Here is a 121896-nt window from a genome sequence, read left to right as displayed (position 1 = left end):
CAATGGATGGGGGCATTGGAAGACTCTCTACCAGATGCTACCAGAGAACAGAGGATGTATATCTCCCACATACGGGAAGCGGCTTCCTAACTGGAAGGAGCTACTGTATATGCTGGAATTTTAGCTTCTAAAGCATCCGCAGCTTCAATAGTGGCAGGGCTTGGTTAAGATCCTGGAAAGCTGATTCAGGTTCAAAGAGGGTGCTAGAAGTCTTAAGGTGGCCACACACATGGCAATCTGCACACGATCAGCCGATGTGTACGATTTGTGTACGATTTCCCTTGAAACTCTCCCCGGCAGCACTGCACAAGATCTCCACACAATTTGGTGTCCAATCTTCAAACGATCTCTCCTGCATCCAGACTTTCACAGTGCCAAATTTTACACGATCTGTCGTTCCAATGTGTCGGAATCATCTAGATCGGGTAAAATATCTCTGTGTGTGGCCAGCTTTACCTTTCTATGGAAAGGTACTTTTTGGAGCAGAGTTGGATAAAATTACAGGTACTCTGGCAGCTTCTAAATAATCGGGTCAGCCATCTACGATGACTCTAAAGTCTAAGCAGGTTTATTTTCGGTCCTTCTGTCCTCAGCGACGAGCAAGGGAACAGTCTTCCTCTAGGTTGACTAGTTTTTGCAAGACAACAAGGCGACAAATTAAGAGGTCTGGCCCACCAAGGCGTCCAGCTTCTAAACTGGATGACAAACCTTTGGCCTAGTGGGCAGGCCTCCTGATGGAGGATCCCATGGTGGGAGGCCAACTTCTTCAGTTTGCGGATTATTGGCATCAAACAACAGATGCCTGGGTCCGAGAAGTGGTCTCTCAGGGGTGTGCCCACGCTTTCAGGAGGCATCCTCCCAAGAAGTTCTTATGCACAGATCCTCCGATGCGTTCAAGGCCTTTCAGGAAGCCATTCACTCCCTGCTGCAGGCGGGGGTAATAATCCCAGTTCCGGTGTCGCAACAGGGACAGGGTTGTTATTCCAATCTATTTCTGGAACAGAAACCGAATAGGGCTTATTGCCCTATATTAAATCTAAAAACCCTCAAGAAGTTTATCCATGTACCCAAGTTTTGGCTACAAACTCTCCGGTCAATTATTTTAGCAATGTAGCCAAGGGATTACATGGTTTCCCTGGAAATTCAGGATGCATATCCTATATGTTCCTATTATACCATCCCACCATCAATTTTTACAGTTTGCTGTCCTTCAGCAGCATTACCAATTTCAGGCTCTGCCCTTTGGCCTATCTATGGCTCCCCGGGTATTTACCAATATAATGGCAGTCATAACGGCCTATCTCAGGCTTCAGGGAGTCAGAGTTCTGCCCTATCTGGATGACCTTCTGATATTGGCACAGACTCCGGTTGTTTTACAAAGCCATTTTCAACGGACCATAGTCTGCCTACAAAAGCACAGCTGGATAATCAATTGGAAGAAATCGTCACTTTCTCCAACACCGCAGATGGTACATCTGGGAGCGTTGCTGGATTCTCGGCACAAACGGTGTTTCTGCCAGTGGACAAGATTGTGGCACTGTCATTGCGAATACGCAAGTGAAGGGTATCCATTCTGCTACCAATGCAGGTCCTGGGATGGGGTAAGCTCAGTTCCATTCCAGGCCTCTGCAAAACTTGATTCTCTCCAAGTGGAACAGACATTATCATCTAATAAGGTCTCAGAGGATCATTCTCACTCCAGAGGTTCGTCACTTTCTCCTGTGGTGGCTGAGATTCCAAATTGGGTGCTTCTCACGACAGATACCAGTCTTCGCGGATGGATGGGCAGTGACAGGTCATCACACCTTTCAGGGAAGATGGCAGTAAGATGGCACTGGCAGTAAGATGGGACTTCAAGCTGGCATATCTCTTTCCTCTGATTTCTCTCTTTCCAAGGAAATTTATGCAGGAAGGTAGACCAGTAATACTGGTGGCTCTGGCTTAGCCCAGATGTCATTGGTTCACTGACATACAGAACCTGTCCATAGGTGTCCTCTTCATCTATGGCAGGATCTGCTAAAGTCCCTGCCGGCATCCGGACTTACCTCATCTGACTTTGTCGGTGTGGCGCTTGAATCTTCCATCCTAAGCCCAAAAGGTTTTACTAGTTCTATAATTCAAACGATGCTTAGGGCACGGAAGCCTGCCTCTGTCGATTTTTTTTACAGAGTTTGGCATTGTTTTGGTCAATGGTGTTCCCATAGGAAGTATGATCCTAAGGTGTTCAGGATTTCCAGGGTACTGGCTTTTCTTCAGGCAGGGTTAGACATCAGTCTCCGCTTGGCCACTTTGTGAGTGGAGGTTTCTGCACTGTCAGTCTGGTCCTAGATGAAGATTGCCTCATTACTAGATGTTAGAATTTTTTTCAAAGGAGTTCTGCAAGTTCAGCCTTCTTTTGTTCCACTGGTAGCACCATGGGATTTGTCTTTTGTTCTTAAGGGGCTAAAAGCATCCCCATTTTAACCTCTAGACTCTGTAGATTTGAAGTGGTTGACAATGAAGACACTTTTTTTTTTTTTGCTATCTCTTCTGCTCACAGAGGGCCTGATTCAGATCCGGACTCTATTTGCGGCCACTCACTCTCAAAAAGGGGCCGGATATTTAAATTGAGCGCTCACTCTTTGCGGTGTGAGGACGCCTCTATGTCTGTGCGAGCATCCGCTAAATGTGCTCGCTATTTTTTTCAAGACGCCCCTTTGCCGTTCGCAAATTACGTCATCTCCTCTTTTTATTAGATTAGTCGGGAACATCGAATGGCATCTGAACTTCTCGCAGCGCATGAGGTAGGAATTACTTCCCGTAATCACTGCGAGCAGTTCAGGCTAAAAGACAACCAAGTGACGTGATCGATGACGCTCCTTTGCTATGTATGCACTCCCATTAAACGCCCTTTTGACCGTTGGGCATGCCTGCGTTCGCACAACCACTCCCCCGTTTTAAAGCACCTTCCCCCGTTACCACCCACAAACGGCACATTCTGTCACTCAAAATAGCAGCCCCTTTGTGTTTTACGAGCGCACGATTTCCGACCGCAATGACTGGTTTGCGCATGCGCAGCTGTGCGACCATTGCTCAGAGCATGCGTGCCGACGCTTACGAGCGGGTCTGAATCAGGCCCAGAGTCTCTGATTTGGCAGTGCTTTCTTGTCCCTCCAATTTAGATTTTTCACCAGGATAAAGCTGTTCTTCGTACAAAGAAGGGTTACCTTCCTAGGGTAGCGTCTTGTTTTCATGTAAATGAAGAAATTGTAGTTCCAGCTTTTCAGGCTCCAGATTTTTCTGTAGGTGAAGCCTCCCTGGATGTAGTTCGTGCTCTCCATATATATGTGGCGCATACAAACTCTGTTAGAAAATCAGATGCTCTTTCTGTATTATATGGTTTTCACAAACAAGGATGGCCAGCTACTCAGCAGACTCTGGCAAGATGGCTACGCATGACTATCTCTCAGGTGTACGCACAGGCTGATCTCCCTGTCCCAAGCACTGTGACAGCACATTCTACTCGGTCTGTAGGGCCATTGTGGGCTTTTAGTCGTGGTGCCTCTGCTGAACACTTGTGCAAGGCAGCCACGTGGTCCACACTTTTCTAAGGTTCTATGCCTTTGATACTTTTACGTCTCAGGATGCTTCCTTTGGGTGACGAGTTCTCCTTTCTGCTCAGGAGCATTCCCCACCCTAGGGGAACTGCTTTAGGACATCCCCATGGTACCCCTGTGGATCCTTATGGACCCTGAAGAAAATTAGAGTTATGGTAGACTTACCTAGATAACTCCTTTTCTTCAAGGTCCACAGGGCACCCACCCTGATGCACCTGGCTGTATGGGTAGTTTTTTCTTTCGGTCACAGATTCCCTCATTTTGTGTGAGTGTGTTTCTGGTGTACGATTGCTCTTCCTTCTCCTGCTTTGAGGCTTGTTAACTAAACTGAAGGCCTATAGCTAGGGGCAGAGTATATATGGAGGAGGACCCAAGGCATCCTTGGAGCTGAAGCTTTAACTGTTTGGTGCCTGGATCTCTCCAACCATTATATCCCCCATGGTATCCTTGTGGACCCTATGGACCTCAAAGAAAAGGAGTTATCTAGGTAAGTCTACCATAACTCTAATTCAGAGTTTGGCGTGGTGGAATGGATATCCCATAAAGCACACTCTGGTGATTTTAAACAGAATTTTGAGGACATCATTTATATAAGTTTGTAGTGACAGCCAGAAATGTTGAACTTCTGCACAGGACCACATACAGTGCATTAAGGGCCTGATTCAGAGCTGAATGCTCTGACCAGAGCGCTCGCTCTGAATCAGGGCCCTCCTCCATGAAAATGGAGCGGCCTCCTGGCCGCTCGTATATGCTGTGGGTGACCACCCACAGCATATGCGAGCGGCCAAAAAGATGGTCGCGATGGTCTTGACAATCGCGACCATCGGACTTGCGACGGAGACCCTGCGGTAGGGTCTCCCTGCCACAAGCCCTGGAGTGATTTTGGCTCTATCACTAGTGATGTCAGTGGGGCCGGCTTCAGACGGTAGGCGTTCCCATGGGAACGCCTCCGTCTGGCAGGCACGCCCCCGGCACGCCCACCAAAGGGGGCGTGCTGTCAATCAACATCGATAGCACGCCCCCTTTGGTGCGAGACCCGGAGCGATGGAAGCTCGTCGCTCCCCGGGTCTCGCGCATGTGCACGACGGAGCTCCCTCCGTCGTGCGCATGCGCAGTGGGGAACATCGACCCGCTTGCGAGCGTCCTGACGCTCACGAGCGGGTCTGAATGACCCCCTAAGTCTGCTCGTGGCTGTTTACATTTAAAGCAATTAGAGTCAGTAGATGCACCCATCAAAATACGCAATTTAGGTTTTATATATGAGTGATACAATAACGTATAATGCATCTCTGCAAATGATGTTGATAAAAGATGTTTATTTAGCTTTGAAAATGATGTTAGAATATCTTCTAATGATACATCTGAAAATTCCCCATTCAACTTTACCATTCCCGTGATCTCCAGGTCAAGTTGGCTTTTAATATGTGTATGTATAAATGACGTTGAGCAGGTTATTGGAGAACAATGCCATAAAATACTGTCTATTTTACATTCTTTGTCGCTATTTGAGAGATTGGATAAAATGCTGTTAATATAGCTGTGAAGCTGGTAATAAACAAACAATGTTATATGAACATATTGGTGTGTTTGTTTTAATTGTTCAAGTGTAAGGATTCGAACAGTGTCTTGTTCTAGAAATTGATAAATTAAATGGAGACTGTTATGATACCAAGTTTCAAAAATATTAGATGTAAAACTTTTAGTAAAGTCCACATTATGAGTCAAGGGTAAGAAAGTTGATACTTTCATCCTGGAGCGGGTAATTCTCCTAGCAGCACATGTAGTAGTTGACAGTGGCGTAAACTAGGGTATTTGGAGCCCAGGGCAAAATTGAAAACGGAGCCCCTCCCCAACATTGCATTTTTTCCCAGCGCGCGCCGAAAAAAAATGGGCATGGTCACTTAAAAATGGGGCGTGTCAACATGACACACCCCTTTATTTTCACGCTGAACATTCCTATCCATATGCACCTTAACCCCAGTAGTACCCCTTATACAGTACCCCCAGTATGCAGTTGTGGTCCCTCTTATGCAGGCCCATAGTAGTGCCCCTTATACAGTACCCCCAGTAGTGGCCCCCCAAATGCAGCCCCCAATTAGTTCCCCTTACTCAGTGCCCCCAGTAGTGGTTCCCCCAAATGCAGTGCCCTATGTAGTGTTCCCCCTTATGCAGTGCCCCCAGTAGCAGTCCCCACAATGCAGTGCTCCCAGTAGTGGTATCCCCTTATGCAGTGCCCTTTATATAGTGCCCCCAGTAGTAGTCCCCCCCCTATGCAGTGCCCTTTTATATAGTGCCCCCAGCAGTAGTCCCCCCCATGCAGGTTTCCCAGTAGTGGTCCCCCTTATGCAGGCTCCCAGTAGTGATCCCCCTTATCTAGTGCCCCCTGTAGTGGTCCCCGCAGTGCCCCTAGCAGTAAGCCCCGTATGTAGTGATATAGTTCCCCCAGCAGTAGTGCCCCCTCCTCCAATGCAGGTTTCCCAGTAGTGGTCCCCCTGATGCAGGCTCCCAGTAGTGACCCCCCCTATCCAGTGGTCCCTGTAGTGGTCCTTCCTGTTATTGCCCCCAGTTGTGGTCCTAGCAGTAGGCCCCTTTTATAATGCTCCCAGTAGTAGTCCCCCCCCCCCAAGTAGTGGTCCCCAGAAGAGGTTCCCCCTCCCGATTAAGTGCCCCCTGTAATAGCCCCCCCCCCAGTAGAGGTCCTCCTAATAATGGTGCCCCCAGTAATAGCCCCCCCCCAGTAGAGGTCCTCCTAATAATGGTGCCCCCAGTAATAGCCCCCCCCATTGTGCCCCCACCCCAGTAGAGGTCCCCCCAGTGGTAGCCACCACCGTTGTGCCCCCAGGTTTTTAAAAATACATATATAAAAACTTACTTACCTGAATACACGCTGCTGCTGCTGCTCCTCCAGTCCGCTCCCGCCGCTGCCCGCCAGTCCTCCCGGGCTGGCGCGCTCAGCATAATGGGACAGACGTCATGACGTCTGTCCCATTACCCACTGCAGGAGCCGGACGGAAGTCCGGCTCTTGCAGTGGGTGCTGCAGCAGTCAATGAGAGTCTATCTGACTCTCATTGGCTGCTGTTTGACACACGCATCGCCGCCAGCGATGCGTGTGTTATGCACAGCCTGAGCCCGCCTCCTGGCGCTATTGGGCAAGCGCTCAGGGGGAGGGAACGGGCTCAGGTGTGCAGCACAGGACCGGCGCTGGAAGCCTAGCGCCGGTCCTGTGTACATGTGTAGTGGTGACCACACTCATTGCGGTCGGCGCTACACTGGCTAACTAGGGCGGGCGGCGGGTCCCACGGCCCCCAGGGCAAGCACCCCGCTCGCCCTGCCCTAGTTATGCCACTGGTAGTTCATAGTAAATTTTGGGAAATAGTAGTGGGGAATATTGAGGGTCGCATGTGCAAAAGGCTAGGAGGAAGTATTTCAAGACTCCAGTGTGGTACAAGCTTACTCCAGTGTGGTACAAGCATACTGGTCCGTTTCTCATAACCAGTCCGTTGCGTGTCTATAATTTGCAGCTAATGCATATGTACATATGCATGGTAAATTTACCCCTCCCTTGTTTGGGTCAATTTGAACAAAGAAATCCTAGGTTTTTTGTCAGCCCATATAAATTTACTGATTGCTGTATTTATCACCTTTAAATCGGTATCAGAAAGCATCAATGGTATCCTTTCCAAGAATCTTATATCCTTTACAAATGTTATCATCTTAATTAGATGTCATCTACCCAAGTAGGATAAGGGCAGATGTGGGGTGCCACCTTTTCCTCCAAAGAGTGAACCTGATCTATCGAAAGTGGGTGATAATGTAGCATTTAAATATCTGCAAAAAAAGCGCTGTTGGGAGCTGTAGGGGCATACATCGTGGCAATAGTGAAAACTTCCCCATCTAACTCTACTTTGAGGAATAACTATCTTCATCAATTCAAGAATCTAATATTCTGTGACATAGCGATTTATGAAAAATGATGACGCCCCTCTTTTTTGACCCAAATGAGGCTGTTTTATAGGCACCTATCCAGTTATCTCGCAACACATTTGGGTCCCCTGATTTCCAATGTGACTGTTGACGCACAGCTATATCAGGTTTTAATTTTTTTAAATGATGTAACACTTCCTACGTTTTACCGGCGTATTTAAGCCCTCCACATTCCAGGTAAGTATCTTTATGGTCTTTTGGACTCTTGTATTTCCTGGGGATTAAGTCATAATATTAACCTATTCCTGTCCTCGTAGGTAGACTAAACACAATACTCTAGTGCAGTAACATTCCCTGTGTCTCAGCGAGTACAGGGAATTGAAAAAAAGCACAAAAACAATAATACATGTGCGCGAAATCTGAGTACCCATAACCAAAAAAATGGACAGAATGAGTGTTTTACTCCACAATACAGTCCCACAAAATGTAAACGTTTTGTGAACCAAAGTGTAAGGTTCGAAGAAAGTCATACCATCTATATATAAAACTAAGATACGGAGGGGGGGAATGAGGGAAAGGAAAGGACAAAGGGATAGTAGCCTGTAAAGAAATGAATTATATTATTGACAGGTCCTCTGCAGGCTGTTAGACTGGCCTATATGAAAGATGCATATGCATAGTTCAAAGAACATAGAACCTTGTTGCAATAATATTCTTAACATAAGAAACATGAATATCAACAGGTAAACCAAATACTAATACTCGCTTGAATCAGTCTACCCTAGATTCCTGAGGAAGCGAGTCCACAAAAGCCTTCGCAGCTTGTGCAGAGTCTAAGAAATGCTGTTTCCCTGCGTAATACACTCTTAGTTTAGCAGGATAAAGTAAGGCAAAACGTAAACCAGTGCTATATAGAATCTTGCAAACCGGACTAAATTCACGAGTATCCGGGTTTTATCCACATAGTTGAGAAGCTTCATGATAACCGGTCGCAGTCTGGGTTGGTCAGTCGAGTTTTCTGGCTCGATTCTGTGAACACGTTCCACCGGTATGAATCCCGCTTCAGGAGAGCAGCCGAGCTCTTTGGGTAGCCAGAGCGAGACCAAGTCCATAAGGTCCACTTGTTTAACTGACTCTGGTAAGACAATTATCCTGAGATTATTTAGATGGTTACGTTTTTCTAAATCTTCGAGTTTCTCCTGTACCACAGCCAGAGCAGATTCATGTGCTTTAATGACATATTGAGCTAGAGTAAGTCTTCTTCCACATTAGAGATGCGTTGTTCCGCTTCTTCTATGTGAGCATTGTGCTCTTTTATCTGTGTCATGGCCTTCACAATGGCGGTAGAACTAAATTTGTTTGGATCATTCACACCCTCATGTCGTCTCTACCAGGGCATGAAGAGGGGCTGGTTTTCATGGAGGGATTAGCTCGTGTCTCTGGATTTAACTGTCACACCCCCTTTGCCTGGTCTCTGCTATTTAGCCATGTATTCATCCGGGATGTAGTTATGGTCACAATCCCGACAGCAGAATGCCGGCTAAGGATTTATGATAGGCATTGAAATACTGACGCCTATCATAATCCTGCCACCAGAATCCAGGACGAAGTGTGCCCGAATGAGGTATGTCCAGGGCGCCCGTCCTGTTAGCCGCGGGGGGGGGGGGGGGTTAGGTTTGGGGCAGTTAGCGGGGTTAGCGTTAGGTTTTGGGGGGTGTTTATGGTTAGGCACCCCTAGGGGGGAGGGGTAGGCACCCCCAAGGAGAGGACATGCACTGCACCCCCCAGGAGGGTTAAGTTTAGGGAGCGGTAAGGGGGGGTTAGGGTTACGCACCACTAACGGAGGGTTGGGGAGGACAAGGAAGGTTAGCATACTTACCTGCCTATGTAGGGATTTTCATCCTGCCGGCATTTCAATCTCATTCCATTCATCCATGTGGATTGAGATTTATTAATGGAAGATGACTTTATTGCTCTGTCCCGTTAACTGCCATTAGAGGGAGGTAGAGAGCTGCAGCTTTTCTGTACAGTATGAACACTGAAGTTGTTTTTAGGAGAGCTCAGTAAGTAAATAGCAATAATCAGATAGCAGAGCGAGCCCCCAGACAGTAGTGCAATAGCAGAGGAAAAGGTGGGTTTGGGTCAGTGAAATTTGGGGTCTGATTTTATACAAATGAAGGTTAGATCTGGCACATGATTGTCAATGAGCGAGAAGAGGCAGTCAGGTTTCGAGTGTAATTTTATATGAGTTTACTGTATCGATATATTATTCTCTGTATTGAACAGAGGATACAAATATAGTCACTGTTTTCTAAGTTGGGGCTAGTGGGTTTTGTATTTGTATATTGCTAGAGTTGAAACATTTTAAAAGATCCACAGTTGGTACTAATTATTTCACTTGTGATTTTGTGAGGTGATATGGAAAACATGCACTGTTACGATTACCTGAAGACTGGAGTTGGGAGACACTGCTCTAGCTTGAATGCTTTAAATTATCATCTCTTTCCGTCTGGCTAGTTCAACACATTACAACTTTTTGAGAGGTGGTATTGACTATGCTTATTCCACTTTGTGTTTGCTCTCTCCTCCCCATGACTACTTATGTTGAATTTATTCTGAATATGCACCATAGGGCATATTTGTCCCTGTATGGTCATTTCCAAATCAAGTCGATTGGCAACCATTCTTGTCCTAAGTGGGGATCCCCTTGAGATGACCTAAAACATTGTCTATGGTTTTGTTATCTTATCAAGCAGTTCTGGACTTACGTCTAGTGATTTGCTATTACTCACCTAGAATATTTTTTGCTGCCCCCTAAGTTGGCAACACTGGGTATCTTGCCATCTGCCACATATGTATGTAATAAAATTGCTCTTGGCTGCTCTGGGTTTTTCTCATAATTGTAATATGGGCCTAGACCTTGCCCATCCCTTCTTGCTCTTTACAGATAAAAAAAAAAAACTTATCTTGTTTTAAGGTTGGACTGGATCTCATCTTCTTTGCTTAAAAAAAAAGGCAGATCAAGTCTTTTTTGCAATTTGGGAAAGCTTTAAAGACTTGCTTTTTGAACCTATACTAGTATGTAGTCAAAAGTGATTGGATAACTCCCGTGCAAGCGAAATGCATACCATTGCACACAAGTTCCAAATGGCCACTAATGTGGCGGTTTCGACAAGAACACTTTGTAGGGAGTCCTATGCACTTGCAGTTCTACGGAAACAACAAATGTTTTTATCAGATTGACTATGCCACATGTCATGTATCCAGGGTGACGCTTGACAGGTATACAGAAAATTCAGTGTTCTGGATGGACTGGCCAACTCGGAGTCCAGATCTTAAGCCCATTGAGAACTCTGGGACGAATTGAAGCGATGGGTGCATTCTAGGCCTACTTGACCTTCTTCAGTGTCACAGTTGGTCACTATACTGAATTGCAAAACATACTGCCTGCTGTTGAACTTGAGGACAGTTTGCCAAGAAGGGTGTCTGCAGTAATCACTGCACGTGGTGGGCCTACAAAGTACTGATGTCAATAAAATCTTGTTGATCTTTTTACTGTCAGTGTCCAATCACTTTTGTCTACATAGTGTACAATATCCTCCTGTCTAGTTGCCATTTGTGGACTTAATGTTGTCTACTAGGAATGGATTATAATAACTATAGATATGTTTTGTGGGGCATATTGGCCCAAATTCAATGAACTGCATCTTCCAGGTCCTTTTTGTTCCATGGTTGCGGATTCAGAAGGATCCATGATTTTGTGCTGTTGTCTCCATAATCTCACCCTACCATCAGCATGGTGTAGTTAAAAACGTGATTTGTCAGACCACATGATCCGTTTACCATCATTTACTATCCAATTGGTGTGTTACTAAGCAAAGTGGAGGCATTAGATAGCAATGGAGTACGGACAGGACTTCTGCTTCTTTAGCCCATACGATGTGCAGCGCACTGTTCATTGAGATGTTATCTGAATTGGTCCCTGGTTCAGATTACACTCTGCAACAGTGAAAATGTTTCTGACATGTAAATAGTTTCTTCAAATTGATTTCAGCATGTATAGAACAAATATGACATTTAAAACTCTTATCTCTTGGTTCCAAGATATAGCCCATTTATGATTAAGTAGGGGTATTTTGGAATCTAGAGAATATATTAGGTTGGCAAACCTGAACACAGAATGCTGAGTCATTGTAGGCCATGTTTTGTTTGGAGAATTCAGATGCACCATGCAACCATTAATAATTATGCATAATATGTTAGTTTTCGGCATAAATTTGCCCAAAGTTATGAGCTTACCCACCAGCAGGATGAAAAGAGTCCTCCAGGTTAATGAGAAAGCGGCTTGGGGAGCCTTTAAAAAGGTATTGTTGGGTAACAGAAGAGCTGGAAATTATATTGAGACTGAACAACCTTCTATAAAAGTATCAATTAGGCTGCAACATGCCACTCAAAATCCACTTTCTTGACTCTCATCTGGACTTTTTCGCTGACAACTGCAGTGCAGTAAGTGACGAACATGATGAGTAATAATACTAAGACATTTTGGCAATGGAACAAAGATATCAGTGTAGGTGGAATGCTTCTATGCTTGCTGACTACTGTTGGACCGAGACAAGACATGCCCCAGAAGAGGAGTACAAGTGGCAAGCAAAGAGAAGTGCTCTCATGAAAACGTCACTATTTGAGATAGTACTTTCAGTTGTTGTTTTGTGTTATTTGTGATTGATTGAATAGAAACAGATGTTATTTATGTTGTATCATGAAAATATCAGATTTTGAAATTGCTTTTCACTGGCTATATATACACTTCAGTAATATAGTCAGAAAGTACAGCCATGGCCAAAAGTTTTGAAAATGACACAAGTATTGGTTTTCACAAAGTTTGCCGTTTCAGTGTTTTTAGACCTTTTTGTCAGATGTTACTATGGTATACTGAAGTAAAATTACAAGAATTTCATAACTCTCAAAGGCTTTTAATGACAATTAAATTTAGTTTATGCAGAGTCAACATTTGCAGTGTTGACCCTTCTTTTTCAAGACCTCTGCAATTTGCCCTGGTATGCTGTCAATCAATTTCTGGGCCACATACTGACTGATGACCACCCATTCTTGCCTAATCAATGCTTGGAGTTTGTCAGAATTTGTGGGTTGTTTGTCCACCTGCCTCTTGAGGATTGACCACAACTCTCAAAGGGGATTAAGGTCTGGGGAGTTTCCTGGCCAGGGACACAAAATTTTGATGTTTTATTCCCTGAGCCACTTAAGTGATCACTTTTTCCATCATGCTGGAAAAGGCATTGTTCGTCACCAAACTGTTCTAGGATGGTTGGGAGAAGTTGCTCTTGGAGGATGTTTTGATACCATTCTTTATTCATGACTGTGTTCTTAGGCATAATTATGAGTGAGCCCACTCCCTTGGCTGAGAAGCAACCCCACACATGAATGGTCTCAGGATGCTTACTGAGACCATATGAAAATCAATACTCATTCTCAAAACTTTTGGCCATGGCTGTAGTGTAGCTCAAAAACCAGAGCCCATTAAGAACATTCTTGTATATCCTTTTTTGGCAGAGTGTTTTAACATAGGCAGGAATTTATTTTATTTCATTCCCAATGCTGGAGGGTTTGAAGGGTTTTTGATACCCTTTCTAGGAAGAGTCTGAAGAGGAGTCAGAACGGGAAAAGGAGTTTTGAGCAGCCATAGTTGGGTCACTCTGACCGGAATATGAGGTGAGGAAAAGGTCTCAAGTCGGATTGTGAAGAGGAGTCTTTAGACAGAAAATCTGCTCATAGGAAAGACCTCTCTATCATTGACCATGGCGGCATAGGGTAATGACAGAGCATGGTACGTGTAGTGGCAGATATATCAAGAGTACTTATAATGGAAGTGATATGAGTAGCAGTTTACCCCCAGGGCTGGCTATCTAGGTTGTCATCGTCCAAAGAGGTAGAGCATCACCCTGGGATGGAGAGGAATATGGTGGGCATTTGTGATCAGGGCCAAAAACCCCCAATGAAGTCTTTAGATGGGTATTGAGATTTAATAGTGGAATCTGTATATTCACTGCAATTGCCAGAATCTCCACTAGATGCTGCTGGTGGTACACAGAGGACAATATAGTGAGTCCCAATGACCTATAGATGTAGTAGGAAACAAAATCTAAATATTATGAGCACTGAAGTATGAGAAGGAGGTCTGGTTGTAGGAGCATATCAGGGGAGTGTAAAGATTGGGAGTAAGGTACAGTTCTTCACAGCTGTCTCTACAACAGAGGGAAGAGTAAGTAGTGTGCACCAGTAGACTCACTCAGGTCCAGGATCCAAGATCTTCAGTGACTGGTGTGGTGCTGCAGCTCCTGTCCAGGTGCTGTGCAGGCAGTGTGGATTTGGTGCAGCACTGCTCGGATGATGCTTGTGTGAGGTACACCACTGTGCAGTGTCAAGATCCTCAGGAGACTCCAGGAGAGGGTGGTCCCGCCAGACCCTCCAAGTGTCACTGTAACAGAGGATGGGAGCTCTCGGTGTCAGCACATGTTGAGGCAGGTGGTGCCACAACCCAGGGAAGAGGCACCCACGATGTGACAGTGGATCAGCACCAGGGAAGGCCGGGTGTAAACGCTGGTCAACTGGAGACAGGCAGGTAGGCCTCTGGGGCGGAAGCAGGTCCGGGAGGCAGGATCGTATTGGCAGACCAAACAGCTGAACTCCTCAGCTACAGGGTAGCTAGAGGCACCGGGTAGGGGTTGTTGAAGGCACGATAGGTCCACAGAAGGGCACCTAAACTGCAGACAGGACCGGAGCTCCACAACAATGTAGCTGTCTACAATGGCTGCCAGGCCACAACTCAAATCAATTTTTCTTGACCTCAAATGAGTAAAGTATTTATAGAAAGGAAACTGTTGACAGTCTTTGGGACTGAACAATTCTGCCTACTCTCAGTCTCACTTGAGCATCCAGTAGCCTTTGACGATCACAGTCCTTGCAATCTGACCAAGTTGTTTCGTTTGCTGGTCCACTCTGTGTATACTTTAACTGCCATCCTCAGCAAATCAGCTGAACTGTTGAATTGTTTAACACTCACACCTGCTGCGATGGCCAAGAATTATTTCATGTTTAAAGTCTGTCAAATCACGTTGTTTACTCATTATTTCATGAGTGATACACTTAGTCTCTGCATACCTTTGTCTTTCAGTTACAGATTTAGATAACCTACATCAGTATTATCTGTGGAATAACTACTTTGCATAAAATTGCCTGGTGGTCATAATCATATGGACACTCAGTGGGTATAAGGTTCACAAACAGCAAATATTTGCTTTATTTTTCCCTAAATGTTCTGAAAACAATATGAGCTTAATTAATGCATTTTAGTGTTGCATTTCTACAAGAAATTGCATGTACTTAATTCCTCGTTACAAAATGAGTAAGAATTAAATAGACGCTAGTACATCATAATCAATTTACCAGAATTTTTTTTTACATTGATGTATTTTATGTATTAAATGTGGAAGATGTAAATTAGCAAGCCATCATTTTTGAACAAAGCTTCTGTTAAACATGGGAGTAATATGGCCCAGATTTGTGTATTGCTCACGTAAACTTGAGACTAAGGCAATAGAAGGTTGAGGGGCAACACTTTGTGTCCTCAATAATGTAATATTTTTCTATAGTAATATCTCATTTTTGACATAATATGTTTAAGCATCCCTAAATAGGGCAGATTTCTTTTTATTTATGTATGGAGGTAGGAGGAAGTGGGGGAACTATAGAGCGATTACCAGTTTGGACATCTCCAATGCATAGAGATAAAGAGGGGCAAATGTTTTAGGAAAGTAGTCATTGATTGTTCAATGTAATTTACCTTTCACTTGTTGCCATACACATCCCTGGAGATTTCAATCTACAATAAGTGAACTCAGTGTTGTAAGAAAGCTCACTGAATCTGTTAGCCCAGAATCTTTTTTGATAAAAAAAACCAAAATCAGTATCTGTACAATATCAGTATGCATACAATGTCTAATTATTGCATCTTTTCATTATTGCGCAAAAAATGTTTTAGAAAACAAACCTACAATAAGGAGTGTCTGCAGGCAACAGTGAAGCGTGGAGCTTCCTTGCAAGTTTGGGGCTGCATTTCAGCAAATGGAGTTGGTCAGGATTAATGGTGTCCTCAATGCTGATAAATACAGGCAGGTACTTATCCATCATGCAATACCATCAGGGAGGAGTATGATTGGCTCCAAATTTATTCAGCAGCAGTAGAACGACCCCAAACATACAGCCAATGTCATTAAGAACCATCTTCATCGTGAAGATGAACAAGAAGTCCTGGAAGTGATGATATGGCCCCCACCGAGCCCTGATCTCATCATCGAGTCTGGCTCAAGTTACATGAAGAGAGAAGAATTTGAGCAAGCCTACATCCACAGGAGATCTGTTAGTTCTCCAACATGTTTGGAACAACCTATTTGGCGAGTTCCTTTAAAAACTGTGTTCAAGTGTACCTATAAGAATTGATGCTGTTTTGAAGGCAAAGGGTGGTCACACCAAATATTGATTTGATTTAGATTTCTCTTCTGTTTATTTACTTTGCAGCAGAGAGAAACATACCATGAAACAGCGGCACTCAGGGATTTTGAAATAAAAAAACAACACACACGTAGCAGCAGTCTAAGTCGACGTTTCAATGCATCAGTGTCCTGATGTAAATGCTGATGCATTGAAATGTCAACTTAGACTGCTGCTACGTGTGTGTTGTTTTTTTATTTCAAAATCCCTGAGTGCCGCTGTTTCATGGTGTTAGGTGTAATAAATACACACACACACACACGTGTGTGTGTGTAATATATACATATACATACATGCTATAGTCCCACCACACTGGTCACACTGCACTATCACTCATCCGCTGTATACTCATTCTAGATTTCGGACACATATTAGTCTTTGCGATGAAACGAGAGCTCTCGCTTCGCGCATCCATGCTGTACCTTGTTTTGCACAGTGACTTTTTATCCCTGGTTTCCATAAGAGACTTTAATATAAAAGTTAGAGGTTTATTATATTGCATAGTTAGATTGTATCCATTCTATTTGGAATATGTGGTTTATTTTGTTATACTGTGTTCAGTGTGTGTGTAAGTGTTAATAGGTATCATTCTAGTTCCCGGTCTTTATAATTAGATTGGAGTACAAGTATGTTAGGATAATAGTAAACATGTGATCTCTGGAGAAGCAGGTAATCTGATCCCATACACCCCATTGTGTGCAGGATTCCCAGCAGACACTGGAGTGGAAGAACTTCCCTCAGAAGTACACATCAGCAATCCCCAGGCCCCAGTGTAAAAGGCTGACACACCCATCCAACATCACCAATTACACCAATCTCCCCGACCAATTAACACACTCCACATACCCCAGGCTGCAACAGGGGAGGAGGGAGTGTAAAGAGGAGAGGGGGTGCAGTCTGTGTACTGATCTGGAAGGGAGTGGTTGATCTTTCTTAGTTCAAGAAATATCCTGGGAGAATTTATCCGGGGGAGGACTCAAGCAACCACTGGAGTGGGGTAAAGCATTTCTATCCCAGGATTGAGATCCAGTGACCATCAGAAGGAGCCAGCAAGCAGAAAGTTCTAAACCAGTTGTATACAGTGCCATCAGGCCAACACCCCTGGGCAAGATACAGGAACTCTACTTGCTTGCCTGCCTCTGGACTGATACAGACTTTATGGGCAATATTAATGAGACTGGTGGCATGTTATGTAATGTGTTACAGTTTGTAATAATTTTTATATGTTATTGTATTGCATGTTTTTTTTTGTTTGTTTGTTTGTTTCTTACCACAGAGCACTCCCAATCTGATTCTCTCATACTTCAGGAAAACTCAGTGAACCAAAGTATCTCAAGATTCTAACTAATTCATTGATATAACATCTGTTTTCCAAATGGAAGTCAATGTCGCTGTCCAAGAGCTTAATTGCAATTATGGTTCAAGAAGTCACCAAGATAAGTGCTTACACATGACCTTGTAAAATAGTTCTTGGCGGAACAATCTTTAGATCAGATATGTGCCTTAACCGGATTACTTATTTAACTACTTGGATGGCCTATTTTGCTGGACTTCTTCTAGAGACCCCTGCAGAGAATATGCTCTTAAATCACTCTCAGACAGACACTGCATCCCAAACCACCTTCTCATCAACCTTCCTGGCATGTAGAGATCCACCTCCAATAATACTATATAACATAGCAAATACTCGTGGTGCTTATAAATGTTTCAGACACCCTATAAAAAGGGTGTGAATCTTAATTCTCTAGGACTTAGGTCACAGCTTTTATTTTTTCCAGGTCTATCGGTCACAAAAGTTCTACAAAACCACAAGGTGAAATATCGTTGAGGTTTCCTCTTCCATTTCACTTTCAATCATAATGGCAAAATTGACACAAAGACCAAGACCAAGATATGAAAGTCAATCATGCCTGGATTTCTTTCTAACGAGACTCTGCACTCTTTATCTTCATCACTAGAATAAAAGGCGGCCCTCCAATTGATTGGTCACAAGCATATCATCAGTATAGGACTTGCTGATCTTGGGCATCCTATATCACACTTTAAGAATGCTGTGTAGTTTTGTGTTTTGTCCTTTCACATTTTTTTTTTTTGCAGAACCTATCCCTGCTCAGAAACCTTAACTCATATACAGTATATACTCTGTTATGCAATGTTTCTTATTACATTTCATCTGACATTTGAAAACATTGTTTCATGTATGCGCCTTTACAAAAAAAAAAAAACCTCAAAAAACTGCTCACTTTTATGCCGGGTACATATTGTCCACATCGTGTGGACAATATGCCAGTGTGTACCGGCTATGTCGCCGACGTTGCGTGCTCCCGCATGCAGGTCCGGCAGGCGATATAGTCAGTGGGGGCCATGCGGCCAAATGCAGCATGGCTCCCGCTTTTGCTCCGTAGCTCCCAGCATCAGCAAATGTGTACACACTTGCCGATGCTGGCATCCTACTGGGTCCTGTCAGTACCTAGAGCAGTGTTGGCTAACCTTGACACTCCAGCTGTTATGGAACTACATAACCCAGCATGCACTGCTACAGTTTTGCTATTAGGGCATGCTAAAACTGTGGCAGGGCATGCTGGGATATATAGTTCCACAACAGCTGGAGTGTCAAGGATAGCCAACACTGACCTAGAGTGTACCGGCCTTTACAGGCAGACTCAATATTATTATGCAGTTTCATCCATTAAGCTTATCATCAATTTGACTTTAACGAATACTATCAGTGCCTACCCACTATTGCTGAGTGATTATTAATTTTATTCAGTGACAAGGAAACAGCACCCTGGGCACTCCTGATCGCTCCCTGGGTGTCCTTAATCTACTGACCCCTTATCACCCATATCAGACAGTAGCACACACATCTGTCAGGCATTCCTCCATACAGACTCCATAAAACCACTCTTGGCTGCCTATTAAGAGAGACCTTGTAGTCTCCCACCCGAATACCCCTTAAATTACACATTTCAGCCATGTATGGTACATGTGGTTCTTCCTTCTGAACAGTCTCACAGTCAGTCACATTTAGCCATTAATGCCCCATGCCCATTACACCCACAATTGTACGACCCTCTCAGTCATTATCCTAAGCACCCCTTGTACATACTCAGCTCATAGCCACCACGTTCTCATCACTCCCTGCCAAAGTACCAACAGTATCCCACATACCCACCACGCCTCTCCCTTCACACTGCTACCTGTGCTGCATCTTTCTCCTCCACCGCATCCCCCTGCCCCAGACCCTCCCCATTAAATGCCAGTTTCTACTCCTCACATTCCACCATTGGGCCTGATTCAGCAAGGATCCCAGTAGCCAAGATACATGCAATCGGTCGATTAATTTGCATTGTGCATACATCGCAGTGCGCAAATTAGCAATTGCGAACGTAAATGAGTTTGCAGAGGCTACGCAGACCCAGAGCACATAGATTGACAGGAAGTGCAGTTTGTGGGTAGTGACGTGGGGGGGGGTCGGGCGACTGCAGACTTGCCAGTGCGTTGCAGGGGCATGCATAACTTGTCCGTTGCAATACCATATGCAGCATGAGGGCTTATAACGTGCTCTTAAGTTAGCAATTCTTGAGCGAGTTCTGACCTGCCTTAACTGTGCGTAAGGGTTCGATGTTACTGATTATTTTGCTATGTTGCCCAAGTATACGGAAGTGGGCACTCTCATGTTAGACTGTGATTGCATTTCACCGCTAATATTAGCAACTGCGGTGCATGCGGTCTTGCAGAATAGAGATCCTTGCTGAGTCAGGCCCATTGTCAACAACGCCCCCAGAACATCCATATGCACCCAGTACACACTGTGCTCCTGACATGCACTCCCTGTCACACACTACTCTTCCTCATCTACTGCCCACTGTTCTTCCATGCAAATTGCCATTCCCCATTTGCACAGCACACCAAATCACACCAGGCAATAAAACCCCATGCATGCGCCCTCCTGACACAGCATCTCATCCCCACCACCCCTTCCTCACTACTCCCACTGGACACATGCATGAACCGCCTATGGTTGCTACATATTGCCACAGACACCCCACAGTTTCCGCTGCCCCTGGAAGCTATGTTGGTTCAAAACGTAGCTCCAATACTCCCGATGGATCTCAAACTGGATCGGGCTACGCTAAACATCCTTCCTCAGCATAGTTGCCAGTCTGTGTCGGGCCCCAGCCGTTTCCGGGCCGAACTGGAAACCACCACCGACAGCTGTGCACCATTTGTTTCCTGGGATCTCATCACCGTGGGCTGGAGTGGGGGCCAAGGGAGAAGTGGCCCAGGAACCTACAAAATGGAACATTCTGTCATGTCAATGTGGTGGTGGTGTATGGGATAGTCAGTTTACAGGGCTGGGTGAGGCTGCATCCAGAGAACGTGAATACTCTCAGAATTGCAGTTAAAACTTTTAGCACAGGTCTAAGACTTACACAGTGGCCAGGGTTTGGGCGGAGTTGGCTCTTGGGACATGGATGCAGATATAGCCACATAAGCTCCACGCCCCCCCCCCCCCCCCCCCGCCTACACAAAGAGCTGCAGCTGGAAGAAGCCCAGTAAGTTATCTCTGTAATGGCTTCCTGATGAGGAGAAAGGATTGGTGTGTGTTTGTGTGTAGCCTATGTTACTTGGAAGATCTCAGGGAACATTTAAGTGAAAACACGACCAAAATCAGTTCAGTAATTTGAGTTTATTGGGTGTGTGAGTGTGTGTGAGTGTGAGTGTGTGTGTGTGTGTGTGTCCAGTTATGCATTCGGACACCTCTGCACCGAATGGGATGAAACCAACACGAGGTGTCCAGTTGGATCCTGGCCAGGTTTAAAACCTGGCCAGGATCCAACTGGACCACGTCACGCTACTGAACATATATACTTTGTAGCTTTTTTTTTTTTTTTTATTTCAAATTTAGCCACCTGAGTAGATTTACCAAAGCGGTTAGTGCATTTGAAAGGGTCTTAAAAGCACCATAATTATATACAAACTCAACTGAGATACGATTGTGGGGACCAAATTCTCCTAAGGGGTCTAATTTTACTTACAGTTTGGCACTAAGCTGGTCACAAATCTTAATTTAACATACTTCAAATCAGACCACACACACACACACACACCTCAAACGTACATAGATACCCATTTTATCCTTTATTCTCCCACAATAAGCCAACCTACATTTCACACAAGCAAGGGTTATAAATTACTCCTGTTATAGTGGCACATGGGTACAGTATTCTGATACTTTGTGTAAAATGCAGTTTCCCTCACCTTTTTTCATATGAATCACTGGATCATAAACATCAATTCATGGTCAGTATTGTTTAATACATTATAAAAGATGCAGCTCATAGAAATGTTTGGTACTTCATTTCTTGTGCCACAGGCACAGTTCATTTACATCAAACAAGCCAGGAAGATTCCCATTTACAACAAACAAGTTGCATTGGTCTGTCGTGATGAGCATCATATGAAATCTCTCATTCCCAGTTAGCATGCCAACACAGTACAATATAGAACAGTGTACCCTGCAAATGTTTTTCTTCTACTCAAGTAATTGATTTCACCAGTGCCATCATGTGGTCGACACCACATGCAACTTCCACCACTTCTCCAGGAACAGTCACCTAAGGAAAAGTACAGAGTTCTAAAATACAATCATCAGCAGCATTTTAGGACATTTGTAGCTTCAACTAATACCTGATGTAGAAAGTACAGATCCATCAATATTACAGTTAATAAATTCAAATATATTTGTTTTCATGTCTCAAGTACAAAAAGATAAGTAGCATAAAAAGCAGCGTACCAAGCAGAGTCCAGAAAGCAAAAGACCAAATATAGAAAACATGTAATTTCTCCTACAACTCTCAATGCCAATACAACTTCAGTGAGTGACAGCCACCAGAAGATGACCTCACAGGTCAATATGGAAAACATGGTGAATAGACCCTGCGACAGCTGGAAAAGATGCAAGGACCACAGTTAGGATACTATTTTATGTGTATTATAGGCTTAGCATGTACGGTCATACAGCTGGATTATGTGTATCAGGTAATTAATTTTATCATGCTCTTTATCTATATATAACTTATAGTTTAGCAATTTACTTACATAATAGCACTTCATCCCCTACCTTGAGGGTATTAGTTGCATTTAATAAAAGCCACAGCATCTAGTGTATTCATTCTTCATTTCCTGCACATCTGTGTATTTACAGTATTGAAGTGAATGAGAAGAACCTGTAGCTCATCTTGGTGGGATGCTGTGACCTGTCTATTTGTGGGATTAGGTTAGTGAAGCCAGGGCTACATGTGACAAGGGCAGTGTGCTGATCTGAGGATGGGAACGGAGGTAAGCAGGAAGACAAAGACAGCTAGATTGTGGAATGATCAAGGTTTCCCTGGCAGCAGCGTTCGTAGTAAAGCAGAGATCCTTAAAAACTGGTACAGGAACAGAGAAACACAACCCAATATTAAACCAGTTTCATACACCAAACTAATATGTCTATGGAGAAGTGTGACATGCCATGGATTACCCTGTATGCTGGTGATAAAATATGGCTGTGACCAGATCAGCATACCATGTACCTTATTATTATATATATGCTATACTATTAATTCCCTTTCTATTCGGTATTGTTTTTAATCATGTACTTGACTGGTTTTCTTTCAAGTTATATAAAGACAATGGATTTCAGAAAAAAAATATATATTTCTTGGTTTCCCCTCCTGATTCGGATTAATCAAGAGAGGGAATTGTGTCCCTCATCCATTTCCAACTCCCTATATTATGCATTTCACTACATTTCAACTTTATAAAGAGAACACTAAGAGGGGTATTCAATATGAAACGTTAACTTCACTGCCGAAGTTATCGTTTCATATCGGAGTTTTTTTTCTACGTTAAGTCTGGTGCGAGCTCCCGCTTATCCCCGTATTCAATATAAAATTATCGAAAACGGGAACCTCCGAAGTTGTATTTGCGTAAAGTTACGATTTTTTCCATAAAAAATTTGTAAGACCCCCCTAAAGTTGTAAAAACATGGGGGATCACTATGGGTACCCCCGTTTTAGCCTTTAAATGAAAGTCGGGGATTTAAATAGCCGCAGCAGGTGTTTTTTTCCCGACATTGAAGAAGTGTTGCAGAAGAGCACTTAGGTTATTTTTTTCGTTTTTTTAAGTGGTCCCATCAAATTTGGGGTACATGAAAATGGGTACTAGGATATTTTGATGTCCCTAAAGTAAGTTTTTAAAAATTCTGCATTTGTGCACCTGCCGCTACTTTGCGCAATGAATAAAACACCTGCCCCATACTTGGGGACCCCACCAGAAATAATTTCGTTAGTTTGGTAATTTTGTTAAATTTTTTTTTTTTTTTTTTTTTAACCCCCCCAAATTTTTTTTTTTTTTTTTTTAACCCCCCCAAATTTTTTTTGTTTTTTGTTTTTAATGGTGTCCCGATTTTTTTGTGGACATTTTTTTTTTAACATTTCCTTTTAAGGGGACATTCCCAAAACTACAGGCTATTTTTTATAAGCCTACACCCCCAAACCCCTATTCTGCATTTTTTTCACTTGCTATAGTGATTTGAAAAATTATCCCTGTTTTATTAAAAATGCCCCTTGACCTCATTTAAAGAAAAAAACGGGAATTTTCGGGAAATATGCCTGGGACCCCCCTAAAGATGTCCAGACATTGGGGATCACTATGGGTAACCCGGTGATCACGCAAGCCGGTGATCTCGGGGGAGTCTGGGACCCCCCAAAAAAGGGTTCCCCCTCTCCCGAGCACCACAGGCTTACGCTGAGGCCTGGGGCTCATCCCCATACCCCTGGAGCAGTGGGTATGGGGGTAATAGAGGGGCCAAATAATGTAAAACTATTGTACTTTACAGTGGAACTACAAGTGCCAGCATGCCTGCCATTTTGCACTTGTGGAACTACAAGTGCCAGCAGACATGCGGCACCTGTAATTTCACTGTAAAATAAATAGTTAAAAAAAGACAAAACTCACACACCGTGCCCAGTATAAGTTTATTACATACACCTACCCATTCACACATACTTACCTATACCAGAAGTTTCTGTCCCCTTGTCCAGTAGATCCTTACAACTTGGCCCTGCAAGGAAGATTTCATACTCGCCTACATCCAGCGCTGGTCTCCGTAGTAGTCCATGGGATTTAAAAAAAATAAATAAACGAGTTACCCGATCCATGCTACTAGCTATGTGTATGTGTGTTGTCACACATACACATAGCTCCCGAATGGCCGCTGCCGGCACCTCACGGGGCATTGCAGTCCCGTGAGCCAATCAGCGGCAGCGCTGACTGTAGCGCGGCCGCTGATAGGCTCCGGCTACTGACAGTTCCCACGTGGTCGAGTCACACCACGTGGGAACTGTCAGTTGCCGGAGCCAATCAGCGGGCGCTCTACAGTCAGCGCTGCCGCTGATTGGCTGACGGGACTGCAATGCCCCGTGAGGTGCCGGCAGCGGCCATTCGGGAGCTATGTGTATTTGTGACAACACACATACACATAGCTAGTAGCGTGGATCGGGTAACTCGTTTATTTTTTTTTAAATCCCATGGAGACTACTACGGAGACCAGCGCTGGATGTAGGAGAGTATGAAATCTTTCTTGCAGGGCCAGCTACCATGGATCTCTACTTGGACAAGGGGACAGAAACTTCTGGTATAGGCAAGTATGTGTGAATGGGTAGGTGTATGTAATAAACTTATACTGGGCACGGTGTGTGAGTTTTGTCTTTTTTTAACTATTTATTTTACAGTGAAATTACAGGTGCCGCATGTCTGCTGGCACTTGTAGCTCCACAAGTGCAAAATGGCAGGCATGCTGGCACTTGTAGTTCCACTGTAAAGTACAATAGTTTTACATTATTTGGCCCCCCTATTACCCCCATACCCACCTCTCCAGGGGTATGGGGATGAGCCCCAGGCTTCAGCGTAAGCCTGTGGTGCTCTGGAGAGGGGGGACCCTTTTTTGGGGGGTCCCCGACTCCCCCGAGTTCACCGGCTTGCGCTGACCGACTTGGGGTGTAATGCTTTGGACCTGGAGCCCCGGTGATTGGGTCTCCGGGCTGTGGCATTGCACCCCGGTCGGTTTGGTCTGGTCTTAAATATAGGGGGTACCCCACGTTGTTTTTGCCCCCTATATTTAAAACCAGCACTAGTCCCTGCAGCCTGGTGTTGGTTTCTAAAATACGGTGGAATCCTACACACTTTGTTCCCCGTATTTTTAGAAACCACCACTGGCTGGCTAGCCTGGGGCTGGTTTGGCTTTTGGGGGGGGTGACCTTATGTCTTTTTGTTTCTAAATTTAAAAAAATATTTTTTTTAAAGGTTAACAAAAACGGGAATTTTCGGGAAATATTCTAGGGACCCCCCTAATGATGTCTAGACATGGGGGATCACTATGGGTACCCCCATTTTTAACTCCTGAAGGAAGTCGGGGTTTCAAATAGCCGCGGCAAGTGCATAAATGCGACTTTGAAGAAAGTGGTGCAGAAGAGCATTTAGAATTTTTGGGGGGGAAAAATAACTATGCCCAGCAAATTTGGGGTACTTGAAAATGGGGGTCAGCATATTTTAAAGTTGCTAAACATACTTGAAAAAATCGTGAAAAACCCACTTGCGCAAGGAGCTGCAATGAAAAAAACACCTGGGGCATACTTGGGGACCCCCCCAGAGTCAAGTTCGCTATTTTTTTAACTTTGTTCCCCAACATTTTTTTTTTTGGCCCCCAAATTCAAAGTGCTTTTTTTGGGGTGTACCGATTTTTTTTTTTTATTTTGACACAGATCGTTTCAAGGGGTCATTCTGAAGGGTGCAGGCTATTTTTTTTAAGCCTGCACCCCTAAACCCCAATTCTGCACTTTTTTTCGACACCTATTCAATGGTGAAAACTTATCCCCGTTTTTTAACTTCGACTTTTCAAAAATGCGATAAGTCTCTGAAATTGAATATGGTGTAAAAGTAAAACCTGCGATAATGACGTCATACCTCCGATATTAACGCAAAAACGGACTTATCGCACCCATATTGAATACCCCTGAAAGTCTTGGCATCGGCAGACATTTAGACGACAACCCAGAAGTAGCCATGCATTTGATGCGTTCTACAAGCAATGCTGCCAGGTTATTGTGATCTTATGCCAATAACTCTTCTTGGAACTGCACACATTGGGCCTGAATCTGAGTCACATACAAGTTGAATGCGAGCGCATTCAGTGATTGTTACCTAACTGTGCATGCATCACAGACAGCACATGCATCTAATTATTTATGCATATGTGCATATACACAGTGCATACCAAATTCTGTTATATCTCCTGCACATAGCATGGTCATAGTGACAGCTGCTCTTGCAGATCAAATACTGGAGCAGTGCAATTGCATAGACTCGTATGACTCAGGGTATGGAGATATAGGTGCATTAGTATTCCATTTGCAGCAGGCATCTGGAATTGTGTTCACATTACATGCCACTCAGAATCAGGCTCAATGTGTTGTGTCTTTCTTTGTCTTTTAAATATGTTTTAAGTAATTTGTATCAGATGACCATACGTATTGTTTTTCAGTAGCACACATTAGAATGCCAAATCGCTAGAGATCTCTATCTTTTGAACACTTAGAAAAACATATAGAAATAAATGTATAATGCTATCAGTTTTATAATATGTACATTTCTCAGCAAAATATGTTGTGTGGTTGGTTCCATGTATGAAATTCCTTTGTATCCTTCAGTATTTGTTTATATCTTGTGTTCATAATGATTTCTTTATCTTCTAGTATTTAGTTTATTTAGTGTAGAAGTGTCTGCTTTGCTTTATTTACATACAGGCTTGAGCACTGAGGTGGGTGATGGCGAGTACAAAAGTACCAAGGCTTCCAAGGCCGGGAGTGCGAGGAGGTCATACCCATTCCACCAATATGGCCAGGCATTTGGGGCACCGAGCAGCTTCTACAGCCATGCCACCCCCATGTGACCACACCTCCTAAGCACTGGGTCCCGGACGATCTCTTGTTGGCCCTGCATACAAGTATTTTTTAGGATCAGATTATGTATTTATGCAGTCAGTGTACAATGCCTTACATGGATCTTCCATAATAGATATATAGTGAATACCACATTGTATCAGCCTTTGTATGTTGCACATATACACGATACCTGTGTGTTTAATTCCCCTGGCTACATAAATATTAGATATATGTTCAGGCAAGCTAAACCCTCTCCTATGGTATTGCATTCTCCTAGTATGGGTAATGTCTTCTGACATGCCATTCATGAATGTAGATTATGATTTTGCCAAAGTAGTATACTGTTTATAGTGTTTAGGAGTGCAAGCATTAAATAAACATTGCCTCATGCACATGTTGACCTAACATCTTTTAGTAAACCAGCAAGTCTGATTCCCTGTGTCATCAATGTGACGTGTCCTACTGTGATGATTGTGGTCCTTGTCAATTATCCTTGGCTTTATCTATGGGAAATCTTACAGGCTGTATTGGTTCAAGAAAATATAAAAAAATAAAAAAATAAAGCCTTTGTTCTTTTAACTGAAATGTCATTTTCTCTCGGAGCACTCCTAATGTAGTGTATTCCACACTTCTTGCTCACGTCACTATTGGTGCATTGAAATTGAGGAATAAAAAACAGGGTAATAAAATAAAATTTTGCTTTTCCACGCAGCAAACTCACAAGTCTCCAGCATGTGATGCGCAGTTTGTGACTATATCATAGGTCACCTAATTAGTACATCACACCGACTCGAGCAAGGGTACGCATTGCAGATACAAAAATGATTCTGTTAAGTCTGTTCATGTCATATTCAGCCCATGCAGCAAATGTGAGAAGAAAACTTCATGATTATTTTATCATATCAGCTAGCCTAGGAAATGTCTATGTATTTATATGGCTATAGAAAGCACGATTTATAAATCAACCTTTTATATATATTTTTCTCTTCAGAGTATGACAAATTATTAAAGAAACTTAGAAATTAACCATTTTGTGCTGGTGAATTGCATTTTTGCTAAAATTAGTAAAGAGAAATTGCTTTACCTTTATAGGCAATGCAACAATCACTAACATGTCAAAAGTTAAAAGTTGCCTTTATTCAAAAACAGCATATAAGTGCTGAGGATATGTAGCAAACTAAGGTCGCTTCTTAACATGTTGTGTCTAAACTGTTCTAGCAATAATAACAGCAAAGAAACATGTTTTCACTTGGATTTTTCGATGCCTTAAAGAAAAAAAAAAAAAAAGTCTGCGTGTGTCACTGTAGAAAGACTGTGTGGTACTTATGATGATATCTTACCCGCCATGGAAAATATTGATCATCAAATCGTCCGGTACCCAAGCAACCTCTTATATTTTTACCCCAAACAAACAGTTCCCCGATATCTGTAAATAAAAGGCAATAACCACAATGTTTAACCTTACAACAATTTTCATGTCTCAATAATGTAAAACAAAAGTACCTAAGTTGAGATGGAGACATTGAATGCTCCTGCCTTTCTTATATATTCTGATGTTAAAGCATCTTCCAGCGGATTACTCAATTTGAAAATTATTTCACAAATTTTTAGTCACAGAGTATAGTGTAGTTTTTGGCTTTGGACACTATACAAAACACTAGCTACATGATACCATTTCTAACCTGTCTTTTACTTCATTATCAATTATATGAAGCACAAAAAAAACAAATAGAGGCTAAGAAAAACAACCTCCAACACTCATTTGCCCTAATTAGCACATCTAATATGCAATACTGAGGTACTTACATAGATACTGTATTAGAAGAAGAAAAAATTGTTTACACTGCCTTGGTGTTGATGGAGTTATTTTTTCCCCAAGACTATTCTTAAAGAAGAACAAAACTCTAAAGCTATACTTTGGAGTGTTATATAGCTGGTACTCTTACCATATTGATTTGAGACCAAAAACAATTGTTTTGCTAAACCCATGATCTCTCTCACCATGCAATCCTGTCTTGTACTTCTAATACATATCACCACATATAGGGGCTGATTTAGAGTTGCATACAAAATCGGTGGTTTGCGTATGACTCCGTTTGAAGATCTGCACATGCACAGGATCTGTACTGCACATGTGCGCATCTCCTTGTGCTCGATCGCAGTGCCCGATTGCTGCAGCCTGACTGACAGGTGGCTGCCATCAAGCAGCATCCCAGAAAATAGGGGCTTCAGCTGCGTGAAAATACCGGCCATCCTGAGAGACCTGAATTTAACGAAGATGACCGATGTTCACGTAGCGCGATCCAATACTGCATTCCTGGAGGCAGCAGCTGATGACAGAAGCAGACAGGAGGCGTATATTTACACAAGACCCCTTATGTATCGGATGGCGGATTCTGCTCTCCTGCAGTTAGCTTATCGTATGTAATTATAAGTGCTCCTGCTCCATATTAGCTTTTAAACTAAATACAGTATACAGCAGATAATCTATCCTCCTGGGATTTTCTCACTGTGTTGTATATACTGAAAGCAATCATCTATCATGGCTCATACTTTTAGGCTTCCATTTCACTGGCTGCATCTATGTAACATTTTATGATTGGATCAGATGATCCATGAGGTGCCAAAATCACACAACAATGATCAGGTCCAGTGTTCAAACAATGATGAATGCATCTTACTTGTTATTGCAGCAAAGTGCCCAAGTCCAGAATAGATCTTTGTGACCCTCACATTCTGGTTGAAGTCACTTAAGCCAAACAGTGTTGGAGGAATCATCTCGGGGACTGCTGACTCCAGCATGCTTGGTCCTTTTCCAAGGATACCATAACCCCAAACAAAGACATTCCCATCATCTACACACAAAAAAATAGAGAGAGAATTTTGTTTGTGTACATTGTCAATATGCAATTGTCTCCTACTACCGTGTTTCCCCGAAAAAAACACCATAGGGCTTATTTTTGGGGTAGGTCTTATTTTAATTAACATTGACAGCAGTGCCCCTTTGGCAGGCCTCCTTGTAGAAGTGCCCCTCATGCAGCCTCCCTTGTACGGTATCAGTGCCGCTTATGCAGGCCTCCCCTGTAGCAGTGTTCCTTATGCAGCCTCCCTTGTACGGTAGCAGTGCCACTTATGCAGGCCCCCCCTGTAACAGTGCCCCTTTGGCAGGCCTCCTTGTAGAAGTGCCCCTTATGCAGCCTCCCTTGTACGGTAGCAGTGCCGCTTATGCAGGCCCCCCTGTAGCAGTGTCCCTTATGCAGCCTCCCTTGTACGGTAGCAGTGCCGCTTATGCAGGCCTCCCCTGTAGCAGTGTTCCTTATGCAGCCTCCCTTGTACGGTAACAGTGCCGCTTATGCAGGCCCCCCTGTAGCAGTGTCCCTTATGCAGCCTCCCTTGTACGGTAGCAGTGCCGCTTATGCAGGCCCCCCCCTGTAACAGTGTCCCTTTTGCAGCCTCCCTTATTGCAGTGCAAGCCCCCCTGTAATTGATCCCCCACGCACCAGTACGGTACTTACCTGACTCGCCGCCGTCCTGGATGTCCCTCTCACTTGCGCGCTGACTGGATCTAACATGATCCAGCAGGCGCGGCCGCGCAGGATCCTCAGCGCGTGGGTGACGTCATGACGTCACCCGCGCACTGCATGACTGGGAACGCTGGTCTCTGCAGCGTTCCCTGCTCAAAATGAGATTTTGGTAGGTCTTATTTTCGGGGTAGGGCTTAATTTGGACCGGGTTACAAAAGTAAGGGTAGGGCTTATTATCAGGGAAACACTGTATACTCAAAGTGCTTTTATTGGGCCAAAATAAAAAACCATTAACACTTTATTATTTGTTTTTGTTCCAGTTGGGATAATATGACTTAATCTTAATTTAAATATGTACCCATTGATTCATCCAGATGCATATAAGTAAAGCCCCTCACACTTACAGAGAGTACTCCATACCACCATGAACAGCTGTGTGAATCATGTCTCCGTGCAAACAAACTGAAACAGTAACTTAAATTAAAATAACTATTTAAAAAAAATAAAGAGCTGTGATTTAGTTTTAAACTCACCATTTAAAAGAGCACAGCTATTACCACCAGATGCCACTTGTTTCACCTTCCCAACATGCTGAAATGGTAAATACCGGGGAACATTAACCTAGATGATAAAGAATTGGCATATTATTATCTTCATTTCAATCATTTAGATTTCAAAACAAAGAAACAAACCTGTTACATTAGAACCAGCCATTTTATGTGGAAAACTGAGACATAGTCCTCTACCTAGTCGTTGGTGCAGACAGACACTGGTCAAACATCAGTTCCTGCCCCTGTAAGGATTACAATCTATATTCCCTATTACATGGACACATACAAGGTGTGGCTATTAAATAACAAGACTGTACTTGTAAAAAATAAACCATACTGCGTGAGTTAAAAGGGAGTGGGGGAACATTGACCTTGGACTATCCCAAAATGGTTTTGCAAGTTTAGTTTGCGTTCAAAGAAGTTGTGTTTTTTTCCTTCAAAATAAAAATGCTTTTAGTTCAAAAGTAAAGCAACGTGTGATCTTAAAATGAACAAAATGCCCACCAAATCTTTCCGTATGCTCACCATATGTCACAAGCAAGTGTGTTTAAATGGCACAAATGATTTAGTGATGGTTGTGAGGATGTCAAAGCTGATCATCGTCCCAGAAGGCCTTGCACATCAAAAACAATTGAAAATGTGGAAAAAGTTAAATTTGTTCGAATTGACCATCGACTCAGCATCCCAATGATAGCAGAAATGGTAAACATCAACAAAGAAACTGTTAAGCTGGGTACACACTATGTGATCCACTGAATGATCTATCGTTCCGACGCAAATAAATCCGAACTTGCGCTAATTTGGCGATAAGAACCGAATAAAACCAAACCCACACATCTCTAGTTAATACACACTTCCTGTCCTAGTTGGTTGTATGTCTGCAATAGTCATCTTGTTCTTAACAGTGGCTTAATGTGATTATATGAAAGAGATCTACTTGTGTTTCAAGATTAGATGCACTTTAAACTAGAGCATTCCTGTAACTGTAATTAGTGCTGTGTTTAGGACCCTGTATTACAGTGTAGACAAGTCACTTTATTTTCACTATAGTTTTAAAGTAGCAACTAATGGTGCATACACACGAGACGACCGTCAGCAATAACGATATCGCTGAACGATCTCCCTGCACCTTTCCGGAGTGCTGGATGATCGATATCGATCATCCAGCACACCACCAACGACCAGCGATCAACAATCGCGGGTCCCTATGTAACATGGTCGATATCAACCAGGATAGCCTGCATGCACGGTCGATGGATTATATTGTTATCGTCCATACGTGCCCGCGCATCGCAGGTCGTTGGTGGGTTGGAAGGCACCTAAAAATGCATAATATGAACAATAACGATATGATCGATAATTATCGTTCATATCGTGCATTTTTATCGTACCTTGTGTACGCACCATTAGAATAGAATTTCTTTAATCACACACTTGACTCTCATTTTGCACTTAAGAATTCATAACTAGCCCTAAGTAGAGATAGTAGGAGGAGAGGGCTGCTAACGTTACTTACTTGTGAGTGGTCAGTGATGGATGCAAGCTGCAAGTACTCAGAATTTCCCCAGCCATACACATCTCCTTTATCAGATACTGCCAGACAACAATCTCCATAGGTGGTCACCTGAGCAACATTCACACCAGCCAAATCACCACAAAGCTTTGTAGGGACACTGCTGATGTTATAATGTCCAAGACCTGTTGAAAGACAAAAAAAAAAAACACAACTAAAAATGACGACTACAGATCCAACTGGTTTTCATGTTGCAATAGAGTTTTAAAATCACTTCTGAAAAAAAAAAAAATGGACACATGCAAGTGCAAATTTATTTAATTTAGTAACTAGCTAAAATTAATCTTTCGTGACTACACATGCATTGAGTAATTTCAATATAGCAGCCAGGCCAACATTTGTTCCTAATTAGATTTTAAGCATGTACTGTAGTAGCAATTCTCACATTTTCAGTGGCTACATATGTATTAGTCTGTTATTGTTCTTTTATTGCCCAGATAATACACATGTAGGAAACCAGATTTTAAAACATTAAATCTAGAGTCATGCGCCCACCTATTTGTCAGGGTTACCCCATGCCTCATCCATAAGCTCAGTGAGCTGTTCAGATTCAGGGAACTCTGTTTTGACCACCTTCCGGAGGTGAATAAATGCTGGAGCCTTCTTACTATGAGCTGGTTCATCATCCTGAATATCTACTGTAGGATTAATTTAACAGCCTCCACCAAAGAAGGAACATCCACTGCGGACGGATGGTCCTCCTCCCCTGAGCTAGACCCTGGAGAGGTACCTTGCGCTTCATCTGATTCCTCTGATGACGCGTGAAAAGTGTCAAATCTGTAGAAAAGTACAAAAGTATGAACCGAAGACCACGTAGCTGCTCTACAAAGCTGTGAAGCTGAGATACCTCTACGTGCCGCCCAAGAAGTACCCACAGAGCACGTAGAATGCGCAGAAATGGATACCGGCGGTGGTCGAGCAGAAGCAACATATGCCTGACGAATAGTCAGACGAATCCACCTGGTCAAAGTCTGCTTAGAGGCAGGCCAGCCACGCCGATTGGCATCATAAAGGACGAACAGCGCCTCTGATTTACGTAGTCCTTCAGTACGGGCCAAAAAATGTGAAGTGCCCAAACCACATCCAAGGAGTGAGAATCCCTGGAAGAGTCCAACAACGCTGGCAACACAATCGGCTAGTTCAGATGAAACTCCGAGACCACCTTGGGCAAAAAGGAAGGGCGGGTACGAAGTTCCGCCCTATCCTTGTGAAAAATCAAGTAAGGGGAACGGCAGGCCAAAGCTCCAAGTTCAGACACTTGTCTAGCCGAATACAACGAAGAAAAAAGAAAAGTATTGTCTCTTTGTTGGCGCACATGAAGAGTAGAAGAATTGTATAAAATGTGACTTTTATTGCATCAATACTTAAAATTCACTTTTACCTTTGTAGTGAAATATTGGATAAAGAATAAATTATTAAAACAGAAATATATTCTAAATGTCGTTCTTGATAAAAAATTGTTAATACACGTATCTATGTCTTATTCTACGTTCTATTGAACTATAGAATGAATTAATAATATTAATTAGCTAGGCATAAATAATCAAGTGATATTTATTGTCTCTTTAGTGCATCAATTTTGAATATAATTCACAATTATCACATAAGCTGTATATCAGCAGGAAAGAACATATATGTATATATCTTTAATTTGAGAACCCCTTATGGAAAGTTTACTATTCCATCCTGGACCATTGCCACATGGGAACATGTATCCAGTATCCAACATGCAAACATCACCTTCCCATTAGAGTAAGAATATGATTAATCTTTATAATGTTGGATTCACCATGCACAAAGAGTATGAGGGGTTAATTTGAAAAATTAAGTGAAATAAATACACAGGCTACGCATCCTTAGGTGCTAATAGATATTCCTTTTATGTAATATAAATTGAATATACAGATTCTATTTGGAACACTAATAGGTAAATAAATGGGTAATACCTTCAAATAAGCGATTATATATTATATGTGAGTTCTACTTAGTGTCCTTTATACAGTTACATGCCTTTATTCAGGTATCCCCTGTTTGATTGTTTATGCTGCAATTCAACAGCACTTTATTGGGGATTAAGCAATAGTATATGTCAATTAGTTATTCTGTTGTACATTGATGTAGTACTTTAGGATGTTTGATGTTAGTATATAATGTAATTATAGCATCCCCTGTTGTATTAATACATTATGATTCACCCAACACTACATAAAAATTTGCACACAAGTATATTTCAATTATAACGTCACCTATAAAAGCTGTAGACAGTTTTTCTATTACAGCGCCCCCTCTTGGGTATATCTAATATAGCACTATATAGAAATCTGCATATGAATATATTTCAGCTATAGCATCACCTATTGGGTACTTGTATATTGCTCTAAAAAGGCTGTGCAAATGATTTTCCTATTACAGCGTCCCCTCTTGGACGTATCCGCTATACAATAGTAGTATGCACATACCGGTAGATATATATATTAATTGCAGCACCACCTATTGGATGTTGGTATATTGCTCTGTAAAGGTTGTGCAAAACTATTTTTTCTATTGCAGCACTGTGTTAGATATATCTACTGCACATAAACTTATTCTATATGTTCTAGGATGCTTGATGTACACATGTATTATAATTGTAGCACCCCCTGTTTGAGTGATCAATACAGCACTATGTAGTAATTTGCATAAAATTATATTTTAACTACAGCACCACCTATTGGGTATTTGTATATTGTTCTATAAACGTTGTGCAGACATTCTTTCTATTACAGCGCCCTCTCTTGGGTATGTCTGCTGCATAATAGTAATTTGCACATAAATATATATAATTACAGCACCACCTATTGGGTATTGGTATAATGCTCCATAGAAACTGTGCAAACAATATTTTTCTTGTATTTATTTCATTGCAGCACCCCCTATTGGATGTATCAGCTGCACCTGTAGAGTGAGTTTTAGGCTCTAGCGTGTCATGCTTCCATTGTCACTTGATTAGTGACATACAAATAGTACAATCTAGGTCATGTCATAGAACATGAGAGCGGCCAGAGCCGCTCACGCCGACGTACGTTTCACAAACTAAAAGGTTTTTTCAAGGCCATATATAGTGCTATATTAGATATACCCAAGAGGGGGCGCTGTAATAGAAAAACTGTCTGTACAGCTTTTATAGGTGACGTTATAATTGAAATATACTTGTGTGCGAATTTTTATATAGTGTTGTATTAATACATTATGATTCACCCAACAGGGGATGCTATAATTACATTATATACTAACATCAAACATCCTAAAGTACTACATCAATGTACAACAGAATAACTAATTGACATATACTATTGCTTAATCCCCAATAAAGTGCTGTTGAATTGCAGCATAAACAATCAAACAGGGGATACCTGAATAAAGGCATGTAACTGTATAAAGGACACTAAGTAGAACTCACATATAATATATAATCGCTTATTTGAAGGTATTACCCATTTATTTACCTATTAGTGTTCCAAATAGAATCTGTATATTCAATTTATATTACATAAAAGGAATATCTATTAGCACCTAAGGATGCGTAGCCTGTGTATTTATTTCCCCTTAATTTTTCAAATTAACCCCTCATACTCTTTGTGCATGGTGAATCCAACATTATAAAGATTCATCATATTCTTACTCTAATGGGAAGGTGACGTTTGCATGTTGGATACTGGATACATGTTCCCATGTGGCAATGATCCAGGATGGAATGGTAAACTTTCCATAAGGGGTTCTCAAATTAAAGATATATACATATATGTTCTTTCCTGCTGATATACAGCTTATGTGATAATTGTGAATTATATTCAAAATTGATGCACTAAAGAGACAATAAATATCACTTGATTATTTATGCCTAGCTAATTAATATTATTAATTCATTCAATAGGTCAATAGAACGTAGAATAAGACATAGATACGTGTATTATTAATTTATTATCAAGAACGACATTTAGAATATATGTGTTTTAATAATTTATTCTTTATCCAATATTTCACTATAAAGGTAAAAAAGAATTTTAAGTATTGATGCAATAAAAGTTAAATTTTATACAATTCTTCTACTCTTCATGTGCGCCAACAAAGACAATACTTTTCTTTTTTCTTCGTTGTATTCATTTTCTTATTGTCCTTGGCAGCACCCCCATAGATTAATTATTTATGAGATACATATCAGTTACTTGGGGCCACTATTATAAATTCTTTTTGTTCAAACCAAAACCTAGTGCAGAGGTGTATCCCCAATCCCCTATCCCCAATTAAATTACTTGTCTAGCCGAAGCCAGGGCCAATAAAAGGATCATCTTCCAAGTCAAATACTTCAAATCCACCTCCTGCAAAGGCTCAAAGGTGGATGACTGAACAAAAGATAAAAAGATTCAGGTCCCAAGGAGCCGTGGGTGGCACAAAGGGGGGCTGAATTCTAAGTACCCCTTGATAAAAGGTCTGAACCTCCGGAATCAAAGCTAGGCGATGCTGGAAAAAAATAGAAAGAGCAGAAATCTGCACTTTAAAGCGATCCCAAGCGTAGGCCCGCATCCAGGCCTTTTTGAAGAAAAAGAAGAAGACGCGGTAAATGAAAAGAGGAAGTGGAAGACCCACGATCTTCACACCAGGAGATATAAGCCCTCCAAATGCGATGACAATGCACTGATGTTACCAGTTTTCTAGCCCTAAGCATGGTAGGAATGACCGACCTAGGAACCCCATGGCTTCTTAGGATGGGGGTCTCAATAGCCACGCCGTCAAACGAAGCCACCGTAAATCCGGGTACACACATGGACCCTGCTGTAGAAGGTCCGATCGTAGCGGAAGAGGCCAAGGTTCGTCTGCCAGAAGGAATAATAGATCGGAGTACCAAACCCGACGAGGCCAATCCGGAGCCACTAGGATGACTGTGGTCAACTCTCGTTTGATCCGCTTGAGAATCCGAGGGAGAAGCGGAAACTGTGTGAACAGGTACACAAGGCTGTACGGCCAAGGGATCAGTAAAGCATCCGCTCCCACCGCTGCCGGATCGCAGTTCGAGAACGTTGATTGGTAAGAGGGATTCCTGCTGTGACCAACGCCCCTGGAAGTGATTGTCCAGAACCACAGCTCCCCATCCGGAGGCTGGCGTCCGTGGTGACCAAGGTCCAATTCCAAACTCCGAAGCGCCGACCCGCTAACAGATGCTCCGTCCGAAGCCACCAAAACAAGGATATGCGGGTCCGGGGAGACAGACGCACCAGCCGATGCATCTGTAGGTGGGACCCGGACCATTGAGACAGAAGATCCAGTTGAAAAGTTCTTGTGTGAAATCTGCCGAATTGAATGCCTCGAAGGAAGCCACCATTTTTCCCAGGAGACGGATGCAAAGATGCACAGACACTTTCCTGGGTCTGAGCACCAAACAAACCAGATCCTGTATGGCTATTACCTTGTCCCTTGGCAGGAAAATACGAAGCAGAACAGTGTCTAGAATCATTCCTAGGAACTGAAGTCTCTGCGACGGCATCAACTGAGACTTCTGGAAGTTCACAATCCATCCGTGTTGAATGAGAATCTGATGTGTAAGGGCCACTTGGTGCAAAAGGACTTCTGCCGTCGGAGCCTTGATGAGCAAGTCATCCAGGTATGGGGAACTATCGTCACCCCAAGAGCCCACAAGTGAGACACCATGACGGCCATCACTTTAGTGAATACCCTGGGACCTGACGAGAGACCGAATGGCAGGGCCTGGAACTGGTAATGAGCTTTCTTGATGGCAAATCTGAGGAAAGCCTGGTGAGGAACCCAAATCGGAACATGCAGATAGGCGTCTTTGATGTCTATCGACACCAGAAACTCTCCTGCCTCTAGTCCCGCAATGACTGAATGGAGGGACTCCATCTTGAACCTGTGAAATGAAAGATACTGGTTCAAGGATTTCAGATTCAGAATGGGTCTGACTGACCCATCCGGTTTCAGAACCACAAAAAGGTTTGGAGTAAAAGACTTGTTGTCTTTGTGCAGTGGGAACCGCAACAAGAACCTCGGCCAGCAAAAGTTTGTCGATCGCTCGACGCAAAATTAGTTGCTTCAAAGGATTGACGGGAAAACCTGTTGTAAAATAACGCACAGGAGGAGTGAAGGCGAACTCGATCTTGTATCCCTGAGATACCAGATTCCGAACCCAAGTGTCTGGAGAAGTCCGTCTCCAAACCTTTGAGAAACGCTGGAGACGAGCCCCCACCTTCGGATTTCCGAGATGGGATGGGAGCCCGTCATGCCACAGGCTTGTCTGCTGGCTTGGGATCTGGACGGCGGGCATTAGTCGCTTGACGTCCTCTAGCACGGCCTCCTCCAACCGCTGAAAACGAACCTCGCGGTCGTCCCTGAAATCTCGCAGAAGCTCGAAAGGAACGAAAGTAAGGTCCCCTAAACGATTGACGCGGAGGAGGTGCTGATGAAGATAGAAAAGTACTCTTACCTCAAGTGGCCAGCGAGATCCACTTGTCCAGCTCCGGACCAAATAAAACATCGCCTGTGAAAGGAAGAGCTTCAACCGCTCTTTTTGACTCAGCATCCGCTTGCCAGGCACGCAGCCAAAGTGCTCGACGAGCAGAAACCGCCGAAGCAGAAATCCTAGCGCCTACCTGACCGATATCTCTGGAGGCGTCTCCCAAGTATACTGCAGATTCCTGAATATGCTCTGCCAAGGTAATCAGATCTGCCCGCGGAGTGTTGGATTTAAGACTCTCAATCAATTGTTCCACCAATTTTTCCACTGCCTTGCTGACCCAAGAGCCTACCAAGGCCGGCCGGAGCAGTGCACCTGCAGCCGTATAAATGGATTTCAAAGTGGTTTCTAATATCCGCTCTGAGTTTTCCTTCAACGTAGTAGCTCCCGGAACAGGTAGCGAGAAAAAACGCCTAGGAATCTGGAATTTACGGTCCGGATTCTGCCAGGCTGACGTCATCTGTTCATCCAACTGGAGAGAAACAGGGAATGTGATAGCAATCTTCTGTGACCTGGCATATAAGGAGTCTCCTAACGATTCTGGAGCTTCCGGGCCAGAAATCTTAAGAACTTCCCTCGCTGCTAGGATGAGTGCATCAATACCTTGTATTGCCTCAGGTTCCTGTAAGTCTCTACATCTGATTCATCCAGCATCTCCCCTTCCTCCTCCTGAGACGAGTGTTCCGCTGCAGATTCCTCATCTGACTGGAGAACCGCCGGAAGAGCCCTCTTCTTAGATGGGCGACTTACCGTAGCCTCAGGAGCTTTAGACGCAGAACCCATAACCTGAGCAAGGCTATTCACCGAGCGGAATAAATTCTGAGCCCACGCTGGTTCTGGTGCTAGAAAAGAAGGATGAGATGTGCTAGGTAGATCTCTGGCGGCCTCCCGTTCCCTACGGGAAGAGGCTAATTCAGTAGAAAGACTCGCCATGACCCCTGCCAAACTATTTATTAAGGAGGGAGTGACAGACTGCGTGTTATCACTCTCTGCTTCACACGTCTCGCACAGGGAAGACCCTTCGAAGCGAGCATGGGTAAATTTTTTCCTGCACTTAGTGCAGGCAAACAGTTTTTGTGAAGCAGCTTTGTCTGTTCTGGAAGTCATCATTTACTCACAGACAGACACCACATACAACTCAGTAATGCAGAAGGAGTATAGGGAGGAGCAGAATTTCAATAATAATGCTACTCAAGTAACAGGGGCAGACAGTGCAATATAGGGAGGAGCAGTTCTACTCAATTGAAAAACATAGGGTAGTCAAAGTTACCCTACTGTAATTACAGACCCCTTGCAGCAGAAGCTGTCAGTGCCTCATTGCCTCCAGGGAGCCCCCGTTATAAGGACACGGTCTGCTATACTGAGGCGCCACTCCCTTAGTCAGAGCGCGCCAAACTAGCCAAGTAGTGAAGGAGGGAGAGGAGGAGGGACACTCGCTAAATAAGCTCTTCCCCCTTTCTGTAATGGCCGCTGCTATTATATGCGCGTGTTCTCCACTTCTGGGCCAGCGGCATGACCACCGCAAGCCGCTCTGATGTACGCACCGGTGCCTTCACACAAGCAAGCAGAGGTAGGACCGCTGCTGAAAGCAGAGTGCGCCTACCTAAAAGCCAGCGCCGGTGTTTTTCAGCAAACACCAGTGTGGCACTGACAGCGCGCTGTCAAAAAAACCCAGCAAATTATTTCTACCTCTCCTGTTAGCCAGGAGAGGTGTGCATACTCACGGAGCTGCTGTGGCCAGAGCGCTGGGCAGTGAGGGGAGAGCGGGGACCCGGACACAAGCCGGTGTCAGCTGTGGCGGGCCCCGCTGAGTCTGATGACTTCTTTCACTGCAGAAGAGCAGCCTCCCCTCCATAGGGTGACCGGACACTGGCTGCAGTAGCCGTGGCGGTACCCTCTCTGGCGGCTCCCACGTTGCAGGCAGACTGTCACAGCCAACAGTCTGCCTGTCCTCTTGCTTGATTTTTCTTTTTGCATTATATAAGTTAAATATAAGGGCTGGAGACGGGGGCGTGGCCTAACTGGCAGAGTGGACAGACGTGGCTTTATACAGCTCCTGCCTTACCTGTCCTTTATAGAGAAGAGCCTGCGTCTTACCCACTTGACACATCGCTGCTCAGACACCTGTGGGAGCCCACACCACCCTGGCTCCATAGCCCGGACTATTGGAGCGATTTGAGCCCCCTGCTCGATTGAGGCCTACTTCTCCCCCTGAAGCCGCGGCCTCGAGTTTGGAGCCTCCGTGGTCCGCGGGTTGTGCCTCCGCTAACGTTGCCGCTCCTGACCCCAGCTATCTTCCGGGGTGTGCCGCTACCTTCCTCCGTGGGGATCCTCCGGTGAGTGCCTCTCCCACTCCGTCTTATAAGCCCCCTGGACACCGCTTTAAGGAGCGCTGTTTTAATCGCGGCTGCCGCCGCCGCTGGCTCCTGCTGGGCCCCGTGAGGTGACACATCAGCCCACAGCTCTTTCCCCTTTGAAGAGGCTTTAACACTGGGCTCTGCCCCACCGCCCTCCTTGGTGACCATTTAAGGGGGTCTTGCAAAGCCCTGCAGGCCGCACGGATGTGTCCCCCTGGCTACATGTACACAGCCTCCAGCCCCAACTGAAACCTATAACACCCCTCCCAGTCCATACTCACTATAAGTGTGGGTTGTTGTCTCCAGGGAGTCGTCTGCCTTAAGGAACATTCTGAAGAGATGACTGGGCCTTCTTTCTCTGTATAACCCTCTGTGGTGTCCGTTATCCTGTTTAACTTGTGCTGGACTCAGTAATTATTCTCCATTACAGTGTTCTCTGATCCAGTGATACTGGTGCTCCCCCCGGTGGTCATAGCTTTTATTGCATGCCATAACAGCACTTGGCAGTAGATTTATATTTTTCACCTTTGTCGACAACACTTTTGAGCGATATTTATGTAAAAAAGGCTCTTAACCACAATGACTGTCTCTAACATACTACCATGAAACAAGGCGTTATACATCCATAATGGCTATATAATAATCCCCTGGCCTCTGGGGGTTGGTGATCGACTGCCTCAACTTTTCATATGACATCGTAACATTTAAACGAACGTTTACTGCCTATCATTAACCTACATTTTCAGCTACCTATATGCCATGGGCAAAACCGGGAAATCTGCTCACAAGAAAGAGACTCCTCATCCTAGAACAGAACCATCTCAATCTGACCTACGTCCATTTCTCTTGCCAACTCCTGCTAAACAAGACTCTATCTCTGACTCAATAGCATCTTCACCAGATCCATCAAATCCTCCTAGCCCTATGTCAATGGAGACCCCAGCAATGCAATCCTCTGCGAAGTCCAACAATGACATACAAGAACTTCTGACATACGTCAAGACATTACCGACAAAGTCAGACATCCAAAATACTCTTCGTCAGGAATTGGCGTCTGTTAAGCAAGATCTTTCTTTACTGTCGGACCGCCTTACGTCCCTAGAAGATAGTCAAGAACACACAGATTCCTCTTTGTCTAAGTTGACAACAATAGTTGCCCAACAATCAAGGGAACTACTCTCGCTTAAAACCAGAATGGAAGACTTGGACAATCGTGGCCGAAGAAACAACATACGCGTCAGGGGCTTGCCTGAGGATGTCCTCCCCTCAAACTTAATCGATGCTTTAACAAAGATTTTCAATGAAATTCTCGGCAATAACCCAAACGACAAGCTACAATTTGACCGAGTACATCGAGCTTTGCGGCCGCGTGGCTCCTCATCCGACCGCCCGAGAGATGTAATCTGCCGATTACACTACTTTGCCCAAAAAGAGGAAATAATGCGGAAAGTCAGGCAACTAGATGGTGTGGATTTTAATGGCGATGTTATTCACATCTTTCAGGACTTATCGTGGCACACTCTGCAACAGCGCCGAGCTCTACGCCCACTGACTGATGAGTTGCGCAAACGCCAATTAAAGTACAGATGGGGATTCCCCTTCCACCTGCAGGTGACTCTCTCGGGCAAATCGCACACTCTCTATAACCCCTCTGACCTATTATCCTTTTGTTCTGCTCTGGGCCTTCCGAAAATTGAAACTCCTGATTGGAAAGAACCATTAGCTCAATGGGACTTGCCCTCAACTGAATCACGGCCTTCCTCTTGGCAGACGGTCAGGAATCCTCAACGTCGAAACAGGTTTTCCCCAGATCATTCCGCAGCAGAAGTTACCTGATTGTGTATTTCCATTTCCCTTTTCTAGGATAGTGTTCACTATAGAGAGCTAATTTATATTTAATATTGACAGTGTTATATTTTCCCATAATGTAATGTTCACTAAACTTTAATATGTCTTGATGTTTATATCTAGAGTTTTATACCTTGCTAACCTTTTGAGGTTGAAGTTGACACCAATCCCCTGTGCCCCCTCACCCGCTTAATGTATATTACTACTGAGACTTCGGACCATAATTGTTGTTCCGTGGTTTCAGTCGCGGGTTTTTCAGTATTGTTTATCTTGCATATCTTGTTAATGTCTGTTTTTCAATGTTGTTTTCTTTTTTTTTTCTTTATTTGTTTTTTCTTTTTTTTTCCCTTGGGTCTTTGAATGCCATTATTTTTTTGCCATCCATAATGTCCCTGCCTACTAAAATTTTAATCTCCTCCGTCAATGCCCGAGGATTAAATTCTCCAGAAAAGCGTTCTCAAATGTTGCGCGCTCTATGGGCAAATAGAGTTGATGTAGCACTGGTTCAGGAAACACATTTTAAAATTGCAGCGCGCCCTCAGTCTTTGTGTGATAGACATTATTCTGCTGCCTATTATAATAATAACCCAGAGGGGAAGTCGAAAGGCGTCGCAATTATTTTCTCACGCAAACTCCCCATTTCTGATGTAAACATACATAGATTGATTCCGGGTAGACTCCTCTTACTTACATGCCACATATATAATCAGGTCTTCACTTTCATCAATATTTATGCCCCCAACAAGGGCCAATATGATTTTCTCCGGTCTGCAATGGATATGGTTGACCCCCTACTTCAGGGTATTGTTGTTTTGGGAGGAGATCTTAACTGGTCCTTAGACCCCTCACTAGATATATCTAAGGATGCGCCTAGGTATCCCCTTGCTAAGTACAAAAAAGTCAAGACTTTGTTTCATAATTACCAACTGGCAGACTCCTGGAGGACATTATATCCCACGGGCCGTAACTACTCCTTTTATTCCCATCCTCACAACACATACTCTCGCCTGGACTATCTATTCCTCAGCCATAGACACCTCCACATGCTCGCTGAAGCTGACATTGGGCCAATAACATGGTCAGATCACGCTCCGGTCTCATTGACGTTGATCCTTCCACATTTTTCCTCTAAACAATGGACGTGGCGATTAAATGAATCCCTCTTACAGGACACATACTGTAAAGCCGAAATCGATACTGCGCTATCTGACTATATTACCCACAACGACTTACCAGAAACTTCCCCAATCTCAATATGGGAAGCGCACAAGTGCGTTATCCGTGGTAAGCTTATACAATTGGGCTCCTATATTAAAAAACAAAAATCCGCACAGATTTCGACCCTTTTACAACAAATTAAATTACTAGAGGCGTCGCATAAACAAACCATGTCTAAAGAGGACTATCATAAGCTTATGGAATCTCGTAATATTCTTAGCAAATTACTTTCGAACAACATACAGTTGTCCGTTAAAAAGTGTAGAAGTCGCTTTTATCACTGGGGTAATAAGCCGGGACGTCTTTTGGCTAGAGCGCTGAGAGCCCAGCGAGCATGTGGATTCATACACACACTTAAGGATAGTGGGGGAAGGCCTCAAGTTGAAACCTCTAAACTTGCAGAATGCTTCCAACAATATTATTCTTCTCTTTATAACCTACCTAATACTAATCCTGTATCCTCTAATCCTCTTACTTCACAAAACGTTCTTGATTATTTGGCTTCCATTTCCTTTCCTACTATCTCACCTCTAGATAAGCTGGCGTTGGAGGTTCCATTCTCTGTGCGTGAGCTAGAGTTAGCATTAGCCTCTTCACCTACGGGAAAGTGCCCTGGCCCTGACGGCTTAACCATAGGTTATTACAAGAGTTTCCAGAATAAACTAATCCCTATGATGTTGAAGGCTTTCAACCATATCTCAGTGGAATCGCAATTTTCTAAACAATTCCTAGAGGCACACATCTCAGTCATCCCCAAAGCTGGTAAGGACCCCTCCCTGTGTTCGAGCTACAGACCCATTTCATTATTAAATATGGACCTTAAATTATATGCCAAGCTAATAGCTAATAGGCTAAACCCCCTCATTCCTCAGCTGATACATACTGACCAAGTCGGATTTGTTAAGGGAAGGGAGGCACGTGATAATACCACAAAAGTCCTCAATTTGGTACACTTTGCTACTACTCAATCAAAGATCCCTATTATCCTACTCTCCACCGACGCTGAAAAAGCGTTTGATAGAATTAATTGGTCTTTTATGAGGTCTGTGCTGGTACACATGGGATTGGGTCCCGTGACACTGCATAGAATTCTGGCCCTTTATTCCTGTCCTTCGGCGAGGGTGAGGGTCAATGGTGAGCTGTCTGGATCTTTCTCCATACACAATGGCACGCGACAAGGCTGCCCTCTGTCGCCATTGATTTTCATCCTTTGCATGGAGGCTCTGGCCGGATCTATACGCGCCAATCCACTTATTTCTGGGATTATGGTAGGTGAACAGGAACACAAACTGGCTCTTTTTGCGGATGACCTATTGGCTACTGTTTCCCACCCGGTGACGTCTCTGCCTCACTTGATGCATGAGTTTGACCGTTTTGGAAAGTTGTCCAACTTTAAAATTAACTTCACAAAATCTTGGGCCTTAAATCTGTCTGCGCATGCTTCTGTAGTTTCGGGTTTGCAGTCGGCTTTCCCATTCCCTTGGCACCCTTCTCATATTACCTATCTAGGGGTTAAAATTCCTAAAAACATGTCGCATCTCTTTAATATTAATTTTTCTCCCATCCTCTCCTCCATTCGAATGGACTATTCCCATTGGCATTTGAAACAACTTTCTTGGCTGGGTAGAATAAGCGTGGTGAAGATGAATACGCTTCCTAAATTGCTTTACCTCTTTCAGTCTTTGCCCATTCAGATTCCAGATTCCTGGTTCCGTTCGCTAAATGTCTTAATTCAGCAATTTATTTGGTCTAGGAAACAACCTAGGATTAAACGTACTCTTCTAACTCGACCAAAACAACTGGGTGGTCTCCAACTCCCAGATATCAAAGCATACTATCACACTATCCACCTTAATAGAATTCTTGAGTGGACTAGATATAGAGAGGTGAAGCAATGGGTTGCCCTTGAAGGTCGCTTCATGAAATTTCCCCCTGAAATAACACCTTGGCTTCCTTCCATTCCTAAACTAGATTTCCATCATCCAACAATTTCTCCTTCCCTTTCGGTGTGGAATTCTTTAAGAAATCTCCCTTATATTTCTTCACGCTTTGGACCTCTTACTTCTTTTTTGGCTAACCCGGATTTTCCCCCTGGTATTGATTTTAATCAATTCCCTAACTGGGTGCGGGAAGGCCTTTTTCGGACTGGCCAGCTGGTGACTAAGTCAGGTATCAAAGCATTTCTTGATATCCAGGAAAGGTGGTCAATACCTCATTCAGATTTTTGGAAATACCTGCAAGTTCGCCATTACCTGTCCTCTGCGGGTAGAATGAATGTTTCTAGTCGAGATCTCACTGCTTTCGAAAAACTTTGCATTTCACCAACCGATCCATCCCACACAATTTCTGCTATCTACCAGATACTCCTTAACAACCCTTCCTGTATCATACCTCCTTGGGCTAAAAAATGGGAATTAGATTTAGGCATTACCCTCACAGAGCAAGAATGGCAAACAATATTTCTCAAGGCACACTGCAGCTCAACTTGCTCAATTATCAAGGAAACGCAATACAAAATTTTGATGAGATGGTATAGACACCCTACACTATTACATGCCATGTTCCCAACAAAATCCAACTGTTGCTGGAGATGTCTTAGGGCTCCAGGGTCATTACTACATATATGGTGGGACTGTCCACAGCTATCTAAATATTGGTTGGAGGTCATTTCCGTTTCACAACAAATTTTAGGCGCGCCTGTCCCCACTGATCCAGCATTTTGGTTAATAAATTATTCTGAGTCCTCACTGGGATACTACAAAAAGTCCTTGCTGCGCCATTTGAGTAATGCCGCAAGAGCTGTCATTCCAATTCTTTGGAACTCTTGTAACCCGCCCACACGTAGGGACTGGCTCCAAAGACTCGATTACTACATGTCAATGGAAGACTCTTCAACCCTCTCCATCAATAGCCCTTTTATTCTCACTAATACTTGGCTTCCGTGGTTGGAATACAAAAACTCTATGGAATATAGAAATTATATGTTTCCAGCCGTAATTACCCCGTAATATAGACTGCAGCTTCTTTATATTGGCTAACCACTTACTTTTAAAACATGAAGACCCTTCCCTGTTCCCCCATTTTTTGTTACTTAGTATATAGTTTTTCTTTTTACTTTACCTTCTTTATACTGTGTGATGTGTTTATTGAAATGTAAAAAAGTGGTTTCTAATTTGCGTACATTTGGACACGTACACGTTGATAATGTTTTGCTTCTGTATGATGTACGTTCTTTGTTTGAAACCTCTAATAAAAACAGAATGCAAAAAAAAAAAAAAAAAAAAAAAAGGGCTGGAGACAGCCCCCTGTGCACCGGCTCTACTCGGGCACATTCTCAAAACTGGGGCTGATGGGGCATAGAGGGGGAGGAGCCAGTCACACTTTTAGATTTTTAAAGTGCCGGGCTCAACTCAACCCACCGTCTATACCCCACTGTCATGAAGCTCCAGTGTCCCCTAGTGGATGAAGGAGAAATAAAAGAGTATCAATACAACAGCTAGCAAACAGCCACAAACAATGCATATGTAATATAATAACAATCGGCTCTAAATCAACTACACAAACACAAATGGTAGGCTATAGAGCACTATCTACCTTAACCAAGGGAGAGGTATACAGGGAGTCTGACCCAAACCCTCCTGAGACCAACAGCTACAGAGCGCACTGAGCGTGGACCATGAAACATCTCATATACACGTGGAGGGTAGGTGGAGCAACCCAGATGCATGAAACCCTTCATAGGGAGTGCGTCTGGGACGTGGGAGGAGCTGTCGGTGGAGCACCTACCTCCCTTAAGCTGCGTTAACCAGCTGGGTTGGCCTTGTGGCAGCAGAAGCGTCTGCTGCCGATCCCCGATGTCAGACAATAAGGCCCGGTGGTGTAGTGAGGACGTGGACAATCCCGGGCCCTGACTGCAGCAGCTTCTGGTGTGTCTCTGACACCAGAAGCAAGGACTGCCAAGCGCGATTCCCTGTAAGCAAGGAATCGCCTTACCTGATATCTCCATGCATCCAGTTGCAGTCCGGCTTGCAGCATTGCTGCTAGCAAGCTCAGCCGCGACCCGTCGGAATCACCAGCCCAGTACTGATGTTGCGGCCCAACAGAAGTAGATGGAGTCGCACTACATGTATCTTAATTCAGACGCTTAGTACTGCCAACCCAAAAAACATAAAATAAAAGCTTAGGACTGCCTGAGCAGTCCCCTGTTACAAAGGTGCGTTTTGATCCTGCTGCATCAAATGAACAACTGAAAGCCTGTGGCCAGGGGCGGGGTATATAGAGGAGGACCTGAGGCATCCTGGGAGCTGAAGCTTTAACTGTTTGGTGCCTGAATCTCTCCAACCATAATATCCCCATGGTATCCCTGTGGACCCTGAAATAGAAACAATGGTCCTCTACTCTGCATGTACATAAGGCTACATGGACATTTAGGCCCAAATGTAATAGTCTCCGATTTGCTGGTCCCAGCGCAATTCTGGCCATATAGCAGCTACATTTAAAGCAGCCAAAAAAAAAAACTTAATGGAGCTTTAAATCTAGTAACTAAGGAAGAAATTAAAGGAACTAAGCGGAACTTATACAGTATAGTTTGTGTTTTACTCTGAAATGTTTCGTTATTGGCATTCACAGAACATGAGTTGGTAACAGTCATGTACATAGACCAAAGCATAGCTTATTCCACCCAGTTTCCGATTTATGGATATAGCTTGGAGGAGTTGTTCTGTTTAGCTTGTAACATTAACAAGATAACCTACAAAATTAATCCACAGAATGCTCACCTCACTGTGCATGTATACAGAAAACTGCACATTTTGCCTTCTCAAGTTGGCCATTCATTTTACCAGTTCTACCGCGGCCACACGACAGATCAGAATGAAATAACTTGGCCTAAGCTCTATTCAAATACTGTAACCACCACTTATTGCACACTCTGCCTGATTAATTACGGATTGCTATTGCGACCGCAGCTCCATACTCGCACGCAGGTCTGCTGTAAAAATATGCTAATGGAATGCTATCGTAATGCCGTCGCACTTCCAGCATAGACACTCCCACTGCCTCCCACTACTGCTATAAAAATTACAGCAGCCCTGACCTTACTGTTTGCAATGAGGTTAGCAATTTCCAAGTAAGTAATCAAGCTGCATATGCCGTGGCAATGGCTAATTTATGCACACCCATGTAACGGCGTTTAAATGGACAGGCACGCCTGAGTTTCTTCAACCACTCCCCCGTCACCACCCCCCAAATGTTATCTACCTGTCACTCTGCTCTGTGTAATCGCAGTGCGTTCTCAGTGTAGTCTTCGCACACTGTGATGCATACGCATGCGCAGTACGCAACAGTTAGCCAACTGCGTGCGCTGTTGCGATCCATAATGAATCAGGCCCAGAGTATGTAAAGATAAATTAAAAGCAGACGTTGTAGCATTGCAAATTGACACAAGGCAAAAAGGCGGAGGACTCCTGCGTAATTTCGCCACTTTGCTCATATCAGTGCCACATTATCAGACTCACTTGCCGTGGAGGTGTTTTTTTTCCACAAATATATTTATATTCTTCTATGGGTCTTAGGGCCCGATTCAGACTCGCTCGCTAAGATGCATACTCTCGCTGCTATCGATGGTATGCAGTGTGTATGCATTGTGCGCATGCGTATGTATCACAGTGCACCTGCGCATACCTTAGCGAAAGTTCACAAAGCATTCGGTCACTGCCCATAGACAGCCCAGCAGAGTGAGTGACAGGGGAAGCTGTTTGTAGGTGGTAACAGGGGCTGGACATTAAAACCGGGGGAGTGGAGGTGCAAACGCAGGCGTGCCTGAGCTTCTCAACAGCGTTTTACAGGTGTGCATAATAATAAGACAGCATCATAGTACACGTCACCTGGCTGGTTTTTACACTGAACTGCTCGCAGTGCATGCAGCAGGGTATGGTCAACCTCAAGCGCTGCGATCGGGTCCAATGTTACCCGATGTACCGATGGTTGCATACACTTCCTGGACATGATGTGCACAAGTGGGTGTCTTAAAACAGGCTGGTGGATGTCTGCATACACTAGGTGATCGATTTCTAAGAAATACTGGGCGTGCTAATGCATTGCTGTGCGATAGCACTGCCTACGCAATTTGCATACACATCGTGCGAGCGGCTCTGAATCAGGCGCTTAGTTCTAAACGCTCTTCTTAATGTGTCTAAACAGCTAAATAGAAGTATAGAACTACAGATCATATGCAAATAAAAATATGTTAATAAAGGATCTAATCCAATTTGAAAGTGACCTGTTTGCCCATCGGCTCCCCAACCACATGCATACAGCTCTCCTCGCTCTGTCCTGAACAGACTATGATCTTGGCCACATGCAACCTGCAAACACAACGAGAAAGACAGCATTAACAGAAGCTAGCTGCACAAAAGTTCTTTGAAAGGAAAGGAAAAGGTGAAAACATTGCTCTATACTTTAAGAAAAAAAAACAAAAACAAAAAAACACAGCACTAACACAATGCAATCTGTCACAAAAATGGATAAATACTATTTCAGAAGTCAACAAGTCCTGCCACACACACCAGGCGCATCTCTCGGAACAGATTTAAGTGGCATGCTAAGGTTCAGAAGATTTACCAGCTAGGACAAATATGTAAGTTTCAGACATAAAATTTAAGCTCAATATTTTATAATGAAATGAGCAATTTAATTATTTTATTATTTAGTTACAGATCTGGCACCAATATGTTATCAGCGGATCCTTTAAGTTCTGTAAGTTGCGAGGTGGGGCCTCCATGGCTCTGCCTTATTTTTACAGCACATACAACAGATACTCGATCAGATTGAGATCTGGGGAATTTGGAGGCCAAGTCATCACCTTGAACTCATGTTCCTCAAACCATTCCTGAACAATTTTAGCAGTGTGGCAGGGAGCATTTACCGCTGAAAGAGGCCACTGCCATCAGGGAATACCATTGCCATGAAGTGGTGTACTTGGTCTGCAATAATATTTAGGTAGGTGGTACGTTTCTAAAGCTGGATACACACTGAGACAATGTCATTATAATTTGGCCAAATCATATCATGTTGTGTGTATGCTCGCAGTCGCATGTGATATCGTTAGGTTTGATGTGCTGCACATCAAACCTGGCGATATCACATCCGGCGTCATGCAGTGTAATAAACGACAGAACGAGTGCTTGTTCCGCCATTCATTACATCGTTCTGATGTGTACCCAGCTTAACATCCAAATGAACTCCGGGACCCACAGTTTCCCAGCAGAACATTGCACATAGCATCACACTGCCTTTGCTGGCTTGCTTTCTTCCCCATAGTGCATCCTGATACCATCTCTTCCCAGATAAATGACGCACACGCACCCAGCACATGACGTAAAAGAAAACGCGATTCATTAGACCAGGCCACCTTCTTCCATGGTCCTAATGCTCACATGCCCATTGCAGGCGTTCTCCGTGGTGGACAGGGAGCAGCAGGGACACTTTGACCTGCCTGCAGCTATGCACTGTGTATTCTGACACCTTTCTATTATTAATATAGTTAATTTGGAGTTGAGCACCTGTATTTCTTCTTTTTGTGCATATATCAATTGTCTCCAGAGGTAGCACATCCAATTATGTATATATATGTTCTAGGTGTGCAGTCTGAGGTCCATTTCCTATATAAATCCATTGCTTTGCACACCTGGAAAGCCTGAGACACTTTCCACTCAGACTAGCACCCTTACTACATTGGTTAGAGCATGGAGTCTGGCATAGTAATATGCACACAAGTCAGAGGCACAATATAGGTAAGTCCTGCAAATATTTAGACTGTAGTGCAGCTTTGGTTCATTTTGGGGGCGTGGGTTCCCCTGGATTGCTTTGGTTGATCTGTTTCAGGTCACTGCATTATAACACTTTTCTTTTATAACACATTTTAACCCTTCACTGTTTGTTTATTATACATGTACCTCACTTTTATTTTCATTCTTTACATGCAGCAGCAGCTGCTCTTAACTATCTCTTTTACACTGCACTTTTTTAACTATGGCGGTGCCCTGGGGCGGCTTAGCTGGGCCAGTTTGAAGGTGTCCTGCGCTCTGGATTTGAATCCTAGTATGTTAGGGACCTACCCGACAGAGGTTACCCAGATGTGGTGGGTAAGCCCATAACCTTGGCCAAGATTATGCCAAAAACTCTATTTCATTGCACAAATGTATTTATTCAGTTAATTTGGAGTTGAGCACCTGTATTTCTTCACCTTTCTATTATAGCCAGAATTAAAATTTTTAGCAATTTGTGCTACAGTAGTTCTTTTGTGGGTCGGACACCCTTGAGGCACCTTTATGGTCACCCATATTTTTATTTTTTTTTCAAGACAACCCTAAACCAAAATAATTACTAACAGTCCATTTTTTAAAAAAATAACGAGAAAAAAAATGTAAAGAACTGTGCTATTGCTCCCTCCGTCTCTCGTCCATTGCCCCCTCGATGTCTCTCCCATTGCCCCTCCATGTCCTCCCCCCTACTTACCTTTAGTTGTGATTGTTGGCGCCATCGCAGCATCGCTCCTCAAATCAGACACTTCCTGTCTGTTCTCCCACAATGCACTGTGTTGTAGGACCCATTCAAAAACAGGCAGCCTCAAGGTTCAGGGTTTAAGCATATGCAGACTAGAACCTTATTTGGAGAGCCAAGTTGTGTAGTATGGCAGTCACTTGGCATCACCATGCTTGGAGCCGGGTTTCTGGCAGGCTTGAAATCAAATTGCCACTGGACTCAGGACGGGGAGGCAGTGCATATGGGAGCATAGTTCAGTTATTAATTTATCTAGGGGAGACCTGAGGAAAGCAGCCAGTCAGTGACACAAATTGAGGGTCCTGAGACTGTCAGGTATTTGCAAGTTTTAGAATTGCTCACATCACATCTTTAACAGCAGTTACAGTCCCCTGAAAGGGAATACAGATTGTTTCCAGTAATTGAAGGTCTCCTCAGCCTACAGAGATCAAGGGAGGAGGATAGAGGGATTATTATAGCTTGGAGCCATGATCTACAGGAAAGTATTGGGCATGGAATACTAGAGGGCAGAGTACTGGCACATGGTGTATGACAGAGCAAGCAAAGACCCAATTACTAAGATTGTTAATACAGATAATTATCTTAAAATATGTCTAGGAGACCAGACCAGACCAGCCCAGTGGCTCCTTTCCAGAGTCCAAAAGACAACAGATCCCGGTTTTGTATACAATTTTATTCACAATGTGCCATCATCATGCCATTTTATATCTAGAGCAGACAATATATGGTAGGACAGTGACTGGCTAATTGGCAGGTTAATGTTCGTTCCCCCAACATTAGTTCCAAAAGTAATGTAATGTGAGCTCAGATAAATAATAATTTCTAACAAACTACAAAACATCTGAAAGCCTGTAATATTGTCTATATTAGCCATCTTGCCTGCACCTTGTTAATGAACAATAAGGGATATATTTAGTAAAGTGTATTTTTTTTTTAAAAGTGGAGCTGTTGACCATAGTAACCATTCAGATTCTATTTATTTATCTAGCACCTTCCAGAAGACAATAGCTAGAAACTGATTGGGTGCTATGGGCAACAACTCCACTTCTAAAAACCCGCAATTTAGGAAATATACCCCAAAGTTCTAAGCAATAGACTAGAAATGAATGTGCCATGTTGTGTCCTAGTAGCCATTTAAATTTACACAAAGCCATGTACTATATACTAGTTTCAATAAATATAATCATTTACAAAGTAAGAGTAGTGGATGGCAGCACCATGCCAAAAATTACTATACCTGAACAACTCTGCTCTCCAGCTTCCGAACCCTGTGAATCAACTGGCTTTCACTAGTGGAAAGAGACACAAAATAGTTAAGAGACCTAGGGGCATATTCAATTTGAGTTGAAAAGTCAGAGGTCGGACTTTTCACCATCATTGCCGTTTTATCCTGGGATAAAGTATCAGGCGCGTGCCTGCTTATGCCTGTATTCAATTATTAATCAGCGAAAACAGGACCCGGTGGAAAGGTAAGTATCGAAAAGTCCTGTAACTTTGGGGGAAATCAGCCTGTCACCCCCTAGAAGATGGTCTGACATGGGGATCACTATGGGTACCCTCGATTTGTCCTGCTGAAGGTAATTGGGGTTTTTAAACACCTGCGGCAGGTGCATAAATGCGGCTTTGAAGAAGTGGTGAAGAATAGCACTTAGCTTCTTTTTTTTTTTTTTTTTTTTAATTACTAGTCCCATTAAATTTGGGGCACCCAGCAAGCATATTTTTAAGTCCCTAAAGTGATTTTTTATTTTAAATTCTTCAAAAATCCACCTGCCGCAACCACCCCCAATCTAGAAAACACCTGCCGCATACTTGGGGACCCCCTCCTGAGTCAATTTCGCTAGTTTTTAGGTTTATCCCTCAATGAAACCACTTTCTTTGGGGTGTCCTATGCTAATTTTTTTTTTTTTGACACAGATTACTTTAAGGGGACATTTCAAAGGCTGCAGTCTTTTTTTTTTATTCTGCACCCCAAAAGCCCAATTGTGCACTTTTTATCGCCACCCCTGCAGTGGTGAAAACTTATCCCCGTTTTTTTTTACAAAGACTTTTCGCACCAGTGAAAAGTCTTTGAAATTGAATAGGGGTATAAGTCAAACTGGCGAAAATTAAGTCATCGGCGATAAAGGAATATTCACCTCTAATTGAATATGGCCCCTAGTGTTATATATTCATATATTATAGACTAATATATTGAGATTTAAAGATTTACAAAGGAAAAAAATAAATATGTGGCAATTTCTGGACAATAACACCTACATGTAGCCAAAACATCTAACCAATGTAATATTTACTTTAGTTAAAAACAGTCAGAAAATAAAGTAATATATTTACAAGATCCTGCTAGTTCTCCCCATTCCTGATCATACCGTTTCTTTTGATCCAACAATGACATCTAAAGCTGGGTACACACCAGGCCGACCTGATGACCGAATAATTGTTGAGTGCATACACACTTACCAATCGTTCGGCCGATGTGTCTGCCCTGATATCACAACTAGATGGGCATTTCAATTTGCCCGCCAAGGAGATGTCAGTCACTGGCGGGACCCTGCAGCAAGTGTACGGGAGTTGGCCTGTACACACAGCCAGACGTGCTGTTATATCTGCAAGATATATTGACAGTCTGTGTTGCAGGGCAGATGCAATACGGTATATCTGAGCTACGTTGTGTCGAAGCTGAGTAATTGGCTGAGACAAGTTCAGTTTAAAATTGAATCGCGGCGATGTCATCTTGCGACTGGCCGCAAGACGCCATCTTGAAAATGAGATCGCAAGACGCCATTTTGTGAATGGCGGCTAAGCGCCATTTTAGATAAACTCACATTTTAGTACATGTGGCGATAATACTAATAACACCATGCGATTGCATCTCCCATCATTTCTCATATACACGATAATACGCATAATAGCGCTGTTAACTAGTCGCATATTAGCGAATGCACAAGACCCCGAATGAAAACACCGTTTAGTAGCTAAATGCGCTCGCATCCGCACCAAGTTAACTAGCGTCTTCATATCAAACCCCGTACACTCACACATTACATATTCACTTACAAGGTTCCATTAGCTTTAAGATATAAGATTTAAGTTTGTTCGGTTAATATAAATGATGTGAAATAAAGATATTTGGTAACTAAGGTTTTATACATGCTAAGAAAGCAGTGTTTGGTTTTCTACTGATGCGTACTCTTTCCACAGTATTCCGCCGGTGTAATCGGTGTGGAGATCGCATCATGCATTCTCGAGTTATGGATCGCAGAGACTTCAAGCAACAAAATTTATTAACCGTTAGGATGTTACAGGAGGCGGGAAGGGAGAGACCCCCAGCTGTTAGAGGCAGGGAGAGTCTATTTGAACCAGCTGTTAAATGCTCCGTAACAGATGGATCCCCCCTTGGGAACCAATAGCATCAGCAACAAACGTCTCTATTGTTTTACCTATTCCTGGGGGTATAAATATGTGTACTCCAACACTGGCTTTTAATCTTCGTGCCGAATGCTGATAGACGAGGGGTTTCTTGCTGATGCCTAGCACCTGGTACCGGAAGCGCTGCGTATGTATACTGTACTTGGGTCTGTATAATTCCTTTTGCGCCTAAATTGTGTCTGGATCAATTGCGTGTAACTGTATGAACTTTTACTTGAATAATACTTGTACTTTGGAACCACAGATTCCGGGTCTAAGTCTTTATTTACTGTATGGCTGCGTACGCAAATTAGCGTTATCCTTAGAAGGTATAGGCAGGATATTAGAAGGTATAGGAAGGTGTGTATAGAGGTTCTGATCTAGTTGGTCACAGACATATCGTCTGTACACACCCGCCAATGCACTCTAGATATATTGCTTGTTCAATGGAACTGGCAATGGAACTGGCGATATATCTGTCAGTGTGTATCCAGCATAAATACGCAATTTAAAACAGTGAATTGTGGAAATTAGAGTTACAATAACAAAAGTTTCATATACTTAAACCAGGGGTTGGGAACCTTTTTTCTGCCGAGGGCCATTTTGATATATAGAACATTAATCGCAGCCTGGTGCAGGCCACGCCCCCTCCATGTGATGTCACACAGGGGCGGGGCAACAATCACAGATGATTACTGCAATGCCCGGAGTATCCTGAGGATGCTCCGGGGAGCTGTAAGGGCAGCGGTGTGACTGTCTGAAGCATCCTTAGGCGGCACTGCTGCATAGTTTCTGGCTGCAGGGTGCCATTCTAGGCACCCTGCTATCCAGATGAAGCTAGCAGAAAAAAGCTCAGAGGGCCAGACCAAATGATTGTGGGGGCCTTATACGGCCCCCGGACCTGTGGTTTCCCCATCCCTGACACTATGGGGTGAATTCGATTACACCTGATAATTTTTGGGGGCAAATAAAATGGAAATTTAATGCTCTAATTACCTTCAGGTGATTCAATTAGATCCCATCTTATAGGTCTGAAAAAAAATGTTTTTATGCGAATACACATCCGTGATAAGTACATGGATCCTCTGTGTTAATGCCTGCTCCTGCCTGAAAACAGATAGTTCTCTGGGAATTTTTTCTTAGGAGCCTGCTGAGCTCCTGAAAAGAAATGTCCAAGATAAGCAGGGCCGCCAAGAGTGGGGGTAATTACCAGGGCCAGTTGGAGAGGCCCGGGTCCAACGCCGCCTTCCTCCTTAACAGTCAGCAGGCCAGCACAAGCTGCTGTATGCTGGGCTACAGTGGGACCAGGGAGACTGGGAGCAGTCACCTCTCCCTGTGCGGGAGACGATCTCCCCAATTACGCAACGATCTCCCATGCATCATAGCTCCAAGCGATGTACACCATTAAGAAGTTAGAGGTGTAACGGGCAGGGAAAGGGATACACAGTTTTGAGTAGCAACAACAAAAATGCAATTAATGGGCAGAGCTATCTATCCAGTGCATTTTTTATATTCTTGTTCAGTCTTTTAAAATCACAACGTGCTGATGTTTCCTAGACATCCTTTTTTTTATTATTTATTTTTATTAAATTCTTTATTTACAAAGCTCACAGAAAAAAAACATGGAAAGACATAATAAACATTACAAATGAGCAGTTTTTTTTTTAAATAAAATAATTGGTAATAAGCATATAAAGGGGTCAGTAGAGGGGGGGGGAGGAAACAGGGCTACCAAGGGAAGCAAGGTACCATAGAGAATACCAGGTGGTGGACAGGAAACATTAGAAGGAAGAAAAGCGTGCTGCTTGGAGAACAGTTAGTTAATTAGGGGGTTTGTCACAGAGGGGTCGAGATGGGGGGGGGGGGGGGGAACAGACTCAGCCACCGTGCACTGATCACACATGGGTAGTGAGTGTGGAGAGCAGAGGTGGCAAAGTGCCTTCGTACGAGAGCCACGGAGCCCAAACCTGAGAAAACATATAGCCAGATTTGTGACTTTAGGGCAGAGAGGATTGGTGGAAGAGGGTTTTTCCAGTTACGAGCAATCAAACTTCTAGCAGCAACTAAAATGTGGGATAACAATTTAACAGAGAGCGGTTACAAAGATTGGGAGGGGGGTAACTTAAAAGGAAGGTCCATGGGTCATTCGGAATCGGGGTCCCAAAGACAGTGTTCAGAAGAGCATGAACCAAGGTCCAGAAAGGTTCAAGGGTCGGACAGGTCCACCAGATATGGGTGAGGGTACCGCGAAGGCCACATTTTCTCCAACAGAGGGGTGAAGCAGAGGGAAACATATGGGAGAGCCATACTGGAGTATAGTACCAGCAGTAATATACTTTGTAAGAAGTTTCTTTAAGGCGAGTAGAGATAGGAGGTTTTAGCAATTACCAGTCTCATTTCGTCCCAAGCCTCGTTGTCAGGTGGAGGGCCAAGATCCATTTCCCAGGAGGATTCACGGGGATTATTAGTAGGGAGAGCAGCATCGAGGAGAATAGTGTATATTTCAGAAATCATCCCATTAGACATGGGGCAATGTTTACAGAGTCGTTCAAAAGGAGTGAGGTCGCGGAGAAGTGGGGCCTGTGGTAAGGAGCCTAAAAAGTGTTGTATTTGGAAATATTCAAAGGGATTGGGTTGGACATTGCACTTGTAGGTCTGATAGAGAAAGCTAGAGCCCCTGTGAGCTAAAATCAGCAGGAAATTTAAGGGACGCTTTTATCCACGACTTCGTGCGGGCCGTATGCAAACCTGGGGGGAAATTGGGGTTACACCATATGGGGGTGGTAATGGCAAATTTAAGAGAGTATAAAACCTATATGTGTAAAAGGAATTTAAGTGTTGGAGGAAGGTTAGAGGGAGGAGGACAGTGTTTCTTTTGTAGGCCCCATAGGGAGTATAGGTCTGGGGAATTGATATAGCTGGATTCAATATCAAGCCAGGAGGACATTCCGTGGGGGGAGTAGGAGGAAACCATTTGGGAAAAGTGTGAAGCCAGGCAGTAGAGCTTAAAATCCGGGAGACCTCTACCTCCCTTGGAAAAAGTTTTTTTTTTTTTTTTTTTTTAAGGATTGTCGAAGATAGCCGAGGGGGTTTGCCATTCCAAATAAAACGGTTGATAGATTTATGAAGATTTTGAAGGAGGATAAGGGGAACTCCCACTGAGTTGGCCTGGAAAAGGTAGAGCCATTGAGGGAGAATATTCATTTTGACTCTGATGATCCTGCCCAGCCACGAGAGTATAATCTGTTTCCAGGAAGTCAGATCCGCTTGTAGTTTCGTAAAAAGCTGTGGAAAAGTTTCCTGATATAATAGATCATAACGGGATGTCAGGAAGACCTCAAGGTATTTGATTTTTCTATGTTTGCATTTGAAGTTGTAGGAGGATTTAAGGGCCTCAGAATCTTGGTGGGGGATATGAAGGAGCATCTCAGATTTAGAAAAATTGATTTTATATCCTGAGAGCACACCATAGCGGTCTAATAAATTGTAAAGGTTGGGTAAAGATATTCGGGGTTGGGTGAGGGTAAGTAAAATGTCGTCGGCAAAAAGGCCGATTGTGGAAGATCTATTCCCAACCTGCACTCCATGAATGCTAGGGTTCAGTCGGATGAGGGAGACCAAAGGTTCTATCACTAGGGCAAAGATCAGGGGGACAAAGGGCAGCCCTGCCTGGTGCCATTTGAAATAAGGAAACTGCTGGAAGGAACGCCGCTGATGGAGACAGTGACATCCATTTTTTTAATTTGGAAATCAGTGCAAGAAAAACAAAAGAAAGAAAACAAAATGAAAATAAACATCTTGAACACAATTTAGATATATTTTTTTCAGAATTACTCATGTCCATATGTTTAAGATTTCTGAAGTCTAAAAAATACATTATGTGGAGGTGTGTTTTAATATAATCAGCTGTGACCCGCACCCACTACATTTCTTTTTATATCCTTTTACCTCAAGTGAATGGTTCTTAACACGGACTATATGTTGGGCCGCTCGACCTGGCCAAGCACCCACCAGATGTGATTTAGTAGGACACCCCCAAAAGTTCTAAGTGCATTCTTATACCTAAGCAACATTCTGCCAGATGGCATTCAAACTCAGGAAGGTACTAATACAAGCCTGGTGGGAGACACAGAAAGTGGACACAGCTAAGTAAATATTTAAAACAAGATGCCTGCCACACACACAAAACACTTTTAGGGGGCAATTAAAATGCAGGTGATGTCTGCAAAGTGCCACCAGAACGCCATAATGAGCTGGAAAATGTGCGATGTTGTTGTACTGTAAATCTCGGGACATGCGTAGCGACATTACATCACCAAGAACACAGTCCTTGGTATAAAGAAACCCTTTAACATCTAAAGACTGTTGAGTTGTTAGCAGGGGCGTTTCTAGAGAGGAGGGGGCCTGCGTGCAGTCTCCGACACGGGCCCCCTCCTCTCCGTCCGGCTGCGGACTGAGCAGCCAGCGCCGCACTTATAGACTCTGGGCACTAGAGTGTGCCCAGAGTCTATAGCACATGCACAGGTCACCGGGGGAAATGGCCGCGGCGACCATTTTCCCTGTACTACGCATGCGCAAACAACGGGAAAATGGCCGCGGCGGGCATTTTCCAGCCGTTTTTACAAGCGCATACACCGGAGCCGATGTGGGACTCCGGAAAGGTACGTTTTATGGGTGCGGGCCCCCCCCTGGACCCAGGAGCCCACTATAAATACGCCCCTGGTTGTAAGATTGTTGTTAGTTTTTAGATTAATCCTACAAAAAAAAAAAATTATATCAAGTGGCCAAAACTGGTTTCTAGGAGGGGGTTAAACAAATACAAATACATACCAAAACCTCATAAATCACTTTCCCATTTTTAGAGAACTATTAATATTGAAAACCAAGGTCATCCGCTTAATATTTATTACCTGTAAATCTCTCCTTCGATAACCTGTCTTGCACACTGTCCATATGAATTGTTCCCAATGCTGAAAACTGAAACAATAATTTATATTAAATCTTGGCATTTTGATTTGATATGGTTCAAAGCTTCAAAATGTTCGTTACAATTCTGCCAGTTACATTTCTAGGTAAAAAATAAATAAATAAAAAAAAACTGTTAAGTTTGTGGATCAGACTAAAATCCATAATTTCATAATTCTGTAGGTTATTACACATCTCTATTTGCATATATACTGTAGCACGAGGTACATTATTGCAATTAAATGGGAAGGATATAACAAGATAATTAGACTGTTCTAACCTATCTAGACATGATGCAAGGGAATGGCAATGGCTTATTAGTGTATATTAGCTTTCCATCATAAAAACACAGATGTAATATGACAGATGAGAATCAACATGTCTAATAAGTTTGCTAAAATGTATATGTTAATGTTTTCTTCAAATTTATTAGGAGAAAAAAAAAAAACCACCACACTGTTTCTAATATTCCCTGAAAATCTGTAATAAAAAAAAAAACGCTGACATTTTCTGAATGTATACGGTTATTGTTATTCAGTGAACATTTTTTATATTTCTCTTTCATCCATGGGGAAAACTAGAACTCTGGAATGTGAATGCAGGGACAGGAGCTTGAACACTTTCAAAAGCTCTCCTCAGAAGACTAACATGAACCTTCCAAAGTTCCCACCACAGTTGGGCGCTTGTTTTATGGCTGTCTATGGCAGGAGCTTTATTTTTTAGTTCACACTGTATTTTATTTTATTTTTTATTTTAAATTATTTTTACTACTTTAACTGGCATCCCTCAGCCACATCTGGGTCATTTCTCGAAGGCGGCATCATGATGAATGCCTCCACCTGTCCCCTGCTCATTCCCACTGTGGTCTGGCCTTCATGGAACATCCTGTCACTGCTGCCACTAGTAGTGACCAGAATCCCCATTCGCCCAGCGTCATTGGGAAGGGACCATCACCAGAACACCGGAAGTGCAATTTCAAGGTAAGTGTTCCCCCAATACACCTGGAGATGGGGGCTAGATTCACTGGCCGGGGGGCGGTCAAGTGGGGGCTGCCTTTCATGGTGGCAGTCTCAAACTAGCACTGGGAGCTTTCTTTTACACATCTTGACCAAAGCTAGCAACAACTCATCTACCCTATCCTCTGCAGGGAGGTAGTGGTGAGAGGGTTTTGCTGTGCTGGTTTTGCCCTGTAGACTATTCTTTTCCTTTCTGCTCGATGTCTATTCTGCAACTCCACCTTCATTTTGGACTGTGCACTGCAGGTGTCCACTCCTCGGTTTCCTCATTCTTAAGCGTGGTACACACTAGACGATGTTTAGTGTGCCCGACATCTTCAGCAACGGGACCCGGCATCGGCTAATGCACACGCACTTGCCGATGCCAGCAGTGACGGATCAACGGCGGGGGCCATTCGGCAGCATGGCCCTCGCTAACGACATCACCTGTCGGACCTGCATGTGTGTACCCACTAGACGATGTGCCAGATATGTCGCCCCAACTTACGGTGTCTGGGAAGGAGAGTATGATGAAAGCCAAACCTGAAGGAGGGACTGTGTTAAAAGATTTTGACTGTTAAAAGGTGCCACTCTAAGTTGCCCTGTACACAGTCCTGGGAAAATATAAAACAGAAAAAAAAAAGAAGAGATACCTGGCGCTGTTCTAGAATAATCACTTTAAGCTGAGACTGCAGCTCTCTGAAAGGAAATCTACTCATGATCTCCTTATCTGACACATAGAAAAAATATATTAAAAAAAAAAAAAAGGAAGGAGCGCAGGATCAGCAGATAAAATTAAAAATTAATTTATTCTTAAATCCCTTTATTTCCAATAAAATATAAATTAAACCATATACCAGATATGACCGGCAATACTGTAACCAATTGTCTATCATGGATAACACAATTGGAAATATTTAAAACACAATAATGACTAATCAGACCTATACATCATTTAACACCAAGTAACATACATATATGGATATTCTGTGATGGTAGCTATAAACATAGTGATAAGCAGAAAGAAGCAAAAGCTTCTATGGTATAGCAAATACAATGTTATAAACTTGTGTTTCAAATGCATATAAATGCGTATACAAAATAGTGTATTTCAAATGCAAATGATTACATTTATTAGAAACATATTGATTATGAACGAGCAATATTTAATCTAATGATTCTCAGCCAATTGATATAGATTATTTCAAAAGTAAGCAATATGTACATAGATCTATGATGGTAGAAACGACAGCTTCTGCAGTAATACGGAAATAAATATAGCAGTTTATGTGCTGCAGATGCAGATTATTACAAAGTTTTCCTTTGCCTCCCCTCCACTGCCTTAATTGATTTTCGGCAGTGAATGTCTGGATTGTTTATAGAAATCCTTGTGTAGCACTCAAAATAATCAGACTCTCTCTGTAACAGTCGTTTGTTTCTTTAAACGGTACTTATCTTCCCCACTCACATGGGCATATATTTGAGTAATTCACAAAAACTCCTTTTATCAACTTTTGTTAATTAATTAGAGCATATGCTTACAAATAATGTTCACCATGGCCAAACAAATGTTTTACAAAGACAATTTTTGTTATTCTTTTACCGACACACACACACACACACACACGTGTAAAGGAGCTAAACATTCCAGCTATAACAGCGGTTTTTATCCAGGAATGGATATATTATGCTGCTAACATGAAAATGACCATCCTTTGCAAGCAATAAACAATATGCTCAGACAGTTAAGACTTGGGGGTAATTTTACTAAACTGAGAGTTTTTAGAAGTGCAGATGTTGCCCATAGCAACCAATCAGATTCTACTTGACATTTAACTAGCACTTTCTAAAAGATAATAGCTAGAATCTGATTGGTTGAAATGGGCAACATCTTCACTTCTAAAAGATCACACTTTAGTAAATTTACCCCTTAGTCTTAAAATTTAGTTTTGTTTGATATACAGTAAGAATTTTGAATGTCTTTCACAGTTATCCCTTTCCATCTGCATATTGTATCGAGTGACTATAACATGGGGCAATGCACAGTCTAACATGATCCACACTGTAATTATATATTTAATTACTAAGCTCCAATAAACTTCTCATACAGTTATCCCTTTCCATCTGCATTTTGTATCGAGTGACTATACTGGTCTAGCTGGTATATATATCACCAAGTGATACAGAAATGTCAGGAGTATTACCCTACTGGTCAGGTATATCTATGCTTGGCCAAAGTATGTATTGTAACATGGGTCAATGCACAGTCTAACATGATCCACACTGTAATTATATATTTAATTACTAAGCTCCAATAAACTTCTCATACAGTTATTGAGATTCCAGTAAACCCACTCACACTTCATAGCCTCATCAGACACTACACCAATGCTCACTTCTTGACCCTACAGCAATGTGTTTTGCAGAGTGCAACTTATCTCCAACTTGGCAAGACTAAGCATGTGCAGGAGCTGGGCAGATAGTTGATTTGTCGCAAGGAAAGCTACAGGCCGTGAGTGACACAAGGGATTCCCCCTGTGCTCTGGTGGACTTGACTAAGCCAGCAGACAAAACCAACTAAGGCCCTAATGTAACAGCCTGGAATTTTTTCTTTTACATTACTGACACCTTAAATCTATTGTCTAGATCAGGGGTGGCCAACCAGTTGGAGGCAAAGAGCCCAAATATATATGTACTCAATAGCATGAGCGTGCCTACGGTACACAGGCAAAAAAGGGGAGTGGCCCGTCACAAGGCTATGCCCTATTTTTGTGCGCACGCCTTTGGTATGACATTTGCAGGAGCATTACCTTGTGTCACACCCCCGTTTTTAGTCATGGTGGGGGCGAGCCCAGGACATTAAAAATAAACATTTTACATAATCTTCCCAATATACATTTTTCACTGTTGAAGTGAAAGAAAAAGCCAGAGCAACATAGAAAACATTGAAATAGCCATGTTCACATAAAATACATAGTGAAATCCAGAACCACATAAAATACATTGAGAATGCCAGTGCCCATTATGCTGTGCTCCCTGTAGTTGTGGCCCTTATGCAATGACCCCTATAGCTGTGCCAATTATGCAATGCCCTCTGCAGTTGTGCCCCTTCTACAATCCCCCCTGTAGCTGGGCTCATTAAGCAATGCCCCATTAGTTGTGGCCCTTATGCAATGCCCTCTGTACTGTGTCCATTATGCAATGCCCCCCAGGAGCTGCCCCTTCTGCAATGCCCCCTGTAGCTGTGCCCATTATGCAATGCCCCCCCGTAGTTGCCCCTTCTGCAGTGTCCCCTGTAGCTGTGCCCATTAAGCAATGCCCCCTGTAGCAGTTCCCCTCCTGCAATGCTCCTTGTAGTCGTGCTCCCAGCACTAGCTCACCCCCCCCCCCCCATGAAGAAACTTACCTTTGTGCTGGCACCGCTCCATGATGTCAGAGCTCCCGAGTCCCGCGCACTGCATTACTGGGAACGCTGGCCTCTGAAGCGATCAGAGGCTTCTTTAGCCAGTAACAATTGGGGTCTGCCGAGCCGTGAGCTTCATTAGAAGCTCAGAAGAGCCTCATGCGGCTCGAGAGCCGCGGGTTGGCCACCGCTGGTCTAGATTGTGGAATCTCACCAACTTGCAGACTATTCCATAAGGGCCTAAGTTGCTTATACCCTAAACCCAGGTATAACATAAAACTATGTGTAGCATATACATTATTCAGTGGTGGGGACAGGTAGCAAAAAATCATGTTTTGGTTGCAGTATCTATAAAGATAAGTGTTTTTGTCTATTTTTCCCCCAAGATGCAACACACAATGGTTTTTACATTTTTGTAGTTTACAGTTAAATAACATCCAAGGATCATCTCAATTACCTCCTTCTTTATCTGTCAAAATAAGGGAGTGTGCCCTGCCGCAAGACACTTGCAACACTCGTGTGTCCTGCGGCTTGTCCAGTGGTAGAGGAACCGGTGATGGCTCCAGAATGTATTCATAACCTTTAGCTTCAAAACAAAGATGGACAGAAGGTAAATAACAGCTGTACACATCCTGGATCTACATTTCAGGTTAATCTGAAGGGATGGTTTCCTATATTTTTCATCCTAATTTGGACCACATGGCTAACCATTGCAAAACCAGTTTACATTAATATTTTTTGGCCTTTAGGTTTTCCACATATTGCAACATGCATCATCTGTCTTCTCTGGTACATGCTCTCACACTATTCTTGTTATGTGGTGCTATTTCATCCATCAATGGCAGGATTTCATTAATTCAACATTTTCCGTATTCCCTTCCTATCCACTCACTTTATTTCTTATGGTCGATTGTCATTACATAAGATAATATGGGCAGTAAATTTCAAAGCTCCATTTTCAGTATTTGTTTGGTGATAATACTTACTTATTGTACAGCATATATCTCTGATTCATGCCCAATGTAAACAAGGTGTATAACAGGTTACAATAGTCTAATTTCAAATACAATGCAGCTGTGGAAAAACACTGATGGTTTGCACCTTTTTCTCTCTTAATATAGGCTATACTATCTTGATCACACCAGTAATGCATCCATTATACATATACCTAAATATCCAATGGTAGCAGTGCAAACTTATGACATGATGTATTCCCTTGCAGGAATAGTGCTTACTTCGATCTCTGCTACTTCTATGAAATCCAATTTGAGAATCCTTATTTAGTCCCATTCCCCAAACCTTTGTGATGTCACTTGTCTTGGAAGATAATAGTGTGAAGCCATAGCCACAGGCTGCAGATGAGATCTGCAAAATCACAAACAGAATATAAGATTAGGGTAACTTGGACGGTTATATTTAAGAAAAAAAATAAAAACAACTTTAGGCGATCGTTATTCAGAATGCTGTCAGAATAATCTCTTTCCTCCTTAAAACATTTTTTTTAATGTTTTTATGTTTAAGCACACCCATTTTCCCATTTTAATTCTAAAAATGAAATGCTGGTTTATATATTTAGATATTTAAAAATTGTGTCTAATCTGTTCACTATGGGCCTGATTCCGGTTTGGGAATAGAGTAAGATATAGCAAGTAACGGTCGACCTGGACAAGCCATTTTGCAATGCAAGGGGTGCAAATACAAACTTTTTTTTGCATGTAGGGTAAATACTGGCTGAGTTTGCATGTAGCCCAGAAATACTGGACAGCTTTATTTTTACACTGCAATTTAGATGTCAGTTTGGAAACACTCCTCCCAAATCTAAATTTTTATGCACATTTTAAATCTGCCCCACCTGCTGTGTAGCATGGTTTTACCAAGATGCACAGTTAATTGCTATATCTATTCCCAAAGCTGAACCAGGCCCTATATCCAATTTGTTCTGTTACTGATAAAATGCGGGTCTTGTTATAGCGTCCAGTGGCTGGCAATAAATGCTGCCGCTGTACATTGATGTGATTTTGATGCCAGCTGCAGCGCCGGATGTCAGGGAAACCACACTAGCATCTTCTTATCAGGACCACCCTTCTCTCCCATGATGTAGTGGTGCTAGGCTGAGTGAAAGGGTTGATGGGGTCAGAGGTGAGAAAGACACACAGATGGGAGGGGGGTGTTATAGATGAGAGAGACAGGAGGGGATTGTGTGTGATATTGTTGTAACCAATCACACAGGATATAGATTTGTATCAGAATATACCATTAAGTACCCCTTACATATCAGTATTATCTTCTTTTGACCAGTATTGATAGGGGGGTACTTAGTCTTCACTCTAGCTCCGGCAGCAGGCAGGGCGGCGGAGCTAGAGAAGGCACTTACGCGTGCGCCAAACCCGAAAAAGGGGTGTGGCCATTGAAAAGGGGGCGGTGTCCATTGAAAAGGGGGCGTGACTATAAGACACGTCAACTTTTCGTCACTCTTGGGGCACTTATGGACACGCCGGGCTGCTGACAGGGAGAATAGGTGCCCATTTACCCACCCGCGGGACACTGCGACTAGCAGATGAAGACGGCACCCGCAGACTGTGAGGGCAAGGCGCTTTTTGCCCTCCAGAAGGAGGGTAGGGCGCAGCGCCCCGCTAAAACAGCCTAGCGAGAATGCTAGGTACTACCACGGACAACTAGCATATATTAGAATACACAAAAGGTCAAGAAAAGATTTCTCATAATCTAAAACATAACTTTTCATAAATCATTATTAATACTAGAAATGTTAAAACCAGCTAAATAAAATGTATACATAGAATAAGTGAAAAAGGAATAAATATGAGTTTTAAAAATTTGCTGTGCATGCTCTATTTGCTTTATTCATATATAATAAATGCTATTCTGGAATGTATAAGTGATGCTCTCTGAGTCTTTATTTATAAATGATGGAATGTAATAATACTGGTTTAAGAAATGACTTCCATTAATAGAAATTTCAGTATGGGAACCTCCCCTGACTCTCAGAAGGCGATTAGTATCATTATTTCAATCAAAAGGGCTATCTAATGTTATACTCAGTTGTAGCTTAGTTTGTAAGTAACATAGATATATGTATATAAATCTATTGTGTGTGTAGCACCACATTATCTGCAACACAACAGATTTATATATACACGTGTATCTGTGTTACTTACAAGAGAGCATAGAATAAAAATTCAAGATAAAACAACTCAAAATGAATTCTACTTTTGTTGGAGAACAAACATGTTTGTATAGCATACCTTTTCATCCATATCCAACCTATATGGAGTTAGCTGGAATTGTTTTGGCTTTTTTCTCCCTGTGTCAGGTACTAGAAAGCTGGGTATCCCTAATGCTCCAGTGTAAGAGAATCCCCACACAAAAACACGGTCCTTTCTTTTAGAAGTTTTCCCAACATACTGAAAGGTTGTAAGTTCATCCCCTGATTTGCTTTTCCCCACCGGAGTTGCCAGGTGTCTCACAAATCTGGGTTTCAAGTTGCTGAAGCTTCGGCCAACAAGGAACGTTGTACTGCACATTGTTCTCCCTAAGGCTGGAATAACATACATAGCTACAAAAATCAATTGTCATGGCCAGGACAAACAGAATAAGAATGTTAACAGTAACACAAAAGTATGTTAGCTCATCCTGCGTGCCATTTGTAGTGGGAGGTATTGGACCAACATGTAATCAGTGTAACCCAAAAGCAATGCAAGATTTTTGTCAAACAAAAACTGGATACACATCTATACAATCCTCGGCCTGATCACCATTGTATAGGTGTGTATGCTGTTAGCCAAGAAACGGCTTATAAAGCTTTCCGCAACGGTCAGCATCGGGAGGTCACATCTTATGTACAGTTTAATATTTTTGGCCTGACCTCCCGATCCCATAGAAGCCCGTACACACTGAGCTATATTTGTTTGCAGGCAGCTGACAGGGAACGACACTGGAGACAATGTTTGGCTGATTAGGAGTGTTTTACCCGATCAGCCGCAGATTGAAAAGGTGTGTACCTAGGAAGATTGCGGTTAAACATGCTTCAAAGAGATTCAGCTCATACAACTTGCATCAAATCGCTTATTTTTGTTTAGCTTACACCACAAAAAAAAAAAAAAAAAATCTACAAGTGACCAGCCCTGATTAAAGCTGTAGGATTACTTACAATGGTAAATAACCAAACTAGCATAATCACTAGCATGACCATTGTTTATTTGTATGGTGCCACAAATTCTGCAGCATCGAACAATCACCATAAAATACAGGAGCACAAACTATGCAGAATAACAAAACATGCTACAAATACAAGTACGAGTTACACAGGTACAATTAAAAGTAACACAAAACATGTACAGATTCTGTGCTTATCCCGGCTGTCGGTATGCTGGCGCCGGAATCCTGACTCCAGTCAGAATCCCACCGACAGTAAGTATTGGGGATGAGGGGAGGGTTAGGCACTAGGGGGGAGGGTTAAGCTGGGTACACACTGAGTGATGTGTACCCGGCCAGCATATCGAATCCTGGGTACACATCAGAATGAAGTCATTAACGGAATGATCCTGACATATCAGGCACATTGTCTAGTGTGTAAACACTATATCGCTGACGATGCGCGCTTCCGAGGGTTGTCAACCACATCCTCCGTCGGCCCTACATGCAGTGCCGAAGGGTGATGTCGTTAGCAAGGGCTATGCTGCCGAATGCAGCATGGCCTTCGCTTCATCGCTGCCTGCAATGGCAAGTGCGTATGCACATGCCGATGCCGGCTCCACCGCCGGGTCACGTCGCTGCAGAGGTCAGGCTGGGTACACATCGTCTAGTTTGTACCCAGCCTAAGAATTCAGAATTTTTAAGTTGCCAGCCATGAAATTAAAGAAATTCTTCACATACAATCATATACATAGAAACCTTTACAGTATTTTATATAACAAATAAGCTATTTTCAGTAAAGGACCTTTTCCTTTACCACCACTGTGTGAAAGATAATGTTCTCTTAGTTCATAAATGTTGTTATATCTAGTTATTTGGGAAAAGATATACAATACACTAACCCTTAAGGTGCCCATCCGCTAGACGATTAAATTGAACTATAATGATAGTTATCGTTCATAAATAGTTTGCAAATCATTAAGAAAAATGTCTAAAAACGACCAGCGATGCGCGCACCCACTGGTCATTTAGACATCTGTCATTGGGCAAACATGCTGGACAACCTGATAACATCAGGTTCAGCATGTTTGCAGATGATTGATTGTGTCTACACTGAACGACTGCTCGTTCAGTGCAGGCTCATCACAGACTGACAAACGACTGCACAATTACACTGTCGTAATCGTACAGTCATTTTCATGTCATTAAGTGGATGAGCACCTTTAGTTCTAGGGATAGGGCACTACAGAAGCCAGCCCTTGGTAGACTGTTAAAAAGTTCTGGAGACACTGAGCAGAATCAATACCGGAAAAAGACTACAGATGTGTCCTTACTCATCTAGCCTCAATACACCACACAGTGCGATATGCTTGGTGTGAGTGAGCTGTCAGGTCTTATGTAACTCTGCTGGCGTTGAGAGTCTGTTTATTTGCTAAAAATTAGGGATGTGCAGGCTCGGATAGGTTCGAGTTTGCACGTGGAGTTCGGATTTTTCCCTCCAAAAAAACGGAACTCAGAAAGAGACAAAACGTCATCTTACATGGACGAACATCATTCCCTATGGGGCTTGGAGCACTTCTGTGCAAGCTCGGGCTGCCATAAAGTGCAGCTGTTGCCGCGATGACTTGCACCACGGAGATCATCGCTGACAATTAGATTGACCCGTTTATATGGAGAATAGAAGAGAATATCACGATTATCATTTTATGGCTTCAACTTTACACAATAATTATTAAATATTTAAATAACACAGGTATTATATAAAAGGAAAAATGATTAGATATATTTTTACTTCCACAGCTGCTTACATATTATTTGACTATTTATTTCTATGTTTGATGTTGGACTGGAACGTCAGGAATAATATTATCTCTCTTACTACAGCCTATAGACTCGCATACACTAGTAAGTTCTGCAATGACAGGATAATACGTACTAATAACACTATGTGACAGACCAAAATAATGCCTCACCTACAGGATGCCAGATTTATATTCCTGAGTTTACAGTACATGTATTGCTACATGCAGCGATACTGTGACACCCACACAGTCATTCATCTTCGCACTGGTGCCGGTGAACCATACTGTACACGCTGCTTGTCGCCAGCATGGACGCAGCCATGTTGCTGACCTCCCACAGGCATACAGACTACAACTCCCGACTAGCAACTAATGGCCCCAGCTCCGCCAATCACGATGCGCCGCCGCGTACTCTCTCGTTTTACAGCTGCAACTGCCACCTAGCGAGTTACCGGTGCATTATAGCCCCGCCCCCTCCCCTGACTGTTTGCTAGTTCGACTGATTCGTCATTATTTTCTCTCACTCCCTTAACCTTGGTTTGTGTCATTTAATTCAATTATTCCTAACTGGAGACAGGACTCTGTGACATTGAGGAAGGCGGTGCGAACGTTAGGACCAATGAAAAGAGCAGTCACGGACATCGCTGCTTCTCATTGGTCATTGGCAAGAAAAAAATAAAAAGGGGAATGAACAGAGGCCCTGATTCAGAATTTCAGAGCCGGACGCTATGACAGAGCGCTCGCTCTGAATCAGGGCCGGCCCTCTGGTTTTGCAGAACGGCCTCCTGGCCGCTCGCATAGCTGTGGGTGACCACCAACAGCTATAGCGAGTGGCCATGATGATGGTCGCGAGACCATCGCGACCATCTGGCTTGCGACGAGACCCTTGTGGTAGGGTCTCGAGGCCGCAAGCCCAAGAGTGCTTTCGGCTCAAACAGAGCCGAAAGCATTCCCATGGGAACGCTTCCGTCTGGCCAGCCACACCCCTGGGCCGCCCACCAAAGGGGGCGTGCTGTCACTCAACATCGACAGCACGCCCCCTTTGGAACGAGACCCGGAGCGACAGTTTGCCCATCGCTATCCGGGTCTCACGCATGCGCCCGTTGCGCGCATGAGCACTGGGCCACCATCGACCCGCTTGCACATGCATAGCGCTCACGTGCGGGTCTGAATCAGGCCCAGTGTCAAATTATACCCCGCACGTGGGCTAAAGGACCTTTAATGATGTCACCTCCATCTGAGCAGATGGGGCGGAGTCAGTGTGTCAGAGTCAGTAGGGATAGGTCATCGAAAGACAACATTGGAAGTACCGATGTTTTTTAAATTGAATAGAAAACATTATTTAGATATAAACATCGGTTCTCTAGAACGTATGTTTACCGATGTTTCTGTTTTTTAAAGCAAACGCTGTACTCAAACATATACTATACTAATATACTTTTTAATTAATTCTTATACTATGCCTATCTTCATGGAGGCAAACAATAGATAGATAGATAGATAGATAGATAGATAGATAGATAGATAGATAGATAGATAGATAGATATGGTGCAAAAATTATAAGGATGTATGCAGGAATTTTAGAATTAAAACAGGTTTTGTGGTAAATCAAACTTGTTAATAAAATAAAATGTGATGCATTAACTAATAAAACTTTAATGAAACAGCTCACTGCTGCTTACTAAGAGCTCCAGCAGCCAGACACCCCAGCTGGGGGCGGGACTGTCCTATGTGCTGCTGCTGATTGGCTGACCAGAGTGTCTTTCACTCTGTCAGCCACCACCCCCAGCAGCAGCATGCACACAGCAGCAGTAGTAGCCCAGTCAGTATTTTATACTCTTTCTAAAGTTGCACATACTTGCCAACTTTGAATTTCTCCTCCCTGGGAGAGGCCCGAGGAGGAGAAGCAGGTGGGCGGAGTTGGGGGCTGGGCCGGTCATAATCGCGTCATTAAGCACCGCCCCTTCACGGGAATTCACCACGGCTTTGCATATGTTAATTAGGAGGTGGAGCTAAATGGCGCAATTCTCATAATCGTGTCATTAGGTCCCGCCCTCAATGCCCGGACATGCCAATTGCCCCTAAAAGTCTCCTCATTCACTAGGAAGTGAGCAGAATGTGGGAGAAGTGCCTACCCTTCCGGGGGTGTGGGGGGTTACCCGAAAAATCGTGAGCCTCCCGTGAATTCCGGGAAAGTAGGCATGTATGATTTAGCAGTGACACCTGGATAACAAAGGGACTGGTGCCCCTTCATCGTTGTATGGGATAAATCAGATTTGTCCCATACAAAGTCTAGTTGTGGCTCTGGCATACTGGTGTGGTGGGGGCAGTAAGGTCAGGTTATTATGATTGGATGATGGATATGGGTGGCACATTGAGGTGTGTGTGTGTGTGTGTGTGTGTGTGTGTGTGTGTGTGTGTGTGTAGGGATATTAGGATTGGATATGGGTGACACTGAGTTGGGGGTTCCTAGGTTTGGATCTGTATATGGGTATGACACTGGGGCGGGAGTGGTGAGGCAGTGTTATTAGGTTTGGATAATGGGTATTGAAACACTGCATTTTGTTTGTGTGTGTGTATGGGAAGGACTGGGGGTTAATAGGTCTAGATATGGTGATATTAGGTTGTGGCATTACTAAGTTTGGGTCTTTATATGGGTGACACACTATGGTGTGGGGTGATGAGGTAGTGTTATTAGGATTGGATAATGCATATGGGTGGCACACTGGTGTGTGTCTGTGTATCAGGATTGCTCGTAAGACATTTGGCCACGCATCCTATGAGACGTGGCTGTGATCACAGTGGCACAGTACATTAGTATCGGGATTGCTCCTGGTAAATAGAGACATTTGGCCACACATCCTATGAGACGTGGCTGTGATCACAGTGTCACAGTACACTAGTATCAGGATTGCTCCTGGTAAATAGAGACATGTGGCCACACATCCTATGAGACGTGGCTGTGATCACAGTGTCACAGTACACTAGTATCAGGATTGCTCCTGGTAAATAGAGACATGTGGCACAATTTAGGTAAGTCCTACAAATTTATATGCTGTAGTGCAGTTTTGGGTTGATTTTTGGAGCGTGGGTCCCCTGGATTGCTTTGGTTGGGCTGCTTCAAGGCATCGCATTATAACACATTTTTTCTTTTTCGCACTTTTTAACACTTCCATTGTTTGTTTATTATATATGTATTTTCACATCTCTATTCTTATATATACAGCAGTAGCTGCTCTTATCTATTCTATTTTACACTTCACTTTTCTTATTAGAGTGATGCCCTGGGATGGCTCAGCTGGGTGGTTTGGGGGTGTCCTGAGCTGTGGATTTGAACCTTAGTATGTTAGGGACCTACCCTAAGAGGTTACCGCATACTTGCCTACCCTCTCGATTTGGTCGGGAGCCTCCCGAAAATCGAGTGCCGCTCCCGACCTCCCGGGAAGGCAGGCAATCCTCCCGGCCCCGGCGATGTGTCCGCACCCCCTCGCGCCTTTAAGTACAAACCCCGGCAGCAGGGGGGCCGGTAACGCGATTCGCGCTGAATTGCGTCATCGTGGCTCCACCCCCAGCTGCACAATGCCATTAATCACGGCATTGTGAAGAGGGGGCGGAGCCACGATGACGCGATCGCACTGTCACGCCCCCATGCTCCGCCCCCAACGCTGTGTCCTGTACTGGGCCCCGCCCCCTTTGGCCGCGTCACGCCCCCAGCCCTGTAAGCCCGACAGCTCCCTCCCGGAAGGAGGGAGCCAAATGTCGGCAAGCATGGGTTACCGTGAATGGTGGGTAGGCCCATAATCTTGGCCATGATTATGCTAAAACCTCTATTTATTGCAAAATGTTATTGCAAAATGTATATATATGTAATTAGTAATTTGGAGCTGTGCACTTGTAATTTGTCTTTTTTTGCGTCTACAGTACATTAGTGTCAGGGGCGGCTTAAGAGAGGACGGGGCCCGTGTGCACTCCCCGTGCGGGGCCCCCTCCTCTCTCCCCGGTGGCCGGCAGCCGACTGACACGGCTAGCCAGCCACCGGACTTTAGTATACTCCGGGCACTAGAGGGTGCCCGGACTCTACTGCGCATGCGCAGAATGCCAGTAAATGGCCTTGGCGGCCATTTTTCCGGCATTCTGTGCATTCGCAGTAGAGTCCGGGCACACTCTAGTGCTCGGAGTCTACTGCGCATTTGCAGAACACCAGAAAAATGGCCGCGGTGGCCATTTTCCGGTGGTCTGAGCAGTGCAGACACCCGACGTGGGACCACAGACAGGTAAGTCTTAAATAATATGGGTGCAGTGTGTGCCGTGCGGGGCCCCCTGGACCCGGGGGGCCCGTGTGCCCCGCACACACTGCACCCATTATAGATACGCCACTGATTAGTGTCAGGATTGCTCCTAGTAAATAGAGACATGTGGCCAAGCATCCTATGAGACGTGGCTGTTATCACAGTGGCACAGTACACTAGTATCGGGATTGTTCCTGATAAATAGAGACATGTGGCCAAGCATCCTATGAGAAGTGGTTGTGATCACTGTGGCACAATGCACTAGTATCAGGATTGCTCCTGGTAAATAGAGACATGTGGCCACACATCCTATGAGACGTGGTTGTGATCACAGTGGCACAGTACACTAGTATCGGGATTGTTCCTGGTAAATAGAGGCATGTGGCCAAGCATCCTATGAGAAGTGGTTGTGATCACAGTGACACAGTACACTAGTATCGGGATTGCTTCTGGTAAATAGAGACATGTGGTCAAGCATCCTATGAGAAGTGGTTGTGATCACAGTGACACAGTACACTAGTATCGGGATTGCTTCTGGTAAATAGAGGCATGTGGCCAAGCATCCTATGAGAAGTGGTTATGAACACAGTGACACAGTACACTAGTATCGGGATTGCTTCTGGTAAATAGAGACATGTGGCCAAGCATCCTATGAGAAGTGGTTGTGATCACTGTGGCACAATGCACTAGTATTGGGATTGCTTCTGGTAAATAGAGACATGTGGCCAAGCATCCTATGAGAAGTGGTTGTGATCACAGTGGCACAGTACACTAGTATCGGGATTGCTCCTGGTAAATAGAGACATGTGGCCACACATCCTATGAGACGTGGTTGTGATCACAGTGGCACAGTACACTAGTATCAGGATTGCTTCTGGTAAATAGAGACATGTGGTCAAGCATCCTATGAGAAGTGGTTGTGATCACAGTGGCACAGTACACTAGTATCAGGATTGCTTCTGGTAAATAGAGACATGTGGCCACACATCCTATGAGACGTGGTTGTGATCACAGTGGCACAGTACACTAGTATCGGGATTGCTCCTGGTAAATAGAGACATGTGGCCAAGCATCCTATGAGAAGTGGTTGTGATCACAGTGGCACAGTACACTAGTATCGGGATTGCTTCTGGTAAATAGCGGCATGTGGCCAAGCATCCTATGAGAAGTGGTTGTGATCACTGTGGCACAGTACACTAGTATTGGGATTGCTTCTGGTAAATAGAGACATGTGGCCAAGCATCCCATGAGAAGTGGTTGTGATCACAGTGACACAGTACACTAGTATCGGGATTGCTTCTGGTAAATAGAGACATGTGGCCAAGCATCCTATGAGAAGTGGTTGTGATCACAGTGGCACAGTGTACTAGTATCGGGATTGCTTCTGGTAAATAGAGACATGTGGCCAAGCTTCCTATGAGAAGTGGTTGTGATCACTGTGGCACAATGCACTAGTATCGGGATTGCTCCTGGTAAATAGAGACATGTGGCCAAGCTTCCTATGAGAAGTGGTTGTGATCACTGTGGCACAATGCACTAGTATCGGGATTGTTCCTGGTAAATAGAGACATGTGGCCTAGCATCCTATGAGAAGTGGTTGTGATCACTGTGGCACAATGCACTAGTATCGGGATTGCTTCTGATAAATAGAGACATGTGGCCAAGCATCCTATGAGAAGTGGTTGTGATCACTGTGGCACAATGCACTAGTATCAGGATTGCTCCTGCTAAATAGAGACATGTGGCCAAGCATCCTATGAGAAGTGGTTGTGATCACAGTGACACAGTACACTAGTATCGGGATTGCTTCTGGTAAATAGAGACATGTGGCCAAGCATCCTATGAGAAGTGGTTGTGATCACAGTGGCACAGTACACTAGTATCGGGATTGCTTCTGGTAAATAGAGACATGTGGCCAAGCATCCTATGAGAAGTGGTTGTGATCACAGTGGCACAGTACACTAGTATCGGGATTGCTCCTGGTAAATAGAGACATGTGGCCACGCATCCTATGAGACGTGGTTGTGATCACAGTGACACAGTACACTAGTATCGGGATTGCTTCTGGTAAATAGAGACATGTGGCCAAGCATCCTATGAGAAGTGGTTGTGATCACAGTGACACAGTACACTAGTATCGGGATTGCTCCTGGTAAATAGAGACATGTGGCCAAGCATCCTATGAGAAGTGGTTGTGATCACAGTGGCACAGTACACTAGTATCGGGATTGCTTCTGGTAAATAGCGGCATGTGGCCAAGCATCCTATGAGAAGTGGTTGTGATCACTGTGGCACAGTACACTAGTATTGGGATTGCTTCTGGTAAATAGAGACATGTGGCCAAGCATCCCATGAGAAGTGGTTGTGATCACAGTGACACAGTACACTAGTATCGGGATTGCTTCTGGTAAATAGAGACATGTGGCCAAGCATCCTATGAGAAGTGGTTGTGATCACAGTGGCACAGTGCACTAGTATCGGGATTGCTTCTGGTAAATAGAGACATGTGGCCAAGCTTCCTATGAGAAGTGGTTGTGATCACTGTGGCACAATGCACTAGTATCGGGATTGCTCCTGGTAAATAGAGACATGTGGCCAAGCTTCCTATGAGAAGTGGTTGTGATCACTGTGGCACAATGCACTAGTATCGGGATTGCTCCTGGTAAATAGAGACATGTGGCCTAGCATCCTATGAGAAGTGGTTGTGATCACTGTGGCACAATGCACTAGTATCGGGATTGCTTCTGATAAATAGAGACATGTGGCCAAGCATCCTATGAGAAGTGGTTGTGATCACTGTGGCACAATGCACTAGTATCAGGATTGCTCCTGCTAAATAGAGACATGTGCCAAGCATCCTATGAGAAGTGGTTGTGATCACAGTGGCACAATGCACTAGTATCGGGATTGCTCCTAGTTAATAGAGACATGTGGAAGGTATGGATGATTTCTTCTTCACCAAAACTATTATTAAAGTGAGAAGAATTGGCAAAAACTACAGAGCCTGATTCTGAGATTTATGCAATACTGATATTTACATAGATTGAGCAGTTGTTTGCTATTGTGAATGCCACACTGCGCATGCTCAGTAATGGTATTGTGCTCACAGAGAGGATTCACTTGCAAAGTGAGTGACAGGTAATCAGCGTTTGAGGGAGGTAATGGTGGGTGGTTAGTCAAAGTGTCAGGACCATTTAAACTAAGATTTATGGGCAAATAAACCATCAGTAACATCGACGCAGATCTGGCAGTCACGCAGCTTCTGAATGAAGTCTGACTGTCTTAAGCACTGCAGCTCTCCTGACATGCAGAGAGCTCTCATGCTGCGAAGGCAAAATCACAAGCACAAGTGTGTCAGGACAGGTTGTCAGCACTTGGGGGAGGTAATGGGGGTGACTAGACAAACACAGGTGTGTCAGGACAGGTAGTTAGCATTTGGTGGTGACTAGACAAATGCAGGTGTGTTAGGACAGGTAGTCAGCATTTGGGGAGATAATGGGGGGTGACTAGACAAATGCAGGTGTGTCAGGACAGGTAGTCAGCATTTGAGGGAGATAATGGGGGGTGACTACACAAATGCAGGTGTGTCAGGACAGGTAGTCAGCATTTGGGGGAGATAATAGGGGGTGACTAGACAAATGCAGGTGTGTCAGGACAGGTAGCCAGCATTTGGGGGAGATAATAGGGGGTGACTAGACAAATGCAGGTGTGTCAGGACAGGTAGTCAGCATTTGGGGGAGATAATGTGGGTTTGCTAGACAAACGCAGGTGTGTTAGGACAGGTAGTCAGTATTTGGAGGAGATAATAGGGGGTGACTAGACAAATGCAGGTGTGTCAGGACAGGTAGTCAGCATTTGGAGGAGATAATAGGGGGTGACTAGACAAATGCAGGTGTGTCAGGACAGGTAGTCAGCATTTGGGGGAGATAATGTGGGTTTGCTAGACAAACGCAGGTGTGTTAGGACAGGTAGTCAGCATTTGGAGGAGATAATAGGGGGTGACTAGACAAATGCAGGTGTGTCAGGACAGGTAGTCAGCATTTGGAGGAGATAATAGGGGATGGCTAGACAAATGCAGGTGTGTCAGGACAGGTAGTCAGCATTTGGAGGAGATAATAGGGGATGACTAGACAAATGCAGGTGTGTCAGGACAGGTAGTCAGCATTTGGGGGAGATAATGGGGGTGGCTAGACAAATGCAGGTGGGTCAGGACAGGTAGTCAGCATTTGGGGGAGATAATGGGGGATGGCTAGACAAATGCAGGTGTGTCAGGACAGGTAGTCAGCATTTGGGGGAGATAATGGGGGGTGGCCAGACAAATGCAGGTGTGTCAGGACAGGTAATCAGCATTTGTGGGAGATAATAGGGGATGGCTAGACAAATGCAGGTGTGTCAGGACAGGTAATCAGCATTTGGGGGAGATAATGGGGGATGGCTAGACAAATGCAGGTGTGTCAGGAGTGGACAGGTAATCAGCATTTGGAGGAGATAATTGGGGGTGGCTAGACAAATGTAGGTGTGTTAGGACAGGTAGTCAGCATTTGGGGGAGATAATGGGGGATGGCTAGACAAATGCAGGTGTGTTAGAACAGGTAGTCAGCATTTGGGGAGATAATGGGGGATGGCTAGACAAATGCAGGTGTGTTAGAACAGGTAGTCAGCATTTGGGGAGATAATGGGGGGTGGCTAGACAAATGCTGGTGTGTTAGGACAGGTAGTCAGCATTTGGAGGAGATAATAGGGGGTGACTAGACAAATGCAGTTGTGTCAGGACAGGTAGTCAGCATTTGGGGGAGATAATGGGGGATGGCTAGACAAATGCAGGGGTGTCAGGACAGGTAGTCAGCATTTGGGGGAGATAATGGGGGATGGCTAGACAAATGCAGGTGTGTCAGGACAATTTAAACTCAGGGCCTGATTCAGAGCTGAACGCTCTGACCAGAGCGCTTGCTCTGAATCAGGGCCCTCCTACCTGAAAATGGAGCGGGCTCCTGGCCGCTCGCATAGCTGTGGGTGACCACCCACAGCATTTGCGAGTGGTCAAAAAGATGCCGCAAGCCCAGCAGTGATTTTGGCTCTATCAGAGACAAAATCACTCCCACTGACATCATTACTGATGTCAGTGGGGCCGGCTTCAGACGGTAGGCGTTCCCATGGGAACGCCTCCGTCTGGCAGCCACGCCCCCGGCACGCCCACCAAAGGGGGCGTGCTGTCACTCACCATCGATAGCACGCCCCCTTTGGTGCGAGACCCCGAGCGACGTATTTCTCGTATTTCTCCCTCCGTCGTGCGCATGCGCATTCGGCAAACATCGACCCGCTTGCGAGCGTCTGAATGACCCCCTCAGTTTTATGTGTGAGTGAACATACAATGTTTCCTCTGTTGTACGTCGTCGGAGGGATGTGAGAAGGCAGCAGTGGGGGTCTCTATGCTCGGCTAAGCTTTGGAAGGTATTTGCATATTTTAGCAACTGCGATCTATAAGAGGTTACAGTTGTGATGTCATTGGTGTCTGTCTCTGAATCAGGCCACAGTCTGCCGACGATCTCTTTTAAGACATATTGGCCCTCATTCAGAGCTGTACGCTCTGAGCAGAGCGCACGCTCTGAATGAGGGCCGGGCTCCATTTTCATGGAGCATCCTCCTGGACGCTCGTATAGCTGTGGGTCACCACCCACAGGCTATACGAGCGTGCATTTTGATGGCCGCGATGGTCGTGACCATCGCGACCATCGAAATTGCGAGCCGGAGCCTGCGGTTGAGGTTTTCAACCGCAAGCTCCGGAGTGATTTTGGCTCTATCAGAGCCAAAATCACTCCCACTGACATCACTAGTGATGTCAGTGGGCCGGCTTCTGATGGGAGGCGTTCCCGTGGGAACGCCGCCGTCAGGGAGGCACGCCCCCGGCACGCCCACCAAAGGGGGCGTGCTGTCAATCAACATTGACAGCACGCCCCCTTTGATCGGACACAACGAGCGAAGGAAAGTCCTTCGCTCGTCATGTCTGGCGCATGCGCACGACGGAGCTCCCTCCGTCGTGCGCATGCTCAGTGCAGACCATCGACCCACTTGTGAGCGGACAGCCGCTCGCGAGTGGGTCTGAATCAGGCCCATTGTATCAATAGTATTGTGTTGTTCACTGAGAAGTAAATAACAGCTGCCAAGGACCAATCAGATGCATCATTTGAACTAATTAGATGACTGAATGTTGAGGACATGTTTTTGGACCCGTTGCATTAACCATATTATAAATGCTATATTTCGTGGACCATGTAAGCCTCTATGTGTTTAGCATAAAAGTAAGCGATACCTGTTGGAGGTCACAGTGTTTTTATTATAAAGCTTATGCTGATATTAGCTGTGCGCTGGATTCCTAGAGGGGGGGTTCCAAATGCTTGGTTTTAGAGTGAGTGTGGCCAGTCTATGAAGAGGGCATAATTAGCACGTATCCAGCTAAAATATGCGTCATATGTAGTATAGTGTATGTAATATTTCTGACATATACAAGACCAGCGATCACTGTATGACATTAGATGTGGAAGTACAGCCTCCCTGCCTGAGCTGCATGTTTTTATTTCATATGTGGGCACCATCTCAGAGTATTGCAGCAAGCCCGGGAGTCTGGGGGAGCAGCGGGAGACAATATAATATATATATTAAAAAAATTTATTTATTCTGCAATCTTCACTAGTAAATCAATAAAATATTATATTGTAACATATAAAACAAAATAAAAACAGCTGGCTATCACACATACAACCAGAAGTGCCAGATGGGCAGTCTAGCCCTGCTGCTCTGTATGCCCACGTGCCTGTATCATACTGACTGCCTATTCAGCTACTAGCAATATACCTGGCTGACACTTGTATAGACTGCTGGTGCTTATGATACACAATTCAATTGCTGTGACTGCTGGTGCAAGATATAAGCTTTATTGCTGTGACTGTTGGTGTAAGATATACGCTTTATTGCTGTGACTGCTGGTGTACGATATACGCTTTATTGCTGTGACTGCTGGTGCAAGATATACGCTTTATTAATGGGACTGCTGGTGCAAGATATACGCTTTATTAATGTGACTGCTGGTGCTTATGATACACAATTCAATTACTCTGACTGCTGGTGCAAGATATAAGCTTTATTGCTGTGACTGCTGGTGTAAGATATGCGCTTTATTGCTGTGACTGCTGGTGTACGATATACCCTTTATTGCTGTGACTGCTGGTGCAAGATATACACTTTATTAATGTGACTGCTGGTGCTTATGATACACAATTCAATTGCTGTGACTGCTGGTGCAAGATATAAGCTTTATTGCTGTGACTGTTGGTGTAAGATATACACTATGTTGCTGTGACTGCTGGTGTACGATATACGCTTTATTGCTGTGACTGCTGGTGTAAGATATACGCTTTATTGCTGTGACTGCTGGTGTAAGATATACACTATGTTGCTGTGACTGCTAGTGTACGATATACGCTTTATTGCTGTGACTGTTGGTGTAAGATATACGCTTTATTGCTGTGACTGCTGGTGTAAGATATACGCTTTATTGCTGTGACTGCTGGTGTAAGATATACGCTTTATTACTGTGACTGCTGGTGAAAGATATATACGCTTTATTGCTGTGACTGCTGGTGTAAGATATACGCTTTATTGCTGTGACTGCTGATGTAAGATATACGCTTTATTGCTGTGACTGCTGGTGTAAGATATATGCTTTATTGCTGTGACTGCTGGTGTACGGTATACGCTTTATTGCTGTGACTGCTGGTGCAAGATATACGCTTTATTAATGTGACTGCTGGTGCAAGTTATAAGCTTTATTGCTGTGACTGTTGGTGTAAGATATACACTATGTTGCTTTGACTGCTGGTGTACGATATACGCTTTATTGCTGTGACTGCTGGTGTAAGATATACGCTTTATTGCTGTGACTGCTGGTGTAAGATATACACTATGTTGCTGTGACTGCTAGTGTACGATATACGCTTTATTGCTGTGACTGTTGGTGTAAGATATACGCTTTATTGCTGTGACTGCTGGTGTAAGATATACGCTTTATTGCTGTGACTGCTGGTGTAAGATATACGCTTTATTACTGTGACTGCTGGTGAAAGATATATACGCTTTATTGCTGTGACTGCTGGTGTAAGATATACGCTTTATTGCTGTGACTGCTGATGTAAGATATACGCTTTATTGCTGTGACTGCTGATGTAAGATATACGCTTTATTGCTGTGACTGCTGGTGTAAGATATATGCTTTATTGCTGTGACTGCTGGTGTACGGTATACGCTTTATTGCTGTGACTGCTGGTGCAAGATATACGCTTTATTAATGTGACTGCTGGTGCTTATGATACACAATTCAATTGCTGTGACTGCTGGTGCAAGATATAAGCTTTATTGCTGTGACTGTTGGTGTAAGATATACACTATGTTGATGTGACTAGTGGTGTAAGATATATGCTTTATTGCTGTGACTGCTGGTGTAAGATATACGCTTTATTGCTGTGACTGCTGGTGTAAGATATACGCTTTATTGCTGTGACTGCTGGTGTACGATATACGCTTTATTGCTGTGACTGCTGGTGTACGATATACGCTTTATTGCTGTGACTGCTGGTGAAAGATATATACGCTTTATTGCTGTGACTGCTGGTGTAAGATATGCACTTTATTGCTGTGACTGCTGGTGTAAGATATATACGCTTTATTACTGTGACTGCTGGTGCAAGATATACGCTTTATTGCTGTGACTGCTGGTGCTTATGATACACAATTCAATTGCTGTGACTGCTGGTGTAAGATATACGCTTTATTGCTGTGACTGCTGGTGTAAGATATACGCTTTATTGCTGTGACTGCTGGTGTAAGATATACGCTTTATTGCTGTGACTGCTGGTGTAAGATATACACTATGTTGCTGTGACTGCTGGTGTAAGATATACGCTTTATTACTCTGACTGCTGGTGTAAGATATATGCTTTATTGCTGTGACTGCTGGTGTAAGATATACGCTTTATTACTCTGACTGCTGGTGTAAGATATATACGCTTTATTGCTGTGACTGCTGGTGTAAGATATACACTTTATTACTCTGACTGCTGGTGTAAGATATACGCTTTATTGCTGTGACTGCTGGTGTAAGATATACGCTTTATTGCTGTGACTGCTGGTGTAAGATATACGCTTTATTGCTGTGACTGCTGGTGTTAGATATACGCTTTATTGCTGTGACTGCTGGTGTAAGATATACGCTTTATTGCTGTGACTGCTGGTGTAAGATATACGCTTTATTACTCTGACTGCTGGTGTAAGATATACGCTTTATTGCTGTGACTGCTGGTGTAAGATATACACTTTATTACTCTGACTGCTGGTGTAAGATATACGCTTTATTGCTGTGACTGCTGGTGTAAGATATACGCTTTATTACTCTGACTGCTGGTGTAAGATATACACTTTATTACTCTGACTGCTGGTGTAAGATATACACTTTATTACTCTGTGTCCACTCACAATTATGATGCTGATGCGCGTCCCCACCGGCCGTACATCTTCAGATCTTGCATGTTGCAGGCAAGATTTGCCAAACTCAGACCCGATGTGGTGCGGATCGTACGTGTGTTTGTACTCACGATCCAATGTACGATCTATCGTCCATTACGTCACTTGACTGACATACCCCTGTACACGCCCAGTCTCCATTTTGTGCAGCATTGTGACTTCAAGGAGACGGACGCGATCGTGGAAGCTGGAATTTGGTGAGTACATTTTTACAGAGCATCAATGTATATTCAGACCCTGGCCATGATTCAGAGCCGGACGCTCTGACAGAGCTCTCGCTCTGAATCAGGGCCATCCTTCTTGATTTTTAGAGCGGCCTCCTGGCCACTCGTATAGCTGTGGGTGACCACCCACAGCTCGCTATAGCTGTGGGTGACGACCCACAGCTATAGCGAGCGGCCAGGAATATGGTCACGATGGTCAAGACCATCGCGACCATCGGGCTTGCGACGAGACCCTTGTGCTAGGGTCTCGTCGCCGCAAGCCCTAGAGTGCTTTCGGCTCAAACTGAGCCGACAGCACTCCCACTGACACTGACACTGACTGTCACTTGTGATGTCAGTGGGGCCGGCCCCAGACGGTAGGCGTTCCCATGGGAATGCCTCCGTCTGGCCAGCCATGCCCCCGGCACGCCCACCAAAGGGGGCATGGTGTCACTCAACATCAACAGCACGCCACCTTTGGTACGAGACCCGGAGCGACAGTTTACCCGTCGCTATCCGGGTCTCGTGCATGCGCACGATGGAGCCGGCTCCATCATGCGCATGCGCACTGGGCCAAAAATCGACCCACTTGCGAGCGCTCAGCGCTCGGGAGTGGGTCTGAATCAGGCCCCCTGTCCACCAATTAATATGTTACCCACTGGCCACCAATGTGACCCACCCACTGACCACCAATATGTGTATAATGCATGACCCACCAACCCACTGACCACCTATGTGTTTAATGCATCACCCACTCAGCAGCTATATGTGTTTAATGCATTGCTCACCCACCCACTCAGCACCTATATGTGTTTAATGCATCGCCCACCCACTCAACACCTATATGTGTTTAATGCATCATCCAGCCACCCACTCAGCACTTATATGCGTTTAATGCATCGCCCACCCACTCAGCACCTATATGTGTTTAATGCATCACCCACTCAGCACCACTGACTCAAGTAAATTACTGGATTTTTTATAAAATGTATTTTAAAATGCAAACAGGATTTCAAAAATTTAGAAAACCATAACAACATAACCAAACAACTTTTAAAATGTTATTATATATATTATAGTCAGGTGCATAAATATTGGGACATTGACAGACTTTTCATATATTGGCCTCTATTCACCACCACCACAATGGCTTTGAAATGAAACAAACAAGATGTGCTTTAACTGCAGACTTTCAGATTTAATTTGAGGGTAATTACATCCAAATCAGGTGAACGGTGTAGGAATTACAACGGTTTCTATATGTGCCTCCCACTTTTTAAGGGGCCAAAAGTAATGGGACAAACTAAACAATCCTAAATCTAACTTTCACTTTTTAATACTTTGTTGCAAATCCTTTGCAGGCAATTACAGCCTGAAGTCTGGAACGCATAGACATCACCAGACGCTGGGTTTCATCCCTGGTGATGCTCTGCCAGGCCTCTACTGCAAATGTCTTCAGTTCCTGCTTGTTCTTGGGGCATTTTCCCTTCAGTTTTGTCAAGTGAAATGCATGCTCAATCGGATTCAGGTCAGGGGATTGACTTGGCCATTGCATTCCACTTTTTAGCCTTAAAAAACTCTTTGGTTGCTTTTGCAGTATGCTTCGGGTCATTGTCCATCTGCACTGTGAAGCACCGTCCATGGAGTTCTGAAGCATTTGACTGAATATGAGCATATAATATTGCCCAAAACACTTCAGAATTCATTCTGCTGCTTTGTCAGCAGTCACATCATCAATAAATACAAGGGAACCAGTTCCATTTGCAGCCATGCATGCTCACGCTATGACACTACCACCACCATGCTTCACTGATGAGGTGGTATGTTTAGGATCATGAGCAGTTCCTTTCCTTCTCCATACTCTTCTTTTCCCATCACTCTGGTACAAGTTGATCTTTGTCTCATCTGTCCATAGGATGTTGTTCCAGAACTGTAATGGCTTAGATGTTGTTTGGCAAATTGTAATCTGGTCTTCCTGTTTTTGAGGCTCACCAATGGTTTACATCTTGTAGTGAACCCTCTATATTCACTCTTGTGAAGTCTTCTCTTGATTGTTGACTTTGACACATATACACCTACCTCCTGGAGAGTGTTCTTGATTTGGCGAACTGTTGTGAAGGGGTTTTTCTTCACCAGGGAAATAATTCTTCTGTCATCCACCACAGTTGCTTTCCATGGTCTTCCGGCTCTTTTGGTGTTGCTGAGCTCTCCGGTGCGTTCTTTCATTTTAAGAATGTTCCAAACAGTTGATTTGGCCACACCTAATGTTTTTGCTATCTCTCTGATGTGTTTGTTTTGATTTTTCAGCCTAATGATGGCTTGCTTCACTGATAGTGACAGCTCTTTGGATCTCATATTGAGAGTCAACAGCAGCTGATTCCAAATGCAAATGTCACACCTAGAATCAACTCCAGACCTTTTACCTGCTTCATTGATAATGAAATAACGAGGGAATAGCCCACACCTGTCCATGAAATTGCTTTTGAGTTGATAGTCCCATTACTTTTGGCCTCTTAAAAAGTGGGAGGCACATATAGAAACCGTTGTAATTCCTACACCGTTCACCTGATTTGGATGTAATTAACCTCAAATTAAATCTGAAAGTCTGCAGTTAAAGCACATCTTGTTTGTTTCATTTCAAAGTCATTGTGGTGGTGAATAGAGGCCAAAATCTGAAAATTCTGTCAATGTCCCAATATTTATGCACTAGACTGTATATATACACAAATTGTTAAGTGCGGCACTCCATGCATAAGAAAAACACAACGTTCAGCTTCAAGGTAAGGTGTTTTATATATATCTATATAATTTTTTTTTTAAACCATTACAAATTAGGGCAACATTGTATACGTCCATATTTTTACTTTTTTTTTTTAGCCAAACAGAAATGTCTATGAATCAGGAACGCGAGTTCATCACAGGTTTCCTGGAACGTTGGGAGGCAAAGGAGTGCCTATGGAGGATTAATAGTCGCGACTACTCCAATAGGGCAAAGAAACTTGTCGCGTTGGAGGAATTGGTTGAGTACAGTTGGCAATTCTACCACAATGCAACACTGAAGTCCGTGCGCCTCACAATCTAAAACCTTTGCACTGTGGTTATAAAAGAACTGATAAAGGTTGAGGATTCCAAGCGATCCGGAGCATCTGCTGATGATGTCTTTCACCCCACCCTATGGTATTATCCTTTGATATAATTTTTAAAGGAGCAGGAACCACAACGACAGTCCATTGTACTGATGGCTGAGCAAGAGAGAGAAGATCAGGCGGATGATGGTCCGATTGGTTTGACCCAGGCTGGCTTGGTAAGTAGAGTGCATACACACCATGTTTTTTACTATTTTTAAAATTTATCTAAGACATTCCTCCTGCCATGGCACTGCTCCCAAGCCATTAAAATAGGCCATATGCTCCTATCTCACCTGTTTGGCCCGTGAAGTGCCTGTTGATTGCATTGTTGGTGCTGCCAACGATGAAATCTGGCCAATCACTTCTGGAAGGTCTGGGTCTTCTTGCATAGCTGTGCCTGATGCCATTTGTAGGGTGGTTTTGTGGCGTAAAAAGTTATGGAGAACACCATCACAACCCAGTCTATCTTCTCCACACGCAGGTTTATGCTGGTGTGTAAAATGCGGAACCGGTTACTGAGTATCCCAAAGGTATTTTCCACAATCTTGCATGCCCGAGAAAGCCGATAGTTGTATATTCGCTTTTCAGATGTCAAGCCCCTTTGCGCATATGGCTTCATCACATTTTCATGTAATGCGAATGCTTCGTCAGCCACAAAAACAAAGTTTAGGCCGTGCTTCATTTCCTCCACTGACTGCAAGTTTAGAGTTTTGGAGGTGAGCCTCTCATAGAATGCCGTCTGCTTGAAAGACCCACCATCCGAAGCACGGCCATTGTTGCCAAAATCTACAAAAACAAGAAAAACAAATAGGTGCGCTATCTGTTCAGTTGCTGTCTTAATATAAAAACCTGCAGCTGACACCAGAGGGGCTTCTGCATTAACCCTCAAAATGTAGAAAAAAGAGAAAGAATTGAGGTATCTGCGCTGGTGATTATATAAATATATGACACCTTATTTATATAAAAATGTATGTAATTTATTCAATAGTGAACTGCAGTTCAGTATAACATACACACATATAACAGATAATTAAAAAATGTTGCCACAAATAATGCTAACAACCATAAATAGGATGGTTGTTGCATATGGATAGTATCCAATGGTTCCCAAGGGCTAATATGTAGCCAATAAACACAGTCCAGCAAATGGCAATAATGTTGCTATAAGAAGGCCCAAAATAGGGAATAAGATTCTGGCTATTCAGTGTCACACATCGCTCACATCCCAATGTATAAAGTGCAGTGACTGCAACTCCTAACCCAAGGGCTCACAGGAGAAATATAGAGCGGCAGTGGTGTATAATATAGTCACACCGTTCAGGCGACTCCTGCCCGCAATGGGATGGATAGTGAAAATCTGTGGATATAGGTGTAACGTACCAGATGCTGATGTAAAGCCGATTGGCACCACGGGACCGGCTCCCACACGTACCGCTGGCAGTGGGACACCAGCCGGTGTGGAGGGGGCACCAAGGCCAAAAAGCCCCAATGGATGGTAGAGACAAGCGGCAGCAGGTGCGTGTCCGTCCTGGCCGGCACAGAGGCTCGGCGGCTGAGCAGGATGAAGTCAGATGACCGCTAGGTGAGTTTGGGCGGCTGCCGGGAGCTGAGTACACAGAGACCCAGATGTCTCGACCGGAGAGCACAATAGGCTGTCACTCCAGTGCAATCCCTCCAGCACTTGGAGTCAAGAGTGTGTGAAGTAATCGGCAGTTCACTGGTTCCTTGATGCGTTTCTCCCCTATACAGGGGTTTTCTCAAAAGGCAAGTAGCATGTCAATCCTCTGTCAGGAGGGTCTTTTAAACTCAATCCAATTATATGATTAGTAATCATTGTATCCATCTGTGTAATAGACTTAATACAGCCCTTTATTACTGATGGAAACATTCCACACCCCACAGAGCAATATATATCATTATATCAATTTGCAACGGAGATACCATTTTTTTATATATATATTCATCATCATTATTATTATTATGTAGACACAAAAGGAGACAATATAGAGGCAATAAATATGAAAATAAAAAAATAAAAAATAAAAGAACAAGGTTGACAATACCTAGTGGATAATTGGTTAACCCATCCAACATTACAAAAAAATGTAGATACTGACTACCTAAAAATGAACTGTATGAATATTAAATAAAAAATAATAAAAAATAAAATAAAAATTATATGAAAAATAACATTAAATTTAAAAAAACAAACTGATAGTTGGCAATAACCACCACCATGAGAACTATACTACAGTACCCCTTGTAGTTGAAATACTGTGATCCACTGTTGGCAGGTGGGTTGATGCGGATGTGTTTGCCATCAATTGCTCCTCCGCAGTTAGGGAAATTCCAACGCTGTTCGAAGTCTTCAGCTATGGTTTTCCACTCCTCAACTGTATTAGGAAACTATGGAAAAATTAAAACAAAAACAAATGTTAAAACATTAACAGTTTTTTTTATTTTTTCTTTCAATAAAGACTCCAGCACAAGAACTAGATTTGGGGTCTATGCCCGATTTAAGCTGTATTGCAGACAGGGAGAGGGATGTGTGTTTATCCCAATGCACACCACCAACCACAACACCCCCTGCACCTACCCAGCAAAAAAGAAAACGTCCTGCGAAAAAGACCCAAAGCAAAGATCATGTGGACACATTTCTGCAACAAGCAGAAGAGCTGTTAAGAAGTCCCCAGATCATCTTAATAATTTTATCACCCATATTAATAGCACCATGCGGAAGATGAGTGATGAAACGCAAAATCAATTCCAGCGGCTTGTGTATGAGTTGCTCATCAGGGCGTTGGGTAACAACCTATACTCAGTGACCTATATTGCTGACTCTGTACCCTTCCCACCTACCCTAGCTGCCTCTGAGATGCCTCCATCCCAGGCGTGGCCTACTCCACCATCCGCTAACCCTTCCACCACAAGACAGGCTATATATAGTGCCCTTTTGGAGGTGGATGATGACAATACAGGGTTTTACCAAATGTAAACTTTTGATTTTTGTTGTTGCCTGCATTATCCTCAAATTGTAATATTCCCAATACCTGCCCTATGGTATACGGTGGTGATTATGCTGATTGGACACTGTCAATACCCACATGGCGCAAGGACAGACTGTTGGAAGCCGGGGCCACAATCTATCCTTGCGCCATGTAGGTATTGGCCTATTCAATCCGGCATCTGGCCCACCGTATATCGTAGAACATGTGTCCTGCTTCTGGATAAACGGGGTCACCAGACACAGCAACTCCTGGAATGTGGTATCATCCATGTGCAGGTAGTTGCGATAGTCATCCGGATTGTTCTCCCGAATCTTCATCAGCAGGGACATGTGAGAATGACTCTCCCTCTGCAGCAGCCACTCCTTAGTCCAGCACGCTCTCCTCCTATGCTGGGCCCTCTCCTTCATCGCCTTCAACCCAGCATAAGCTTCTATCACTCTATACCACGGCCATTTTCCAGGTGACCTGTGCATACTCTATAGACTCCGCGCACAGCTCAGTGCACTGCCGGCAACTGGACAGAGAGGAGGGGGCCGGTGTCGGAGACTGTACAAGGGTCCCCTCCTCTCTAGAAACGCCCCTGGGTACAAGGCTTTTATATCTTGGGTGCTGGATTTTTTATCAACGCGAGTCATATATATATACAGTCAGGTGCATAAATATTGGGACATTGACAGAATTTTTATATTTTGGCCTCTGTTCACCACCACAATGGCTTTGAAGTGAAACATACAAGATGTGCTTTAACTGCAGACTATCAGATTTAATTTGAGGGTAATTACATCCAAATCAGGTGAACGGTGTAGGAATTATAACGGTTTGTATATGTGCCTCCCACTTTTTAAGGGACCAAAAGTAATGAGCTTTGAGCGCCACTTACACTATCTTTTGTATCAATTTGGGGAAAACAGCCTGAGACCCCCCAAAAGATGCACTGACATTGGGGATCACTGTAGATGCCCCCGAGTATCCCTACTGAAGGTATTTGGGGTACTTAAATGTTCACAATAGCTGCTATTTAGCGTCTTTGCTTTAGTGGTGAAGAATAGCATTTAGCAGTTGATTTTGGTGAAAATAAGTAGTCCCAGCATATTTGGGGTATCTGAAAATGGGTGCTAGCATATTTTTAAGTTGCTAAAGTGAAGATATAAAAATCGTAAAAAAATCCACCTGCCGCAAGCACCAGCAAACTTAAAAACACCTGCCCCATACTTGGGGACCCCCCTGGAGTCGATCTCGCTAGTTTTTAAGTTTGTCCCCCAACTTTGGACTTTTTTGCCCCCAAAATGAAAGTACTTTTTTGGGGTGTTCTAAAGTGTTTTTTAAATTTTTTTTTTTTTCACACAGTTTACCTTTGGGGTTTTCAGTAGTTTGCACTCCAAAACCCCAATTCTGCATTTTTTTCCGACTGCTATTCATAGGAGAATCTTTTTCGCCGATTCCAATGCATTGAGTTTTTGCACATGCAAAAACACTTTGGAATTGAATACAGAGGATACTTTTCGCATAGCGGAATGACGTCACTCGCGATACTTTTCCGCAGAAACTGACTTATCGCGGCTAATTGAATATGGGCCTAAATCTATACATGTACACTATCTGTGCCTCCATGCTGCTATAAGTTCCCCAATCCCTACAGCTGTGTGGTCTCCTAACTGTGCTAGTTCTTTATTCCCTCATACGCACCAATCTGTCTTTCCCCATCCGCACTGCCGTGTCTTACTGCATTTGTGACACTCTGTTTCCTTCCATCTGCACCACCACCTTCCCCCTAGTCACCCCACTTTGTCTTCCCCTCATCCGTGCCACTCTTTATTCCACACTTTGCCCCCCTCCAACCGAGGGAATCTGTCTTCCCCCCTATCTGCACCAATCTGTCTTCCCCAATCTCTACTGATGTGTGTTCTACCATTGTGCTAGTCTGTATTCCCTCATCCGTACCAATCTGTTTTCACCCATCTGCGCTGCTCTGTCTTCCCACATCCATGCCACTCTGTACGCCCATCCACATCGCTGTGTTTTCCCAAACTGTGCCACTCTGTGTCCCCTGCATCCACACACTGTTTTCCACACATATGCATCACTTTGTACCCCCCATCCGCACCACTGTTTTTCACCCATCTGCATCACTTTGGCTTTTTCCCATCAGTGCTGCTTAATCTTCCCCCCCTCTCCATGCCTATATGTCCCCATCCACACCGCTCTGTCTCTTCCCCATCCACTCCATTCTTACCCCATCTGTGCAGCTCTATCTTCTGCTCAGACCTCAGTTGCATAGACTGCATGTGTGTATTTCAATGAGCACACAATTCTGTGAATTAGCAGCTCCACCATTTTGTGAGTGACAGCAATCTCACTCTGTGAGAGTGCTGAATCTGCAGTTAACTACAGGGTTTGATGTCATACCATATCTGTATTGCGCAAGGAACACGTCCATTAAGGCGTCAGCCTTAATGATTGTAATTTCAGTGCTTTTTGTAGTTTGAGTGGCACAAATTCAGTAGGTTTTGTGAAATTTCAGATCATGAGCCAAAAAACAGACGAAACCGCAATTGGTGAAAAAAAACTGGAGAAAAGTTTTCTCCATTCCAGACCAGGCGAAAAAAAATGCAAAATCCCTATTTTTGGCTAAAAATGTGGGGATTTCTTTCAGAACCCTTTGGACACCCCCCCTAATGATAAATGACCCCATAAAAATGTGTAAGTTGTGCACTTTGGCAAAAAACTACCGCGCAAATTTTGGGTAGTGTGGTGGATATGAAAATATATTGTCTTTTGCAGTAGTACTACAGGTCCCAGCAGGCATCCCCACAAACTGGTACTTGGAGAATCACAGGTACCAACAGACGGGGCATTAAGGCCCCGCTGGTACCTATAGTACCCCTGCAAAAGAAATATTAAAATAAAACAGACAGTTTGTTTTAATATTTTATTTTTCCGCACCTTTACCTGGGGGGCGGCAGCCTTTAAGCTGTTTTACATGGCTGCCGCTTCTCTCAGGACTTCCACGGCATCTTCACCTGGAGGGCGGCGGCCTTTAAGCTCTTTTGCATGGCCGCGGCCCATCCATGACTTCCGTTGCATCTTCATGCTTCAGCTGGTCTTCTCCAGATACCCAGCCGACGGACTGACTGGACAGCGCCTCGCGTTGGCTTTATATAAGCCAGCCAAGGGGGTGGGGCAATGATGCAGCGAGCCGTAATTGGCTCGCGGTGGCCATCTTTGAATTTAAAAAATGGCGTGAGGCGCCATTTTTGAAATGGGCATGCTCAGTTCTCATCATTGAAGTCAATGGTGAGAACCGCTCATTGGCTGAGAGGCGGAAGGCTCGCCTCTTTCAGCCAATAAGCGATCCGTACCGGGATTTCTGTACTGAAATCCCACGGCGAAGCTGTAATTCGGGTAGAAGTGTCCTTAGACACGTAATAGTATACTTAGACGCGTAATTGCATTGTTTTTTTTGCCAAGACCCTGGATTTGCCTACTTTAGAATGAAGAGGATAGATCCACGCATAGGAGGAGGTGAGTATGGATTTTTTTTATTACAGGTACTCCATTGGATTATCTACTGGAGAAGAGGACAGATTGGCTACAGCGATACTAGGTGAGTATGTGAGATAGTGTGTGCGTGTATGTTTTAATAATTTGTACATTTCTACGGTGTGTCTGTTGTGTGCTGATACTTGTGGTTCTCCAAGTACCAGCATGCGGGGGAAGCTTGCTGGGAACTGTAGTTCCACAGCAAAAGACAATATTTTAATTATTTCTTTGCAGCACACTTTAGATAATCAACCCCACACCCACCGGCCAGGGGTGCCAAGGATAGCCCCGGGCTATCAGCTTGGGCCTGGGGTGCCCTGGAGAGGGAGACCCCTTTATTGGGCGGGTCTCCAGCTCCCCAGAGATCCCTGGCCTGGGCTAACTAACAGTCAGGGGTGATGCTTCGGCTAAGGGCTACCCTGGCTGTGGCATCACCCCCCTGCTAGAAAGGGTCTGGTGCTGGTTCTGGTAAATACAGGGGGACCTTACGCATTTTTCCCCCTGTATTCCAAAACCAGGACCATCTCCGAGCCCAGTGCTGGTTGTGCTTAATACGGGGGACCCCTACATCATTTGTCCCCTGTATTTTGGCAACCAGGACTGGTTCTGAAAAGCCTGGTGCTGGTTGTGCTTAATACGAAGGACCACTATGTCTTTTGTCCCCTGTATTTAGCACAACCAGTATTGGGTCTCCAAAGCCCAGTGCTCGTTGTTTTTTGGGGGGCGGGGCCACTCCATATTTTTTCTTTTTTAAACAGGGTTTTTTTTAAAACACAGAAGCAAGTATCACGGATCTTCCAGATCTGAGCCTGCATCTGTGTGCTGCTACCTCCCCCAGGTCCTAACGCCTGCACCACTGCCCCCTGCTCCACTGCCGCCCGTACCGCCGCCGCGGCCTGCTACCGTTCCCCGACTGCAGTTAACGCCGCTAGCCCACGCGCCTTTCCCCCGGGTCCCGCTGCAGCTAATGCCCGCTTCCTTCCACCGAGCCCACCGCCGCTAAAGCCTGGAAACGACGCCCATCTTTGTGCACCCAAGTGAAGCCACAGTAAGTACACCTGCTGGAGGCTCCTACTGAGGCTGCGCAACAAGTTGAAATTTCCTATCTATTCAATAGCGCATTCTTGAGGTAATAGTTTAAAAACTGTAACTTTCTAATTTACCTGAACCCCAAAAGGCCCTACCCTGGAACATTAGCTGCCTAATAAAACAAACCCCAAGTCTAAATTCGCCCCTCACCCTGAGTTATGCCTTCCCAGAACAAACCCATATAGAACAGCAGAAAAGTGGTCCTAATTGAGAATGTCAGAAAAAACTGACAGTTGGAAATTTAGACTACTCCCAAATCCTCATTTGTTATATTTACGCCCTGAAATTTGGCATGCAGCACCGAGCCACAGTTCTACCCGTCCGTGACAAATTTCCGCTCGGTACTTCCTATAGCTTTTGAGATGTAGCCCCTTAAACACCGTGCCCCCCCTCCGGAATTCTCTATGGGAGAATTGCAGTTGTTTAGATTGTGCCCTTATTATATATATATATATTAGGGGTGTGCACCGGCCACTTTTCGTGTTTTGGTTTTGGATCTGGATCTTTCTTTGTGTTTTGGATCTGGATTGGTTTTGCCAAAACCACCCTTCCGTGTTTGGGGTTCTGGGTTTTGGATCTGTATTTTTTTTTTAAAAAGGCATAAAAACAGCTAAAATCACAGAATTTGTGGTTTTTCTGCTCCTATGCTATTATTAACCTCAATAACATTAATGTCCACTCATTTCCAGTCTATTCTGAACACCTCACAATAGTGTTTTTATGTCCAAAAGGTTGCACCGAGGTAGCTGGATGACTATGCTAAGCGATATGAGTGGGCGGCACAAACACGTGGTCCATCTAGGAGTGACACTGCAGTGGCAGACAGGATGGCAGTTTGAAAAACTAGGCCCCAAAGAGTACATAATGCAAAGAAAAAAAAGAGGTGCAAGATGGAATTGTCCTTGGGCCCTCCCACCCACCCTTATGTTGTATAAACAGGACATGCACACTTTAACAAACCAATCATTTCAGCGCCAGGGTCTGCCACACGACTGTGGCTGAAATGATTGGTTTGTTTGGGCCCCCACAAAACAAGCTGGCAATTAATCTGTCCCTGCACAAACTGGCTCTACGGAGGCAAGATGTCGTCCTCATCCTCCTCATCCACCGATTCCTCACCCTCTTCAGTGTTGTGTACATCCACATCCTCACAGAGTATTAATTCATCCCCGCTGGAATCCACCACCACAGATCCCTCTGTACGTTCTGAAGGCTGGTCTCCCTGGAAGAGTTTATAATTCATTTTTATGAACATCATCTTCTCCACATTTTGTGGAAGCAACCTCCTACGCCTTTCGCTGACAAGGTTCCCGGCTGCACTAAACACTCTTTCGGAGTACACACTGGAGGGGGGGCAACTCAGGTAAAATAGAGCCAGTTTGTACAGGGGCCTCCAAATTGCCTCTTTTTCCTGCCAGTACAGGTACGGACTGTCTGACATCCTTACTTGGATGCTGTCACCAATGTAATCCTCCACCATTCTGTCAGTGGTGACAGTATCATGTGCAGTGACAGTAGACATGTCAGAAATTGTTGGCACATCCTTCAGTCTGGACCAGATGTCCAAACCGTCTCTTGACTTATGACACAGGCGCACGCTTGGCGCTGCTGTGTTGATGCACGTGCGGCTACAGCGCATACATTGCACACACAAACACAGAAAAAAAAGAATTGTTTATTTTTTGTGGAGCGCACTTTGGGGTTTACACCACCCTTTAACAGACTTATGGGACACAGGCGCACGTTTGGCGCTGCTCCTTTGTTGATGCACTTACAGTGCACCCAATTCACAAACACAGAAGAAATTGTTTTATTTTTGTTGGAGTGCACTTTTTGGGGTTACACCACCCTTTAACAGACAGACGCACGCTTGGCGCTGCTGCTTTGAGGATGCAGGTGCGGCTACTGCGCATACATTTCACACACAAACACAGAAAAAAAAGAATTGTTTATTTTTTGTGGAGCGCACTTTGGGGGTTACACCACCCTTTAACAGACTTATGGGACACAGATGCACGCTTGACGCTGCTCCTTTGTTGATGCACGTACAGTGCACATAATTCACAAACAGAAGAAAATGTTTTATTTTTGTTGGAGTGCACTTTGGGGGTTACACCACCCTTTAACAGACAGACACACGCTTGGCGCTGCTGCTTTGAGGATGTAGGTGCTGCTACAGCCCACACAATTCACAAAGACAGAAAAAAAATAAGAATTTTTAATTTTTTGTGGAGCGCACTTTGGGGGTTATACCACCCTTTCACAGACAGATGCACGCTTGGCGCTGCTGCTTTGAGGATGCACGTACAGTGCACACAATTCAGAAACACAGAAGAAAATGTTTTACTTTTGTTGGAGTGCACTTTGGGGGTTACACAATTCACAAACACAGAAAATTATTTTTTACTTTGTTTGGAGTGCACTTTGGGGGTTACAGCACCCTTTAATGGTCAAGCCAGCCGGCCCTTTACTTATGACACAGGCGCACGCTTGACGCTACTTTGTCAGTGCACATGCAGTTACAGCGCACACAATTCACAAACACAGAAATAATAAGTTTTTTATTTGTTTGGAGTGCACTTTGGGGGTTACACCACCCTTTAACAGACGAGCCAGCCAGCCCTTTACTTATGACACAGGGGCACTTTGGGGGTTATAGCACCCTTTAATGGACAAGGCAGCCGGCCCTTGATTTATGATACAGGCGCATGCTTAGCGCTACTTTGTTGATGCACGTGCGGCTACAGCGCACACAATTCACAAACAGAAATAATAAAATGTATTATTTGTTTGGAGTGCACTTTGGGGGTTACACCTCCCTTTAACAGATGAGCCAGCCGGCCCTTTACTTTTGACACAGGGGCATGCTTGGCGCTACAGTACTTTGTTGATGCAAGTGCGGCTACTGCGCACACAATTCACAAACACAGAAAAAAAAAGATATATATTTTTTGAGTGCACTTTGGGAGTTACAGCACCCTTTAACGGACAAGCCAGCTGGCCCTTGATTTATGACACAGGCGCACGCTTGGCGCTACTTTGTTGATGCACGTGCGGCTACTACGCACACAATTCACAAAAACAGAAAAAAAAAATATTTTTTTTTTGGAGTGCACTTTGGGGGTTACAGCACCCTTTAACGGACAAGCCAGCCAGCCCTTGATTTATGACACAGGCGCACGCTTGGCACTACTTTGTTGATGCACGTGTGGCTACAGCGAACACAATTCACAAACAAAGAAATAATTATTTTTTTATTTGTTTGGAGTGCACTTTGGGCGTTACACCACCCTTTAACAGACGAGCCAGCCGGCCCTTTACTTATGACACAGGGGCACTTTGAGGGTTACAGCACCCTTTAACAGACAAGCTAGCGGCCCTTGATTTATGACACAGGCGCACGCTTGGCGCTACTTTGTTGATGCACGTGCGGCTACAGCGCACACAATTCACAAACTCAGAAATAAGTATTTTTTTATTTGTTTGGAGTGCACTTTGGAGGTTACAGCACCCTTTAACGGTCAAGCCAGCCGGCCCTTTACTTATGACACAGGCGCACACTTGGCGCTACTTTGTTGATGCACGTGCGGCTACTGCGCACATAATTCACAAACACAGGAAAAAAAAAATATTATTTGGAGTGCACTTTGTGGGTTAGAGCACCCTTTAACGGATGAGCCGGCCGGCCCTTTACTTATGACTCAGGCACACGTTTGGCGCTACTTTGTTGATGCATGTGCGGCTACTGCGCACACAATTCACAAACACAGAAATATTTTTTTATTTTTGCACTTGGGGGAGCACCCCTGATGGACAGAGCACCCCCTGGACAACACTACAGCACCCCTTTAGAACTGGGACACTGCACAGGACTTTGGAGTGGACACAGCCCCTATGGATAACTGACTGCACAACACAGTCCAGCCAGTCCCTATGGACTTTGGAGGAGTGGACACAGCCCCTATGGACAACAGCAGCACAGCACAACACAGCCAGCCCCTATGGACTTTGGAGGAGTGGACACAGCCCCTATGGACAACAGCAGCACAGCTCAACAAAGCCAGCTCCTATGGACTTTGGAGGAGTGGACACAGTCCCTATGGATAACAGCAGCACAGCACAACACAGCACAACACTACACTGCACTACACTACACAGCCCAGCCAGCCCTAACTCCCACCCTCCCTCTTCACTGTCCACAGCCGAGTGAGAAAATGGCACCAACGTGGGTACCTTATATAGAATCCAAAACCCGCGCGACCCGGAAGGCGGGATGATGACGTTTTGCCTGGATTTCAGATCCGAGTCAGGCGGGAAAAGTCGAGCCTGACTCGGATCGGCCTCGGATCGGGGGGACTTGGGGAGGTTCATTTTTCAGAAATCCGAACCCGCTCACCCCTAGTTTTTACATAAACTTGGAGTGTATATTCTACACCAAACTGCAACGTTCAGGAGCAGGGACCCCTTAAATGTATAGGACGTGTTTAAAGCTCTACTGTCTCCCACTGTGTTGAGTGTCACAGTGGGGGGCAGTAGTCACAATGCCTTCCAGCATCCCTGTATGGCTATACAGTCACCAGATATACTCATCAGCTGGTGAGTTGTATACTAACCTGCTCCACTCAAGTTCAGCTCCATCAAACCAGTGTTTAACAGTGAACACCAATAAAACCACTCCACTGTGGTTAATATTATGGATGAGCAGGTTTGGATCTCAGAGATCCGAACCTGCCCGAACTTCGGGGTTCCAAGGCAGATCCGAGTCAGCTCGGGTTTACCTGCCTGACTCAGATCTGAAAACGAGGCAATCATCCCGCTGTCGGATTCTCACGGGTTTTGGATTCTATAAAGGTCCTGTGATTGCCGCCATTTTTTCATTACGGCTGTGGAGAGTGAAGAAGGAGGGAGCTGGGATCTGTGCTGTTGCTGTTGTAAGCTGACGCTGTGCATAGGGGCTGGCTATTGTTGTCCATATAGGGGCTGGCTGTTTTCCTGTCCATAACGGCTGGCTGTTGTCTATAGAGGGGCTGGCTGTTGTCCTGTTCCTGTCCATAAGGGCTGGCTGGCTGTTATCTACAGAGGGACTGGCTGGCTGTTGTCCTGTCTATAGGGGCTGGCTGTTGTCCTGTCCATAGGGGCTGGCTGGTTGTAGTGCTGTGTTGTTCAGGGGGTGCTCTGTTCTTCAGGGGTGCTCTTTACCCACCCCCCAGTGTGAAAAAAAAGTAATAATAATAATTTTTTGTGTGTGCGTGTTAGCCACACTTGTCATCAATGCAGGGGTGCTATGCTGCTGTCTGTTAAGGGGCTGCTGCCTCTTTCAGGGGTTCACCCCAGAGTTCAAATGAAAAAAAAAAGTTTTCTTCGGAATCAAATTATGAAATAAAATTTACTACCAATCAACCCTTCCTGTCCCTGCCCTGCCTTCAACTACATACATACTCCAACTCCCTCAGGCCTCTCTTGAATCATAAAAGTGTTTCCTGATGCGCCATGTTTGAAGTTGAACTGCCATGTGTTTATGCCGCCCACTGCTGCCGCTTAGCTTAGTCAGCCAGCTAGCTTGGTGCAAATTTTGGGCCTAAATTGGATGAAAACAATATAGTGAGCTGTGAGGTGGTCAAAATTAACTGGAAATGAGTGGAAATAAATGTTATTGAGGTTAATAATATTGTAGGAACAAAAACAGGCCCATTTTATGTGATTTTAGCGATTTTTATGATATTTTAAGAAAAAATCCAGATCCAATACCAAAACCGAAAAACAAAACACGGAGGTGAGATTTTGGCAAAACCACTCCAGATCCAAAACCAGAGGAGGATCCAGATCCAAAACATGGGGGTAAGTGCACATCTCTAAATAACATATGCTGGAATGGATATGACATTTCTTTCTCCACGGGGCACTTTGAAAGAAATTTGTATCTTTTGAACATTTGCCGCTCTTATATTAGTGCTGCTACCTAATCTGTTCTTACCCGTCTAAACTTCGCTAACTTACTGTATCTTACATCTACACCTGCAATGGAAGCTACAGCCACCGGGAAAGACTGACAAACGGAGATCCAGGCTCCCCACAAGTGGGTAGAGCTGAGATATCATGACCTTCGCACAGCAGAACAGGTGTTCCAGTTACAGATCCCCTGTGCTTACCATTCCGGTGGTAAAACATACGGTCATCAGGGGAGACCACCACATGGAGCCTGGCAGGTATAATTCTAATACTAGACTCCTTAACATTGGACGCATAGCATAAGGGGTTTTTACAGTTAAACACTCCGTTTGGAATATTATCAGCTCCCCGATCAAGGATAGAGCTATGTCTCTCATATCCTCAGAGCTCTGAATATATTTACAGGACAACTCTAAAAAGGACTCTGATAAAAGCACCTTACAGGTATTCATCTACTGCAGCACTAATATATACTAATCCTTTGAAGACAGAGAAATACAGTGATACTATTGTGAATTGATACACTGTTAAAAGTCCATGTGCTTTATACGGGTACAATTATTTTAGATAGAGGAGAATAATATAATACACACTGTTGGAGTATATATGTTTTATACTGATTAATCTCAGCGATTATATTTTATTTTAATAAATCAGAATTTATAGCAGTAAATAATTGATTCTTATATGAAGTTTTAGTGAACGTGTCAATTGTATCCACTCCTTGGTTCAAAAGCTGCTATACACATTGTTACTTATTTTTTACCTTGGGGCTGACTAAAGGCCCCCATACATCAGCAATCGATTCTGGCAATTCTGCAATTTGCAGATGATTGTATAAAAATATCTTCAATGTATGGGCTTCACAGATCGCAGATTGCATCCAAAAAGTGATTGGAATTGTTAAATCAGATTGTCCAACATGTTGGATTTCACAGATCAATTGGGACAGTAGATTGCTAGTGTATGGAGATGATCAGCAGATTTGCAGACCATTACAAGTAAACTGATGGTCCTTTCAAGATTGGCAGATCTGTGTTTGCTGAAAATGATCTGCAAATAACTGAAAAAGATCTGTAATGTATGGGCGCAGATTGCTAGATTGGGAAATCCTAAAATTGGGCAATAAATCGTCAAATTGTTCAATTGTGTTTTTCAGATTGCTGATGTATGGGGGCATTTAGGCTTGTTTCTGCATTACTGGGTCTAAAAGAATTGCCTACAATTAATGAGACCTCTTTCATGACTCCATCTGATAAGGTCACCATTCAAAGAATGCTTGAGGACAATTTTAATGATAACGGCCAAATTGGCATGTCAGAAAGTCCGTTTGAGTACTGGCAGGAAAAAAAGGCAATCTGGAAATTGCACGGGGTCAGTGCACATCCCTACTTATTAATGTACTAAATGGACAATACTGGAAATTAGTCTAGGTCATATTGACCAAGTAAGACTGTGTAAATTGGAGTCAGTGTAATCTAATGGGTCTATTCATCAAAGTTCTGTTTTGCATTTGATTTTATGTTCAATTTAGCTCACCTGAAATCAAATCAAGATATCACTGACAAAATCCCACATTTACAGAAATTTGATTCTGTAAGCCTTTTCTAAATTGAATTTGATGTGGTAAGATTTTGACTAGTGATTTCTTAAACACAGAATCAAACTCAAAATCACCCAAAATAATAGATCTGGCAATTTTAGCATGAGCAGGTGCCAGTTACACAGAAACATGCAGAGACCTGTGAGATCCGTGCATCTTTCTGTGTGAAAAAACTCATTAAAAGTGTAAAATAAAATTAAAATCCACATGGGGTATCCCTCTAAATGCACAACCAGCACCAGGCTTTTCTGAGCCGGTCCTGGTTTGAAAATACAGGGGGGACAAAAGATGTAGGGTTCTCCCATATTTTCAACATCCAGCACCGGGCTCAGTGAGTCCTTGTACGGGGAACAAAATGAATAGGGTCCCCTGTGTTTTCCAAAACCAGCATTGGACTCTTTTTTAGCGGGGGTGTAATGTTGCTAGCCAGCCCAGGTTAAGGTTCCCTGGGGAAGTGGGGACCCCGCTTGGAATGGGGGATATACACTCAAATGAGGATGTGAAGTATGTGGAAAAACCATATCAATTACAAAGACGTATAAAGTAATTATGTTTATTGATATTAAAATCTCTAAATCCCAATTTGGGATTTATGTACCCCAATCACCTTCTCACTGTGCGGGATGAGATGCTCTTTCAGGGATTGTCTTTCCGTAAGGTCTTTTATCTTGTCAGTTCCATACGTTACCCTGATGTGGTTTTCTATGAGACCATCAGTGAGGGACGTAAACTTAGGGGTGACTGATAAGAAATGGAAGCGGTGTACCGCACATATGATCACCAAAATCTCTGTCCTAAATTTCCATCTTGGATTTCTCTGGGGAGTGGGTCCCAAACAGGTGCAATATTGATGTCTTTTACACCCAGGATGCGGTGATCATTATCTGTTAGCTTCTCCCTGGGGTATAGAAGTATGTTCTTTCCCCTACAGGCTGAGCTCCCAGCATCCCATTGAGGGTGCTCCTGCAGATCACTGTAATTCTCCTCTACAGATGACTCCCGGAGGTACAGGTGTACAGTTTAAGTGAGCACTGCCTGTGTCTTATTCACAGGGCTGAGACAGGTGGCTAAGCTGCCGTATGTCTGTCTCCATCTGATCCTGCTTCTGTATTCTGCTCCTACAGATCACTATAACCCTCCTCTACAGGTGAGTCCCAGAGGTCCAGGTGTACAGTGTAAGTGAGCACTGTCTGTGTCTGAGTCACAGTGCTGAGACAGGCGGCTAAGCTGCCGGATGTCTGTCTCCATCTGATCCTGCTTCTGTATTCTGCTCCTGCAGATCACTGTAATTCTCCTCTACAGGTGACTCCCGCCGGTCCAGGTGTACACTGTAAGTGAGCACTGTCTGTGTCTGAGTCACAGTGCTGAGACAGGCGGCTAAGCTGCCGGATGTCTCTCTCCATCTGATCCTGCTTCTGTATTCTGCTTCTGCAGATCACTGTAACCCTCCTCTACAGGGGACTCCCGGAGGTCCAGGTGTACAGTGTAAGTGAGCACTGCCTGTGTCTTATTCACAGTGCTGAGACACGCGGCTAAGCTGCCGTATGTCTGTCTCCATCTGATCCTGCTTCTGTATTCTGCTCCTGCAGATCACTGTAACCCTCCTCTATAGGTGACTCCCGGAGGTCCAGGTGTACAGTGTAAGTGAGCACTGTCTGTGTCTGAGTCACAGTGCTGAGACAGGCGGCTAAGCTGCCGGATGTCTGTCTCCATCTGATCCTGCTTCTGTATTCTGCTCCTGCAGATCACTGTAACCCTCCTCTATAGGTGACTCCCGGAGGTACAGGTGTACAGTGTAAGTGAGCACTGCCTGTGTCTTATTCACAGTGCTGAGACAGGCGGCTAAGCTGCCGGATGTCTGTCTCCATCTGATCCTGCTTCTGTATTCTGCTCCTGCAGATCACTGTAACCCTCCTCTACAGGTGACTCCCGGAGGTCCAGGTGTACAGTGTAAGTGAGCACTGCCTGTGTCTTATTCACAGTGCTGATACAGGCGGCTAAGCTGCCGGATGTCTGTCTCCATCTAATCCTGCTTCTGTATTCTGCTCCTGCAGATCACTGTAACCCTCCTCTACAGGTGACTCCCAGAGGTCCAGGTGTACAGTGTAAGTGAGCACTGCCTGTGTCTTATTCACAGTGCTGAGACAGGCGGCTAAGCTGCCGGATGTCTGTCTCCATCTAATCCTGCTTCTGTATTCTGCTCCTGCAGATCACTGTAACCCTCCTCTACAGGTGACTCCCAGAGGTCCAGGTGTACAGTGTAAGTGAGCACTGCCTGTGTCTTATTCACAGTGCTGAGACAGGCGGCTAAGCTGCTGGATGTCTGTCTCTGCCTCATCCTGCTTCTGTATTCTCCCGGCCAGACTGGACAGCAGCGGTGTCTGTAGTGGCAATAGGGTCTGTAGCACCAAGTAGTGTGCTCCAGCGCTGTGGGAAGTAGATCTCTGTTCTATATTAACCATGCGGTTGTGTCATGCCTGGTTTAGCCAGAAGTCCGCCACTGGTGCAGCGTTCAGTCCTCTGCCAGCTCGGTAACTTAGCAGCATGGCAGCATGCGGCCAGGTGGGCATGTCTGTAGTAGGTCGGCCAATCACAGCTTCAACTAGGATTTTATGTGAAACTGCATCTAATCACCTGGACCAAGTCTCCTCTTTTTGTTACTGACATACTCCTCATCCTCACTACATTTTCTCTTCATAGTTTTTGGAAATGGTGTAACTATTCCAGTTTCTAGGCATCCAGTTTCTAGGCATCCCGTTTCTAGGTAAGCTGAACTAAGTCTCCTCCTTTTGTTAGTGCCATACTCTTCACAACGTTTTCTCTTCCTATTTTTTGGAAATGGTGTAAAGGTTCCAGTTTCTAGGCACTTTATGAGATGTTCCCTCATTAGTTCATTGTTGTAGCTGCTGGTGGGAATGTCGTCGTAGAAGAGCAGCTCCACAGCAGTTGCTATGGCATATACCACACAGTCAACTGAGTTTTCCGGCTGTTGCTCCACGTCCAGGATTTTGATCATTTTCAGCGTGTTTCTTGGAACAACAGTTCCGTAGAGGTCTTGTAGTTGTTTAAGAGCACAGGGGGTAAACATTAACTCTTGAAGACTGTCTGCAACTTGTATCTCCCCATTCCGAAAGCAGGACACGAAACAGTGTTGGTGACACTTATCTGCGTGGATCTGTACTGCAGGCCCAGAGACGGGGATGTAGGAGCTAAATATTCCTCCCCATGTGCTTTGCAAGCCTTGCGTATTAAATTGTCGCTGCAGTATGTTCTGGGCGGCATCAATGATGCTGGCTTCCAGATGCCCGCGGCCCTGCAGGCTGAGTCTATGTTCATGTGTTAGCCATAAATGAGCCAGCCACATTATCTGTAAATGTGCAAGAAAAAAGTGGAATTAGGGATAAATGGCAATATGTTTCTACCTACTAAACCAATGTTATTTAAATGTGCTATAAAGACACATGCACAGCATTTGCCCATTGCTCAGGACACTAGGTAATGGTATACAAGGGTGGTAGGGTACTACATATGTAATCAATGTAACAGTATAGTCAAAGTATTTGCCGGAAGCCAATGAGAGTAAAATTAATTAGTGGTATATAACAAAACAAATAGCATGAAGGAGACATGTTGGTATATGAAATACGGTCCTATAGAACACCGATGTTTTGCAGCAAACCGGGAACAATAAAACATAAGACTGGTAAAGAATGAAAGCCAAAGACGTAAGGTCACATGACTGCTGTTGCCCATTCTGTGCCTTCATGCCGCTGTGCACAAATGTCACTGTAAGATTGCATTGTAGCACATTTATGTTCTGGCTGATGACAATGTAGCTGTGGGTTATTATTCAGTTGCAGTTATGATAAAGTCAGTGTGGCCTGGCTGTGTTGGCCTATTAAGGAAAGAGCAGGAATGTCATGGTAGGTAACTTTCGCCTACAGTATTTGTGTTTTCAGGGGCTTCACTAGATATCAGCAACCAGGAAAGAGGTCCTGACTGTCAGGCATCTTTCTTCTTAGTCATGTGAGTGCTGATAACATTATGTAACTTATTATGTTTCCCAATGGTGAGATGTGTAGTGAATTAGGACAGTGTCAGCGTGCAGTAGTATACTCTCACATGTGCACTGACCATCTGCCAGATCCCTCTCCCATGTCACTGTAGCATACATGCCTACCCTCCCGGTTTTCGCGGGAGGCTCCCGATTTTTTGGGTAACCCCCCGCACCCCCGGAAGGGTAGGCATTTCTCCCGCATTCTGCCCACTTCCTAGTGAAGTGGGCAGAATTAGGAGAATACCCGCGACAATCGCGGGTCTCCGTGAAGGGGGCGGGGCTTAAGCTGTGATTCTGCATTAATCACAGCATTTGGCCCCGCCCCCTATGTAAATGGTGCCCAATCGTGGCAATTTTACCGCGAGGGGGCGGGGCTTAATGACGCGAATCGTCAAGCCCCACCCCCGTCGGCCCCCTGCTGCTTCTCTTACCCGGGCTTCTCCCGGGAAGAGAATATTAAAGGTAGGCAACCCTGCATTGTAGCACATGAAGCATGCAGACACTGCCGTTTCCATGTGATGTCATTGTAGAGTGGGAACTGGGCAGTGACAATGTGATCACACGTAACCTCCCTGACGTGTGGGAGTGCCATGGGATTGTTGTGAACATGTAGTAAAAGCCATATGTGATTCTGAGTTGTACATAGGGGGAATGGAAGTCTGTGTCTGATGTATCTCTTCTCTTGTACCCAGCATGTAGGTGGTGCAAGTACTAATGATGATGGTTATGGTGGCCGGCGTAATATTAATGGGCGGCGCAGGTTTCTATGTACAGATGCACAAACTCCTGCATGAGCTGAATGTATAGCCACATTAGTATAAGGTAGTGACTCTGAATACAATTACTGTATATATAGTAGGGGTGAGCGGGTTCGGATTTCTGAAATCCGAACCCCCCCGAGCCCCCCCGATCCGAGTCCGATCCGAGTCAGGCTTGACTTTTCCCGCCTGACTCGGATCTGAAATCGAGGCAAAACGTCATCTTCCCGCCTTCCGAGTCTCGCGGGTTTTGGATCCTATATAAGGTACACACGTCGGCGCCATTTTCTCACTCGGCTGTGGACAGTGAAGAGGGAGGGTGGGAGTTAGGGCTGTGTAGTGTAGTGTAGTGTAGTGCTGCTGTTGTCCACTACTTCAAAGTCCATAGGGGCTGGCTGTGTTGTGCTGTGCTGCTGTTGTTAATAGGGGCTGTGTCCACTACTTCAAAGTCCATAGGGGCTGGCTGGACTGTGTTGTGCAGTCAGTTCTCCATAGGGGCTGTGTCCACTCCAAAGTCCTGTGCAGTGTCCCAGTCCTAAAGGAGTGCTGTAGTGTTGTCCAGGGGGTGCTCTGTCCATCAGGGGTGCTCCCCCCAAGTGCTAAAAAAATAATATATTTTCTGTGTTTGTGAATTGTGTGCGCAGTAGCCGCACGTGCATCAACAAAGTAGTGCCAAGCGTGCGCCTGTGTCATAAGTAAAGGGCCGGCTGGCTTGACCGTTAAGGGTGCTGTAACCCCCGAAAGTACACTCCAGTCCAAACCAAAAAAAAAATTATTTTCTGTGTTTGTGAATTGTGTGCGCAGTAGCCGCACGTGCATCAACAAAGTAGTGCCAAGCGTACGCCTGTGTCATAAGTAAAGGGCCGGCTGGCTTGACCGTTAAGGGTGCTGTAACCCCCGAAAGTACACTCCAGTCCAAACCAAAAAAAAAATTATTTTCTGTGTTTGTGAATTGTGTGCGCAGTAGCCGCACGTGCATCAACAAAGTAGTGCCAAGCGTGCGCCTGTGTCATAAGTAAAGGGCCGGCTGGCTTGACCGTTAAGGGTGCTGTAACCCCAGAAAGTACACTCCAGTCCAAACCAAAAAAAAAATTATTTTCTGTGTTTGTGAATTGTGTGCGCAGTAGCCGCACGTGCATCAACAAAGTAGTGCCAAGCATGCGCCTGTGTCATAAGTAAAGGGCCGGCTGGCTTGACCATTAAAGGGTGCTGTAACCCCCAAAGTACACTCCAGTCCAAACCAAAAAAAAAATTATTTTCTGTGTTTGTGAATTGTGTGCGCAGTAGCCGCACGTGCATCAACAAAGTAGTGCCAAGAGTGCGCCTGTGTCATAAGTAAAGGGCCGGCTGGCTTGACCGTTAAGGGTGCTGTAACCCCCGAAAGTACACTCCAGTCCAAACCAAAAAAAAAATTATTTTCTGTGTTTGTGAATTGTGTGCGCAGTAGCCGCACGTGCATCAACAAAGTAGTGCCAAGCATGCGCCTGTGTCATAAGTAAAGGGCCGGCTGGCTTGACCGTTAAAGGTGCTGTAACCCCCGAAAGTACACTCCAGTCCAAACCAAAAAAAAATTTTTTTTCTGTGTTTGTGAATTGTGTGCGCAGTAGCCTCACGTGCATCAACAAAGTAGTGCCAAGCGTGCGCCTGTGTCATAAGTAAAGGGCCGGCTGGCTTGACCGTTAAGGGTGCTGTAACCCCCGAAAGTACACTCCAGTCCAAACCAAAAAAAAAATTATTTTCTGTGTTTGTGAATTGTGTGCGCAGTAGCCGCACGTGCATCAACAAAGTAGTGCCAAGCGTGCGCCTGTGTCATAAGTAAAGGGCCGGCTGGCTTGACCGTTAAAGGGTGCTGTAACCCCCAAAGTACACTCCAGTCCAAACCAAAAAAAAAAATATTTTCTGTGTTTGTGAATTGTGTGCGCAGTAGCCGCACGTGCATCAACAAAGTAGTGCCAAGCGTGCGCCTGTGTCATAAGTAAAGGGCCGGCTGGCTTGACCGTTAAGGGTGCTGTAACCCCCGAAAGTACACTCCAGTCCAAACCAAAAAAAAAATTATTTTCTGTGTTTGTGAATTGTGTGCGCAGTAGCCGCACGTGCATCAACAAAGTAGTGCCAAGCGTGCGCCTGTGTCATAAGTAAAGGGCCGGCCGGCTGGCTTGACCGTTAAGGGTGCTGTAACCCCCGAAAGTACACTCCAGTCCAAACCAAAAAAAAAATTATTTTCTGTGTTTGTGAATTGTGTGCGCAGTAGCCGCACGTGCATCAACAAAGTAGTGCCAATCGTGCGCCTGTGTCATAAGTAAAGGGCCGGCTGGCTTGACCGTTAAGGGTGCTGTAACCCCCGAAAGTACACTCCAGTCCAAACCAAAAAAAAAATTATTTTCTGTGTTTGTGAATTGTGTGCGCAGTAGCCGCACGTGCATCAACAAAGTAGTGCCAAGCGTGCGCCTGTGTCATAAGTAAAGGGCCGGCTGGCTTGACCGTTAAAGGGTGCTGTAACCCCCAAAGTACACTCCAGTCCAAACCAAAAAAAAAATTATTTTCTGTGTTTGTGAATTGTGTGCGCAGTAGCCGCACGTGCATCAACAAAGTAGTGCCAAGCGTGCGCCTGTGTCATAAGTAAAGGGCCGGCTGGCTTGACCGTTAAGGGTACTGTAACCCCCGAAAGTACACTCCAGTCCAAACCAAAAAAAAAATTATTTTCTGTGTTTGTGAATTGTGTGCGCAGTAGCCGCACGTGCATCAACAAAGTAGTGCCAAGCGTGCGCCTGTGTCATAAGTAAAGGGCCGGCTGGCTTGACCGTTAAAGGGTGCTGTAACCCCCGAAAGTACACTCCAGTCCAAACCAAAAAAAAATTATTTTCTGTGTTTGTGAATTGTGTGCGCAGTAGCCGCACGTGCATCAACAAAGTAGTGCCAAGAGTGCGCCTGTGTCATAAGTAAAGGGCCGGCTGGCTTGACCGTTAAGGGTGCTGTAACCCCCGAAAGTACACTCCAGTCCAAACCAAAAAAAAAATTATTTTCTGTGTTTGTGAATTGTGTGCGCAGTAGCCGCACGTGCATCAACAAAGTAGTGCCAAGCGTGCGCCTGTGTCATAAGTAAAGGGCCGGCTGGCTTGACCGTTAAAGGTGCTGTAACCCCCGAAAGTACACTCCAGTCCAAACCAAAAAAAAAATTATTTTCTGTGTTTGTGAATTGTGTGCGCAGTAGCCTCACGTGCATCAACAAAGTAGTGCCAAGCGTGCGCCTGTGTCATAAGTAAAGGGCCGGCTGGCTTGACCGTTAAGGGTGCTGTAACCCCCGAAAGTACACTCCAGTCCAAACCAAAAAAAAAATTATTTTCTGTGTTTGTGAATTGTGTGCGCAGTAGCCGCACGTGCATCAACAAAGTAGTGCCAAGCGTGCGCCTGTGTCATAAGTAAAGGGCCGGCTGGCTTGACCGTTAAAGGGTGCTGTAACCCCCAAAGTACACTCCAGTCCAAACCAAAAAAAAAATTATTTTCTGTGTTTGTGAATTGTGTGCGCAGTAGCCGCACGTGCATCAACAAAGTAGTGCCAAGCGTGCGCCTGTGTCATAAGTAAAGGGCCGGCTGGCTTGACCGTTAAGGGTGCTGTAACCCCCGAAAGTACACTCCAGTCCAAACCAAAAAAAAAATTATTTTCTGTGTTTGTGAATTGTGTGCGCAGTAGCCGCACGTGCATCAACAAAGTAGTGCCAAGCGTGCGCCTGTGTCATAAGTAAAGGGCCGGCTGGCTTGACCGTTAATGGTGCTGTAACCCCCGAAAGTACACTCCAGTCCAAACCAAAAAAAAAATTATTTTCTGTGTTTGTGAATTGTGTGCGCAGTAGCCGCACGTGCATCAACAAAGTAGTGCCAAGCGTGCGCCTGTGTCATAAGTAAAGGGCCGGCTGGCTTGACCGTTAAAGGGTGCTGTAACCCCCAAAGTACACTCCAGTCCAAACCAAAAAAAAAATTATTTTCTGTGTTTGTGAATTGTGTGCGCAGTAGCCGCACGTGCATCAACAAAGTAGTGCCAAGCGTGCGCCTGTGTCATAAGTAAAGGGCCGGCTGGCTTGACCGTTAAGGGTGCTGTAACCCCCGAAAGTACACTCCAGTCCAAACCAAAAAAAAAATTATTTTCTGTGTTTGTGAATTGTGTGCGCAGTAGCCGCACGTGCATCAACAAAGTAGTGCCAAGCGTGCGCCTGTGTCATAAGTAAAGGGCCGGCTGGCTTGACCGTTAAAGGGTGCTGTAACCCCCGAAAGTACACTCCAGTCCAAACCAAAAAAAAATTATTTTCTGTGTTTGTGAATTGTGTGCGCAGTAGCCGCACGTGCATCAACAAAGTAGTGCCAAGAGTGCGCCTGTGTCATAAGTAAAGGGCCGGCTGGCTTGACCGTTAAGGGTGCTGTAACCCCCGAAAGTACACTCCAGTCCAAACCAAAAAAAAAATTATTTTCTGTGTTTGTGAATTGTGTGCGCAGTAGCCGCACGTGCATCAACAAAGTAGTGCCAAGCGTGCGCCTGTGTCATAAGTAAAGGGCCGGCTGGCTTGACCGTTAAAGGTGCTGTAACCCCCGAAAGTACACTCCAGTCCAAACCAAAAAAAAAATTATTTTCTGTGTTTGTGAATTGTGTGCGCAGTAGCCGCACGTGCATCAACAAAGTAGTGCCAAGCGTGCGCCTGTGTCATAAGTAAAGGGCCGGCTGGCTTGACCGTTAAGGGTGCTGTAACCCCCGAAAGTACACTCCAGTCCAAACCAAAAAAAAAATTATTTTCTGTGTTTGTGAATTGTGTGCGCAGTAGCCGCACGTGCATCAACAAAGTAGTGCCAAGCGTGCGCCTGTGTCATAAGTAAAGGGCCGGCTGGCTTGACCGTTAAAGGGTGCTGTAACCCCCAAAGTACACTCCAGTCCAAACCAAAAAAAAAATTATTTTCTGTGTTTGTGAATTGTGTGCGCAGTAGCCGCACGTGCATCAACAAAGTAGTGCCAAGCGTGTGCCTGTGTCATAAGTAAAGGGCCGGCTGGCTTGACCGTTAAGGGTGCTGTAACCCCCGAAAGTACACTCCAGTCCAAACCAAAAAAAAAATTATTTTCTGTGTTTGTGAATTGTGTGCGCAGTAGCCACACGTGCATCAACAAAGTAGTGCCAAGCGTGCGCCTGTGTCATAAGTAAAGGGCCGGCTGGCTTGACCGTTAAAGGGTGCTGTAACCCCCGAAAGTACACTCCAGTCCAAACCAAAAAAAAATTATTTTCTGTGTTTGTGAATTGTGTGCGCAGTAGCCGCACGTGCATCAACAAAGTAGTGCCAAGAGTGCGCCTGTGTCATAAGTAAAGGGCCGGCTGGCTTGACCGTTAAAGGGTGCTGTAACCCCCGAAAGTACACTCCAGTCCAAACCAAAAAAAAATTATTTTCTGTGTTTGTGAATTGTGTGCGCAGTAGCCGCACGTGCATCAACAAAGTAGTGCCAAGAGTGCGCCTGTGTCATAAGTAAAGGGCCGGCTGGCTTGACCGTTAAAGGGTGCTGTAACCCACAAAGTACACTCCAGTCCAAACCAAAAAAAAAATGATTTTCTGTGTTTAGCCGCACGTATATATCAAATCGATATAACATAAATGGAGGACCAAACTTTCTCCGATAAAAATAAAATAGAGAAAGATCAAGAACCACTTCCTTCTAGTGCTGAAGCTGCTGCCACTAGTCATGACATAGACGATAACATGCCATCAACGTCGTCTGCCAAGGCCGATGCCCAATGTCATAGTAGAGGGCACATACAATCCCAAATGGCAAAGTTCAGGAAAATGACCTTGAAAAAGACATTTAAATCAGCTGAAGAGAAACGTAAACTTGCCAATATGCCATTTACGACACGGAGTGGCAAGGAACGGCTAAGGTCGATCCCTAGTATGTTCATGACTAGTGGTTCAGCTTCACATGACGATGGAAGCCCTCCTCCCACTAAAAAAATCAAAAGAGTTAAGCTGGCAAAAGCACAGCGAAGAACTGTGCTTTCTAAGAAGATATCACAAATCCCCAAGGAGAGTCCAAGTGTGGTGGTGGTTGCGATGCCTGACCTTCCCAGCACTGGACGGGAAGAGGTGGCTCTTTCCACCATTTGCATGCCCCCTGCAAGTGCTGAAAGGAGCACCCACAGTCCACTTGCTGATATGCAAATTGAAGATGTCACTGTTGAAGTACAACAGGATGAGGATACTGGTGTAGCTGGCGCTGAGGAGGAAGTTGGCGAGGAGGATTCTGATGGTGATGTGGTTTGTTTAAATCAGGCTCCGGGGGAGACAGTTGTTGTCCGTGGGATGAAAAAGCCCATCACGGTCATGCCTGGGCAGAAGACCAAACATTCCACCTCTTTGGTCTGGCAATATTTCTATCCAAATCCGGACAACAACTGTCTTGCCATATGTACCATATGTAAAGGTGAAATAAGTAGGGGTAGGGACGTCAACCACCTAGGAACATCCTCCCTTATACGGCACCTGCAGCGCGTTCATAAAAAGTTACTGTCAAGTTCAGAAACTTTGGCTAAGACCGTAAGCAGTCCAGGGACACCTAAATCCCGTTGTCCTGTTGTATCCAAGCGCCTGCAAACCACACCGTCAACTCCCTCCTCGTCAATTTCCTCCTTAGTCAGGATCGGAAGTAGTCCTGCAGACCATGTCACTGGCATGACTGACTCTCCTATCCGGGATTCCTCTGGAGGATCCTGCATTGCTACGCCTACTGCTGCCGCTGCTGCTGTTGCTGCTGCTGGGAGTCGTTCATCATCCCAGAGAGGAAGTAGGAACACCACTACTTTTACTAAACAATTGACCCTCCAACAGTCCTTAGCGAGGAGGATGAAGTACGACAGCAGTCATCCTGAAGCAAAACGTATAACTGAGGCCTTGACTGCTATGTTGGTGTTAGACGTGCGTCCGGTATCCGCCATTAGTGCAGTGGGATTTAGACAATTGATGGAGGTAGTGTGTCCCCGGTTCCAAATCCCGTCTAGATTCCACTTCACTAGGCAGGCGATACCGAGACTGTACAGAAACGTCAGAAAAAGTGTCCTCAGTGTCCTGAAAAATGCCGTTGTACACAATGTCCACTTAACCACGGACATGTGGACAAGTGGAACAGGGCAGACTAAGGACTATATGACTGTGACAGCCCACTGGGTAGATGTATCACCTTACGCAGCAACAGCAGCAGCGTCACCAGTAGCAGCATCTCAGAAACGCCAGCTCGTTACAAGGCAGGCTACGCTGTGTATCACCGGTTTCAGTAAGAGGCACACCGCCGACAACCTCTTAGAGAAACTGAGGGAAATCATCGCCCAGTGGCTTACCCCACTTAGACTCTCCTGGGGATTTGTGATATCTGACAACGCCACCAATATTGTGCGGGCATTACATCTGGGCAAATTCCAGCACGTCCCATGTTTTGCTCACACAATAAACTTGGTGGTGCAGAATTTTCTGAAAAGCGACAGGGGCGTGCAGGAGACGCTTTGGGTGGCCCGAAAAATTTCTGGCCACTTTCGCCATTCAGCGACTGCGTGCCGAAGACTGGAGCGCCAGCAAACACTCTTGAACCTGCCCCGCCATCACCTGAAGCAAGAGGTTGTGACGCGGTGGAACTCAACCCTCTATATGCTTCAGAGGATGGAGGAGCAGCAAAAGGCCATACAAGCCTATACATCCACCTATGACATAGGCAAAGGAGGGGGTATGCACCTGACTCAAGCGCAGTGGAGAATGATTTCCGTGTTGTGCAAGGTTCTCCAGCCCTTCGAACTTGCCACACGTGAAGTCAGTTCAGACACTGCCAGCTTGAGTCAGGTCATTCCCCTCATCAGGCTTTTGCAGAAGCAGCTGGAGAAAGTGAAGGAGGAGCTAAGACGGAGCGATTCCGCTCGGCATGTGGGACTTGTGGATGAAGCCCTTCATTCGCTTTGCCAGGATTCCAGGGTGGTCAATCTGTTGAAATCAGACCACTACGTTTTGGCCACCGTGCTCGATCCTAGGTTTAAAGCCTATGTGGTGTCTCTCTTTCCGGCCGACACAAGCCTGCAGAGGTGCAAAGACCTGCTGGTGAACACACTGTCAGCTGAAGCGGAACGTGACACGTCAACGGCTCCTTCTTCATTTTCTCCTGCAACTGGGGCTGCCAGGAAAAAACTTAGGTATCCTAAGCAACCCGCTGGCGGTGATGCAGGGCAGGCAGGACCAAGTTTGGACATCTGGTCCGGACTGAAGGACCTGGCAACAATTTCTGACATGTCTACTGTCACTGCATATGATACTGTCACCATTGACAGAATGGTGGAGGATTACATCGGTGACAGCATCCAAGTAGGCATGGCAGACAGTCCATACCTGTACTGGCAGGAAAAAGAGGCAATTTGGAGGCCCCTGTACAAACTGGCTCTATTTTACCTGAGTTGCCCCCCCTCCAGTGTGTACTCCGAAAGAGTGTTTAGTGCAGCCGGGAACCTTGTCAGCGAAAGGCGTAGGAGGTTGCTTCCACAGAATGTGGAGAAGATGATGTTCATCAAAATGAATTATCAGCTCTTCCAGGGAGACCAGCCTCCAGAAGGTACAGAGGGACCTGTGGTGGTGGATTCAAGTGGGGACGAGTTAATACTTTGTGAGGATGAGGATGTACACACTGAAGAGGGTGAGGAATCGGTGGATGAGGAGGATGAGGATGACATCTTGCCTCCATAGAGCCAGTTTGTGCAGGGACACATTAATTGCCAGCTTGTTTTGTGGGGGCCCAAACGAACCAATCATTTCAGCCACAGTTGTGTGGCAGACCCTGGCGCTGAAATGATTGGTTTGTTAAAGTGTGCATGTCCTGTTTATACAACATAAGGGTGGGTGGGAGGGCCCAAGGACAATTCCATCTTGCACCTCTTTTTTTTCTTTGCATTATGTACAGTTTGGGGCCTAGTTTTTCAAACTGCCATCCTGTCTGCCACTGCAGTTTCACGCCTAGATGGGTCACGTGTTTGTGCCGCCCACTCGTGTCGCTTAGCATAGTCATCCAGCTACCTCGGTGCAACGTTTTGGACATAAAAACACTATTGTGAGGTGTGAGGTGTTCAGAATAGACTGGAAATGAGTGGAAATTAAGGTTATTGAGGTTAATAATAGCATAGGAGCAGAAAAACCTACAAATTCTGTGATTTTAGCTGTTTTTATGCTTTTTTTCAAAAAAATACAGATCCAAAACACAAAACCCAGAACCCAAAACACGGAAGGGTGGTTTTGGCAAAACCAATCCAGATCCAAAACACGAAGAAAGATCCAGATCCAAAACCAAAACACAAAACACGAAAAGTGGCCGGTGCACACCCCTAATATATAACCACTTTGCATGTGACTCAGAATAAGCTCCCAAATATATGTATAGGGTAAGGGAGAGAGGATAAGATGGTGTACTAAGCCATTCCTTAGTAGTCTGTATGAGTTTAGCAATGGTTGTTATTAGTCAGTGACATATGTAATATGCAGAGTATGCCTGGTATATCTATGTGATTAGGGGCCTATTCATCACTGGGGGCCTGGAATCAAGTGATTGTATTACAGTCATTTATGTGTTAAAATATCCACATAGAGCTGATCGTGTAGGCCAGGGATATTCAACTAGTGGCTGTAGAACTACACATCCCAGCATGCTCTGCCTCAGTTTTGCTGTTAGGGCATGATAAAGCTGAGGCAGGGCATGCTGGTATGTGTAGTTCCGCAGCTGCTGGAGGGACGCATGTTGAATCCCACTGATGTAGGACAAACAAGTTACAGCATGAAACAGACAGAACAGGAGAGTACAATAAGAAATTCTAATTCTGATATTGATGAGATACATTCTAAGGCGCTTATTTATATTATAGGTGTGGAAAGCCCAATTGTAGAAGAAAATATGATTAATGATGATTGGCAACAAAAACAATTAGAAATAAATAAAGAAAAGATGACAGGGAAAATAATATCCCACCCTGCTAATAATACAACATAGCTCTAACTAAGCACAAATGGTCATAGCATGGTCTACTTACAGCTAATACACGTGTACAAACATGATTGTGAGGTCCCCCAAAAAGCTGCAACCAGTGCCAGGCTATGCCAGGCTTAGATGGTCCCATTATAATAATACCATGTTATTAAACTAAATTTTAAAATAATATTTACTTTAAAATATTCTTACCTTAGACTCTCTTATCAGCAAAAAGCGTTAAAGTAATGAAAAAAATGCGTGTAGATAGCTATACCGATATATAACTAGCACACAACTCACTCTCATCCAATAACTGATTGTCCTGTACCAAGCAGGGCCTTTTTTCCCACACCTGAGTGACATCACAAAGGCAGCCTGTGACATCATCAGCCTCAACCTGCCAGCTTTCCACCACTGCATGTAATGACTCACATGCTTTACTATAATGTTTGTTTACCAGGGATAGCTGGGCTACAAGAAAATGGCCTTTGTTCACCAGCATGCAGATGATGCCAACAATTACATTCTAATTCCCATAACAAAAGTGTGTGAGGGCCCCTATGTACCACCCAATGGTGAGAAATGTATATAACACACGTAACTATGACAAGGATGATTCCCCCCCTCCCCCTCAGCTCTGGGTCACATACCAGCTGTACCCCTTGCACCCATGGTAGTTACGTCCATGGCCACGCGGCTAATTATATTGAGCCCTAAAAGTTTTAATGACCACTACTTTATACCATTGTATTATGCAGCATTTTCCAATAGTACACAGAATAAAACAGAGCAGTCCTGAAGGGAAAGGGCACCACAGGCCCATGTGCCTATACCAAAGTCACCTTCTAACAGTGATTTGTCAGGTGTCACAAGGGAGCAGCGGTCTGAAGATTAGGAATTGGTGCAAACATTTGGACATTTGTGGCTGTATAGTGTTCCTATTTTAGCTGTAGACATATATAATTCTCTATGGATGTGAAGAAGCTGCACACTGGCTATAAAATAAAAAATAATTAGTTAAAAGAAGTTGAACATTTTTTTTTTTCCGCTGTACCCCAGTTTATTCATATAAGCACTGTGACGCTGTGTGCCGCAATCCGCCCCAGTGTATACATATATAAGTACTGTGACGCTGTGTGCCGTACTCCCCCCCAGTGTAAACATATATAAGCACTGTGACGCTGTGTGCCGTACTCCCCCCCAGTGTATACATATATAAGTACTGTGACGCTGTGTGCCGTACTCCCCCCAGTGTATACATATATAAGCACTGAGACGCTGTGTGCCGTACTCCCACCCCGTGTATACATATATAAGTAGTGTGACGCTGTGTGCCGTACTCCCCCCCCAGCGTATAGATATATAAGCACTGTGACGCTGTGTGCTGTACTCCCCCCCAGTGTATACATATATAAGTACTGTGACGCTGTGTGCCGTACACCCCCCCCAGTGTATACATATATAAGTAGTGTGACGCTGTGTGCCGTACTCCCCCCCAGTGTATACATATATAATCACTGTGACGCTGTGTGCTGTACTCCCCCCCAGTGTATACATATTGTGACACAGTCAGATTAGGGGTCCCTCTCCTGGGTAGAGGTCTCCTTCCTTACACACACACACAGTAGCAGGGAAGCAGCACACCAGTCTGAATGCGAGTACAAGCTGGTTGGCGCCAGTCTTTATTGTACAATGTCAGAAATAACATAAAGAAAACATAAACATAAATCCTAGCCCTGTCGGGGCACTAACTTCACAGGTAGTTCCCTCACTACCAGAACCTGGCAGGGCCTAATGCCCTCACCAGCAACAAATGCACAGCACAACACTCACGGATAGGTTTTCAAGTGTCTCTGAGCAAACTCCCTGTCTGCTCTCCCAGGTGAAACACTCAGCCCTAAACACACTAGGCTTATATTGGCCACTCTCAGGTGGAAACCCTAACAAGCCTGTTACCAGGCTGCAAGGCCAAAACCTGGAGCGGCCGTGGGTGGAGCCCTCCCTCTCCTCTCACCCACAACCCCCAGGTCCCAAACCGGCTTTCAAAAAGCCGAGACTCAAGCCTGCTACACTGCAGACTGTCTCCTGGGGGTTTAGAACACATAAGACAGGAATCTGGGACAAATGTACCTGCCACAGACCACTTTACCAGTGATCCTATCATATATCCCCCCCCTTTGTTTCAACCTGTGGGGCGGAACAACTGAAGCCCCCAAACAATGAACGCGTGACAAGGCGTCTGCATTGGCCAGCTGGCTTCCTGGCCTGTGTTCCACTGCAAATTTAAAAGTTTGTAACGCCAAGAACCATCTCGTAATCCTCGCATTACTGTCCTTATTTTCGGACATCCACTTCAAAGGGGTATGGTCAGTGATCAATTTGGACTTTCTTCCAACCAAGTAGTACCTGAGAGCCTCTAACGCCCACTTTATGGCCAACGCCTCCTTCTCCACTGTGGCATAGTTTCTCTCATGTACATTCAACTTTCTGCTAAGATAGAAAATAGGGTGTTCCTCACCCTCCTTGTTCTGGGACAGGACCGCTCCTATACCTACTTCTGATGCATCGGTTTGTACTATGAATTCCCTTTCAAAATTAGGAGTCATCAGGATTGGTTGGCAACACAACGCTACTTTCAACTCCTGAAAAGCTTTCTCTGCCTCAGGACTCGATGCTACCATGACTTTTTGTTTGCCTTTGGTCAGGTCAGTCAGTGGGACTGCCATGGTGGCAAAGTTGGGTATAA

At 44.4% G+C, this 121896-nt stretch overlaps 1 protein-coding gene across 3 annotated transcripts; it reads right to left on the bottom strand.

Annotated features, from left to right (window-relative positions):
* Positions 1-21393: 21393 nt before the first annotated feature.
* RCC1L (RCC1 like) lies at positions 21394-72322 on the bottom strand. Of its 3 annotated transcripts, none has more exons than XM_088445906.1 (13): positions 72119-72322; positions 69253-69545; positions 67225-67354; positions 66447-66575; positions 61537-61603; positions 54459-54510; positions 50940-51024; positions 32675-32856; positions 31141-31228; positions 29765-29938; positions 28424-28509; positions 21893-22044; positions 21632-21713 (listed from the first exon to the last, which is right to left on the bottom strand). In XM_088445906.1, the coding sequence occupies exons 1-13, from the start codon at positions 72153-72155 to the stop codon at positions 21710-21712; spliced, it is 1479 nt and encodes a 492-aa protein (XP_088302032.1). In that variant the 5' UTR covers positions 72156-72322; the 3' UTR covers positions 21632-21709. The 3 variants fall into 3 exon arrangements, with proteins under 3 accessions (XP_088302035.1, XP_088302032.1, XP_088302034.1); XM_088445908.1 differs by having other exon boundaries at positions 72115-72321; XM_088445909.1 differs by lacking the exon at positions 21893-22044 and having other exon boundaries at positions 21394-21713; positions 72119-72316.
* Between the last annotated feature and the right edge of the window lie 49574 nt (positions 72323-121896).

The sequence above is a fragment of the Taudactylus pleione genome, unplaced genomic scaffold, assembly GCF_031769625.1.
Source record: "Taudactylus pleione unplaced genomic scaffold, aTauple2 ptg000391l, whole genome shotgun sequence".
Taxonomy (NCBI): domain Eukaryota; kingdom Metazoa; phylum Chordata; class Amphibia; order Anura; family Myobatrachidae; genus Taudactylus; species Taudactylus pleione.
This window is presented reverse-complemented; position numbering and strand designations above follow the sequence as displayed.

Bases quoted from the DNA above. Each gene is read 5' to 3' on its own strand.
- RCC1L (XM_088445906.1), bottom strand. From the start codon at position 72,155: ATGTACTGTAAACTCAGGAATATAAATCTGGCATCCT. The intron at 54,511-61,536 runs GTAATAAATATT...TCTTTCCACTAG, and splicing joins ATCGAAGGAGAGATTTACAG to TGAAAGCCAGTTGATTCACA. The intron at 28,510-29,764 runs GTAAGATGCATT...TTTTATTTACAG, and splicing joins GCACTTTGCTGCAATAACAA to ATATCGGGGAACTGTTTGTT.